This window comes from Juglans microcarpa x Juglans regia, chromosome 6S (assembly GCF_004785595.1).
Source record: "Juglans microcarpa x Juglans regia isolate MS1-56 chromosome 6S, Jm3101_v1.0, whole genome shotgun sequence".
Classification (NCBI taxonomy): Eukaryota; Viridiplantae; Streptophyta; class Magnoliopsida; order Fagales; family Juglandaceae; genus Juglans; species Juglans microcarpa x Juglans regia.
In genome coordinates, this window is record NC_054605.1 from 16781100 (window position 1) to 16917817 (window position 136718).

Sequence of the window (136718 nt, forward strand, 5' to 3'; positions counted from 1 at the left end):
CTCTGCAAAATACCAGACCCATGAGCAAAATCTATCCATAAAGTAACACACACATGGAGAAAACGAACAGTAAAGTCAGATGAGACTCGTCACCCTAACACCTTCCCGAAGATACCCTTACCCCTTAAACCTGCATAGGCCCCCCGGCCACCACTAAGGAGATATATGACTTTAATATCGAAGACTCTCTAGCTACCACCAAGGTCTCGTATTTTCCGTGTTTGCTTAAGAGTGTAGATAGAAGCCCAAAGACTCCAGTTGTTGAAACCCGACTCAAAGGTGCGTGAAACACAATGTTAACACCCGCGATTTTCCAATTTACGCATTCTCCAAAAGCATTGTTACGCACCATCTCATCCTAGGAGAAAGATTTCTGTAGAAAGTCTCGACAGCAATCATATTTGGTGCCATTTTGAACTTTTAATCCTGAATTCTTTGCCACTTGCATAAATTTATACATGTCTACTGACTAGATATAGCTTACAACAATGGAATCAGACCTACTTGGAAATGCAATTAAGATCATCAACTAAAAGTTATAACACAGCAGCATACACAAGCAGTCCAGCCTCCTTCCCTGTCAATAACTGTGCTTTATTTTCTATTATTCAACATCATATTGAACATACTCTGCCTTACAGATAAACCAAAATACAGCATATAAGATCATCGTTTCAGCACAAACTAGAATCTGCGAAATTGCGAAATCTTACTCTGAGTAGATTAGACTTAGATACAAGATCCAAACAGATCAGCTACAGATAGGGCAGAGAACCAAGCCATTTTCATTACAATCAAGACACCTCACCACAACAGTCCTTCCTTGTCTTTGGCCCACTTCCTCCTTCTCCACCATCACCATCTTACAGCTCCCGCTGCATCGGAAACACGGCAAGAACCTCACGTCCCCACACCCTTCACACACACCCGGACCTCTTTTCTTGGGCATCCCTTCAAGAAGTTCGCCAAGCCACCCTTCCTCTACTATTTTCAACACCTCCTCAGCTCCACCCACATACCGCCCCTTCACAAACACTCTCGGAGGCACCATTGCTTCTACTTTCCCTCTCATCAGCTCCCTCAGTTGTTCTCTGAATCCACGGTCCATGGATATATCTCGCTCGGAGATCAACACGCCGAACCCTTCCATAACAGCCCTCACTGCATTGCACGCCTCGAAAGTCTTCCTCACGCCTCGCAACGTCGTCGTGTAGATCACCACTCTGTTCTCTCCGTTGGGTGGGCATATTCTCTCGAACTTGTCCAGGACCGAAGAAGGTCTTGGAACGTTGCCGTTCAAAGGCTTAAGAAAACTGTTTGACTCGGAGTGGGTACGGTGATTACGATTAGGGTTTGAGTTCTCTTTGTTGGCGTTGTTAAGGTCTTTGAAGAAGCGGAAACTGTCAGCGGTGTACTCGAGGCCGGCCATGAGTTCCCAAGAGTTGATGACCTCAGTTGGGCCAGAGCGGAGTAGCGGGGGCCTGGGATCAGACCAAAGGGACTTGGGTTCGGAGAAGACGGAGCCGAGGGTGAACCGAGAAGGTGGGGTTAAAGGGGTTGTTGGTGGGGGGCTGGCGGTTGATTGAGGTGGTGGGGGGTCAAGAGTAAGGAGGCCATAAGTAGTGGAGGTGAGAGAAACGATGTGGTGACTCAGTGCAGAGCTTCCGAGTTGGGTAAAGTCGTCGTCGTGGTTGAGCAGATTGGAAGACACACAGCCCATGTCTCTTCTCTTCTGGGTCCTTTGAGTTTTCTGGTTTTGAGTTTTGAAAATCAAAAGACCGAGAGTTGTTTGAGAGCGAGCGAGGACAAAAGGCTTTGAGCAAGGCGACACTTTTGTCTTTTGGGAGTGTAAATTATTACTATTTACCTTTAACGAGTAAAATAATGGGTTTTTTTTTTCCTTTTTTTGTGCCACGAGGAAATGAACAGTTCGTTTGGTTTTTTCTTTTTTCTTTTCTTTACTCTTTGATTCAATTTTCAAACCGTGCGTTGCGGGGATTTTGGGCACGAACTTTGAGCGCTAAAATTTAATTCAAATTCAATGAGAACGTAGGAGTAGCGTGGAATTTGCCAATTTGGGTTGCCACAAATGCGATTTATTTCAAAGGGCAAGGCCCAAAGTTTGACGATCCATTTCCCTTGATGGGAGGGAGGCAAAGCCCGCAGCACATGCGAGTCACTGAGCGTGCGAGAGAGGCATCTCCAATTGTTCGATGTATTGTTGCGCTTGGTGGTATTGAACCATGTAGGTAGGAACGGACTGAGATCTATTGAACCATGAGGGTTGAGTTTTGTCAGTTGGGTGCCATTTATGCCATGACCGTGAATTAGACGCCAAACATGCTTCAAGATAATAGCGTTTTAGGATTAAACTCTTAAGCACTTTTGTTGCAAATGTTCTGTATAAATGAAAGCATGTCTCTCACGAAATCTCGTAATCGCGGGCTAATATGCTTTTTCTCTCATACTTTTATTCGTTCATTGTTTGATATTTTGGTGTCCTTAAGATAGAGTAACAAGTTAACAACACCAATCCATCCCAAATTTGGATATTAAACTTTATTGCGGTGAAGATTCTGTAGGAAAAATTCCGTACAAAAAAGAAGAAAAATAAAAAAGGTTCGTCTTATTCAAAATTTCAATTATCAAACCCTTTATCTCCCACTTCACGCCTTGGAACGTACCCGTTAAGGAACTTTCACATCTTCTTAATCCAAAATGGCTGGAAGAGGAAAGTTTCCACTTTCTCTAAATCAAACTTACATGGGTCAGATATAAATCCTCAATAGAATAAGCTAGACAGCTAGTAAACTACAGGAGATGAAGTGTGAAAGTGGATAATTAACATCTGATATGGACTAATTTTGCAAAATGCCTCAACATATAATTTGCATCCAAGAGGGATAAAGTTTACAATGTATAAAAGCACAAGCATGAAAGAAATTATTAAAGGGAATTCAAGTTCAATACAGTGTATGTCTCATGTCTTCCTCGCTTGTTTCTTGGACACACAGCGAGAATCTGATATATGTACAGTCTGCCACAGGTTTACCCCATTGTTTCTCTCTAATGCTCCAAAATGAGGGAGGGGGGGGGGGGGGGGGGGGGGGGGGGGTGTGCAAGCCTGTAGTTTATGACAAACATTGGAGCTGGGATTTGCCATGGAGCCTGCAAATGATGCGTTGGTTAGAAAACAGAAAAATGTCCGCTGATTGTGATGGAAATTCTATAAACTTACAAATATCTGGAAAACAAGGTTGTTTGGACACTGGATCTTCTTCAAAAGGGGGCGGAACTTGGCCATACACCATATCACAACTCATATCTTCAAAATCTGAGGATGAACACAGACAAGATGATCCATTGCGCAGACAGAAAATTTCGTGCAACATGTAGAATGTAGTTTTTAATTTTGAAATCAGAGCAAAATTTAGTTTGTCACACAGCAAAACGATGTCAGCTTTGGATCAAAGATGATAAAAACAAGGTAATGAGAGTGAAAGACATACTTGGAATCATGGTTAATGGAAGCCCAAATTCATTGGTGAAGAAGTCTTGAGTAGGAATCTTGCACATATTCACACACATTCCTACACACCCGCTGTTCTCCAGATACCTTGATGGGAGGAAATTAAAAATAAAAATAAAAAATTGGAACAAACATTTTATTCTAAACGATAAAATCATCTTCTTTATCATGCTGCTGCCATAGCTGGAAGGCAAAGGATCGAAAGGGTCCTGGCACCATCCAGATTGTACCTGCACTTCTTTATATGAACTCCACTCCTCTGCTTCACCCCATTTACCTCAACTTCAATAACCTAGTTAATACCCATCAAACTAATATTAGGTAAAGAACACCAAGGAAGCAGAATATAAATCACAAGATGAAAGATTATAGAAGTTTAAATGTCAAGTTTAAACTTGACATTTATATGAACTCCACTCCTTAATGCCCAATGTCAAGTTTAAAAGTAGATGAACTTGGATTGTAGAACTAGAAAGTAAACATTCAATTGTACCCAGAAATCTTTCCAATTTTCACATTGTAAACTTTATCAGGAGAGCCTCTGAGCAAAACATTCAAAACTAAGGATAAAAAGTTGGCATCATAATTACCTCAGAAGGCCCAACTAACCAGTCGAAGAAGGGCACTGTCAATGCAGCATTGAATTCTGCAGCCCACTTCGTTGGAGGAAATAGTTTTCTGAACTGCAGACACAACAATTCTTTTAATCCCTCTTTTATTAGAACCTGGATTTACACATAGACCAGAACAAACCATGTCCCTGACTGACACCCTCTCTTCCAAGTTCCAAGTATTAACCATCAAACAATTAAAAAAAGAGTAAAAGCCCAAACTTAAAATTTTTATGCATTATCCACCTGAGCAGGCGCACCTGGAGGGAGCATAGACAAGAGCACCTCACGAACAACTTCCTGCTGCTGCATACGAGACCTTCCCTGCATTACTCTCTTAGACACATCCACAAAGCTCTCGTAGTCAAGATTCCACCACCCTTTCTTCTTCGTGTCTGTCCCAGCTTTAGCCGAAGCTGCAAACTTCTCCATCTTCCGAGCAAAGAGTGTCATGAATGCCCTGTCAAAGAACCCATCATTGTACCGTGTTTTTTGTCCTAAGGGAGCCGGCTCTCCCGATGGCTCTGCAATCCCACACCGGATGACATTTCCGGCGCTTGGTCTATGCAATGGAAGATGTTGAGGAGGCCTGAACTGGACAGCTTGGAAGCTTAGGACCACCATGGATTTTTCTTGTATTGGTTTTCTCCAAATAAATGGGAGTACGAGTCTAGGCTCTCTCAACAGACTTTAAGTACAAAGACCACATTGAGGTAAGAAGATAGACCACTTTCATTAACCTCAAAATTGTATGTAGCTTCTGGGGTTCCAGCAGCAACAGTAAAGGACGGCCCCAGAGAGGGTAACCAGCATATGGTTGGTTGAGTTTGTTTTGTTTCCATGGAAAGATTATGGCCATACATGCCACTTTTGGAGGAGATTATATCCACTTCTTTTTTTTCCCCCATTTTTTTTAATTATTGGACCTTCTATTTGTGGAATGACTCAAGTGGCCCCATTCGTCTTTATCCATGTTGAATATAAATATATCATATGTACTCATATTCAGGATGGTTAATTTAGTGATTTCAGCATCAATATTGCAATGGTTCTAAGGCCAAAATAGATGCCACGCTTCGTTTTTTATTTTTTAACTACAAACTCGTGAGGTGTATAGAGTATATGAGGTGACATTCCAGACTTTTATTTAGGTTCTCACAAAAAATATTACAAAATTTATGTAACTTTGAGGTTTATATGAACCAACACTCGAGAGTTTCGAGAATATCCTGAATCAGATCTGCTAATTAAGAAATAGATAAAATATTTGATTTTAAAACTCATTCTATTCATGAAATTAAATATTGTAAAATTTTCTCATAAGTGTTAAAAATATTGGGAATAGATAATTGTAGGACATCTTAGTTTGTGTATTCTTTTCTGTTAAAAAAAAAAAAAAAAAAAAAGGTTTGTATATTCCTTCTTTCTTTCCTTCTTCTTTTCAACCTAGTACTTGAAAAAGTAAATTCATTTGAATTTGTGGATAAAATTAACTTCGTAGAAGAGACCGAAAATTCACAAAAGGGTATTGTAAAACAAGAGAACATTTGGGCAAATCATTTATATTTTCTTTCTGTTTGTCTTTTTAATAGTGATAAAATATAAAATATAATAGAAATTGAGATAAAGATAGAGAGGAGATAATAATGTAATGAGAGAAAAAAGGTTTTGAGAGCTACATTTTTATTATTCTCAATTGTAATTGAATACAATCCATATTCTTATTTGAGTTCTTTTATACAACCTCCCATATTCTTCAACCTTCACACACTAGTCTACATGTCAATTTATATGAAACATGCGTTTTGATTTGTGGATACAAAGTGAATTTCCTCCCCTCACGGTCATCACCCCCCAACCCTTTTGCAGGTGGTTATCTACATCTAGCGTGCCGTGTGCTCTGTCAACATAGCTAGCAAAAGCAATAAAATACTTATCCCCCGCTTTATCGCAGATCATCTAATCCCTCATTTTTCCTAAGGAGTAATGCTAAATTCACACTCCCATTTTTTTAAAAAAATATGATTTATTGTTAAAAAGGTAATTTCTTTGATGTGAATACTCTCTCTCTTTCTTGTAAATCCCACAATTTTTGGGAAAAATCATGTTTTCTGCTTCACATTCCCTCGTTACCTCCACTTCTCTCAGCCCACACCTCTTAGAGAAAACGAAAACAAGAGGAAAAAAATTGCCTTACTTTTTTGTTAAAGCTTCAAAATTTCTTGGAAAAGCCTTAAATTTATCTTTCATGGCAAATGCGTGGAAAAAGGACAAGCCCTCACAATCCCAACCATCTAGGATCGTCTGCTTACTCCTCGTTGGAGCCCTCATTTTCGTCATATTCTTCATCTATCTCACCGCCTAATAAAAAGTGTGAGGACGAGAGGAGTGATGAAAAATGAGAGTGTTCGCTGGGAGGATTTTCTTGAGTGTTTTGGGAGGGGAGAAAGGGATCTAAGGGAGGGGAGAAAGGAGTGAAAATGAAGGTGACGATGGCTTTGCCGAGGGGTGACGACGTGGGGGGTGTAATGTCAGAACACCATGTTTTGTGGCCGACGGCCAAGCCACCAACCATGCCATGACAAGCCTTGATGGGCCCATGGCTAATGCCCTGACACTGTCATTGATAAGACTAGACAGCTCCAAGACCCATGCCTCGACACTGCTGCTAACTTGCCTCGACAGCCCTACAGACAAGGCCTTAACACTGTCCCTGACAAGCCTTGATAGCCCCTCGACACTGTCACTGACATGCCTTGACAGCCCCACAGCAGCCCCAAAGGCATGCCATGGCCCCAGACATGACATGCCCATGACAGCCCCAAAACACGTAGCATGCCTAGCACACGCAGCGCGCGCAACATGCCCAGCGCCCAAGCACCTTGCTTAGGCCATGCTAGCCACACGCCAACAGCCATGCCCATGGACCATTGGTTTAGGCAGTCAAGGGCCAACATATGACACGGGTCATCATGGGGCCCACCCAAGACCTATTTTACAAGGGGACCTTTTAGGGTTTTCCCACCTATATTATTACTTTCAATAGGACCTTTAGACATTTCATTTAGGGGATTTTTTATCATTTGACATTTTTTCCTTTGTAGAATGGTTTGGTTTGTTCTTGTGAACAATGTTGGTGCTTTTGCACTTGAGTTCTTTTGGGTACAATTCGTGAATCCCAATGAGAGGATTAACACCTTGCAATTTGAGAATAGGTGTTGATTCATTTTTATCAATTTTTTGTTTATTTTCCATTCAATCTATTCATATTATCCATTTATCAATCTTTTGCATATTTTCCATTCTCTATTCCAAAATCCAAAAATACATTGTTGTTCTTATATTTTCTCACATATCAAACATATCTTATGCTTTCATCATTCAAATCTCATATTTCCCTAAATCCCCACTTTCCAAAGTTAGCATTCCCTCATCCAACTAAGCCCTAGCCAAAACCCTAGAGTAAAACAAGGTAATTCATACCTTTTAGGACTCTTCGTCTCATCTTCTAAATCCAATCCCCAAAATCACTCAATCCCCCAAATCACTTAATCCCTTAAATAACTCATTTCCTAGAATCACTCAAGTCAACCATTTCCAAATCCTTCTTCCATTTCTAAAACTGAAACTCAATCAATTCCTAAACTAATTCCTACAATTTAGGAATCATAGCCCACTCATCTCCATTTTTCCAAATCCCTCATCTTCTTGCCATAATCCAAATCCTATCTTTCATCTCCAAACCCTTAATTCTAGGAACATCCCTAGAATCACTCAATCCCACCAAAGACCTTCCTCATCTTACCTTAGCTAATTTCTAAACTCGAGAAACAACCTTAGACTCATTCAATCATCTTTCCAAACCCTAATAACTTATCCTACACACCAAACCTAAGCCACCTCATTCCAATTCCGAAATCCCCCTTAGCCACCATCCAAAACCCTAGCCTAACTCCACTATACCAATCCTAAGCATCATCCAAGTAGTGCCAACATCAAAGGTAACCTTCAAGCCATTTCACATTATATCAAGCACACCAAATCATCACTTAGATCACCTGAACTCACCATCATCATCATTTCACCACTAAACAATATACCTCTATCAACCTAGGAACTCTACATTGCTATTATTGGTTCAAGGCCAAACAAGTTGGCAAGACACATTCAATCAACACAAGGACAAGGCGAGTCGCAAACTCCTAATGTTTAGAGACTAGACCGAGATCCCTAACATGTTCGCTACGATGATTTTCCTGAGGGTTTCATGAGGGGGACAAAGAGATTTGAGGGAGGGAGAAAGGGAAGCGTCGGGTTGAGGGAGGGGCTTCATTCGACCGTGATGTGGTTGACCGGTCTGGTTTTTCAGCTTAGGTATGTTGTGTTTTTTTATGAACCAGAAGTTGAGTAGAGTTTTTATTGTTATTTATAGAAAATTACATTGAGATGAATAAGGTAAATATATTTGAAAATCAAATCTTTTGATTTGATAATTATGAAAATCAAATAAGTTGATTTGATAATTATATAATAAATTAGGATCAATCAATAATAATCAAATTATTGATTGTATATTATTTTCAACAGACCATATGAAAAATTGATGCCATTTTCACAAGAGTATCTATATAATAAGTTGAGTTTAAATTCTTTTACTAGATATATCATGTTAAAAAATGAACTCTCGATATCTATTAATTAACTCACAAAAATTTATCTCATTCATTCATTTTTATAACAACACACATACAAGATAAAAAGGAAAATGATATTCTCACCTAGGAATATCACCGAGAAAAGCCATCGATTAGTTTGTTTTTTTACTTAGTAATTAAAGAAATATTTTTTAATTAATTTGTATATTTTTTTAAAAAATGTTTAAAGGGTTTAAAAAATATTTTAAAAAAATAAAAAAAGAATTTAGCCTTTTGGTTGTCGGTGGTTCCCCTCGGCGGATGCAACAGCACCGAATAGTTTTTTGGGTGGTAGGGATTCGGGACACGGGGAAAATGTCTAGCGCTCAACAATGTCCTACGGAGATTGGGCCTCAAGACTCAACAGATCGTGTGTATAGATCCAATTGAGTAAGCTAGGCTAGGCCCAAATAAAAACAAGGCCGAGGTTTTTTCATTTACTGGGCCGAAACCCATGTACGCCAACATACACCTAATATCAAATGGAGGATAGAAAGATACGATATTGAGGGCGTGGAAGGTCTGAGTTCCCATTTGTTTTTGCAGATGTAAGATGAGTTAAAATTAAAATTAAAAATTAAATAAAATATAATTAAAATATATTTTTTGAATATTATTTTTGTTTTTAAATTTAAAAAAATTGAATTGTTTATTTTATTTTGTGTGAAAATTTAAAAAAATTATAATGATTAGATAAAATTAAATAAAATAAGTTATGAGAAATTGTGAAAACAAACGAGATCAGTTTTTGTGTGGAAACGTTTCTTTCATACCATAAAGGTACTGTGATTTCTGTTGTTTTTAAAACATTGTATTGGGTTCTCGAAACTCATTGTTATTTGTCACAGGGACAGCTCTATCAGGACAAACGGTGGTTGAAATTAACAAAAACTGGAGCTGGACCATCATCCTAGCTAGCTGCTAGCTACCGTTTCTTAATTCGTATGTTGGTGGAAGTTGAAAAACAGAATAAAATAGCGGTGGGAGGAGTAGTTGTCAACTCCATTAATTCTCTTATAGATCAGACTCGGAGGAGCTATCAATAGATAAAAGAGTGGACGGGGGGGTTGACTTCTGTTGGGAGTTAATTCTTCCTAATTCCTGTGTTGGAAACCGTAGCTAGAATCGACCTAATTTGTCTGTTATATATAATATATTTATTATTATTAAATGATAAAAAAAATATACACTAAATAATTATTTAATAATAATAAATATGACATATCATACTTAATAAGTTAGTAATTAATATGTTGTATGAAATTTTTCCTATAAATATAAGGCGCGTTGCCGTTGGGCTTTAAATGTGGTCGGGAAAGTTATATATGGACGGCCGGTGCTTGCTGCTTAATTCAAAGGTATGCACGGATGGTTGGACCCAGTGGTTCGAGAGAAGATTGCCTTCTTAATTAAGAAGAAAATCAAATGATTTTGTAAAGGAAACCAGTCCTCGGATTCCCAGCCAGCACATATATACTTACAAACAACAATAATATATATATATATGCTCTGTCACACCTTGACAGAATATATGTCATTAGAGTACTGTTAGAGCTACTGCTAGAAATTACCGCTGATTTTAGTATGTATTTTTTAATATGTATTTTTTAAAAATTTATTTTATAGAATTTTTTTTAATATTTTTAAATATTTAAAAAAAATAAAATAAATTTAGAATATTATTAAAAAATATTTCCTTAATCATAAAATAAAAAAATTATTAAAAAATATTTCCTTAATCACAAAGTAAAATAAAAAAATATTTTACTTTTTGATTAAGAAAGTATTTTTTAATGATATTATGAATTTTTTTATTTTTTTAAAATATTTAAAATTAGCTTAGTATTTTCCATGTCATTATGTGTGCGAGAGGAGATTCTTAAATATTTTAACATGAAGTATTAAATATAAGGATATTTGATTTTGTATGATTCATGGTAATAAAATAACAATAATTAGAAAATATATCTCCCTTCATTTTAGTTTGATGAAGAATCTAACTTAATTATGCGAGAAGAATTACCTTAACAATTTTACTTCCGATCTCCTGTTGGCTAGAAACACAATAATATTATAGGTGAAAATCATTTAATCCCTCAATATTTTTTATAAATTTCTAGCCATCATGAAATCTAAAGACATTTATATCTCACGATAACTAGATTTAAAGGTTTTGTTGTCCTACTATAACTCGTTAATAATAATATTTAAACTAATCTAAATCCATAAGAATATGGATGTGCGATATATAGCGTTTTAATAAAATTCTCACAGCGATGTCACTCATAGAACAGTACTAACCTTTTGCAACACGCATGATTGATCTCTCCCATTTAAGATCTTCACCATTAATGGGCGCGATAAAGAGCTGGTGATTTGATGACGGAAAATTCTCCACTTAAACGAGATGAAGTTAAAGAAAGACTAGGCAAGATATATGCGAGAGGTTGTAAAATAAAATTTATTTTGAGATTTAGAGCGAGAGAGATACGTACATAAATGAAGTGGATATGTGTTTGAGGAAAAATTATATTTATCATTCTATACACCGTACAATACTATTTTTTCTTCTTATCAAATATATGGTATATAGATCATTAGTAAAAAAATTTAATAAATTTAAGAAGAATAAAACTACAAAATAATTTTAAAAAAATTTAGAAAATAAAAAAATAAATAAACTATAATATTTGATGTGTGAGAATGATGATTAACAAATTTCTTTATTGAGTATATTTAATGCTACACGAGATATTCACTCAAATAATTATAAATATTATAAGACATTTTATGTGTCAGGTTTTTCTTGTACTCTAAACTCTAGAAATTCAAACTTTAAGAAATATAAATTTAACTATAAATAAAATTGGATGCAGGCTAATTGAGAAATAATTCAGACAATTCGCATGTCCTGACAAAGCAGGTAAGAACAAATTTGAACAAGTCTCCTGGCTAGGAGACTTGGGTCTATGACATAACTTTGATCCATAACGCAATATTAGGAATTCTTTATGGTCTAGGTGGGCTCCTGCATGAGCCAGCAAGCTTGAGTGGTTATCATGCAATTTGAATAAAGTTTAATTGCGTCTAGAAATACATTAATATAAAGGGCCCAATGCAGTTGATGTTATAAACTCTTTTTATACGTATCATATATAAATACATATATATATATATATATCTCCTTATACTTAAAAAAGGTTGTTTATGGATGAGAAGGAATGAACAATATCTTTGTTTGACATTCTATCTTCCACTTCCATCCCTCTAAATCCGGCCGTATTATGATTTTGCCCCCTTTTTTTCCTCTTTCAATCTTCTCTTTTTTGTCTAGTATTCTCTTTCCTATGCTCTCTCTCCTTCACTCTCTATTTTGCCTCCGTCCGCACCTGTCAATTCCCCAAATCAACACCAATCTCGCTTACGATTTGTCAAACTTCGCAACAAATCACTCCCAGATATCACAAAGATTTTTTAGATGATTAAAAATTGAAAACAAATTAAATAAATCACTGAGAAATTTGGAAGATAGATATTGAAAAAATTGGGACCTGTAGTGAAATCTTGCGAGTTGCAGAGAAATCATGCTTCTTCATTTCATATAAGATGGAAATATCATAAGAAAAGGTACAAGGAAGATGCACACTGTTTGATGGGGTTGTAATTCCCTCTGATCATCTAATTTCCTCCGTATGTACAACGGTCAAATTCAGAAATCCATGTACAAACATGAAAAACTAGGAAATATATAGAAGCAAATATATAGCATGACAATTAAAACACTGAAAAGACTACCGTCGTGGGCATACGGCGGTGGATCTGGGATCCCGTGAAGAGAGAGGGCATCAGAGGAGCTGGGACTTCAGCTGGAGAAATGGAGGAAGGGGAGAGGTCGTTGGGGAGGGAGGAGGCTGGTGGTGGTAGTACGGTGGCATGAGGGTGGCTAATGGCGGCGCTACGGGGAGAAACCCGTGCGTGTAGATGGGCGTGCATGGGGCTAGGGAGGAGCTACGGGTGGTGGGTTCCTTAGAAGTGGTCCACGACGTGAGAGGAACTTGGTGGCAGTGCTTGGTGGAGTTGAGGCTGAGCCGTGGTGGCGCAAGGGTGTGTCGAGACCCATTTCGGATTGCTCGCGTGCTACTAAGAGAGGAGCTGCCAAGGGGCTTCGAAAGTGGGGTTTGGTTGTCGACGTGAGGGGAAGCCGGTGAGATGGTTGGTGACACCGTAGGGTGGTGCACGATGGCTCTAAGCTGCTTGAGGGAAGAGATCGGGTGAGAGAGAGGAAAGATGTGCGGCAGCTGAAGGGGAATGAGAGAAAGGGAGAAAGGGAAAAGTGTGGGGAAAATGTTAGGGTTTGGGGCTTTAATATCCAACCCTTCGTCTTTAGGTTTCAAATTGATCTAACAGTGGAGATTTAAATACTGATTTAAACTAACTTAAAATAGATAATTAAAGTATAAATACCATATCATACATAAACCATCATTAGATAAATGATGAAGTTTTGCTAAATATTTTTAAGAAAGTAAAACCATATAAATAATTGGAGTTTTTAACATAGTTTAAATCTCATAATATTCTTAATTAAACCTCCATCTTGAATCTCTAGATTTGATCCAACAGTAGAGATAAAAACACTGAAAATAAACTAACTTAAAATAGATAATTAAAATATAAAATCAACTTTAATTTATAAAATACTAATATTTCATCATAAAATAAATGATAGAGTTTTGCTAAATATTTTTAAAAGAGTAAAACCATATAAATAATTAAATTTTTTAACATAATTTAAATCTCATTATATTCTTAATTAACTAAAATCATTTAGATAAAATGATTTTCTATAATTATAATATTTTTGAGATTTCTAAAATAGAAGAGACTTACTTTAATGATGAAAGAACGTAAAAGCAACATAGAAATAAAAGACTCTGTATTTTTTCAGTATCCTTGGGCCATCAAGTAGTGTAGTTGAATTCTACATTTCATATATTTTGCTAAGAAAACTATTGCTAGAATATTAGAAGTCTTTTAATTTTCATATTACTCATATTACTATAACGTTTGGTTATCATTATGATACTTGTTAAAATTTATTTTCCTGTTCCTATGTATTAAATTATTGATTAATTAATTTTATTTAAAAAATCATATTATTTTTACTTTTGTAGATATTAGTCATCTCTAATTTTTTTTCTCCTAACTATGAAAACGTGCATTTGACGTTACTCCACAACTAGTGTGTGTATGTATATCTGTCTATATATATATATGTTATTTTCCAATCACAGACGGTAGTGGTAGTAGTCCCAAGTAGCAGCAGGAGTACTTTTATGATTAGAAAAAGTAATTAAGGTGATCTGCTTTACAGTCTTAAATTAGTACTCATTTTTCAATGTTTGTTTGGCATGGATTCAGTAATAAATTAGCACATTTAGACTTTGTTGGGAAATTCAAGTCATTTTAACTCATCATTATAATTTTTTTAAATTCTAACATAAAATATAATAATCAATTCAACTTTTTCAAATCTCAAAATAATAATAATAATAGTAAATAATATTCTAATAATATTTTATCAATTCAACTCAACTCACTTCAACATCTAAATGTACTCTTAGGATACGTTTAGACATTGAACTGAGTTGAGTTAAATTAAAATAAAAGTTGAAAGTTGAATAAAATATTATTATAATATTATTTTTTAATATTATTATTATTTTAAGATTTGAAAAAATTAAATTGTTTATTATATTTTGTGTTAGAATTAGAAAATATTATAATGATTAGATAAGATAAATTTAAATGAGTTGAAATGAATTGTTTATTATATGACTTCACGAAAGCAGTGTCTTGTGTGTATATATAAAAACGAAGAAATTAAATACTATATATGGCATCGGAATATTAATGTCATGTGTTGCCATTAGAAATTAATTAATATATTGCATAATCAATTACCAAGACTTAAAATTATAAGATTTTAATTGCCAAATAGCGCCTGTGTAGTGACGGATTTCTAGTGGGTAGTTCAAATATTGTTGACGCAGACTTTGCCGATAAAACACAAATTAATTAATTAAGGCTAATTTGCATTTAAACAATTGCTATATATATACTATAGGACACTGCGCGCAGATCAAAATCACGTCATCCAAACGTATTAATGATTAATTAATATGTGAAAAAAAACAAAAAAAAAGTGTATGGAAATTCAAGTTCAGTTTGTTTTTATAAATAAGTTAAAAGTTAAATAAAATATTATTAAAATATATTTTTTTAATATTAATTTATTTTGAGATTTGTAAAAATTAAATTGTTTATTTTATTTTTTATATAAATTTAAAAAAATTATAATGATTAAATGAGATAAATTGAGAAGTTTTATAAGAGAGAATGACTATATGAATATATTATGTCAGCCAAAATTGTGTTATATTCTCAGATATGATATTAGAGCACTCTCATTCGATTAGTTAAAAGTTAAATTCAATAAAAATTAAGCTATTGAACCATAAAAATGTATCACGTTGAAATAGCTATATTCTAAATATTTAGAATATAGCTACAGTAACTTCTAAAGTAATTTTTAAATTTGAAAGACACTGTTTATTCATCAAATCCATTTTATATCATTTATTTCTCTCCTGAGGTCTCCATCAATGTCTCTCTAATTTTTATTTTTAACCCATAATTTAATTAGAATATGATTACTAATTAATATATAATATTATAAATACTAAAATATGATAAAATAAATAATTTCATAATTAAAAAAAATAAAATATTTTTAAAATTATTAATTACTCATGAATAAATAGATAATTTAATGTAGAGATTTAATGTGAATAGTCAAAGTCAAATTCATCTTTTATTATTTTATTGTCATATAATAAAAAAATAACTATTTCAATGTGAAAACTTATGTGAATGAAATAGTTAAAAATTAAATTTATCTTATATTCATAAAAAATTTATTTTTACTTTAATTAATTCAATAAAAATGCTCTTAGATATACATGCTTTGATGTATTGCAATTCCCTCGATCGTCCCAAAACCACAGCAAGGGCCAATCTTTTTCCCATCACTTATGAATCGAATTCGGGCTCAAGTACGTACGTATGTACGTATATCTCAACAACAACTTTTTGGATTTCAAGAATATTTAAGATATTTTAAAGATATTTTATTATTATTTATTATTTTATTATTACTTTTTATCTATTTATTATTATTTTTTATTACTATTTAATATTTTATTATTATTTTTTTACTACTATTCACTAACCATTCAATAATGATTTTTACAAATTTTAAATATATAAATTTTACACAAACTTTTTGCCAAAAAAAAAAAAAATTCTACTCTACATTATAAGGGTGCATTTGGATGTTGAAGTGAGTTGAGTTGAATTGATAAAATATTATTAGAATATTATTTATTATTATTATTATTGTTGTTTTGAGATTTAAAAAATTTGAATTGTTTATTATATTTTGTGTTGGGATTTAAAAAAATTGTAATGATGAATTGAGATCAATTATATTTCCAAATGAAGTCTAAGTTTGTAGGTATTGAAAAAAATCATTTTATCACCCTTTTACAAATACACGCATGCTTGTACACTTAAGTTTGTAGCCATTATTAATTGAGCAATACTACATAATCTTTCAATTTTCACACACTATATTTTTATTTAATTTTAATATTTTTTTAAATTTTTTATAGTTTATTCTTTTAAAATTAATTCAAATTTTCTATTCATTATTTATATATTAAATATTTAATAAAAGAAAAAAATAATAATAATTAAAAAAATGTGGTGTATGAAAATTATGTGAATAATAAGTGATTGTATAAATTTTTTTCTTATTAATTCTAGTAAGTTTAAACCTTGACTATGTGTACAGGGAGATGGGACTGATGTGCCTAGCCCCAGCTAACGTGGGCTGCAATAAATAGGCTATGTAGTGCTAATTAAGAAGAGGCAGCTAACATAGTGGACGAGAAAATAATAATAATAATTTTTTATGAGCAAGAAATTAGTGGTCCGTCCTGAATTTCCTTTTCTTGGGTTTGAAGAGAGAAGAAACGTTTGTATCTTTGTATAATTACCAACCAGATTGTATTGGAAGAAGAAGCTACATACATGCTTGCTGAGCAGAATTTGTTTCTCCTTCTGGGGGTTCAACTACCACCTAACCCTTCTGCTTTGCCAGCAAACCATGTTAAATGAAATACCCCGCAATATTCTTATATAGGCATCTCTTTCGCTCGTTCCCTACTGGAGAGGAAGGAAAAGAAACTCTCTGATCTCTCTCTCATATTTAAGTTTTCCTTAAACGACGTGAAACATCATGCATGGGAGTACTACTTTTCATTAGCTTGACTCTCTCTCCTTTTGGTAGCATAGGATTTACTTGTCAAGAGACGAGATCAGAGAAAGAGATACTAGTTATATAGGCACAGTACCGAGCCTGTCGGTACGTACCTTCCAATGATTCTCTGAAATCTTATAAAGCAAAGCCAATGCGTGCCTTATTCACATTTTCCCTGTGATTCCCTCAATCTCGCTCTCTCCTGTCCTCTCTCGGCCGGCGGCTATTCCACCATCGGGTACTGTATTTCGTGGACTTGTGAACTATTCTATTGCTGTCATGGGCAAAGCCAAATCGGTTTTAGTACTGACTGGGAGAGTTATAAACAAGGCCGTGAGCTTCATTGTCTTCTCTGTGCTAGATCTTGTTGATTTCCTTCTTTGTTTTGTTTACAAGTTAGTTGATTTCTTCATTGAAGACGAATGTAAGCCATGTTACTGCTGCTCCGGCAAAGAAGCCATCACTAGTAGTGGCAAAGTGTTATTGGTCTCCGAACGAGACGAATCCAAGATTGTTTGCCTTTGTTCCAGCAAACTACAACTGGAGGAGATCTCAGACACACTCTATACACGTCCTTCTTTGGTGTCCGAGGTCTCGAACTTCACTGTATCCGAGCTCAAACGGTTCAGGGAGTACAGGACATTTAATGTACAATCTTGTGAGAAGATCAAGAACGGCACGGTGCGCTCAACATTCAAGGTTAACTCCACCATTGTTGAAATGCTCCAAGGAAAGTTTGGAAGACAGCAATTGCATCCCATTCCGAGGTGGTCGGACTGTAATTGTAAAATTTGCACTTCGTGGACCTCGTCTGGCAAAGAAACTCTCTTTGTTCGAGCCGAAGGACCCAAAGGTTATTTACTTGAACCCAATTTCTTCATTTATCATTATTACCAACTCCTTAAACATTTTAAGCTCAAATGCTCTTGTACTTGTGTATTTATGAATACGTCAGACAAAGCACGAGAAGATGTCTTGTTCATTCATGGCTTCATTTCAACTTCGGCATTTTGGACGGAAACATTATTTCCAAATTTCTCAATTGCAACCAAGTCAACTTATCGCTTGTTTGCCATTGATCTGCTTGGATTTGGAAGGAGTCCTAAGCCAACAGACTCCCTTTACACGCTCAGAGAGCATTTAGACATGATTGAACGGTCCGTTCTCCAACCAAACAAAGTCAAATCCCTCCATATTGTGGCTCATTCTTTAGGTTGCATTTTGGCTCTGGCTCTCGCAGTTAAGCACCCTGGCTATGTTAAATCTCTAACCCTTATCGCACCAGTAAGTTTCCTTTTGTCCAATAATCTATCTACTCCACCAATATTCATATATATAAATCAAGCATCACAGCATATTTATAATTGCTATATTCTGTTGCTTGTCTGTTCTTTTGGGATAACTTCGCATACATGCAGCCGTATTATCCGGTGCCAAAGGGTGAACAAGGTACGCAATATGTGATGAGAAGGGTAGCTCCGAGGTGTGTCTGGCCGCCGATTGCTTTTGGAGCGTCAATTGCATGCTGGTACGAGCACATTTCCCGGACGATTTGCTTGCTCATTTGCAAGAACCATCGACTGTGGGAATTTCTCACCAAACTCGTCACTAGAAACAGGTACGTAATTGATCAACTCCATTATCTACCACCATAGACTATATATGTCACATTAATATAAGAACTCAAATAATTTGCATTGCATTCAATAAATTATAATGGATATACCCCTTTTTTCATGACCTACAAGGTTTTAATTTCCCGATATTTATTTGCATGTATATATAAGATTTTAACGAGTAATATACCAACTTTCTTCTTCTTTTTATTATTTTGATATTTTATTTTAGTTCAAAATTCAAACACAAAACCTCCACCGTTTGATCATGATATAGCTAGAAAAAAATCAAATTGAAAAGACTATAAGATCATCGTCATGAATTAATACTATATCGTTGTGGGCCATATTCATGATTATATAATTTGGATGAAATTAATTATCTTCTATGATTCCGTCCCCTTACAATTAATTACTCCCATAATTACAATATGTATCACGGATCTTAGCTTAATTTTGGAATTAAAATTTTAACTTGTCATGCAAAATTATGAGGGTTTTTAGTCTTTTCCCCATTGTGTATCCACATGAAACTCAAAATTCAAAATACGTACAATATTCGACGAAAAAGAAATATGCATCAAACGGGCTATAAAAGACTTTTTAAAAGGTATAGTTAAAAAAGTCATATATAGTACGCTCAGATTTCGATCAGTCGTTCAACATTGTGGGGGCCAAATCTCTAGTCTCTACTGCATGTAGTAGTACCAGTACTGCAATACCATTATACCAAAGTCTAGTCTTGTATAGATAGTGATGGCTTTGGTCGTTTCGCATACAGTACTCTAACTGACCATTTATATATGGCCAGATGATAATATTACGTGGACGTTACGGAGTGTAAAATATTTAGAATAAAACTATTTTTTTTTTATATATATTCTTCGATCATATCATGATTACAAGGGCAATTGAGTATTTAACTCAAATCCCAATATCTTTTTAATAGGGAATCTTTATTTTGATGAAGGAAAGTCCCGTTAAATTGTAACATGTAAATGAGTTGGAAATTAATGAGCACATTAGTTTTATCACATTGTATTAATGTAATATTTTTTAATAAAATAATATTATACATCACATTCTCATCCTATCTTAATTATATTAAATTATATGCGACACATTCATAATTATTAGATAATAAAAAAATACGTAATAAATGATCATTTAATAGTGATAAATATATCACATCATACTTAATAAAATAAAAATAAAATGATGGTATGTTGTATAGAATTTTCCTTTTCAATATTAGTAGGATAAAAGATTGTAGGATACTCTATTTTCTTTATGAATTAATCATATTCCACCGAAAGTGCAAGGTATACGTGCCTGCTGTACGTTAGTAGTCTAAAGTAGAAAGGGATAGGGAAATCTGAAACAGTAATACAATTTATCATTCTAATTTTTATTCCTCCCATTATTTTATAATATAATATTAAGTGATTATAAATTTTTTATTATGTTTTATTTATAACTCTATTATTTAATATTATATTATTATAAAATGATGTAAAAATAATAAAAAAAATAGATGATTAATAGATATTTTAATCTGAAAACAGTACTGCCCGGATCTTAATTTTTCGCGGTGCAGATTTTCTCAAATATTGTTCAGACTTTTTAGTCACAACCGACAATGGGGTCACTGATGTTGAATTCCTCGGGATTTTCATTCAATGTGCGCGCGCGCGTTGTTGGCCATGGTCGACATAATTCATTCCAACCTGATCCTTTGGACAAGACATTTATCTACTTTCATCATGCATGATCATAAACTTAACTACTTGTCTCCTCGGCCTCTTCTTCTACTTATTATTAATGTTGTCTCTTACGCAGGATTAGGACATTCTTGCTTGAGGGTTTCTTCTTGCATACGCACAACGCTGCATGGCATACGCTGCACAACATCTTCTGCGGCACCGTCAGCAAACTTGACGCGTACATGGATGTAGTCCGTGAACACCTCAAGTGCGACGTTGCTGTATTCCATGGACAAGACGATGAGCTTATTCCAGTTGAATGCAGCTACAATTTGCAAGCAAAAATCCCTCGTGCCCGGGTCAAAGTGATTGAGAAGAAAGACCATATTACCATCGTTGTTGGAAGACGAAAGTCCTTTGCCAGAGAACTGGAGGAAATATGGAGGAAGTCAAGTGATTAATATGACTTAGGCTCCGTTTGGATTTAAAATTGATATTAACTCATCTCATCTTATCATTACAACTTTATCAAATTCTCACATAAAATATAATAAATAATTCAACTTTTTCAAATCTTATAACAATAATAATATTAAAAAATAATATTTTATAATATTTTATTCTACTATTTATAAATCATCTCAACTCATCTCTGAATCCAAACGGAGACCATAAGTTACACCATAAGTTAATTCCATCCAAATCCAATGCATGATAAGTGGATATGTAAAGGATAAGGTTGCCCTGTATTCTCGCTCCAAATAGATATTGTTCATTCAGGGTAAAATATAAAATATTTTAGTGATCATTGTGTTTCTAAGAACGATTAGATCGATAAGGGAGATTATTTAAAGATCGCATAGTTTATATTAATTAGATACTATTCAATTTAAGTGAAAATGAAATATATACTATATAGTTGTTTGTAATTTCTTCAACTTTTCAAAGTGTGCAGACTCATATTGGTCCCCATGAATTGAAAAACTATCTATTATACTTGAGTTGTCAAATTCTTGTACTACAGCTGTTAATTTGATGATGGGGCGCCCTCACAAAAACTCTAGACGTATGTTATCGTTTCTCTCTCCAGAGGTTTCTTTTTCTCTCGATCAAAGTAATCTAAAATCCCTTCTTTCCGTCCGGTGGAGTTTCGGCTACTCCCTTCCCCTCTTGTTTGGCCATTATCGGAATTATCCATAATTTTTTTTTAAATTTTTCTGTAGTTTTCCGTTCATAGCATCAAAATGAGCCGATTTGTTGCCTATCGGTCTCCTACGATCGCCACGCATTCCACCAGTAGACTTCTCAGTCGCCTATCTATCGAAAAGTGAAAGAAAACTACCAAAAGAGCGGCGTGTATGTCTCACACGCGGCACCATTGGAATTAGTTACTTTGAATCTCTTAGATTCGACTATTATCTTCTTTCCAAGGGTGGCGCGTGAACCACAAGAGCCTCCACAACCACTAAGGGTCCTATGCCGGCATATCGACTCATCTTCCAGTTGTTACTTTTCTATCTTCCCGCTTTTTCTAACCAATGATCAAGATAAAGTGGTCGTGAAAGTCTCATTCAGCCAGTCCAGACGAACAAAATGCAACACACATTAACATTCTACTGCGATTTTTAGTCGTAGTTTGATAGTCTATTTATCAGACTATACAACTACTTCAAGCGGCTTCCCCTTAGTGGGAAGCCGGTGGGAGCCAAATTTTTAGCTCCAGATCCCTCTTTTTTATTTCTCTTGTGTTGCATTTGTTTGGTTCGGAATAATTGTTTGAGACTCCTATCTTATTGAATCTAGTATCTTGTAACCACTTAGTTTATCTATAAAATGCTTGCTTAGGAAAAAAAAAAGTTGTTAATTTGATGATGGTCATTAAGATCAACATCATGAACATTGGGTTGAACTTGTGTCTTAGAAACCTGTCATGGTTTTGTTTTTGAGTAGAGAAATGATTTGTACAAGTCTCAAATAGACAAATCCTTGTAAAAAAGTAAACACAACCTAAAAATAGTGTAAAAAAAATTATTATTTATTAATGAGACCTACTTTTCTACAAAATACTTGTATATACCTTGTCTATTTAAAATAATAATATTACTCTTCTAATTTTGACTTGTATAATTGTAAGTAATGCCAATTTGTAATCATGATAATATAATAGAACTATCCACTTCGAAACAATAAATGCCGGTTACATCCAAATGCATATCGGAATGCTACCTCATGGCAGATAGCTAGGTTTTTCCTTTTGTAAATAATTATATCTATCATTAGTCGATTTATATATAATAAAAAAACATCAATTTTTTTGCCTCCGAGAATTATTAATGATGTCTACTATGATCAATGAACCGGCCACTGATATATAGAATGTGATAATGCCATATTGTCACAAAGAAAAATTAGTGCAAGCCAATTAATCGGCCACCGAACAATTAAGGCTCATCAATTAATCGGCCACCGAAAACTTGGAACTACTATGCAGTGAACGACTTCCTGCCACTAAACATGAGCTCACAGCTGCCAGTTTCTAAATTCAGTTATTGCAGATTGGAGGATTTATTAGGCAAGAAATTTTTGGGTGATAAGGCAGGGGTACTGGAGGGTGACTGTACTCTCTGGTTTAGAAAGTGAAACCCAGAATCAAAACTAGAACTACTTTGCGGTGACTGTACTCTCTTATAACTACTACGTGTTTTATATATTTTTTCAAATCAAATTACCAAATTGATACATTATTTACACTCTTAAATTACTAAAATTCAATATACACATGACTTTAATAAGTTCGGACGTCCGACATCTCACATTATGTTGTCGCCAATTTTCATTCATCTTAGAAAAAAATAACTTTTTGCATTGTCTAAAATCGTCATAAAAAGCATGATTAGTGTCACAATTACTTTTTCGCGTCACTTGCAAATCAACACAAGATGGTCATTACTACTCATGAGTTCCCAAAAGCTTTTTGCGTCAAAATTAAATATTATTGCAAAGATGTGTCATTTGCGTCGAAATTGGTCGACACTAATAGAGGCCAGAAGCGGCGCAACACAAATTCTAAACGGTAAGAAAAACTCTATTTTGCGGTGATATAGTCTCAAATGTTGCCGCAAAAAAAATAACCATGGTTAATTATTGTCGGTAGAATTTTTTCCAATAATTTTTTCTCGCCCAAAAAAGGTCATTCATGATACAATTTTTGGTGGCAAATAATTTTAAGCTACGATTATATCGCTACAAGAAATATGCTTCGAAGGTCATACTAATTTGTTTTGGTTATGTCGATTAATATTGACGTAAAGTATTTGTGACAAAAAAAAAAAAAATCATTTCCAATGAACATATATTGTCGGAAATAGTATGATACAAAAAAAGAATAGTATTGAAAAAAATACATTAAAACAGTACATGTCTTACATTAAACTACATTCCATAAAGTAATTACACAAAGTACTTGCTTTATATTCTAAGCAACTACATTATATTACAATTGACAAAAGCTCTTATATATATTAAATTACAATCCATAGAACAATTACATTATATTCTAAGTGTGCAACTTTAGACTTCTCAAGATATATGAAGGTATATCAACGTACAAAACTCGTAAGCATATATTAGCAAGTATAACATACTAGCAGAAATCTTTGTATCAGGTTCCTAGAAAAATATTCGATGTGACTCTAAAATCATTATAAAACAAATATGCTATAGATATAAGAGGAAATGAAAGGGGGAAGGCAAGAAGCACGTATATCAAATGTTCATCTAAACTTTGGAAGCATAAAACACTTGATAGCATAAATATGTATACATGGTAAAAGACTAAAAACTAACAAAAAATCTCATTTATATATAATCCATGCACAAGTGATTTTATTTTCTTGATTTTCTCATAAAAGTTATACTTCTACAAAGATGATGATCCAAGTTTCTCCTCTACATAAACTCATACACAAGGAGCAGTTCCTTGACTACTTCTGAGAAAAAGTGCATAAACTCGTATACAAGTTTTCCCTCTCCTTTTCTTTTCATTCTGAGAAAAAGAAGCACATAACTTTTTAACATCAATGGTTCACTTTGGCATGCCTCTCACAAACTTTTCTAGGCGTATGGCCTGGTAAAGATCATAGTAAATTAGGTTCATCTTGAATCCTTAAACCTATGACATTAGAGCAAACACACTTTCATCAACATAATAAATTACACACTAATCCAGAGTTGAATAGGGATGCTTTATTCCCTACACTAAACATAAATTATATCACTTGTCTTGGTGTTGAATTACATAATAGATTGCAAATCTAGGATACCTTGGCAGTTTTACGTTAAAAGTTGAAAATAGTGTCATATATCTTAAAATTTTTTAAGTTTATGATCCCGCAACTGAAGCCAATCAATTCTAATAATCATCAGGTAATTGATAATGAATCCACTAAGTAGTCTAGCTAGGCACTGAACAAATTCAACTTAACTTGGTCAAATTAGATCAAGTTTCAAGAAATTTCAATTTGAAGTTCAAATAATAAGGATTTACCATCCTTTTGGCATAAGCAGATCCAATGCGACCAACTCCAATCACCCCCTACAGTCTGTCCTTTAAGCAGGTTTCGAATAAACCTACCAGAAAGAGAAGGCCAAATCACGTTTTGTTCTTGATCATCTGAAACGTATCAAATCAGTACACTAACCATATTAGCAATGAAACCGAAATCAATATTTTCCTATTTCTTTTCCCATGCAGTACACTAAACCCAAAAGTTAACTATGGTCCACAGCATGTTAAGAATCGTAATTCCAGCAATAGCATGGTAAAATATCTATAAATATCAGATATCTCAATGAACACGTGCACAAAAATTAAAATGCACGACATAGACACAAAACAAACAAGCAGACAAGAAAAGAACTTACAGGAGTGTTTCCAACAGCAACACCATACCTGTTAGCAGCATTGACATCAATGTTGTTGTAACCAACCGCCATGTAACTGAAAGCTCTCCCTCCTACCCTTCTCAATGCTGAAATTAGTGTCTCTCCTCAGTCTTCTGTCAACTGAAACGCATACCCAAGCATCTCTCAGCAACACCAAAAATCAAAACTAAAATCCAAAACCAAAGTAAAAGAAAGAGAATCATTTCTGAGCTCCGAAATGACTTGTTCCGTCAAATTAACGATACCTGTCCAAAATGCTCATGTTAATATAACTACACAAAACTCATTGTTATCTTACACGTAAATACCATTTTGATACATAGGCTGTCTAAAAACTAAGCACTAATTAGTAGCAATGTGTATTTTGAAAATTGTCAAATTTGGCTTCCCTTTCTGTATTTGCTAATGTAATTCCAGGATAGAGTTTATCCCTGCCCTCTAGCTAACAAGTTTAGATTGAAAATTCACAAAAACTAGCACAAAATTTAGTCCCTTTAATGGGAACACTGACCAGGGCAAAAATCTTTGATGTTGTTGTTTTTGCAGAAGGTAGCATCCACTGCTACTTCATCCTGCTTTCCATGCATCCAAATTAAAAAAAAAAAAAAAAAAAAAAAAAAAGAAAATGAAAAGAAGAAGAACTGCTTTTCAATGTATTGCCTTGCAGAGCAAAGAACAGATGGTATAATCTAATGCCATTATTTCTGGACTGCGCCAACAAAGAACCAAGCAAACTATATATTTTCCATAACATAAAAAAAAAAATTATCTCATTTAACTAAGAAATTTTCCCAGGCATAAAGAGCAATGGCAAACAAACAAAAACATGGAAAGCTATTAATCAATTTTCAGAGTTCATAAACTCTTGAAGGGGTAAAAGTGGAAAATAAATTAACAAAGAAATAATTATTCAGCAAATTATATTCCTTAACTCAAGAATTCAGTAGATAGCCCTTACTAGAAGCAGAAATCCGAGCAAATATTCAACAACAAATCTTACAGTTCAAGTCATACATTAGATTTGTGGCAACCTATAACCATCTAGAACCCAGAGATCAAACCAAAGGGTAAGTGTAGAAAAATAACTCAGTCCAACCTGACCAATTGTTTGCTGGTCTTCGAAACAGGGCCGGCTCAATGGCAAGGCCATTTAGGCCATTGCTTAAGGCCTCCACTCTATGTAAGGCTTCCAAAAATAAAAATGAAGTATTTTTTTTAAATATTTTAAAAAAATAAAAATAAAAACTATTTTATTAAATAAACTTTTAAATAATTTTTCTATTTTTTAATGTGCAAGGCCTCATAATACTAAATCTAATATTTAATACAATGAATTATTTATATTTTAAATATTTTTTTTAAGATCTTGCTAAATTGAGGTATAAAATTTGCATTGAGACCTCATTTTACGTTATTGCATTAAATATAAATTCAAAAAATAATTTATTTAAAGATTTTAAATAAAATCTTATTTTATTGAGAATTTTGAAAATTATTTCATATAATAATTTATATTTTTATGAATGGGTCACTTAAATTTCGCCTTAGGCCTCGATTTGTATTGAGCTGCTCCTGCTTCAAAAGTGGCATATGCTTTGCGACATAGATGTGCAAGTAGCTCCTCCTCGTGAGTCTTGGCATCTTCGTCTTTTTTTAGAAAAATAAGAAAAGAAAGAAATTTTGGCTCTCCATACCTCAAGGTTCGAGGTACTTGAAAGGTTATGGGTGATGGGATTGGCTGGGGCTGGGAGGCATAAGGCAATTCAAGGAGGTCAAAAGGGGGGGGGGGGGGGGGGGGGGGGGGGGGGGGGGGGGGAGGGGAGGGGGGAGAGAGAGAGAGAGAGAGAGAGGCAGGGGAAGAGAAGAGCTGGTGAGAGAGAAGGCCGGGGGGGCTGTTCGGCGTGGGAAATAAGAGAGATGGAGGCGTTTTTAGGCTAAGGAATTTAAATCAAAGAATGGGAAATGGAAACACATCATTTCAGTTTGGCATGAGTTTAAAATTAGCGACCACTTTAAAAATGACAGAAATGCCTTATTTCTGCGTTGATTGAATTTACAGGTAAAAAATTTAAATTGCTTCACAATAAGTTTCCTTTTTGCATTGATCGAATTTAGACGCAAAAACTTATAATTGTGCTGTAAAAATTGTAATAACTATTCAAATAATTGAACACCAGTTGCGTCCAAAATTAGCGACCACTTTAAAAACGGCACAAATGTCTTCTTTTTGCATCGCTTGAATTTAGACGCAAAAATTCAAATTGTGCCACAATAAGTTTTCTTTTTTGTGTCACTCGAATTTAGATGCAAAAATTTATAATTGTGCTGCAAAAGCTGTAATAACTGTTAGAATAACCGTTTGTCACCAATTAGGTCAAAAATTAGCGATCACTTTAAAAATGAAATAATTAATTAGGAATGAGCACTTAACTTTGTACCTTTCTTAGCTAATTACAGCTTTCATCTGCCCATCTCTATCAATGTGTATAAAGGCCGGTTGCTTTCCAAAATCGTTGTAATATTTTGTGGGCAACTCTCATCCCTTTCACGTTAGCCTAAATATCATTTTCCTATTGCATGCAACATCTATATAACTGTTTTTAACTATTTTTAAATTATTTTATTATTATTATTTATAAATAATTTACTATTATTTATTATAATTAATCTTTACATCAGCTTATTGTTCGCATCAGCCATAACACACCTGACGTTTGGACCAGGTTCACTAACTAGTGGATCAGTTTTTTTAATTTTTCGCTTCGCGTCTCTCAGCCCTCATATTCAAATTCCCCCGACCCCCAAATTCGAATTCCCCCTCCCGAACCTCCTCATCCCTTCATCTTCTTCGATCTCCGTCCTCGAAGCCAAGCAACCCCGACCTAAGCCCTCCCTACCACGACCTCAGCCCTCCCAAGGAGATCAGTCCCCAAGCCCTCGGTCCCTAAGTCCACCAATGCGAAACCCTCAGTCCATTCAACGTAAAGTCGCCCTCAATCCACCGATGCGAAGCCCCCTCAGTCCACCGATGCGAGCTCGTCCTCAGTCCATTGACGCGAAGCCACCCTCAGTCCATGGACGCGAAGCCCTCAAATCTGCGGGAGGTTAAATAATCTATGATTCTAGGGTCTGGGCATACATTTTTTTTTTCTCTGTTTACTCCATTTTTTTTTCTCTTTGTATTTGCTAGAAACTAATGGTGCGAGGCTGTAGATGTTACCGATGTTGCCTCTCATGGCATACATTTCTCTGTTTTCTCTTTGTGACAACTAATGTTAAATTATTTATCTAACATGTCAATGATAACAAAGGTTCTTCTGTCAGCATTTTCTTTTCAAAAACCGCAAATGCTTCAAACAAAATAAAAAGGAAGAATATATTACCCGCCATCCAAGTTATAAGTTCAAGCTCCTTCATCACGTACTAAAATTCTTTGGTTAGGCTTGATATTTGAAGTTTCTTACATTCATATGTAATTCATGATAAACTGTTACTTTATTAATAAAATACAAGCACATATGGCACTTGATATGTGTAATTCTCATATATCATAATGTTTCATTTTTTTTGTCTAATTTTTAACTGTTCTTTCAGAATACGTATTAGACCTCTGTTATGGTAGTTCTATGTTTTAATTTTTTGAGGGTTATTAGTTTGCTCATTCTCATGGACAAAAAAAAAAAAAAAAAAAAAAAGCTCAATCCCATTGATGACTTCTTTGTATTTCTTGATTTGGTTTTAAAAGTAAAACAAATGCATATTTGGCTAATATGTAAACTCAAATGCGATACTTTGTTTTAGCTTAACCCAACAGTTGAACTCAAAATCCAACTATTTCCCTACACTTGCTGCTTGTCCTTTGGCAGTATGCTAGGATCCCTTTAACTATGACTTTTCTGGACTTGAATTTTGATTAGCTATTGGAATTCTACCAACTTTTGGGGTTGACTAGTTTTGGTTTGCATATGTTTCTGAATTAAGTAGCACAGTTCTTGTTAAAATCATATGCATTTTTTTTCTATTCTGCACATACTATCAACCCATTAATAAAAATTAGTGATAATAATGTTTAGTTTCTGATTTTGGTAAGATCAAATTTTAAAATAAGGCTCTTACATTTTGTTTTTCGTGACACTTTTGTCAAAGTAAAGTCCTTTGGGGAGTTTTGAGAAAGATTTGAAGTTTTTGAATCTCTTTTTTTTTTTCCTTGAAAAGAGAACTGAGCTTTCAACCCAATGGTGTCTAAACAATATTTACAAATATAAAAAATATAGAAATGATGTTTGATTTTATCTTTGAATTGCTTCTTAGATTATCCTTTTGATAATTAATTGCTTTTGTGATTTTTGATTGTGTATGTTTACATATCTTCGCTTGGTTGTCCTGTTTTATGCATCTTGTTCCAGTAGAGGTATAGAAAGTTGACATTGCTTTTACTTTTTATAGCTGAAAAATGTCGGCAGCTGGTTAAGTAAGAAGCTGCTCTCCGTGGCTTTGCTAGTTAATGACGAGAAGTCATATTTTCTCTATAAGTTTGTAACAATCTATTAGAAAAGGGACTAAATTCCGAGATGAATTAGAAGTAATATATATTTGCCTTATAGTCTATACACTAATTGCTTTGTTCATCTTACCTTATCTATTACAATATAGGTCGTTGAATTTCCATGCTTATTTCTTGGTAGAACAGGGTTTTTCGAGAAGAAATGACAGTACCTTGATGATGTGTGAATGGAATATGACAGTAAAATAGCCTGCATTGAATTGTGTGTGTGTGTGTGTGTGGTGAAATAGATGTTGATTTTGATGTTTCTGATTTTGTTTCTATACACACATTCTATGGTTTTTCAGAATCACGAATGACGTTATCCCAATAAACATCTTTAATTAATGATTTTGTTATAGAATCACCAATTTGTTGGTGTGGTTTGAAAACACCACTAAAGGCATCTCACACTAAGAAAAATATTGGAAGGATATTTTTTGCTTGCCCAAAGTATAATATGGTAAAATGACTTTATATTTGCTATATATTGGCATATTGACTTGCTGCTTGCGGGGTATACTTTATCATATTAATTGGGAGTTCGTACTGTGTGCATGGAGATGCGATGTGTAAATTCTTCGTATGTGCGGATATAATTCAATTGTTAGAGGATAACTTTTTCTTAAGGGAGAATAAGGCTTGAAAGATATGGGATGATGTATTACAGCGCGAGTATGACGTTCGGAAAAAAGGAAGATAAAGAGAGAGAGAAAGTAAAGAATCTGAAAAAGGAAAAGCGATAATTATTGTGTTTATACTGGGTTGTGATCTTTGTAATAGTGTTTGTTTGGTTCGGATAAATTCCATATAAAAAGCACTTTCTATGGATTAAATGAGTTTTGAATGGAAACATATTGTGCACACGGTTTGATGAACACACAGTATGTAAATTGTATTTCGAGGAAGCAACCTATGTAATTAAAAGAGATTGTGCACTTCAATTGATTTTGTAAACTTAGCCACGTCTTGTGTAGTTATGTAGTTTGGAAAACACGTCCAGCTTGAGTCAATCATCAAGCAATCCAAGTTGCAGTTTTGAATGTCTAAACTAGCAGTAGTTATATTAACAGCAAACTAACACTGTAATTATTCTTGATGCTCAATTTGTTTTCACTTCTATTAATTACTTTCTATTTTCAAAGAATGAGAAATGAAAGAGAACATAAAAGCAATGTTCTAGAGGACTACTCTTTCAAGGACAAATTGTTGTCAAAATTTTTTTAAAGTGAAATATATAATATAATAACACTTTAATAACACCAGAAAATAACACTGTCTTTCAAGCAAACATATATACTTTAATGAAATATACACTTTAATAACACTGTAATGAAATATAATATCAGAAATATACACTTTAATGAAATATATACTATAATAACACTTTAATAACACCATCTGATATACATTGTAATAACAGTATACAAGAAAACTCCTCCACAAATATTGCTTGCAGAATCCATGATAGAATTTTTCTGGAGGTCAGGAGGGAGGAATGTGGGCACGCAATTAAACTCCTCCAACAATATTTGGGAAACTTCTTCTTGCTCTTTGGCATCAAGATCAACCTTCAGAGATCCTACATAATCTCTCCAAAATCAACTTTAAACTCTTCTAGCAGTGTTTGTTAAGTTGTTGAGCTTGCGTCCATAGCACCAAAATCAACTATAAAACTTCAACTCATACCAGCAACGTTAAGAGAGGATAAAAATAACAAGTAATTAGATACCTCAAGTGAATCAAATGGCATAATGATGAAGCAATTTAAAATAGCAGATGTTCATGCATCCATGAACTAGTATCTGGATAATGCCACTGAAATATTGCTATGGCATGTAACAGCACCTTATTATCATAATTTAAAATTGCTCTGGTTTAACTTAATGGTATAAAATAAAGATAGCATGAGATTTGAAATATAAAAAAACTTTGAATAATGAAAATAAACTGAGAATGGCAATGTTGTCTATAAATGGTGCAAATTAAGTAAAATTTCGAGCATACCAAGAAAATGATCCTCCGAGGAACCAATCCAATCCCACTGATTTAAAGGTGTTACACCCCCACATGTCTGACTAAAGAATTTCCTGTGCAATACAATGACCACTTAAGCAAATAGTTGGACATTTTACGAAAACCAAGAGTTTTAAACAACAAATTGGCCATCACTATTTTGAGGTAGGGTCTCCACCCAAGTTTTTTTTTCATGAAACTAAATCTACATACTGTGTGGTCTTCATTATAATGACAGAGATTTGTTCATATAATACAAAATCTTTTAAGACAATTAGTTAAATCATGTTCCTGATCAATGAATCACAATTCAAATGCATCATTGTGGAACATAGAGTAAAAAGCTGTCTAATTGGAAGAAACTCCCTACAGAAATATGACTACTAACCAGTGATGAAGCTGCCAAGTGCAAAATACATTCTTCACCCATTACCATACACAAGCAAAACCAGCAAATGTAAATATGTGATTCATTGTTAACTTGAAACCCAAGATAAGTAGTGGTTCAATTAAGCATCAACCCCACAAATTATTAAAAATATTTCTTACCAATACTGCCTCTAATCTTTGCAAAAATGAATATGATGTTCTAGCAAAGGCAACCTGTGGATAGAATCATGAGAACCACGCAAGTTAATGTACATCATTAAGTCAAATAATTTGGACAACTTTCAAGTAATATCATTAATCTATGGGAAGGAAAAAGCTGTAACTTACAATGCATTACCTAATAAAGGGGGGGCAAGAAGATAAACAAGTACAAAATCTGCACATATGGCCATTACCTAAGAAAGGTAATGAGAGGAAGTACACATTCCAGATAAAAAGTGATTATTTCTGAAAAGTCACATACTCTGAAGAATCAAATAAAATATAATTAAAAAATATATAGATATATATATATATATATATATATCTATAAACATAGCTTTTCTCGTTATTGCCACAATAAATGGGATCGATGCCCAATCTTTCCTTATCCTTTTTCACTCAAATATTCATACAATAAATTTTGAAATGAGAATGAAAAGAAACCAAACCTCTGCATGTTGCCCTTTATCAAAGACACAGTTAACCAACATACACAATCATGCTACCAAAAACCAGATGCAGGAAGATTAGTTAGCTCATGGTACCAAAGCACCCTACCTCTCTAAGAGGTACAAAAAATAAGTCGTTGCATCTCCACAAAGAACCTTACCTTTGGCATATTCACAAAGTACATCAAAACTATACCAAAAGGTATAAAAATGCATTTTGAATACCATCCCATACCCTCCCAAAGAGGTACAAAAATTATACCGAAAGTATATTGACAAACTACACCCCACCCTCTCCAACAGACACAAAATTTTATCACGTTTTGCCTATTCACAAATTATACCTTACCATTTTCAAGATAAACAAAAATGAAATACTTTGCATATTTACAAACTACACCAAACCCTCTCCATGAGGAACAAAAAAAAAGCACTTTGCATATTCACAAACTACACCCAACCCTCTAAGAGGAAAAAAAAAAAAAGAAACACTTTGTATATTTTCAAACCACACACAACCCTCTCCAAGAGGAACAAAAATGAAACACATCAACAGACACAAAATACACCATGACAATTACTAACAGACACAAAAACAACAACTCAATTATGGCGACACATCTGAAAAATCAACTATAATGTTAACAACTTTTTAATTATAAATATAATCTTTAATCGAAAAAAATATATTTAAAGACACATTTAACCAATAGCTGAAGATCTCCTAATTTCCTAATGCCATCGATTGTGTGACAATACTGTTTTGTATCCTAACACCAACCCCATCATCAAATTGGTGGTATTGAGATCTCGAGGTGTCACCCACTTATGTTTTATCATCCAATATTTTCCTACAAGCCTATGTTAAAAAATAAAAAATAGACATAGATTAGAAAAAGAATACTAACTCGTAACTAAAATTTGAAAAGTGTACTACCTTTCTCTTTCTTGCCATCTTCTCCACGGGTAGAACATTTCTCTTACTTGGGGGTCTCCATTTCTCCCGAACCACGTGAGGGCTTAATATCTTCTTACTCTTATCTGCGACTACGTTCGGTCCAACCTTCGTAGAATCGAATCTCGACCCAAATGTTACATCATTACATTTTGAATGAAAGTCATCGACATAACGCAGGAATGCATTGACACGCTCATCGCTTGGGGATATTTTAGTTGCTAATTTCATGCATCTTTTAACTACCATCTCATACCTCCATGCATCTCCACTGGCCCATAAGTCATCATAACTACTTTTGATTAATGTGTATCTCCTTTTCTCGTCCTTCCTCCAGCGATCCAAGACATATCTATCTGGCAGCACATTAATTCGGGACAACTGAAAAACTTTAAGTGCATGCCTACATAAAATTCTTCTCATTTGAAACAATGCACACGTGCATTATAACTCGCACTCCTATTCGTTATAGTAAAGTGTGTAGTGAACTATTTTGTTGCAGTCATCAATAGAGATTTCATCCAAGATATCGAAGGTTGAAATGCACCCTTGCTTGCTTACCAGTGTGCAATTACAACACATTAGGCCCATCAACTCTTTTTGGAACTCTTTAAACTTTGCATTTGTGTATACCTTTTGAAACTGCTTCTCAAAGTTGAAAGGGGAAACATAGGAGATCGTTTGGTTATTGGAGTTGAAATCAGCTGTTGTCTCTACCTCCACATTCTTTCTTAGAGCATTATCAAATTGGCCTACGAATTCCTTCAAGATCGTACCAAAATGGACATGCTTGTCGAAAAAAGCATTTATACTTTTTGACCGTTGTGTCGTGCTCATACTAGCCCAAAATACATCATTCATGTAAACCAAAATCAAAAAGTCCTTTCATATAAGGACTCAAGCCAATTATTGCCTTTGAGATCATACTTATCAAGAAGTTGACCCCACCTCTCCTAAAATTCTGTGCAAGTTTATGAATAATGGCGCTTGAATGGAGGTCTTCAACCTAGTGTTGAAATGGGAGTGAGATCCTAACTTCTCTAGAAGTTTGCACATTATATGTCATAGACAATATTTATGGAGGGTTCCGGAAATACAATCGAAATTGCGTTCTTCATTGCCCGATCTTGGTCGATTATGATGGCTTTGGGTGCTCGATCATTCATGCAAGCCAACCACATGCGGAATAACCAAACAAAATAATGCGTGTCTTCGCTTGACAGCAGTCCCGCCCCTAGTAGCATGGACTACCCATGATGGTTAATACCAACAAATAGAAGGAAAGACATTCCATACCGGTTTGTTAGGTATGTTGTAACCTTTGTTACAATATCTCCAAAAATACTCATAGGCCCTTGACTCAGTGCATTAGCCCAAAACACATTCCATAACATTCCCTCATCATCGACGCCCATGGAAGAAACGAAGCCATCATTCTGATCTCTCATTCTTTGGAAATACTCATTAAGGGTTTCGCCACCTCCTTTACCCAATCTTAAATGTATAACCTTGTCAATAAAATTTCGACAATCTCTCTCTTGAAAATCTAGATTGTCAAAGCCCCTTGCGTCAATGACAAGAGAAAAATAATTCTTGTTCATTTGAATACATGCTCTATCACTGAGGTTGAGGATCCTTTAACTGAGGTCTGGGAGGAAGGAACAAAAGGAGATGGGTGGGCGACGGGGAGGAATGAGAGCTGGGCGGCACTGTGTAGACGAGCTCGGTGTTGAGTTGGAGGTTTGATGCGGCATCGCCGATGGCGGTGGGCAGAAGAAGTTCGATGCGGGCTTGAATTAGATGTGGGGGCTCGAATTTGAATTGGGAATAATATGAAAACACTACTGAAAACGGTGCGTTTCGAATAATTAAAAAAAAAAAGAAAAAAAAAAGATTGCCACGTAGGGTGTGCAACATTGCACACTGCTACAATGGCTAATCCCTTTCAAAACTCTATTTATTATTATTTATAGATGATTTGAGATATTATTAACATTCAAAACTGAGTCTTAAGTTACGTTTGAATGTTGAGTTGAGTTGAGTTCTCTATAAATAATAGTGATTTGAGACGGCAAAGTGAGTTCTGTGGAGCCCATCTAAGATGAGTTAAGATGTGTTTGGATATTAGGATGAGTTTATATGTATTTATGAGAAGTTGAAAAAAGTTGTGGGTTTCACATGTAAAGAGGTGTTGAGTTGAAAAAGGTTATGAGTCCCACGTGTAAAGAAGTTTTGAGTTAAGATTAGTTTAGCGATTTGAAAGTTGTGTATTTAGATATTAGAAGAGGTCTTAAAGGCTGGTTTGGATTTAAAAATGAGATAAGATGGTTTTAGATCAAACATGAAAGTTGAAAAAAATATTATTAGAATATTATTTTTTAATATCATTATTGTTTTAAGATTTGAAAATTTTGAATTGCGATTTGAAAAAGTTAAATTATTTATTATATTATGTATAAAAATTTGAGAAAATTGTAATGATGAGATAAGATGAAATGAAATACTTTCTGAATCCAAACAGGACGAATATAAACCGAACCCAACAAAGCTGAATATAATCAAAAAACCAAATGAGCCCTAATAAGTGGTAGATAGACCTTCCTAACTACTAATAACATCTCGTATATAAAAGCAGGGTCATCACAAATTATACACATAAGATCTTCCAAATTTATGCATACCATAAATTCGATAGTGACTTTGGGTTTGGAGCACTCCTTCATTATGATATTCGGGGCACACCATTTCAATATCAAGATATAGAGTAATGTTAGCATGCCTTCAGTTTGACCACTCATGCATTTAATGTTTTTTAAAAACAATTTGCATACTAATTAAGAAAGTGACTATTAATATATTAGTATTTTTTTAAAAAAAATGTTTAAACATGTTAAAAAAATGTTTGAAATAAAATAAAAAAAAAGTACAATTTGCACTAGTAGCACACCAAGTAGGCAAATTGAGGGGTATAGTAGCACTATTCCAAGATATATTTGTCCTCATTTTTTGTTGTCTTCTCATCCAATTGGCTGCGTCGATATAATTTTTCTTTCAATATCTATCAAAATGAAATATATAAATACAAGTATTTAATTTTTAATTCGACAGAGTATATCATTTATATAACTTCAATTTTAAGATTTGATTTCTAAGATTTAAAATTTAAAATTTAAATTAAATTATATCATATAAGTATTTTACTAAATATACTCTACATATTGACTTAAAGATATAACTTTACATTTATATCATTTGTTTACAAATGGTTATATATAAAGGTGTTTATTTACATTTATTTTTCTTATAAAAGAATGAATATGCCTAGTATAACAATTAGGATTAAATTATATCATCTGGTAAGGATTTTTTAACCTTTTATCAACCGATCTATTAGAACTGTTCCTCCAGGTTCAGGCCCAAAAACTCGAGTATATCCGGAGCAGAACTCGGGTTTCAAACCTGAGCTGGAACCTAGATGAATCTGGTTTTTTTAAAAAACCCGGATGACAGGTTCCTTTTTTTGTTTTTTGTCTTTTTTTTGTTTTTTTTTTCTTTTTTCTGTCCTACTGTCGATTCTAGCACTGAGCTAAGGTAATACTCCATAGCTAGGGAAAACTCAAAAGAGAGCTGTGGCTAAAGATCTCATGCTTGATGGCGCCTCTGTAAAGAAGAACTCCAACATTCCAGCCAAGGTGAAAAGCTCAACTGATCCCAAGAACAAGTAATGCAAAGCCACCTAAAGGAATGTTATAGGAAGAGGTTCTGCAGAATTTAGTAGCTCAAAATTTGTTGCCACCTTCTTTCGCTTCATTTCTACCAGAACTACCACTACCATGCCCACCATAGAAAGGACCAGCCCTGTCCCTAATCGTTGTAAATGAGTGATACTCATTTCGGTTTTGGTTATTTTTCTTACAAATGGAAGAATCACATGGCTATAGACTGGTGCAAGAATTATGATGAAGATAACAGGGAAAACAGGGAGAGAAGCGGGTGGGACCTTTAAAGAGCCAAGCATGGTGTTCAAGGTGGTTGCTTGCTAGACGGAAAAGGTCAAAAGCTAAGCAAGACAAAAGTTCAGCATCATTGTAAACTGGGAAAGAAAAAAAAAAAAACTTGAGTTCCAAATCCAAACCCGGATCCTGAATTCGGTTTCCCGGATTCTGGACAGGACTAGATGAACAGTCCCATAATCATGTTTTAGGGGGTGCCCAAATGCTAAGCTTATCTCATGAGGTTTGCAATAATGGAAAAAAAGAAAAGTAAGATTTTTGGACCAAAATTAGTCGAATCATGTGGATTCTATGGACAATCAAATAAAACACACATTTCATAATCAAATTGTTCTTTATCATTATCTTTTTCCATTACGAAGGCTTTTAATTAGGAGTGATAATATGTGATACGATTCGTTAAGCCAACACGAACACGATACAATAAAAGTAGATTTGGATTTAGCATTAACGGGTTCGGGTCAAAACGGGTTGACCCGTTAAGACACGATTGCTTAAAGGGTCACTAACGGGTCAACCCATTATGATTTGTTAAGAAAATTGAATTTACCTTTATACCCTTAGACCTAAAATTCAAAAACTCATCTCATCTCATCTCATTATTACAACTTTTTCAAATTCTCACACAAAATATAATAAATAGGGGTGTAACCGGTCCGGTCAGGTCCGGTTTTGGACAAAATCTAGGACCGAACCGGTATGTACAGGTTTTGTATTTTTCAAAACCGATTACGCACCGGTTACCCTCATAAACCAGTACTTCCGATTTTACTGTGTTCGGTCCGGTTTTTCAATTTTTTTAAAATGTAAGTTTCACAGTTTGTCATTAAAAATTTGTTTATAAAAAAAAAAAAAAAAACTGATTTAAAAAAAATTTATTTTATACTTTTATTAAAAAAATATTGTTTTAACTTTTACTAAAAAAATCTTCTTTGCTAAAAACTTCTTCAAATTTTCAATAAAAAATCTAGTTTACTACAAAAAATAAACATTAATTTCAAACTCAGCCCCAATTGATAAACATTAATTTCAGGCCACACTACACAGATGTTATTTAGGTAGAAAAATTACAAAATCATATCAATGTAATTTACTAATTTCACAAACCTAATTTCGGATTTAAAAAATCCTAATATCACAAATATTATCTATCATAATTTCAAACTAATTTCACAAACCCAATCACAAAATCCTAATATTACAAACACAATAATAAACACAATCACAAAAAATCCTAAATTTTGGATTCAAAAACCCTAATACCACAAAACTGAAAACCCAATCACAAATTGACAAAATCCCAATATCACAAAACCCAATCACAAAAACCCTAACATCACAAAATCCAATCACAAAAATCTTAATATGTAATTTCGAAAAAAAAAAAAGAAACATACCGAGAGGACAGATTCGGCAAAGAGATGGGTCGACTCCGAGAGAGTTGAGAGAAGAGAGAGTGAGAGACGGGAGAGTTGAGAGTGACACAGTGAGAGATGAGAGAGTTGAGAGTGAGAGACGTGAGAGTTGAGAGACAAGAGAGTGACTCAGTGAGAGACGGGAGAGTTGAGAGTGAGAGACGAGAGAGTGAGAGAGAACTCAGAAGAGAGAGTTGAGAACTTGAGAGACGAGAGAGTGAGAGACGGCCAGACGGGAGAGTTGATAGCAGAGAGCGACTGAGTGAGAGACGAGAGCGTGAGCTGCTTGAGAGATGACAGACGAGGGACTGGAGGCTTGGAGTAGACGAGAGACGAATTTAGTTTTTAGAGTTTAAGTGTTTAACCGTTTAATTTTCATGAAAACGGTGCCGTTTGACTTTTCTATTTAATTAATATTTGATTATTTTCAATGTGTTTTTTTTTTAAATAATATTATTATCAATGTAATACATTTAATAGACTATAGTGATTTAATATAACTATATAAGTATATATAAATATTTGTAATACATTTAATATACTATAGTCAAATATATTATATATTAGACTATATAATATATATATATATATATTTGTAATATATTTAATATACTATAGTCTAATAGTATTAATATTAGCCTATTAGTATAGTTATATATTAGTATTAGTTATAATGATTTAGTATAACTATATTAGTATAAGTATGACTATAGTCTATATTAAACTATTAGTATTAGTTAAATAGTTATAGACTTATATATTAGTATAGCTATATAATATATTAGACTAGTCTAATAGTATTAATATTAACCTACTAGTATAGTAATAGGAAAACACTAGTATGCCGTCCCAACTTGACCGCTTGGTAAATATTTTTTATTTATTATTATTTTTTACTTAGTGATTAAGGAAATTTTTTTAAATGCATTGGTGTATTTTTTTATTTTTTAAAAAAATTAAATATATTAAAAAAATGTGAAAAGAAAAAAGGAAAAAAAAAATTAACGCTGGGCGGTAAGCCCAGCTCTAAGTGTGGGGCGGCAGAGTAGCCCCACTCATAGTTATATATTAGTATTAGTTATGATGATTTAGTAGAACTATATTAGTATAATTATAACTATAGTCTATATTAAACTATTAATATTAGTTAAATAGTCTTTAACTATTAGTTATAGACTTATATATTAGTATAGCTAAATAATATATTAGATTATATAATAGTATTAATATTAGACTATTGGACCATTGGTATAGTTATAAGTTATATATTAATATTAGTTATAAACTATATATTTAATATTAGTATTAGTTATAAACTTTTAGTAAAAACTTATAGTATTAATTATAAGTATAGCTATAGCCATTAGTCTATATTAGACTATTAGCATTAGTTATAAACTTTTAATGATTTAGTATTAACATTTTATGTAATAATTTATAAATTATAATAAGAAATTATTTTATATATGATATTATGAATATATATAATTATATATATTATATATAAAAATTTCACATAAAAATTTATAATTATACATAATATATAAAACTTATATATATATTAATTATTAATATATATAATATTTTGTATAAAACTTATATATACAATAATACAAATATTATTATTTTTATATATTTTTAATCAATCGGTCCGGTCCGGGCTGAAAAATCTTAAAATCAGAACCGGCTGGTTTTTACATTATAAGAACCGATCCCCGATCGGACCGGTTCAAAACCGATAAAACCGGTCCGGTTCGGTTCGAACCGATTTTCCAGTTTTTAGGTTTGAAATTACACTCCTAATAATAAACAATTCAACTTTTTCAAATCCAAAACAACTTTTTCAAATTCTCACACAAAATATAATAAACAATTCAACTTTTATTTTACTATTCACAAATCATCTTAACTCATATCTAAATTTATACTACTCTTTAAGCTCCTAAGTTCCTAACCCAAACAGCCCCTCAATTTTTTTCCCTCAACTTCTCAAATGGGCTCGTTTGTTTTTTCAGAAGAGATGAGATGAGATGAGTTGAATAAAGTATTGTTAGAATATATTTTTTTAATATTATTTTTGTTTTAAAATTTAAAAAAAGTTAAATTGTTTATTTTATTTTATATTAAAAGTTGAGAAAGTTGTAATGATTAGATGAGATGAGATGAAATATTTTCTACAAACAAATGAGCGTTTAGATATTAAACTGAGTTGAGTTGAGATAATAAAATATTGTTAGAATATTATTTTTTAATATTATTATTATTTTGAGATTTGAAAAATTAAATTTTTTATTATATTTATATTAGAATTTAAAAAAGTTGTAATGATGAGTTGAGATCCAAACGATCTCGTTTACATTCAAAATCCACCTTAACTCATCTTATCTCATCATTACAACTTTATCAAATTTTCATACAAAATATAATAAACAATTCAATTTTTTCAAATTCTTATATAAAATATAATAAATAGTTCAACTTTTATTTTACTATTTATAAATCATCTCAACTCATTTTTAAATTTAAACCGCCCCTTAAACCTTGACGCTCAACCCATAGCTTCTCGCGCCGCCCCCTCTTAGACTTCAACCTAGTAACCTGTCGCCCACGGCGCCGCCACGCTCACGACCCACACCCGTCACCCACGCAGTAGAGTCACGAGTCCATAACTGTCCCACGATGCCAGGCCCACGCCCTGTCACCCACGACTCATGAGTGCCTCCGTAGGACCGTAACCCACGCAGTGGCCCAGCCTCGGCCTAGAGCTCAGGTCTCTCTGTCTCAGACTCTCACGGTGGTCCAAGCCATCGGCGTCCTCCTCACACAGAGCATAGATTCGCGGCGTCCCAGCCTCCAGGCTATCGGTCTCCCCCTCTCCTCTTCTTCCAGAGATCTTCGACTTCACACAAAGCCCAAAGGTTACTTGATTCCTTCATCCCTCTTCAGCCTTCATCTCTCATCTGAGTGCATCGCTCTCAGTAGCAAGAACTGAGATTTCGGTTTGTTCTTCATCTCTCATTTATTCTAAATTTCTAATGATTTCAGTAGCAACAACTGCCTCTTCTAGTTATTTGTTCTAAATTTCTAATGATTTCGGTTTCTAAATTTCTAATGAATCCATGTTCCCACTTCCTGGTTTTGTTGTTACTTCTAGTTATTTCTCCTAATAAATATTGCAGTCTGTTGTTAGAACCTTGCTATGTTTGTTGCTGTAATGGCTGTTGTGCTTGCTTGTTGAATGACTGAATGTAATTAGGAAATCGTATACTGGGTATTGCCCGTGCAGTGGTGAATTGAATGAGGGATGCTAGGTGTTTGTAGAAATGTATGAAAGAGTCATACACAGTGCCAAAAAGGTATCAATCCTAAGCAGAGTGCACTGCACTTTGTCAATTCTTGTCTTTTGAGAACGAATTAGATAGTGTGTGTGGTTTCTGGAATTATTTAATATGCTTAAAACAAACAATAATGTTTTACTGAAAATGTTTGGATACTTCTAAATCATTCAAAGTTAATGGCATTGGCTTGAATGAACTTTCGGGCTGCCTTTTTTATTGAAAATGTTCTCTCTTTTCCATTGCTTCTTCATGTATTTCAACCTTTCTTTTCCATTGCAATGCCCATCCATGATTCAAGTTATTACTTTTCTTATTTGTTTCAATTGTTTTGTTAAAATGTGTGAATGGATCAATGGTATGACTCTTGGAAAAAAGATTAGAACAAGAAAGAAAAAGAAATGGATCAAGAACGAAAATTGAATGGCTTATTTGAGGAAGCCATAACATCAGTCTTCCCATTCTTTCATTGAAGAAAAAAACACCGAATGAATCTCTGTATTTACATGGATCCCTCTTTATACAATTTCTGCACATGGGCTTAATCTATACTAAGTAAGTACAATTAGACTCTTCAACATAGCCCAACCAAAGTACAACCCAACTCTACATTCCTACTACCTTGCGTGTCCCCACTAACTGCTAGCTGCTATCTTTCTTTACAAGCCACGTATTTCTGAATCACACTACACTTGCCTCAACTACCTAGCATTAATAGCCCAGTACTTCAATAAAACCTTGCCCTCAAGGTTGAGTAACATCTTCAAAAACCTTTCCCGTCAGATGAGGATAACCTTACCCGTCAGATGACCTTTTAGTTCTCCCCAAAAGATAATTGAGTGTCCTGCAACAAATGCAATTCAGACAAAATTTATGTGTTTTTTTAAATCATTTGCTTTGTTTAATCTCTTCTTATTTCAGAACTCATAAGCATCAATGTTGTTTAATGGTCTTTGACTCTCGTCTCATTTTGTTGTGCAGAAATCTTGAGTTTCATATCCTTAATAATGGAGTTGGAGAATAACAAGGGCGAGGAGGACCCTTCACTTCCTTCTTCAAGTTCTAAATTTGTTTAGATTTGTATTTTTATCATATTTGAGATTGTAACATTAATATGTTTACAATGTGTGTTTTGTTTATTATATTTGGGATATAATTTTAATATTATTACAATGTGTGTGGATCATATTTGTGTGTTTATCATATTTGGTACTGCTGGAATTTTAATGTTGGTATTTTTATTATTTGAATTGTAATTTTAGACTTGTAATTAGTTTTTTATTTTTTATAGATATTTTTTTTATTTTTATATTTATATAAAATCAATCAGATCAATGGGTCACTAACGGGTCTGTTCAACCCATTAACGTAAACGAGTTGAAACAGGTCATATCGTGTCGTGTTGTATTGTATCAATTTATTTTGTATTCACTAACAGATCGTGTTAGGGTTTGAGATTTTGATATGAAATCCTTAACGGGTCGTGTTTGGATTGACCAATTAAGTACAATGTATATGTCTTGACACTAAGAGTGGCAATATGTAACACGACCCGTTAACCAAACATGATAAAAGGAGGTTAGGATTTAGCCTTAACGGGTTCCAGTTAATGTTTTGAATACCGTACTGGACGTCGTACCGGTCAAGGCACTGGAACGAAATATTTCGTTATCGGTACCGTTTCGGGATAATATTTCGGGATTGTCAATATATAAATAAATTATATATATAAATATATATAAAAATTATATTCCAAAATAATAGTCTATATATAAATAAATTATATATAAATACATATATATATAAATTATAAATAATCTAGTCTGAATTGGGGGTTAAAAAATAAATTTATAGTTTGAAAAAATGAAAAAAAAAACACAGGCCGAAACGACCGGTACCGGCTGGTACGGTCGGTATTTTGGCCGGTACGGAACATATATAGTATTTGTACCGGCCGGACGGCCGAAACGAAAAATTTCGACCGTACCGGCCGGTACGGTACGAAATTTAAAACTATGGTTCCAGTCAAAACAGGTTGACCCGTTAAGACACAATTGCTTAATAGGTAGATAACGGGTCAACCCGTTTTGATCCGTTATGACCCATTAAAAAAATTAAAATTAAAATTATACCCTTATACCTAAAAATAAAAATTGTTGAGATTTTAATTTTGATATTTTTATTGTTTGGATTGTAATTTTGGACTTGTAATTAGTTTTATATTTTGTATATAGATTGTGATTTTAACATTTATATAAAATTATGTTAAACTTAACTAGATCAAACGAGTTAATTTCAGGTATGTTCAATCCATTTACATAAATGGGTCAAAACGGGTTTACCCGACCCGACCCGTTATGTTAATGGGTCGTGTTAGGGTTTAAAATTTTGACAAGATAAGCTTAACGAATCGGGTTAGAGTTGACCTATATAGTATAATATAAATATCTTGACACGACATAAACACGACCCGTTAACACGATTTGACACCCCTACTTGACACGACACGAACACGATCATTTAACACTGACACCCCTACTTTTAATAAGCTAACCTATGGAAAAAAGAGAACCTCTTGAGAACTGCAATGCCATTAGAAGTCAAGAAAAGTAGAAAGAATCTCTCGCTCCAAACAAAAAATATATGGTTCATAAAGGGCCTTACCCTAGCATTTGGGCACTATTTAAATTTGATAGATCGTAGGATTGTTCATTAGAGTTGGAATTTTTTCCGGCCCGGTCTGAAACCCTAGTTTCAGCCCGAAACAAATTCGGGCTGGTATCCACATAGAAAAACCCAGATACACCGAGAACCCCGAGTTTAAATCTGATACTCTTTTTTTTTTTCTCTGTTTGAATGATTTGATTTTTTTTTTTTTTGTTCATTTTTAGCAACTAAATGGACAAAAACTCAAAAGAAAAATGTCTATTATATCCAATGAATCATTCATTCTACAATTTTTTTTTTTTACTCTTTTCTCCACGTGGCTTTTTATTAGTAGTCAAGGAAGATGTACTAGGCTTTGATTTAAAAAATTAAATAAATAGAGTTTGAATGCTCTATCAAGATTTTTTTATGAAAAAATATTCATAATATGTGAGTTTTGGTTTTTTTTTTAAAAAAAGGGGTGCAAGTTTCAGGTTTTTAAAAATCAATTTTAATCCTGGTTCACGCCCAGGTTTGACCCTAGTTTACCTAGTCCGGGTTCCGGCCCCATTTTGAAACCAGGTTCTGGTCTAAATATACTCAGAAGAACAATCCTAACAAAAGCAAAATATTACAATCATGAGAATAGTAAAACCAAACATGAAATGAAACCTAATAGTAGTTTTAGTTACATATTTTATCGACTGAAGGGGATTTATTCCTATTGAGGATGAGGTCCATATATAAAGATATCCTCACCACGTCCATGAAAAAGGGTGAATATATCGATAGCATTCGATAGCGTCTGATAAAACAGGCGTCCAATACGAAGAAAGAAAAGGATCAAGTGGCAACACATGCATTGATTATCCACATGAGCCAATTCGATAGTGCCTTCGGTGGTGAGGTACTGTGGATCCGAGGGCTGTGAAGTTGGTGGGAGAGGCGTGTACTTAGGACCGAGAAAACTATGAAAATGACAGAAAAGAAAGAACAGTAGAGACGAAGGGAGGAAAGGAGATGATCGGTTTTAGAGATCAGGAGAGCCTTCTGACGGTATGACTGCCAAGCAAAATCTCAATATATTTTGGTATTTGTTTCATTCTACTTTGACAGTTATACCTTGATTCATTAACTCCAACTTCTTCGACTAATTCCCTCGGAACTCGAAATATTATTCCTTCAAGCAAAAATTGAAAAGAGAAGGAGGAGGAAACAGGGAAAAACTACGATTAATACCCAGTTCTTTCTTCGAACTTGGCCGCTTTTGAGACATCACGCAAGAGCGTGATCCAGGATAATTGACCACATTTGATACTTGCAATAAATTAACTAACTCCGCATACTTTGCAGAATAGCTGTTCTGATTGCCTGCCCAGTTTGCAATCCATCAGGAACTTTAACCACAACGTCTTGAACCATCAGCCCTTTGATGCTTGAGATGTTAGCATGATGGATTTGAAACTCAAGGTCTCTGAGTGCATCCATCAATCTTGAATGCGGGTAGTTCACGTCCGGACATTGTATTCGGATCGAGGCTTCTGATCCAACAATCTTCACCTCCACGTAAATCTCAGCTGCAGTAAAACTAGATGATGATAGCCTTGTGTGATCAACAGTGGAGGTTATGCTTCGACTGTCATACATACCACTCAAATTACTCATGTTGGCCTTTCGGGGTTGTGCTTTAAGTTTCGCCTCCAAGTCATCAATCTTGGCCTTGAGCTCATTGATGTACACGACTGCATCAGCGAGTAAAGATGCCTTGTCCATCTTTGAAACATTGGGAACCACTGAGCGGAGAGCGTAGAACCGATGGTTAAGCTTCTCTCGGCGCTGCCTCTCTGCTTCCACGTGGTTTACCGGGGAATCTCCCCCGGTCGTGGCCTTTCTCCCTCTTTTCTTCAGCCGAATGTTCCGAGTATTTTCAGAGGCCAAATTACCATCAGAATCAGAATGCCCTGAATCAGATGAGGAACGGCCAAGACCAGCGCCTTGATCTTTAATTTTATCAACTTCCGGTTGCTTCTCCAGCAAGGTGCACTCCTTTTGTGCTTGTGGAAGCATTCCGATATCTAGAAAATTAGGAATATCGCGTTTGGCCGAAATTGGTGGTTGACCCTGATGGCTTCCCAGCTCCCTCAACACCTCAGAACTCGCATTTCCAGCCCCAAAAAGGGACTTAACTTGTTGCACCAAGCCCCAGTCTTCTCTTATTGACTCCGAAGAACCCAGTTCCACCACCCCACGTGAAGTTGCAACGCAAATTAGAGTCTGAATCCCATGCATACGAGCTTCTCTAGCTCTGTCGCACTCATAGAATTGGAGCTCTTGATCACCTGCCAACCAAATGTACTCCCCGCAGCTATATGCTCGGCCGAGAACACCATCGCGTACAGCAAATGATCGCGTCACTGAGACGGCGTAAAACCATTCGGAGTCGGTGACCTGACCATCCAATGTTACTCCGTCTACGTCCAAGTCCTCAGCCAAAAGAGATTGGAGTAGTCCTTTACTCACCCTCTTTCTGTCCAAACCGAACCCGTATCTGGTTTGGTCATCGCCTTTGTCGTTGCTCACTTTTGACACGAAGTCTCTGCTGCCACGAAAATGGCCATCGCCCCATGAAAGAACAACTTGGCCATTGCTGTCTTCAGACGTCTGCCAGAAGATGGAGTAGATCCACCATTCAGGCCGGCTTTGAATAATGAACTGGAGACGTTGTTGAATCGTTGGTGAGGAGGCCTCATGATAAGCGTTAACAAGAGAAGAGGAAGAAGAGAAAGAAATAATCTCGTCCATTTGCTTGATCACTTTGTTGCTTTTGATGATCTGATTGATCTTGTTAGCGTCTTTGACTAATTGATAGTTAAAGCCAGCCAAGGATAGTACTAGTAACAAGAATGAGAAACCGCAAAGAAAAAGTGTGTGATGATGCTTAGGAATTCTGAGCATTAAAATGCGGCCTATGAATGTGCCATAAATATTGGGTTTCTTCCACTAGTAATTTGTACGGACAAAATGCATGTGATAAACACCTTACAGTACGTACTTAGAGGCCCCAAATACAGGGGACCTTATTTTGTGGGTCGTCGCAAATCCTTTCTAGAAATCTCTCGGTTCCGGCCGGCCATCTTTTCGGGAATCCGTAATTCTCTTTTACCAATTACGTACAGGGACATGGCGATTAATTGGTTTTTTTTTTTTTTTCCTCTTTTTCATGTTGATCTTCTTCCACTAATTTGTTCTATATTTTATAATTCATTGTTCCGTACGTGCTTTATTCCATGACTCACTGTCACAGATTCCAAACGTATAGATTTGCTCAAGGCATACCTACGTTAATACGGCCTTTTGCCTTTACAGTTGAGGATTTTTAAGGTTAAAGAGGAGCTACTTTTATCACAAGGCTATACTATAGGATACATGCACTACTTGCCCCTGCACCTGGCGGGGTCCTCGATAAGTAGGCTAGTTGTGCCCATTGAAATCGACCATGCATGTATATAGCTAGGCTGCTTGTAGTACCATGGTCCATGCAGTAATTGTGTAAGTGGGATTAATTTAGGTTTAATATTTATATTGGAATTAAATTTCTTGGAGTTCTTACTTCTTAGGTTAGGGCATATTATATATATATATATATATATATATATATATATATATATATATAGCGTGTAAGAAAGATAAATACACATGAAAGTGGATCCTATAATACTTATAATTGTGTCCATGGAATTTTCAGACAACATTAAATATTTAATAAATTATATTGTCCATGCCGTTCGTCATTTCTCTCTTTTTCACTCCATACTCTAAATTCTAAAAGGAAATGATCGAATTCATTATACATTGAATAAAGAAAAAAAATAACAAACAAAAGAACACATGATGTTGAATATGTTTGAACAAAAATACTCTTAAGAAACAAATTGTAATTTCTAGATCGAAAGGACCTTTGGTCGTTGTTCCTGTTCAAAGAAGAAAAAAGGAACAAACTGATCAAGTACTACGTACATTCCGGTCCCCAAGAACATGTTGTAGCTATGATTTTGATCTTGACAATTTCTTTTAAGATGATCTTGTCCTGATACGGCACAATTTATTAATCTTATGATCTGAGAAGCTAGGGTCGATCATCACTCATCAGGTTGGATTTGGACCTTTGTATGTGCATGCGTCATGTCCCACGTCGTCTTCGTTTTGGATCAATTGTAAATAAGGAGTCAATAATCCTCGATCTCCCTGATATTATGGGACGTACATTTTAATTTCCAAGGCATGATCACGATCGATCTTATGACTAGTTAGCTTTCAGCATTAACGCGTATCGATCGAATCATCCTTGCTTTCGACAGACCCACATGAAACATATGCCTTTTCACGAGGAGATCGGGTTAGGATCGAAATCGTGTGTACAAGGAAGGGGACCGGAAATTCTATGAATCTCGACTTGCGAAAAACATTTTTATAAGAACTTGCTTTTAATTTTGCAGATCATTTTGTCTCTCCATGCAGCAGGTTGGAGATGGGGAAGTTGCTTACGGAAACCAAAAAATTTTGAAAGAAAGAGAGTTGCCAGGCCTGCGCGTGATTATCTAGTATGCATGTTTGACCCGGCTAGGTTTTTTCCGTACAATAATTCATCCATACTGTTTTATTCATGACTTAACAGTATAAATTCCATTATTTTCACCTTTTTTTTCCTTTTTTCAATGCTATTTTGATACTATATACTTAAAATATAATATATCAATCAAAATTCAACGGGACGAATTCTTTTAATTACAAGCCAGCTAGTATGAAGAATATAACTGAATTTAACTTTTCTATAAATCAATTAATATTATCGTATTAAAAAAGACACTCAACTAATTATGAATATAGTTTTTTTTATTGAATGGACCCCACAGGACAATCTCACTTGGGAAGAATGATTGATCATATTGTATCGATCATGAAGGCCTTCGGCTTTGTTTGACTTTATTATTGGGGCTGCTTGTAATTTTAAGGCCGGTTGTGATCATCAAACAATGTATCTCTCAGAATGACACACTTTTTATGATGATGATTTTCATGAGAGATGAGTGATGAAATGTCAAGAGATATAACTTTTTATGAAATGTCAAGAGATACAATTTTTTATGAAATATCAAGAGATACAACTTTTTGATTTAGCCAAAATGTTACATCATTTATTAATAATTGTGTCATTTGTCAACCATTTTATTACCAATAGTTATACCCCTTGCCAACCAGTATTTCATGATATATAAGTAGGAGTTATTGGTGTATAATGAAGTTATTTAATTCCCTTTATTCATTACCAACTTGTGTGACAAATACCTTCATGAGAATGTCACTATATTGTCAAGTTTCCGGCCATTCATTTTTGTTCTTCTTAATGTACTGTTTCCGAACATGGATGGATTGTAAGAGCAACAAAATGAACTTCGGACAAGAAGAGGTGCAACTTGCTCAGGTACATGATCCCATCCAGCTTTGTCCTCTTGAGGGGAGCCGTTTAAACTATATATTATATTAATGATGTTGTATTATATATATTTCCACATGACTTCTCTATTTCCGGAGACACAAAGGCAAGCACATGCATTACAAAAATAAAACATAAATAACATTACGAATTATTTATAATGAAAATGATTATTTTTTACGAGAATAGACTCATTTTGATAAAAAATAATTATTTTTTAAAAAATAGCTAGTAGCAAATAACAATTTTCTTATAGTTACGTACATAGACTAGTATTACAGACTACTATATATGCCATTCAATGCCCCATTTCTGAATCAGTACCTTACGTTTTTTAGTTTGAATTACTTGAAATCTATTTGTCATGCATACATTCCACATGGTTAAATATTATTTGCTTTAAACCGAAAAATTGGAAAAATACTCCACCTTGGATTGTTCATAACTAGCTGTTTCATAAAGTAGCTAGGCCTAAAGCAATTTGCACGTGGACTTCGATCCAGGCCGAGAATTTAAGATATTATATATGCAAGAGTAATTTTTTTTCAAAACATCACGTACGTGGATCTACTTACAAGATTTGACAATTATATAGATTATATCGATCATGATTGCAGTACTACTAGAACAATAATTTGTATTTCGTAGACTTTAACAGCTATTTTAATTTGAATGCATGGTTAATATTTTCACACTGTCTGCATAAACACGTTCTATCCTATATATATATATATATATATATATATATATATATAAAATCTATAATATAATATATATCAATTATTGTAATATTAGAGATACGATCTTTTACCTTCTATTTGATCTTTAAAATTAAGATTGTTGTTTGTTTTTCGATTCTGATATGCAAACAAAGTGATCTAAAAACATGTTTGTTTTATAAAATGAATCAATGATCTCTAAGATATTCAATGGAAGGACAAAGGATACTATGCTACTTGTTTTGTATGATCAAATCCAACAAGGACGTCAATTAGTCAATATATATATATATATACACATGTATATATATATACTAGTAAGGGCAGACACGTGCATTGCACGTGTGCCCAATTGAAAACATATAAAAAATTGATTACTTGTCAATCCACAATAAACAACAAAATGATAATTTAGATTTATACAATTTCTTAATTTTAAATATTAATGGATAGAGTTTCATCTATATTTTAAGATTTTATTTTTTATCATAAAAAAAATCATATTTGTTATGTGCAAAATATTGATAACCATAATATATAAATCTTAACTACAAATGGAGTACAAATTTAAATTTATGTTTTTAGAATTTTTTTTTTGTTGTTTACAATACATATTATAACATGATCTACATAATATTTATAATTATAATATAACGACTTACAAGAACCAAGTTACAATTATGAAATGTATGCATGCGACCGACTTTATGTTGAAAACGGTGCCGAATGGGGAATAGTAGTAGAAACTATCACAATGAAATTTCAAAAAATCTCAAAAAATAAACAAACAACATTTTTATTATAATCTCAACAGGGAGATTTTTCATAAAAATAACCTTTTTCATTTTATTTTTAAACTACATTTTTTTCTTTTTCTTTTATCTTTCAATCCAGCCTGTTCGTGTTTTTTAATTTTTTTTATAACAACGTGAATTTTATTTTTTTGACATTTTAAATTCTTAATAAAATTTTATGTCATGTACCTAAATAAAATATTTGCTAGTAGCTAGCTTTACAAACACATAACAATGAGTTTTTATATCATATGAAGCCCAAAACAAAGAAGATAAAGTGGCCCAATATATCTAAGCCCCGAATCATTCATGAAGCCCAACCTATCGACCAGCCCAAACCACAAAACAACACTGTTTTGAAAGTCATCCAGCCTGAGCAACCCATCCCAAACCAATTCGGCGCCGTTTTAAGAGAAAAAACCATAACTCAATGCCAGGCCGTATAAATTCATTTTCCTCCTGTCGCCTCTTCCAAATTCTTCTTCTCGTCTCTCTACCTCCCTCTTTCTTCTTCCCGTCTCTCTTTTTTTTTCTCAACTTTCTTCCTCTCCTTATCTCGCCTCTTCCAGATTTTTCTTCCCGTCTCTCTCTTTCCCTCTTCTTTTTCTCACTTTTCTTCTTCTCTTTCTCTCGTCTCTTCATATCTAAAGCTCTAATTTATCTCCAACTCTACATATTTTTCGCAACGACGACCCTCTCTCGTTAGGGTTTTACATGGTTTCTCACATTTCGGTTGCAGGGCCATGTTTTTTTTTTCGAATACTTACAGATCTGGAGATCTGTAAAAAACAGCTAACTCTGTCTCTCTTTGTATTTTCTGATCTTTCATAAGGTTCTTTTTCGCGACCCTACGAATTCGAACCTCCATATTTAATTTTTTTTTTCGCTTGTTGTATGTTAGTTTGTTCTTCCTGATCTGTGTTGTTTCTCTCTTTGTGGTTGTTTCTTTATTTCGCATAAATAATTTTCTGTCAACCCACACAGATATAAGTTTCTATTTGAAAGGTTTCATTTTTTTGTTTTGTTTTTTACTTATGTTTTTGTGTTCTGGGTTGATTTAGTGATTATTTTGGTTGCAGGGTTATTTTTTTTTTCAAATGCTTACAAATCTCTAGATCTGTTTTTCAGATCTGAAAATTTTAATATTTACCTCTTTTTGTTTGTATATACCTTTTTTCACTTTTGTTTGGTTTGATATGATATTTATTTGTTGTTTTATTACTCTTAGGTTATATGTTTCAGATCTGAAAATTTTTTCTTCTTCTTTAGGTTAAATGTTTCACTTTTCTTTGTTCTATTGTTTTTATTTCCCTAAAGATCCGAACATATCTTCACACACTTGAAGAGACCATGTTCAGATCTGTGTTCTCAGTTTTTCTTTTTTCGATTTATGTTTATTTCTTGTTTTTGTAGAATCGTCTGAAAGGAGTTCTCTTAAACTTATGTATTTATTTTTTAGATCTACTGTTCTTTTTTTTTTTTAATATATATTGTGCATGTTTATTTGTGTTGTGCATTTTTTTTATGTCTCTCGTTGTCTTTCAATATCTGTCTCTTTGATTACAGTGGCCTGTCTCACATTTATAGTCTCCTTCATCCAACAGAAATGATGAATATGGCATACATTGGTTGCCACTTCACTATAGATCTGAGAATATTTTGCTTCAAATCTGCTGTCTTATATATTTCGATTTCATTTTGTTATATTTATTTTTCGGATCTTTTTTTTTCTTTCTATTCTGAACTTGGCGGATCTAGACATTTCAGTTTAGATCACAAAAATTTTACTTCAGATGCATCGTTTTTTGTGTTTATCTTCATAAACTGGACATATTCTAGATCTGAAAAACTTTGATTGAGATTTGCTATTGTATAAAGTACATTTTTTTTTCTATTTTTTCTATTGTGTAGATCTATAATTTTGATCTTCTGTTTTGGACCTGGAGATATCTTCACATTTAATTCCAGATCCGAGTGGTTTCACTTTATTTCCCTCCGTTTAATTTTTTTTTCTTTATAAATTTCAAAATATTTATACTTTAACTCTAAATCTGAGAAGTTATGATTCAGATTTGTTGGACTACAAATTTCCTTTTTTTTTTTAATTATTTCTTTGTTATTGGTCGTAAACTTCTTTTCCTTCATTTATTTTGTTTCCTAGAGAACTTAACAGATGTTCATGGATCTCAACAGGTATTCTCTACATCTAAATGATTTTGTTTGTTCTTTTATTTTAGAATCTGTGTGTAGAAGTACAGTTTTTTTTTTTTTTTTGTACATCTTTCGATCTGTTATTTATTTATAAGACTTGTTATTATCTCAAATCTGAAATATTAGATGTTATTGTCGATGGTAATATTATTTGCTTCAGATGTGCAGATTTATTTATTCTTTTTTGTTATTATCTTAAATATGAGATGTTATACCTAAGATGTAAATCCAAATATTTATATATTGCATATAAATAATGAGTGTTATATATAAACAAAGTGAGTGCATCTATATATATTATATAACATTTCATTTATATATTGCATATAAAGCACGACCCACTCTGTTTATAGATGTTTTTTATTTTTTGTAGCGGTAATTTCGAGTTTTTATATTATCATTCGTAGCTGTACTTTTTTTTAATTTGCAATTTCTGCTTTCTTTGTCACGTATATGTGTATTATGTTATGAATTTACTTTATAATTTTAGATAGTAAGTATTGGGTCTGAAATTATCGATGCTAATTTTTTTTTTAGTTTGTAATTCAATTTTTTTTAAGATGAATGTGTACTATTTCATTAAAGTATAGAAAAATTTATAGTTAACCGAGCACAATACAAACTGAAGTATACCTAGTGGATTCCGAAATTCACAACTAAATTTAGATTTCTTATTCTAAATATTAATGTAACTTTTTATTGTTGTTCAATGTTATTGTTGATGGTAATATTATTTGCTTCAGATGTGCAGATTTATTTATTCTTTTTTGTTATTATCTTAAATCTGAGATGTTATACCTAAGATGTAGATCCAAATATTTATATATTGCATATAAATAATGAGTGTTATATATAAACAAAGTGAGTGCATCTATATATATTATATAACATTTCGTTTATATATTGCATATAAAGCACGACCCACTCTGTTTATAGATGCTTTTTATTTTTTGTAGCTGTAATTTCTAGTTTTTATATTATTATTCGTAGCTGTACTTTTTTTTAATTTGCAATTTCTGCTTTCTTTGTCACGTATATGTCTATTATGTTATGAATTTACTTTATAATTTTAGATAGTAAGGATTGGGTCTGAAATTATCGATGCTAATTTTTTTTTTAGTTTGTAATTCAATTTTTTTTAAGATGAATGTGTACTATTTCATTAAAGCATAGAAAAATTTATAGTTAACCAAGCATAATACAAACTGAAGCATACCTAGTCGATTCCGAAATTCACAACTAAATTTAGATTTCTTATTCTAAATATTAATGTAACTTTTTATTGTTGTTCATTTGTTTGACTTTTTTTTTATTTATTTCTAACAATTAATTATTACATATAAATAAATAACTGAAGATATAGTCAGAAATATTTAGTTCAGAATAATAAACATAAGAAAAGGGAAAAATGAGCATGAAAGGACATACCCGAGAAACTGGAGAGCTGAGGGTCAAATTTAGAACCCGAAGAAACAGATTTGTGAATGTTGTAACGGGAGCACTCTATTTATAGTAGGAAACGAAGCGGCAAGCGATGAAAACGGTGAATCCTATAAAACAAAGCCAGAATGTGAAAGATCCAAAATGTAGGAAATAAAAAAGATGAATATGATTTCTTTGCATGGTAGAAAGCGGTGGAAGTGGTGGAAAACACTAAAAACAAAATTCACAATCTGATATAAGTAAAACAGTTGAAATTAGAGAAAAAATAATAATTCTTATACAAAGCGGTGGGAAGACGGGAGAAAAGAAGTCCAGAATCTTATAGAAGCTAGCACAAACGCGCGCACGGGAAAAAAAAAAAACAGGGGTAATTCTAGAAATAAAAAAAAAGAAGGATAAAATTGTAAAAATGAGAGTAGAAGAAAACATAAATCAAGGATACAATGGAAAAAAAATAGAAAAGCAGGGGTAATTCTGGAAAAAAAAAGTATTGCACGACAAAAGGGGGACAATAACGGAAAATGAATTGAAAAGCAGGGATAAAATTGGAAAAAAAGGTGGATGACAGCTGCTTATAGACGCTTATTACATATAAGATATATGTAGATGATCAATGTTCATACAATAATATGCCACTAAATAAGTTGACAAGCAGCACCTGAATCTGTCACGTGATTGAAGAAAAGTCAAGGCGATACAATATTGATAAAGTTTTCCGTTGCAAATAATTATGAAAAATGATCGGCTACGTAGTGAGAGTATCTTAAGTATTCTATAAATAATAATAAAAAAGTGATAATAGAATATTGAATAATAGTGAAAAGTAATAAAAAGTAGGTAAAAAAATAATAATAATAAGATATTATGAGATTACTCGAATTATACTTATTACCAAATTATGGTGCCCTCTCATTCAAATCATCGGTCAAGCTCCTTAGAGCATCCTTATTGGCTAGGCCAAATTCATCTTCAAAATTTAGCAAATATCACACTTTTTTACATTTGTTTATTCTATTCAAATTTAATCTCTACATTGGATTAGCCATTTACTCTCTATATAATAATAAAATATTATTAATTTAATAATTTTTTTACTTAATTTATTTGTATCACGTTTTATAATTCTACCAATTTAATATTAATAATAATTATATTCTAATTAAATTAATATTAATATTTATCACATTTATTAAATATTAAATTAATATTAAATACTAATATTAATAATAATTATATTATAATTGACTTATCATTATAATTAACTTAATAATTAATATTAAATAATTAATTTATTTTTATCACATTTTATATTTAATAATATAATAATAAATCAAAACAAATTTCTTAATTACAAAAAACACCTACATATTTTGTGAGATGAGTGAGAATTAAATATTTTAATATTTGGCTTGTCAACTATTCACCTACGAATTTAGAGAATCACTGTAGTAGAAGTTTAAAATTTTATAAAGATGTCTAATTCAATATAATGATTTTTTGATATATATTAGTTAAAATTTAGTTATCATTAAACTTTAAACAAGTCGATGAGAACGTTCTTAGCGAGCTAGCTAGGAGAAAGTAATTGCGTCTAGGTCTGTACAGAAAATTGCAAAACCGGCCGAGACCGACTCAGACCGACCACCGGAGCTCAGAACCGGCCGAAACCGGTAGGGAACCAGTCGGCCGTCGGTGATAAATCATCAAAACCGGCGTCAGCCGGTTCGGTTGCGGTTTGAACCAACCAAAAACCGAAAAAAACGGCCGACGCCGTATATATATATATATATATATATATATATATATATATATATATTTTTAAATATATTCATTTATTAAACGACGTCGTTTTCATCTTAAAGTTAGAAAAAAATAAAAATAAACCGAACGGCGCCGTTTCAGCCCTAGGGCATATTGTCCCCGAGCTGGCCCCAACCCCCAGACTCTCACTCTCACTCTCTTTCCGCCTCCCTCTCTCAGACTCTCACTCTCATTCGACGATTTCGGGCCTCGGCAATCGCATTCGGCGATTCGGCGCTACTTCAGTGACTCAGTCCGTGAGTCCGTGACGCCACATCGCTATCCACGACTCCAGCCACTCACGGCTCACCGACGCCCAGCAGTCCACCTTCCAGCAGTGGCGAGACTTCCTCCGGCAAACCATAGAGAACCCGAGACCGACTCTCCATTGTTGTTTTTAGGTATGATTTTGAGATTTATTTATTTATAAGTATTTTGTATTTTTTTATTTAGAACCCGAGGATCAATTTTTGGATTAGGGTTTTTGTTTTCTGATTTGGTATTTCAATCTAGGGTTAGGGATTGTGTTTGCTTTGTTTGAGATGATTGAAATAGTGAATATCATTTTGATGAAGAATTTTGATTGATTTTCGTCGGCAGTGTGCATTGACATTCACGGATTGGAATTTGGATGTAATTTTGTTGAAAAAAAATAATTTGTGATGTTTATTGAAAGTAAAATTTATGATGTGTTTATGTTATAAATAATTTGTGATGTTTATTGAAAGTAAAATAATTTGTGAGATTTATGAGCGATCTAAAATGTAGATTAGAATCTTAGATTTGTGATATTTGCCACGTTGCAAACTAGCTACTTTGTAATTAACAATTGTGGTATTTTTTGTTCTTTCTTATTTTTACATGTTAGATGGATTCTTCGTCAAGTCCAATTGATCTTGATTCGAACTCCCAAATACCAAAACCCTCGACTTCAAGTGCCCCTAATAGTAGTAATTGTCCACTTCCTAAGAAACGGAAGGGGAAGGATCCGTCAATTGTCTAGGATCGTTTTACAAAAGTTGAGAGTTGTTCCGTAGATGATCCTAAGGCCAAGTGCAATTATTGTGGCAAGATATACGCTTGCCACTCGAAGAGGAACGGAACTTCAACTATGCAAAATCATCTACCTTCATGTCTCAAAAATCCTCATAAGCGTGGGCTTTTAGATAAATACCAAACAACATTGGCAGGTGAGGTATCCTCGGAGGGGTTTGGAGAGAGTGATAATTCTTTAAGAAATCTTGTAACTCATAAATATAGTGAGGAGGCTGTGAGGATGGCGCTTGCGGAGATGGTAATTCTCGATGAATTACCATTTATAATTGTTGAAGGGCAAGGATTTAAGAAGATGGTTTGGTTGCTTGAACCTAAATTTAAAGGGCCATGTCGAGTGACGGTTGCAAGAGATTATATGAAACTATTTGCATCTGAAAAAGTCAAACTTAAAAAGTTATTCAAAGATGGAGGAATGAGGATTTCATTAACTACCGATACGTGGATATCGGTACAAAATCTTAATTATATGTGTCTAACTGCCCATTTCATTGATAGTGATTGGAAATTACAGAAGAAAATTATAAATTTTTATTTAATCCCTAATCATCGAGGGGATACCATTGGAAAATATGTTGAATCGTGCCTCCTTCATTGGGGCATTGATAAGATATTTATTGTTACTGTTGATAATGCTAGCTCAAATGATACTGCAATTGCATATTTGAGACATTTTTTGACGGAGAATATGTTGGAAGAGAAGTATATGCACATGAGATGTTGTGCTCATATTCTAAATCTTGTCGTGAATGAGGGTCTTAAGGAGTGTGATGATGCCATTACAATGGTTAGAAATGCTGTTAGATATGTGCGCTCCTCCCCTGCAAGATTAGACAAGTTTAAGAGATGTGCAGAAAAGGAAAAATTTGATTGTAAAAAAATGTTGTGCCTTGATGTACAAACCCAATGGAATTCAACTTAAATGATGTTGGAGGTTGCTGAGAAATTTGAAAAGGCTTTTAGGCGAATGGAGAGTGAGGACTACAATTTTCTTTCATACTTTAAGGATGGAAACATTGGGCCTCCTAGAGCTGACGAGTGGGAGACAGTGCGGGTTTTTGTAAAATTTTTGAAAATGTTTTATGATGCCACTTGTCGATTTTCTGGTTCTTTACATGTCACGGCAAACACAAGTTTTTTGGAGATTTGTAGGCTTTAAAAAGAGTTGGTTAGACTGTGTGAGAGTCAGAATACTTGTTTGATGAGCATGGCCATAAGCATGAGAATGAAATTTGATAAGTATTGGGGTTCATTGGATAGACTGAATTTGTTGTTGTTGATTGCAGTTCTCCTTCATCCACGTAGTAAATTGGGGCTTCTTACTTTTCACTTGAAAAAAATTTATGATCATAATTGGGCTGAAGATTTATTATCGAGGGTGAGACAATTATTATCAGACATGTATGAGGAGTATAATGCTACGTTCGGTTCTTCCTCGAGTAGCAGAGAACATGTTTCCCCTCCGTCATCTGCACCTCCAGATGATGTTGAAGACAATCTTGAGTCACAACTTTTTTATGAGTGGTTGCAAGCATCGACTGCCTCTGGATCTACATCTACCAAAACAGAGATTGATCGGTATTTATCAAATGGTTGTGAGGCATTCAGTCAATCTTTTGATTTGTTGAATTGGTGGAAAATGAATGAGCCTAACTATCCTATACTTGCGAGAATTGCACGAGACGTGTTAGCCATGCCTGTTTCCACGGTTGCATCAGAGTCCGCATTTAGTACGGGAGGTCGGGTACTTGATCATTTTCGGAGTTCCTTGGCTCCAAGAACTGTTGAGGCACTTATTTGTACTCAGAATTGGTTGCGACATCCGTCAACACCAATTGATATTCGAGACTCCATGGATAATGTTGAGAGCTTTGTAGTAGAATCTGGTAATGTGTTTTTAACTTTTTCTCATTCAATTCCATATTCATTTATTGTTATTATTTAATTTAATTTGTTTTCATTATCCTAATTTATTAATACTGATAATTTGATTATTTGGTATTTTCTTATAGAGTTAGGAGCATCATACATTACAACTATTGATGATTGCAGAGTCGAAGACTGCAGACTGAAGAATGAAGATTTTTTGAGTTTTATTCAAAAACAATTGTTATTTGTTACTTAAGACAATTTAATTTTGTTTGTAATGTGTATTAAACATTTAGTGGAATTTTATTTATTTATCTAGTAATTAATAATTTAGTATATAAGATAATAAGACTATAAGATATAAGTAGTATATATGTAGTAGTTACTAGTTAATAGTTATTAGTTACTAATAATATATGCATGGCATGATTAAAATTAAAAAGAAATTGATTTAATTAATTAATTTTAAAAATTCTGGGAAAAAAAAAGTCTTTGTAGTAGATGATTTTAAATAACAAAATGAGCTCAAAAAGAGGTTGAATTGAGTCTTAAAATAGCCCAAATAGTGCCAAAACCGGCCCAAACACAGTGGCCCAAATCGGCCCAAACCTGACAAACCGACCGTGAACTGGCCGGTAACCGAACCGATCGGTTTTTATACCCTGATTCGATTGATTTCGGCCAATTTTGAGGCTCTAACAAAATTGACCGATCAATTTCAGTTTGGACTCAAAACCGAACCGACCGGTCGGATTTTCAACTCTAGTTGCGTCTAGCTAGTTGGTCAAGTGTGGGATATTTTAATCATGTCTTGCCAAAATGATTCAAATATTCCCTACTTTATATTAAATAAATAATGGAGAGATCCCGATCTACTCATTCGTACCATTGTTGCAAGAGTAATTATGATGTCACGTTTGCCGTTAAAATGTAACGTCCTGTCAATCCTTGTGACAGGAAAGACAACAAGCTTATGATTCATTAGGTAAGTTAAACTGTCGGTACGTACAGCTGGGGTTGGAATTTTCGTAGCAGCCACTCCCCATTATTAATTTATTACAGAGGGTCAATTTCTAATATATAATATTATTGATGAGATTTAGCTTGATTTGGATAGGTAGAATAGAAGTTGAGAATATTTATAAATAATAATAAAAAAGTAATAATAAAATATTAAATAGTAGTAAAAAATAGATAAAAAATAATAAATTATAAAAAAATAATAATAAAGTAAAGAATAGTTGTGAAAGTATTCGAGATACTCTCACTTGCCAAACACACCAGTCTGAATTATGGAAATATTATTGAAATATTAAAATATGAGACCGTTTGAATAGTAAAAGTATTTCATTTCATTTTATCGTTATAATTTTTTTAAATTTTTACACAAAACATAATAAATAATTTATTTTTTTTAAATTTTAAAATAATAATTATATTAAAAAATAATATTTTATTTAATTTTTATCTAAAATAATTTCATCTCATCTCATTTTACTGTCTAAACACCACGAAACATATTTCACCGACCACGACCAAGATTTTCCAGAGTCCAACCCAACATTCTCCGGCCCATTATCTTCTGGCACGAAGACTATTATCTTATTCATCAATATTTTCGTATTATTATGGAGTATATATATAAGTCCATACAGCAGAGCAGACACTCATGTTAATTGGAGGATACAAAATATAATTCCTAAAATTCTACAAACTCGATCACTGTCATCTTATTCTCATCCTGATATGATAAAGTGGGATTGATTATTAACATTTGAAATTTTCTTAAAAAAAAAAAATGATCCAAGGGTGATTAAAAAGTACCAATTATATAATAAGATAAAAGTGAGATAGTAGTATGTTTTGTAACATTACTGTTCCGCATTAACTTCTTCAAATTATTTTGGATTTATTTTAATTTGCTTTGTTTTATTATTTTCTTTTGTTATTTTCTATTTTTAGATACTTGGGGATTTTGAAGTCTTTTATTGCATAATTTCATTTGTTTTTTCTACGATTTCCATATATTTTTTCATCAATTGTATATTATTTTCCTCTTTGTATACTTTTTATTTTTAATTTTTGTTAATAAAGCACATGGCACCACATGACGATGACACGTTAGGCCGCGTGGTAGCATTTCTGGTTTAATAAATTAATATTCAAGTCATAGACTAGACGTGTTATGTCATGCATGTCATCTTCTAGTAAAAAACAAGTTGACCATTGAACTCTCTGGCCGATTTCGGGGATGATTACTAGGATAACATTTGATAGTTGACCGGTCCGGTGCACTACCGTCCGACGTGCGTGCTATGCTCAGATTTCTTAGCCTCATAATAAGGAGTTTTATCTCTCATCAGCTGCTGACAATTGACAAATCAGAATAAGCAATACATGATAGTAACGTTCAAGTCAACGGCGACTTGCAAAACTTTCATGCACCAACGAAACACGACGAAACTTCTTGGACTACTACTCTCGGAAACATGCATCCCCTCTGCACCGTAATTCGAACTATATATATATGTCTACTAAATGCAATCACGATCGATGTCGCAAGTAGCGACATTTTACTCTCGATTGTTTTGCCTAGATTCGTTAGAGAATTCTTCGACGGAACTCAAGAGTCAAAATATATATGATTGATCATGCACAGCTTGAAGCAATTGAAATTCTTGGAAGAGATCAATAAGAAAGAAAGGAAAACAAAAACTGAGCTTTTGATCAGACGTGGATCGATCGTAATTAATTAAGCTTAATTGTCGAATTAGCTAGCTACATACGAATTAATAGGATATATATGATGCAGGATGATTAAGTACCACATGATAACAATGAATTAACTCCGCATGATCACCCGATCAAGAATAGCTATTCTCATTTCCTCGCCACTTTGTGATCCATGATCAGGAACTTTTACCACAAGGTCTTGAAGCATCAGCCCCTTCACGCTTGAGATGCTAGCATGATGAATTTGAAACTCAAGGTCTCTGAGTGCATCCATCAATCTTGCATGCGGGTAGTTCACGTCCGGGCATTGTACTCGGATCAAGGCTTCTGATCCAACAATTGTCACCTCCACGTCCATCGTAGTTGCAGTATAACTTGATGATGATAGCCTTTTTTTATCAACTGTGGAGGTAGTTATGCTTCGATTCATGCCATACATACCACTCAAATTACTAATGTTGGCCTTACGGGATTGTGCTTTGAGTTTCGCCTCCAAATCATCAATTTTGACCTTGAGCTCATTGATGTAAACGACTGCATCAGCGAGTAAAGATGCCTTGTCCATCTTTGAAACATTGGGAACCACCGAGCGGAGCTCGTAGAACCGATGGTTAAGCTTCTCTCGGCGCTTCCTCTCTGCTTCCAGGTTGTTTACCGAGCAATCTCGCCGGTTCGTTTGCGTTCTCCTTCTCTTCTTAGGCCGAATGTTCTCACTATTTTCAGAGGCAAAATCACGTTTAGAATCAGAAGGCCCTGAGTAAGATGACGAACGGCCAAGACCTGCTGCCCCTTCATCTTTGAATACTGCATAAACTTCTGGTTGCTTGATCTCTTGCAAGGTGCATGCCTTTTGAGCTTGTAAAAACATTCCGATATCTAGAAAAGGAAGATCCCGCCTGGCAATTGGTGGCTGACCCTGATGGCTTCCCAGCTGCCTTAACTCCTCACGAGAACTAGCATCTCCAACACCGAAAAGGGACTTTAATTGTTGCACCAAACCCCAGTAATCTTCTTGAATTGAATCGGAAGAACCCAGTTCAACCACCCCACTTGAAGTTGCAACACAAACTAAAGTCTGGATCCCATGCATACGAGCTTCTCTAACTCTCTCGTACTTATGGAATTGAAGCTCTTGATCACCTGACAACCAAATGTGTGCCCCGCTGCTATATGCGCGGCCAAGAACGTCACCATCGCGTACGGAAAATGATCGTGTAAATGAGACGGAGTAAAACCATTCGGAGTCAGTGACATCGTGACCATCCATTGCTTCTTTGTCTATGTCCAAATCCTGATCGGCAAAAAGAACTTGGGCTCCTTTGCTTTCGTTGAGTTTTTCCGAACTGAACCCATCTTTGTGTCCGTCATGATCATTGCTCGCTTTGGACAGAAAGTTCCTGGTGCCACGAAAATGACCATCACCCCATGATAGAACTGCATGGCCATTATTGTCTGTGGACTTTTGCCAAAAGATGGAGTAGACCCACCATTCAGGCCGGCTTTGAACTATGAACTGTAGAAGTTCCTGAATCGTTGGTGAGGTCTCATGACAAACGGGAACAAGCGGAGACGAAGAAGGGGAACAGATAATTATCTCCTCCATTTGCTTCTCTCTCCGACCTTGCTCTTGGTCTCCTTTTTAAGTAGCAACGAGAAAGAGAAATATCGGCATAGAAGGAAATATTGAGCGATAATGCTATAAATAGTTTTCTTGTTGGCCAAAGGAATTTTGGGTAAGGTTACGTACGTACGACGGCATACCCCGCAAGTGGTTTGGAAAAAAGTTGTATCTATTATTATTATTATTTTTTAAATGTTGGATATATTATTATTATTATTATTATTATTATTATTATTATTAAACGTTGGATAGATTTCACCTTTAAAAAAAATAGTACATTTTAAATTTGCACAAATTATTTTCAAAGTGTAATAAAATTTGGAGTTTTTCTTTTTACTACTCACTACAACAGAAATGGTATTTTGCATCTAAAATTTTTCTGTCAACACTCAAATTGATGCTAAAAATTATCATTTGCGGCGAAATTAAATTCAGCGCTAAATTTCATTGCAAATTGTGCCATACGGAGAATCCAATATATATAGCATATTTTTTATTGCGGTAAAATTTTATGTTTTTGCAACATTTTTTTTCGTTGCAAAATCACTACAAGAAAAATGACTTTTTTGTGACCAATTCTTTTGTGACAATTTTAATTTGATTGCAAAAGGTCAATTTTTTCATTCATGTCTTTTTATTTCCAAAGAGTAAAAATTCGTCACAAAAAATAATTTTTTTTCGACCAGATTGAAATTATCGTCTCAAATAATTTGGACAGAAAAAACTAATTCCGACACCTTGATTTGTTTTATGACAATATTAATTTGCCGCTAAATGGTCTATGTGGTATTTAGCTATTTGCAGCAACTATTTAACTCAGTGCAACGACATTATAATACTGCAAAAGGTTGATTTTAAAAACAAAAAGGCAAAAGTCTTTTCTTCTTTCCCCCCGCCCCAGAGTCTGGGTCTATATTTCTTTTTTCTCTCTCCCCCATTCTATCATTCAAATTTCAACTCAACTCTCTCTCTCCCTCCACCTTTCTTTTTCTCTCCGTCCATGTCTCTCTTACTCTTTCTCTATCTCTCCCCGTTTTGTGTCGCAGCTTGTTGCTACCGCCCCCAAGCCTTGCACCACAAGCACGTCACGGCCGGTAAATTGCTCTTCATCAATGTTTGTTCTTTGATTTCTCTCTCTCTCTCTCTCTCTCAAATTCGGTTTTGGTTCCTTGGTTGCTCTATAATATTTGTGGTCGAGAAATTGTAGTTTGTGTACATGATTAACTTAGAGCATGGTTTTTTACGTTTTAATTTTTTGTGTAGAGCATGGTTTGATTCTTAATTTTTGTGTTGCTCTGTTGAGCCTTGCGTTATGGTGTAATCATTGATGGGGTTTATATGGTCTGACTATTGAGGTCTTTGGTGTTCTATTGGTTTTTATAAGTTTTCTGATTAGGATAAGGTTACTATTTTGGAAAATGATTTACACACAACACTTTACACAACTATGTTTTAAATTAGGGGTATTTTTATAAATTACCTTATAAAAGTAATATCATTTTACAAAAATACCCTCATTTTATAACATTGTTGTACAATGTTATATATATATATATATATATCATTACTTTACTACTTTATCAAACTCTATTGACATGGGTCATTGGTGAATGGGTCACATATATCTTGCATGTTTACCTTAATTTAGCTTGGCCTTTTTTTCCCATTCATATGCTTGCAAAAAGGAATCAGTTCATTAATTGGAATGATTGTCATGCATAACATAGATGAGAAGTAAATTCCACTTATTTGCCAAATTCTTTGAAAAAATCTATCATTAGAAACTTAAAAAAAAAAAAAATCCTTATGATAAGGATCATGGGAACTTCTTTCGTGCTGTGTTTGGATTATTAAATTAGAAATTTTCAAGTATGAGTTGAGTTCGAAATTGTGGTTGTTAGAACTTGAAGGTTGTAATTTGTTGGAGTTGCTCTAGAAAATTTTGATGCAAGTTGTTTTTGGATGATTATAAAATTTAGATGCAGCTATAAAGTTCCTTAATTTCACATAAGCACATGAACTTAGAAAGTGTTATCCTTGTTACAACTGGCAAAAGTGTTATCCTTAATTTTAATTTTGGAGCAGTTTGGATATTCTAATTTGATGCTATTTGGCAAAAGATTGACAATGCTACAAGATGTTTTGTAGTGATTGACAGAGAGCATTTTTTGAAGTTGAAAAAGTGGGTTGTCGTCAAATCTGTTTTTGATAACTTTTGATGGAATAGGACTTCTGTGTGTCTGATTTTGAATGTAGATGGAGTAGGACTTAGGTTGGCCTTTTTAGTTTGTTCAAAGGTGCCAAGGGACTTGAAGATTGGTAAAGTAAGAGAAGGTAAACACCATTTTTCTAGTTATAATTTATATTGATATCAACTTACAAAAAAAATTATATTGATATCAACGTTGATTTTTTTTCCTCCAACATCTCAATAACTGCTACCAGTCAACATTGGTTGGAACATTATGTATATTATCTCTTAGACATTTTTCTGCCTTTAGTTCTACATTGTTTGTATGGTTTACCAAATTGAAATTATGTTATGTTATCAACATAGTTCTACATCTACTTTAGTATTATTTGTTATTTTTGATTTATTGGACAAATTTGGGAGCAGACCACTTATAATGGTATATTGTGTTCTAACATTATCTATTTTCTAGATGTGCTAATTTCATTCAGTAACTTCTTTTGACATTTTGTAATCTAGTGAAGCAGATGCCATGTGCTGAGCCAGTAAAAAGTTATGTACTTTTAAATTTTCTCCATTCTCATGAGGTAAAATATCTGTTAGCCTTTTCTTTTTCACTTTTAATATTTATCTTCATCTATTGCGACAACAATACATGAGCTTGTGATTGTGAATGTGAATAATAAGCTTTGTTTGGCAATTTTTAATTCCCCAAATTACCTATTGAAAGCACCACTTTGATTCTTGTATGAAACTGTTCACAAATCATTTTTGCTACATTTGCTTTGAATTTAGGATGAAAAAAATACTACAACTATGTAGTATTAGTACTCTTAAAGATGATGGGGGGTGTAGGAGCAGTGCATGATGATTTTCAATGGCTAAACACGCAAACTCTGTTCAGAACCATAAATATTCACATGCATCTTTCTTTCTTGTGCCAGGAGAATTTTATGCTTTGCCTTAAAGTCCACAACTGTTTAAGCAAATGTTAATAGTCTTTGGTTTAATTTTTTAGCAATATTCAATGAAGTTTGTGATTCAAGGTTTTATCTCATCTTTACAGATGTTCTTGAAATGAAGTTTTCACACATCTAGATATTGAATTAATGGCTTTCACTCCTTTGGAGGACAAGATTTATGCAAGTATGTTGGACTTGATGTGCTTTGTAATTTGATGTGCCTTGAGAAGTCTAAAGCTGCACACAAATATAATGTAATTATTTTATGCATTGTAATATAATATTGTAATTGCTTAGAATATAAAGCAAGTACTTTGTGTACGTAATTGTTTTATGGATTGAAATATAATGTAAGATGAGTAATTTTTTTTTTATGTATTTTGCGACAATAGGTTTGGAGTCGGCAATATATTTTTCCTAGCAAGCTGTCTATATTTACGACACTACTAGTTAGTCATAAATGTACTTTTTGCATCACAAGAATAAGACTTTTGAAAAGAGGCCACAAATATTAAATACTTGCGGTGATACATATTTGTGACACTAAAAAATAGCTCAAGAATAATCCTTTTTTACAGTGATATATTTCAATTGTGGCACAAAAATATGCCGCAATTGTGTTTTTTTTTTTTTTTATCATCAACTCACTCTTTTGTGTCTAAATTGAAACACATTTGTGGCGACATAATTCGCTACAAATATTAGAGCTATTTGCGACCCACCCTAGTGTCACTGCCATAAACCTTTTGAGACGCTCTAGTTGCGTCCACTTTGCATCGATTGGATTTGGAAGGAATTAATTTTTTATGGCATTTTTTTGGTATTTTCGCCACTATTTCATTTGATGCAAAAAGCTATTTCTATTGCAGTGACTTTCGAGTATATCAGAATTTTGAGAAAAACAGCAGTGAAATAGTTGAAATTAAAATGTTTTATTGGGTTTTAGGGGAGGAAAGAGAAAAAATTGAATAAAAATATTGAAAAATTAAAATATACTTTTGACTTTATTTTTTTTTAATTTTGAAAAATTAGTGTTTCTTTTTGTGTTTTGTTTTAAAGTTTGTAAAAATTGTAATGATCATTAGTTAATGATTATATGAAAAATTCAAAAATTTGAAATTGAAAAATATTTTTTATTTGAGTAATGTTTAGGGAGGAAATCGTGAAATTTTTTAAAAATTTTTAAAAATTTTCTCATATAATTTCATTATCCAAACGTATCCTAATTCTCTAAATTAGAAGCATGAAACTAATGTTTGGAAGTAGTGCCTGAGCACTTTTATAATTCTCTTCATGATCAAGTAATTAAGGAAGATAATATAAAAACAACTATGCTATAATTTAATTATAATTGGGTATTAAAAAATAAAAAAGTTTACTTTATGTTGACCTAGAGTACCGTTGACCATTTTTTTTTTTTTTTTTGGAGCAAGTTAAACACAGCATAGATAAACTAAGCTGTTACAAGGATACAAGATTCAGTGGAGTGGGAGTCCCCGACAATCTTCCCAAAACAAACAAAAAGCAGCACCAAAAAATAAATAAAATAAAAAGAAAAACGGGGTAAGTCGAAGACTTGACTCCAACCCAGTCCCACAAGGGGATGCCGCTCAAAAGCGGTTTTAACATAGTCTAATAAACAGACTATAAACTTACGACTAAACGCTTAGTCGAGAGGGGTGCGCTACGTTTTGTTGATCTGGTCCAACTGTAGGAGACTATCACGACCACATTATCTTGATCGCTGGTTAGGAAAAACAGAAACAAAGGAGAATAGCAACTAGAAATCCCGATACACCGGCAAAAGACCGCCACCGACGGCAGTGGCGCTTGTATGGCACGCGCCACACTGAGCGAGAAAGAAGCATGCGGATTTGAAAGATCCGAGGCCGCTGGCCACTGTGATGTTGCGCATGGCGGCTGGAAATCCATTCTGATGTGGCGGCGCGTGAGGCCTACGCGCAATGTAAGCCTTGCGTGAGCCATACGCGCCACTGATCTGGACAGTTTCCTTCCTCCTTTCGACAAATCGGCTGTTGGGGAGACCATTGGAGAGGCGCGTGGCAGTCGGAAAGTGCCGGCAAGCAGCAGATCAGAACAACTTGTTACTATCGCCTGAAAAAGTTCAAAAAAACTGGAAATAACCCTATTAACTAGAGCTGGGCAATCGGAGAGGGGGAGGAGACGAGGCTCCACCCCCTTTGAGTGGCGACGCTGTGATAGATGGAAACGGGAGAAAGAGCTCATAGGATGCAAACAGTTTTTTCGTTGACCATATTATTGAGTTAAGGTGAAAAAATAATTTTTTAATATGAAGTTATATTTGAGTTATAATATATATATTTATATATATATATATATATATAGTTGTTATTCTACCATGTATTGTCCTCAAGTAAGACATTTTAGGTATTTATTTAAGGTGATGATGCGCATCTAGGAAGTGAAAGTTTCGTACAAATTAACTTATTCATGAAAAATAGAGACTTGCTATTAAAAATTGGATCTTTTTAATTGCTTCGTTTTTTTTATGAGTAGTACTATTTAATTAAAGACTTTTACACAACACACAATCCACATGATATATTTCGATTTGTAAAATCAAAATTTTAAAATTTATTTTTTAAATTAAATTATGTCACGTGGATATTTTTTGTGTAAATGCTTTCAAATATAATTATTATTTATTTTTTATAAGAGTTTGGTTGAGATTATTTTCACTAGTGAATCAATCGGGTGGTGTTGCCGGCCAGAAATTATTATATTGAGTACTTACGGTATGCATGGGACCTTTTATGTATATTGACTAATTCCTATGGTACTAATTAAAAGGTTTGAAAACGATTTCTAATTCAGTTAAGAGATGAAAAACCTAAGATTCTTTAATTTCATTGGTGGAAATTGTTGACATCGACGTGCGCTACTTGATCAAGACCAATCATGTGCAAACACGTTTCACAAGTACTGCACGTGCAATTGGATTTGGAACAATGCGTGTATCATGTGTATCATGTTGTCCCCGAGAATTCTAATTTCGAAAGGATGAGTGTGTATTTCAAACACGCATGCATTTGCGTGACTGATTGTGTGTGTGTGTGTGTATATATATACATGAAGTGAAAAATCATGAGTGTGATCTGTGTCGTCTCAGCATTTTCCTTCCATTTTGACAAAACTTGAACCGATGATCATGATCAACCGGCCACTTTGATATTCTAGTGGTAAGTCAGCGTAAAAAAACCCACCATATCGTTAATAAAACAAGGTTTGATGTATAAAAAAAAAAAAAATTAAAAGTAATTAATCTTACATATAGTTGTAAAGTACGCAAATATCGCGCAGTCACTTAAAAAAAAAGTAAGATCTACTATTATTTTTTTTATGTGAATCTCATATTTATTCATTTTTTTAAAAAAAATTGTAAGACGCTTGCAAGTAATCTTTTACAAATCAATCTTATCATGTTAATGGCATAAAATGTATGTTTTACATGTCGGCCGCTTACAAGTAGAAGAACTTAATATATATTTATTAGAGGTTCATTATGAAGCTTTCTTTTTTTTTTTGTCATGAAGACCAATTTTTTTTAAAAATGTCAAAATTTCAAGACCATATCAATAATTTTCTCAACAGGGAAATTGATTAGGTACTTAATTAGTTAAATTTGGATGACTGATGAATAACGAGGGCATGCACACAAGAAATTGGTTTTGTTCTCTTATTATTCGATAGTGTAATAATAAAAGAAACAGCATATATACAAGAAAGCATGCATATTGAAGGCCAATTAGGAGAAACATATCCAAGCTGGAAGTTAGGAACAGATAGCAGACAGCTTTCTGTCCTTGTTGCGTGCCCAAGGATTTCGAACGTGAAAAGTGCACTCATTTTTTCAACCCAAGACGAATCGGGGTAGGGATGAATGATTTAATACCAAGTTGTCGATAGTACCATGTAGGGCTGCTGCCAGTTGTTTCTGTCTGATAGACGTTTTGGAGGCCACGATCCCCACCCTATTTACCACATATGCCACGCGTATTTGAGTCGAGAATTTCAACCGACCGAGCATAAATTCATAATAATCACAAGAACTCATATTTTTACACACCACATATCACACATAAGGGTCTTGATCTCCACCCTATCTATTACATATACCATGCGTATTTGAGTCGAAAATTTTGACCGACCGAGCATAAAATCATAATAATTACAAGAACTCACTACTTTTACACACCACATACCACACATTTTATTTATATATTTTTTTATTTTATTCTTCTTAAATTAATTAAATTTTTTTACTAATCATCTATATACCACACATTTGGTAAGAAAAAAAAAATGTGATGTGTAGTGTGTGAGAATGATGAATAGATACTTTCTAATCACAAACAAAAATTACATCCCCAACAAATCAAACCCACAAATCAAGTCTCCACATATTGAACAAGGATAATACTATTTAGTCTCATGATTTTGTACATACCCTCCTTTTGATCGCTCTTGTATTTTATTTTTATAATAGTTAAAGAAGTAATTACTAGTAAATTTGTTTAATTTTTTTAAATATTTAAATATTTTTAAAAAATATTTAAAACAAAAAGGAAAAAAAAAAAGCTCAATTATATTAATAATAACTTTGAGGGAACAAATTTATTAGACTGAATAGCAGCTCAAATAAAGAAATCGAACCTCATAGGTGGTGGAATTATTGATGAGATGGTGTTGAGATGATCTCATGAAGAAGGCAAACAGTCTACGAATGTTAATGATTATCATTTATGTAATAAATATCAAAATGGAAGTTGTTTGCGCAAAATGAAGTACTAACGATCGAGAAAGTCAGTAACAAATGATGAGTACGAGATGATTAAGTTATGAACATCCCAAGTGGACTTAGAGCCTCAGCTAGTCTTTAGGATTCAGGCCTTAGAGTTAGCTACATTCGGGCTCTGATCTTGAGGTCCACTCCCAATTATGTTGTGGGCCAGGTACAATAGCCGCACAGGTGGTGGAAGGGAATGGGTTCACATCTCTTCTCCCGTGCGGACTGCTTAAAATGCATATTCTCGATTTGATTGGCTGTGTTTGGTTGTTAAAGTGAGTTTAATTCATCTCAAATTAATTATTGATAAAATTTATTATTTTTTTAATTTTTCATAAAAAAAAAAATTAAATTGGTCTCAACCAACTTTATACATTTAAACATATATTTCAATAATCTATTTACATTCGACATATTAATGAAACTCACAAAAACACAACTCTTCACAGATCAGATCATTTGAAATAACCTCAACGTCGTCCAAATGCAGCCGGTTCAGTTTTCCAAGAAAGGTACAGAAAACAGCACACAACTAGACATACCCACAAAAAAGAAAGCCGCAGTTTATTCCATCTCACTAACGTATTTTGAGAAACCGTGGTTTAGGTGGTGGATCATATAAATGCGTTGGAAAGCTTTCCAACGCATTTTACTACAAAAGTTCAAATGAAAGGCAGTATTTGCTCTAAAGAAAGTTACTATATATAGATTGAGCATGAAAACCATTGAATATATAGCTGGTTCTTAATTTGTCTATATACTGTGAGATATTTTTGCCTACCTGGAAGGTCATGTCCAGATCATGACTTCTCAAATTCGGAATTGATTAACAATTCAAGAAAAGTTCACACAAACACACACACAACACACTCACCAACATGATGAAACAAAACAACCTTGTATGTTTTTAAGCCAATCAATAGGTTTTATAGCACGACAGGTCAACAAGAATGCATTCCTAATATCCAATTTTCACAAGATCGAGCGTCTTTACAGTTCCATTCAACAAGATATATACCGTATACAGAAGTTGGCTAATGAAATGCATGACATCTAATTGGATAGCTCTTAAATAAACTTACGATAATAATAATAATAATACTTGGCTTTATTTAATTTTTGAGCAGCTTTTCTAGACGAGTTAAGGAGACAGGACATCATGTGTTGGGAGGAGTAACACTAAGCTGACATCTTTTTTCTGTACTAGATTCCTAACAAGTAATTGAAATACTAAACAATGGGGGAATCCATGTTGTAACTGCTGATGTTGACCCAACTGCATTATGGTAAATGATTCAGAAGGGAAAAGGAGTCAGGTCATTAAAGGCATTGAGTGTTTTCATAGGCACTCAGCTTCAGAAATTGATGACCGAATGATGCTCAACACTCCACCCAACGCCACAAAGCACTAATTAGGAGAGTAGAGACCCATCACGGACGTTGTCTTCTAATTCGGTGAAGCTTCTCTCCTTCATCTTTCAAATCACTTCATGATCTTCTTTTTCCTTTTTTATATTTCCTTCTGTACAAGAAAGAGTAAATCCATCATGAAAACCGTAAGAAAAAACTTCTTCATGTAACCCAGTTTACTCTTTATGATCAGCACCTCAGTTTTGGAGAGAAATATTACTGTTGCGAAGAGACGTCGAAGATGTAATGTTTGTCATGACATTACATCCCACCTTTCCGGCCTCCTGTCCCGTGTCCGATCTCGTTGAAATTTGAACAAATAATTCTCGAAATTGACCATAAATACTTCAAACTTGAAATCCCAATACAGTCTAGGAAGCATAAATGATGGACTTGATATAGTAAGACTTGTATTCAGAATACTACGCAAAAGAAGGATTGCAGAATATATACAAGGCATTCAGAAAACCAGATTTTGCTGTCTTCTTGGTGGAAGAACATGATGAACAGCTAGCTAGTAGCTACCCGTTCACAACATCTAGTTTTTAGAACATATCTTCCTCCTCTCACTGATTGCAGAATTTGGGGTTTCATTTCTAAGAAGAAAAAACAAAGAAAGAAGTTACTGTTCTGAACTGTAACTTGCTCACACATAGCCACATATATAGGACAAGACTAGAAGGTCCAAGCAAAATCAGACATCCAATCTATCACATCATTCTTTTTCCTTTTCTTCTCTATTTTGTGTAAATATTACTACATGTCACCATTCGTGTTCCCATCGCTCTAAAATCTGATAAAACATCCTAGATGAAAGAAGTAGTGCAAATAATAGAGTGCTCTTGCAAATAACAAGTGGGTTGCTTCTCGAACACAACCTACTCGCACATCTGTCAGCCTTAAGAAATTATTCTTCCACCTTTCTTGAAGCAATGGATCATGTGGTGTCAAACACACGCATTATAAAAGCTAATAACATCTTTGGATCGAAACTTGCGAAAAACATTGAGTTTGATCAATGGAGATAATAACCTAAGCATACCTCCAAAGAAACCGAGTGCTTTTGCCGTCTCTTCATCAATGAAAAAAGCATCAAGTGACCGGACTCAGAGGTCCAAACAAAAGAAAAGCCAACAATCCACCCATCTCAGTATAACTTGCATACAAAAGATGAAACCAGATATACCCACAGAATGATATTTCGAAAACCATGATCATAATACATCCAGTTTTACAAGCATGCATATTGATATCGACTATTATTATAACCATTATATTTGAAAGTCCATTTGAGAAAAAACTTGCAAATAAACACAGTAAAGGAGATCTGGACTTCTCTCGGCATGAACTCTGCAGTACGAATCCATCGGAGGAAAACCCTAAGCTAAAGTACCGTTTTGGTGTTGAGGCTAGGAATGGAAGTTCGAGAAGAAGCCAATTACGAAGTAGATCAGGGAAAGGGCAGAAACGGACAGAGAAGATTCTTGCGAAGCCATCATGAAAGAACCAGCCCAATGATGAACCTGAGAGTTAGAAAGACTGACAGGGAAAAACACAAGCCTGCCCGATCCATGAAATTTAGAGAAAAAAAATAAAGAGTAATGATGATCCGTTCACTCTTCTTCAGTCAGTAAAAAGGGTGGAAAAAAGCAGTCAAAATCCATCATCATTACTCCAATCTGCTCTTGCCCAACGACCATAATTTCTCTAATTACAAAAAAGCCATAGTAATATATCATGTCTATATAATTAAAAAGATTAAAAAGTCCCAAAAGCTGATAAGAATATACCAATACATGGGAGAAAATCACATGAAAAAGAGGCAAGAATGCTCACCAGTAGATCAAGACAAAAAAATGAAGAACAAATTAAAGGAGATTGTGATCAGATTGAATGGAAGCAATAATTGGGGGGAATGAAGCCTGGTCCGACGTCATAAACTCATGATCAATGATATGAGCATCTCTGTCAACTGGAGATACCAAAGATCTAATTTGGAATATTGGTGAAATTGAGATAATATCATAGATCTAGTTGGTGGCCTCGAGCCAGACAACATTCCCCTCAAAACAAAACGCTTCCTTTACCGTGTTCTTCCTTCCCCTCTATTTCACAGACCCAGATATTCTAAGAAACTCTCAGGCTAGAGTATGGAGAGAGATAGAGCTGAGAGATACTGGAAGCGGAAGAGATGGGTCGGTCTGATCACGATGGAATGAGATGGGTGAGTGAGAACTTAAGAAGGAAGAGAGAGATAAAAGGCCAGAAGAAGAGACGAGAGGTGAAAAGGACAAACGTAGTAATTAAAGTACGGTAAGCACATTTTGCAACCTTCCACTAGAAATTTCACTAATTCTCTTTTATAATTTGTAATTTTTAACTATTGGCAGATATATTATATAGAGAACTTACATACATAAAAGGGTTTATAATTATAAACTAATATAGTTTTATGGAATTCGTTATATTTATTTTATAATAAAAATAATTTTACAATCTGATGTACTATATTAAGCCACATCAGTTTATAAGTTTATTTTTATGTAATCTATTTATAGTTAAAGTATTTTCTTAATATATATATATATATATATATATATATATCATTTATCATAAAAGTTATATCTTTTATTACATGGGGTCATATTTTAACTGACTTTCTACTAAATAATTATCTATAAAATTACCTAAAATATATCAATAAAAAATAATAATTAAAGATAATAAATATCGCATCATATTCATTATTCAAACAGATTCATGGGATCTAAAATAGTACACCTTTTAACTTTCCAAAAAGTTTACAATATTATCCATCTAGGTGGGTGGAACTTGTATTAATTTTTTAATTTATCAATCATTTTAACCGTCACATTATAATTAAAAAAAATTAATGCAAAAAAAGATTTAATTGGGGTTTTCCTTAAAGTAACATACTTACTTCTTGGAGATTATATCTCCTCGAGAATTTGAAATAATATTATCTTGATTTAATTTTTATAATTATCAAATCACTATAATATGATATTATCTTGATTTGATTTTCAAAATAATTAAAATATTTGCGTTATTTCATCTCATCTCTGTAATTATATATAGGGATCTATATATTCAATTATAATAAAAAAAAAATAACAAAGATATAACCCTAAAAAAATCTCTCTTTTGTTCTCTCTTCTCCATCTTCAATTTGTATTATATTATATTTTCTTCCTGTAGCTTTACCCTCCATTATTTTTATTAGTTGTGAGCCTATTTTATTGGATTTTGGTTTGAGTACTGTTTGAAATCTCAGACCCATTTTTAACTTTTTAAGTTTGATCCTATAGCTGACCAATGTCATATGTAGTTCATTGTTGACTCAATCTTTCAACTTAGTTCTTTGTTGCCTTTGGCCCATTATCAACCTATTATTGGTCACAACTTAGATTTGATGTTTTAGCTAACATCAATTTCTTCATCTCATTGACGATCAAAATATATATGTATAGATATTGAAGATAATATCAAATTATCAATTCACTTTGATTTGATTTTGATAACTAGTAAAACATTTAACTTATTTTATCTCAATGCAATTTTTTTATAAATAAAAATCTATAACTTGCATTCCATTATAATTAAAAATAGCTAAAATATATCAACATCTTTCCGTTCCTCTCTCTTCTCCGTCTTCAATTTTTATTATATTATATTTTCTATTATTTACGACCACATTTCTCCCTCTATTTTTCTTTAGTCTGTCTCAGTCACTTCTATCATTCATGATCTATCTAGTCGTTTCTGCCATATACTATATATGAAATTCAGCTCCTCTTTATCTTTCTCTCACGCGCATGACTAGTTTTTTTTTTTTTTTTTTTTCAATCTCTACACGTACGTTCATGTAAAAGCCATGTCGAGAGCGCCAGATCATCAATAATTCATGACCTAATCACACCATTACCTATAATTTTAGCAGTATGTTTTATCCAGAATAACCCATATATATCTCAACAATTCCAAAAACCCTTATCATTTATGCAGTATGTTTTATCCTAAATAACCATAGCAGACGTGATGATGGTGTCGATGAGGCTCAAAACGTGTCGAGTACCAAAGATGAGTAAGATATACTGATTAAGACAATTTATTACGGACATTAATGTATTATTACAGGAAATTTACGGATTTACCTCTCTCTCTCTCTCTCTCTCTCTCTCTCTCTCTCTCTGTGATGCCTGTTATTTTCTTCGTAATATGCCTAAAGCCTGCATGGTACAAAAGCCTAACTTTTACGTTTTTATGGGTACTGTAAAATTGGGTAAAGTTATAAATAATTTACGTGAAAAAAAAAAAAAAGGAATCCTCGTGGCTCGTTCAGTGCAGTTTCGCTTATTTTATTAGGGTCGCGGGGGGTTCGAGATGACGACGACAGACACATGACAGACATAGAAGAGCAGAGTCGTCAGCGACTCAGCTTATATATTTATATTACTGATCTATGTTCTGTTGCTCTCCAGTACTTAAAAAACCCAAACCCAATTCAATTCTTAACATCTTCCTGATCATCGATCTATATGTATTTTTATTCCATTATCGACTTTAATTATGGCCACCAATAGCATAAATTTATTACTGTTTTATTTATTCTCTAATTAATTCTTTACTTTCCCATGTTAGGTACTTAATTTGCAGAATTTCTTATACAGAAAGGAGACTGTACAGTTCAGGAATTAAATTCTGTGGGATTCTAAGCCAATTCGGAGAAAATATTTTGAGCCAATGTTGGAGGACTACTAAATGCTACACATAAAAGTAGCTATATCAATTAAAACTAAAAGGAAATATATTGAGCCAATGTTGTAATGTCTGACAAGATCAATTTGTAATCATGTTCTCCTTGGTTTTTAATGAATAAAAGATAAGTTCAATTTGAAAACAATTTGTGGCTAAAATATTTTTTTAATAATAATAAGACGAGGAGGATATTATCAGTCGGCTATAAGAGATTTGAGTAATGATGCATATACGATTTTTTTTTTCTTTTTTTGTCTACTGTGTTGCTTTTTAAATGAATAGCAGTTATGTAGATTAATTATAAGTTTAAATAAAGAATAATGTTATATATAATTACAAGATGTGCAAGTCTCATATATTTTTTTTAAAAAAAGTACTGAGATCTTAATCTCTCTATTATTTGGAGAAGAGAATCGTTGGTTTGACCGACGGACTACATGGAAAATACGAGATCTTAATTTCATGACTAAGCCATACACGAGCGCTAGTTTGTCGAGAAAAGCTTTTACCATAAAAGAAAAAAAAAAAAAAAAAAAAAGGCATAAAACAAGTTGACCTATTTTTCGTGGTACTACAAATGCCAAAAAAGATGTGCTAGTATGTTTGCTTGTTAATTTATTCCCCTATTTTATGTGATCACTTTGTTAAAAAGAGTAAAAGATAGAACTAGGAAAGATATAATGGTCAAATCTATTGCCAACCACCAATTCAATGGTGCCATGCTCGTTGTAAAAGCTTTTTTTTTTTTTTTTTTTAATGATTGAGATAGACCCATATATAATATATTATGTGTTTAAAAGAAAATTTAAACAAACCCATAAAAATAAAATGGAATAAACGATAAATTCACAATTTTCTATTTATGGGATCGAATGTTAAATATTATGAGATCCACATATATATTATATCTATCTCATTATAGTTATTTATGATTTTGTCCACATAAAATTGAAGAGAATCTGATGTATTGATCTCAAATGATCAGTCAAGTTTTAATGTGAGTTGGATATATATACACGAATGCCAATGAACTTTATATTCTAGACGACAGTATCAAATGGAGAGATTGGAACCATATTGCAAACAAACAAAAATGACTGTTGAATCCGATGTGCTCCCATTGACCTCAAGTCACCCCTTTGATGACCCAAAAGTTGTGAAATTAAAACAGGAAATTAAAGCATTTCTGATTGATATCACTTTTCAAAGCAAGCGCCCTAATTTCTTGGTCATTGACCTAAGCACCTAGCTAACCCCATATCAAGACACCAAAAGATTCTCGTTCTTTCCCAACTCCCACCATAAACTTGACGGCATTGTCTCCTCTTTTTCTTAAAATTTTGGAATTCTTTAGTAAACAATTAATGATTCCTTTTGAAAAATATGTATATCATGCCATGAACAATTTATCTGCATGTCAGAGCTCCATTTCTACTGTTGATCCGTGAACCCATGCATGCAAGAGTTCATGATGTATATATTTTATGCATGATCAGTTTAGGATTATTGCTTGTAATTCTTTTAGTAAGAAAATTTCAGTTTAAATACAACTGATTGAGTCCACATGCATTTCAAATTCTAAAAAGTTTTTAAATCAGAAAATTTTATGAAATGGTATTTTATCGAGCTTCGGCCTTATTTTGATCAGAGTAATGCCACGTCTCATGTGATGATCAAATTAAATTTCATAAGATAAAATAAGTTTTTTTACACCTTTTTGTGGTGGGATTTCCTTTTTTTAAAAAGAGTATGCTCGATCCATGTTTATGTATTTAAGATTTGTACAAATCAATGCTCCTTTGATCCAATAATAAAAAGATAATTCGTGAATGATCGTTTGTGACAGACAGCAAGTAATTGTGATGCAAAAGCCTAAAAGATGTAAATATACTTTAATTCCTTTAAAAATAGTGAAAAGTCTTCAATATCAACCAAAGATCCCGCCCTCTTTCTCATGCAAATTACCAGCTTTAGGAAAGGAACGTGCAAGAGTGGTTGAAAAGTGAAAAAGGTTAGGAGCCAGCTTTTGTATGTATAAGTATAGGCCATGAATCTTGATTGAGAAAATTGACAAAGATTCTTTGCAAACCAGACAAATGTAGAAATTAAAACAGAACCAAAGCTGCTAGTTTTGGTGTGTGTGTGTGTGTTTTTTAACTACTCTAATCTTTGGAAACCAAACCACGAACTCAAATATGCATAAAACGACACATGGAGTTTCGTTTCAAGTATTTAAATATGAATAGTGGAAAATCGTGAGGAGCAGGTCATGTGGGGGACTGTATTTTACTGGAAATATCATGAATATTATAAAATATAACTATATTAATAATATTTTAATTAAATCTAACAACCAGTCATGCATATTTCGTTGTGTAACTAGTAAAACAGCCAGTCCAATGATTAGTTTATATATTTATATAGGAAAATATATTAGTCACAAATGGATTATACAAAAATAATTTCACAAACTAATGCGGTATGATATGTTTTGTCAGATAGTACTTTTATTGTAAAGTAAATATAACGGATTACATGAAATCATATTAATTTGTGAGATTACTTTTGCATAATCTCTTTGTGGCTATATCAATACTAATATATATATATATATATATATATATATATATATATATATATATATATATATATACACATACACATACATATGAGTCATCGATCGAACCAGGCTTGAGGAAAACAGATCATAAACTCTGGGCTTTTTCAATGAGGCCCAAATGTGCTTCTTAATGTACTTACGATCAAGGCCCAAATTACAATTGGGAGTGGACCTGATTAAGCAGCACGTCAGCAACTTTTGTTGGGGAGGCCCGAAGCTAAAAGAGGGCTCTATTGGCTTCATTTGAGCCGAGCCCTTAAGCCCAATGAATATATATATATATATATATAATTTATTCTTTTTAGAGCTTTTGCTTTTGGGACGGAAAATAATAAGATTAATATCCTCAATTACTACTCAATTACTATTATTTATATATATATTTTTTAATTTTTTTTAAGGATGTTAAAAAAATACTAAAAATAAAATAATAAAAAAATAAATATACTATAAATAATAAATAGATAATAAAAAATAGTAATCCTATCACTATAATTTTGGAATATCTCAGGGCATTTTTCTTTTTATTTTTTTAAAATATTTGTGGAAGGGAGTATCTTTTTAGCGCACGTTTCCAAATAAACTCGTGGTACATTGATGCCACGTTATGGCAGAGAGAACAAAAGTTTTTAAAGATAAAACCACGTGTGATGGACTCATGGGTGGACCACAAGCCTGGTGGTGCAATTGTATTGGTCAGGAGACTTTGTCTCAAAGCCATATTTCAGAAAGTGACACTTTAAGAGCAACGTGGCAATGAAACCTTGCTAGAGCAAAAGAGGGCAAAGATTTTTTTTTCCTTCCAAACCGGTATTTGCATTGACATGATACCTATCTATCTTTGCTTATGTAAATACAATGTACTCGCTAATTCTATTCTTCATATTTCCAACATGGGACAATGATTAGGGGTTATGATAGTTTCCTTGTTCTTAACCCTAATAATATTAGGTTGTTATAATTAACTGCAAAGAGATAATACTTTAATATTATTACAAGATGTAATACCATTATATATATGTACGTGATTATCATTTTTACGATACGGTAGAGTTGGATTTTAAAATGAGAAGTACTACGGTCACAAAAGTAAATCTTTAGACTGGTATGGTTTACTACGTTATATTATATTCATTTTTTTAATTTATATCTATTTTACAAATGATATGTGAATTTATTTTTGTATGATCACTAAAGCATTGTTCTTATGAAATTACTTATAATTATTTTTATTTTGATCATATTTTGTCTGACTCGACCAATCAAAATCATTTTTTTTTTCAAAGATTTACATATACATTGAATTGTTGGGATGAAAATGAAAAAGCGGTCAAGGATATCATGACCCCTTTTACTCTACAAGGGTACGAATGAAGGAGCAAGTACTGAACGGCTGCTCCTCTTTCAGCGAGTACAAGGGATATTTCTCCTAGCCACAGGCCCACAGATTCTCACACGCCTTTCCCTGCTATAAGTCTTAGAACTCTTCCTTCATTTCACACTCCCTCAAAAGACACGAATCCTCATGACTTCATTATAAGCAGTGAACGTTGGAAAAGAGCCAAAGAGTGTGAGCATCATCAGCAGTGGTAGAGAGAGTTCTTTTTAATTTTCATGGCAGAATCTGAACTGCACAATCTCGTATGTTCGAGGAAGAAAAAGAACATGCGAAGGTTCAATGAAGAACAAACCAAGTCGCTGGAAGTTATGTTCGAAGCAGAGTCGAGACCAGAGGCTCAAGTAAAACAGCAGCTGGCCAACGAGCTTGGACTGCGGCCTCGCCAGGTTGCTATATGGTTCCAGAATCGGAGAGCTAGATTGAAAACTAGGCAGATTGAGCGAGAATACTGCATGTTAAAAGCAAGTTATGACAATCTGGCTTCCAATTTTGAGTCCCTAAAAAGAGAGAATCATCAACTCCTGATTCAGGTACCATTTACCCTAGTAGACTAAAGATATTGAGAAAGAAGTTCAGCTAAGTTTGTTTTTGTGATTTTCAACAGTTACAGAAACTGAAAAACCTGCTGGGTAAGCAGTATGGGAACGAAAAAGGAAGTAGCAGTGCTGGCGAATCAGAGAAAGGAGATCCTATATTTGAAGCAAAACATAAACCCAGCATGAGCATTCTACCAGAAGGTTACGACCAGAAAACAAACATGCTTCCTGGGGCTGGGGATACTAACAGCGGGCATGCCCAGTGCTCTGAGGAAGAAACTGGGATTCTAAAGACAGCACAACCAATAATAGATCATGGTTCCCAAACGTCATCAGATGATTGGTGCAATTGTTTTCCAGACGATTCAAGTGGGAATTCACTGTGGTGGGAGTTATGGTCTTCATCAATTGCACACCCATTACAATTAACATGAAGCGCTCCACACAGAAATATGATCATCATAATAATCACCAAGTCCAGGATCTTAATAGTTCTCAGTACTGTAATTGTTGCTACTCGACCTTACGTCCAGATAGTGTATTTCAGTCTAATATTGTTTTGAAACAGAATAATAAAAAAAGGTATTGTTTTTATGCCAAGGGAACTCGAAAGAAATTGTAGAAATAGGAAGAAACGGGATAATGGCAGATGGCAGATGTGTGCTTCCATGCACGAGCTGTGAATGCACAGGAATGACTAGCATTGAATGTTGAAACAAACATAAATTCAAAAAACTGGAGTAAAAATCCAACTCTATCAAACATGTGGGAGAAGGCGACTCTTTACTGATAATTAAGTTGGGTTAAAGCCGTAATAAACTTCATAATTTTTAGTAAGGGAAAGTAGATTCAGATCTCTCCCCTAATGAAATTTCTTTCGATTAGATGAAGCTGTTCCGATGGATTCAGAAATGCCATACAGAACAGTCTTATTTATGGGCTCTCCTTTGGAAATGTTTCTTCTACTACGGCCGTCTAATTACACCCCTAAATTAGGATTCCCACGTAATGCACCAAGGATTAACAATTACTACTACGTGCTATGGCCACTGAATTTGTTGTTTCTAATAAAATCGGTAACACCAACTAAAAATCTCGGACAACATGCATCATCCCTCATGTATCCCACAATCCTCTCTTCGATTGAAACTATTCACTCAACATGGTGGGAATTGGCAACATAACTCAACATAAAAAAATCAGAAGGGTAATACAAGTTAACGCATGCATTCATGTCACATGACTAATAAAGATGTTGTATTTCCCAATTATAAAAAGAAGAGAGACAGAAACATATAAAATGCAAGTACATGTTCTTTACATAACTTTTTTTCCTTTTTCACAATACATTAGTTAACAACATGTATGGTACATGACTACTCCAAAAGGGGAAAAAAAAAAAAAAACAGTATGCATGCTACAGTCAAGGAGGAAAGTTGAAGTTTCACATTCCCAAATTTATGATCCTTGATCTACTGCTTTGGATCAAGGTATCCATTAGGCTTTTATCAACAACCATGTGATCACAGACAAGCTACGAGATGAAAACCATTGACAAGGGATAATACTGAAATGGGCACCTAAAGCTCGGACTTAATCTTCACATCTCCATTTGGCAAGGTGGTTTGTGCTTGTGCAAGGTGTTTCAATTCCTGCATCAGATAAAAGCTTAAACGCTTAGGATTGCAGAAACAAAATAACAGCGCAATAACCTATTTTTGACCAGATAGGTTCCAGCTCTATCTACTTTAAGTTCTATGCCTTTAATAAGCCAGCTAATAACTTGAATAAATTTCTAACTCAAAATTAAGGTGTCCTAATTTCTCATGCCACGCATTCAGTTGACAATCTCCATTCGATATTATGCACATAGCATTTCTATTCTGCTTATAAGTGACTTGTGAGTTGCCCTAGCTAGGGTCTTATTAAAATCATCAACAACAGAAGTTATTCCTACCGATAAATACCCATCCCTCATGAGTAACTCAAAAACAGAAGTATATGAGATGAACGTCCAGTATATTTAAGGAAGACGTGCTCCACATTCTTTGCAACAACAGGAGATAATAACCACAGAAGATTGACAAAATATGGTACAAAGGGAATTGGGAGGAGGGGGATAGGAAAAAATAAAAATGAATTGAATATAAAAGACCATTCTAAGAAACTAGAAGGCCAATGCAATATAACTTACAGCAGCAGAGGCCGCGCGTATTTCTCGGTAAGATTCAACTTCATCAGGAAATGCTTGCTCAAGTTCTTCCAAAAGATGTCTGTGTAAACCCTGAAAAAAAAAATTACCAAGCCCTAAACTCAATAATAAATCTCAAACTTACTTGGAGCAATTAAATGGAAATACATAACTATATGAATAGTCAATACGCTACATAAGAGTATATTAAGGTGACCTTGAAGGCATCAGTTTTGCCTTTGGTGATCTGATTTTTGGCAATACAGCTGTTTATGACATCCCTTGTGAATTCATCTGGATTTTTCCCATCATCAATCAAACTAACAGCAAAAGTACAGTACCAGCAATCAGAAAACATGGAAAAGCATGAAACAAGTCATAAAGAAGGATTTGTTTTGAAGAAGCAATCATTGCAACAGACTCACTTAAGAACCTCCATAGGAACCTGAATGTTGCACTTCTCAGCTAATTTAACCATGTTGTCAAGCTCCAAAACAAGAGAATTGCTGCAAAATCGACCTACAGAAATCAAGTTCTTGGAAAAGCAAGTAACGAACAAAAGAATAGATTGTGATAAATAGGCTAGTAGAGCGGTACAGGCATTGAAGAAGAGGAAGCTGAGAGGCAGCATTGAAGGAAGATACAGTTAGGTAGAGCTGGTGAAGGAGGCCCAAAACTTTCTGGATAGAGTTGGTGACCTGGTTCAAGTTCTTCTTTGGATCGTCCACAACAGTTGTTGCCACCATGGCACTGGACTGAGAGGTCGTCATCCCATTACCTCCACCACCAGTCCCTGCTGTTGCTGCACTCTGTGATGAATCCATTGTTGCGTTTGACCTGAAAATACTATTCAAGGCTACAGAATAAGGGGAAATTGCAATTTGTCACAAAGGCATCAATATAATATGCACTGAGATAGATTATAAAGCATGTCACAGAGTAGCGTTTCAGATTGAAAAATAAATAAGTAAACAGTAGCTCCAATAAACCAAGATTTGCAGAGTTGCCCCCAAAAAAGCATTACCAAAATAATGCAAATTCGTGCATGCATGGGAATTCCAAAAGTCAATTCATATTGTACAAATAAGATTTCATGAAAAATCCACCAGAAGGTTAATTCGAAAGCAAAACTGTCCTTCAAAGCCTCTAGTGATGTCACATAAAGCGTATCCAAAATTAACAATAATACCTAAACAAGTCAAAAGTGATGGTATCTATTTAATAGACCAGATTTAAAAGGAAGGTAACTGAAAGGATACTAAGCGCACTCCGACATTTCCAATCCACATCCAAGTCACACAGAGCACCTTACTTCCTCCCTATTTTCACACCTTGAGAATAAAACCCCAATCTCGACCCCTTTCTTAATCCTATGAAAACCACTAAACTTAGCTTAGGTTTAGTTTAAACAAAGAAAACAATCCTAGCATACCATATACCGCTTTTGTGGTTTGATTTTAGCCTCATGAATTAATGATCTTGTTGTTACGCCCAGGATGAAGAATCTGAAACTAAAATGGTTGCAAGCATCAATTAGGGGCACTTAACGAAATGAAACAGTCTTAGGGTGTATGACAAGAAGAAAATTGTCAATTTCAGGAAACCACAAGTAAACTTCCCATAATCATGTTTTGATCACCAAAGACCCTAGAAGATTAGAGGATAAAATCCCACCTAATATTCCGAATACATCCATCTGACACGCCCAGAATTCAATCAACAGAATTGAGGTTAACCTATTAACAATACTTAACAAGTGACCTTCGAAATTGGGTCCCCAAAATCTTTTCCACACACCCAAAACGAAACATAAAGAACCCCAAAACTATCACTTCCTTAGAAAGTCAACCGGGTCAAATCCTTCAATTGCAAAGAAAAATTTGGAAAAATGAGAGAATGACTGAAAATTACCACAGACCCAAATCCGTGGAGACTTGCACCTGTTCTACTTAGGGTAAACTGGGCTAAACTGGGCCGAGTTGTTAAACCACTAAAACATATTCGGATGTCAAAACTTTAATTTGAGGTTCTACAAATTATTCCAGTTTCAAGACCGGTTACAAATCCAGGCCCAATATAATGCACATCCACCGACCCAAAGATTGGATTCACAGAATTTGACACGTTGCCTAATTTAGGTATTGAGATATATAACTATTTATTATTTTTTTTATTTTTTTATCTATTTTTTATTATTATTTAATATTATATCATTATTTTTTTTATTACTATTTACAGATTAACCGAATTAGCTTCATCCCAAATGTTCGAAATTTTACTGGGCATTCATCTGGGCCCAAAAGAACATCATGTCCTTCTCAAAAACAGTGACATTACCGAATCACAATGACACGATCAAGGATGTTGTTTTACCACAAAAGACAGCCCCATATGTTCTGTAATGCATATGTAGAGAGGGAAGGAGTACATAATGGGGGCACTGTAGCCAATTATATTGTCATCAGTTCCATATTTAGGTTTGAGTTTATTTAAAAGTATTTATTATGGTTCGAAAAGAAGTCAAAATACCAATATTCATTTATACTATGGACGATATAAAAGGCTTTCACATCAGTGGTGAGTTGAGTGTATCAATAAACAGGGGTGAAAATAGCCCAAATTGTCTTTTCTGCAATATCGTTCTTCTACTTTTATATATACTACTACTTGATCTGTAGTGTACTGTTCCTATTTAAGCACTTGAACTTACAGGTACTTACTTAGAAAGAAAACACAAAGAGAGAGGCTCAAACTATACTGATCACCAACCAGCACTAGCCAGGCTGTTGCCCTGATAAGAAATACATTCAACTACATGCTAGACCATGTGCTCTTTCTATAATATATATATATATATATATATATATATATATATATATATATATTAGCAACATGAGTAACATCATGGGGCTGATATCTTTTTCAATTCTCAAAGCTTTATCCAACTTGTGATTAAGCTGGTTTTGTTCGTACATATATTAGGAAATGGAGATCACCTAATCAACTTGCAGTGTCTAGTACAAAATGATAAAAGCACTGTTCAACTTTACATGCAGTTTATTTTATTTTTTTTTATTTTTATCAAAATAAAATGATCTCCTTCCCTTTTGGAGAGAGCCAGCTGTTTCCTCCAGCAACAAAATTTCATCATTTTATTTGGATGGGGACCAACATACAGTACCATTAAATACAAAAAACACACAAAGAAGATGAATGAATGAATACATCATCAAAGGACGCCCGCCTAACTCTCTCTCCAACGTTTCTCTCTCAGTCGTTCTCTCCATCGTCTCTCCCAAAAAGATTTTTTGTTCACAGGGGGAGGAGGGTTGATGCTTCGGCTCCACCCACCTCCCATCCTCACCGGCCATGGCCTTTATTCCGTTTATCTATTTTTTTTTCTTTTAGTTTTCCTGTAGCACTGTTTAACTTTGACGATCTGCTGCTTTTCGGCGACCTAGGGTGGACACGCGCCCTTCTTCAGCTTCTCCAGGTGTCGATTGTCAAACTAGCGGAAGAAATCCGCCCATCGGTGCAATGCATTCGCCTCATGCGGCGCCACTCCTTGGAGAGCACTCTGCCACCACGCACGGCAGTTTCTGATCCGACTGTTCTCTTCACTCCAGTTGTGGTTCATGGCCTGCACGCGTCGCCACCTCCATTAATGCCCCCTAACTGGCGACTCATCACAGTTTTCTATTGTTACACTATGTTCCCGCTTTCTCTAACTAAGGATCGAGTGAAAGTGGATATGACAGTTCCTTCCAGCCAGTCCAGACCAACACGTTGCAGCACACTCCTTTTACTACGGCTTCTAGCTGCAGTTTTATAATCTGTTCATCAGACTATTTAAAAACCGTTACCAAGCAGTCTCCCCTTGTAGGAATTGAGTGAGAGTCGATCTTTTGGCTCCGATCACCCTTTTTGTTTTTTTACTTTTGTATTGAAATGTTTGTTGGCTTTGGAAAGACTGTAGGGGACTCCCACCCCACTAAACTTGTATCTTGTATCCGTTACTTTATCTATAAATACTTTACTTGCTGAGAAAAAAAAAAAGAATGAATAGATGATCATCATCAGTGTACTACTGCATGCGTTCCTTCAGTGAAGCTTCTCTTTCTCTCTCTCTCTCTCTCTCTAAAATAACAATGGAAGATGTCAATATCAAGACCATGACCTATTTCTTAATATTCTTAAATTATTGGCTTTTGTTGATTTTATTTCAATTGAATGTAATATATATATATATATATATATATATATATATATATATATTCACTCACGCATGGAGGATCGTATAGTGTTATTCCTAATCATTTAAAAGCTGAAGCATATTCTAATCTTTTCTGATGATCTGCTTTGTCTTTAGAATTGATTTCGCAATCAGTATAAACCGCACTCTCTCCATTTCTACTCTATCTTCTGCTTTTATCCCAATGGCTAATTACTGGAACCCTAATTAAACAAACAGAAAAATAATAATAATAAAAATAAAAATAAACCCATTTTTTTAACCAATAACTTGTCTTAGAATTGAATATTTTCGAAGAATATTTGAGAACATTTATTCCAAGTGTATGATAAGACCATGCAAATCAAACACAGTAGATAAAGTTCTTGATCATATTACCGTGCTATACATATCAGATTGGACAATGCACGACAAAGCTTCATTTCTTTCATAATATTCTAGATTGATTTATTTATCATGCAAGAAACATAAGGATTTTGGATTACAAGTACCATTATAAATCAATCCTACTTTCCCAAAAATCATTATCAAGATCTTATGCGTTTTGATCGGAAAAAGGCAACCCCAAAAGCAAAAGTTAGAAATGCGCACGAATTTAATTCTTAGAATGGAATATATGCTTCCCAAATTGATGAAAGGTTGAAAACTATAAGAATTTCCCTTAAAATGTAAATGCTTAATTAATTAATTTCTTCGTGCGCATGCAACTTCCTTGGGAAAAATCAAGATCGATCATTTTGAAAAGGATGTAATGAATAATTAAGTGTTGGATCAAGATCAACATGTCATGTATGCATGCATGCCGTACACACGATACGATTTTTTTAAGGTCCTTTAGGGTCTAACAATGGTAGTTGAGTTGTCGCCATTTTTCTAGATCGTATATGTTTTCACCCTAATGGAAATTTTTTTACTGGCATCCAATATTGACCAAATAATGATTATCCATTTTGAAAAAAGAAAGGAAATATTAAGATAATAAACTAGATAGGCCAATGCATTTTTCATGGCACTAGCATCCCTTAGGGCTTAATGATATCCTTCCTCATTCGTCAAAGGAGTCATTCCAGTTTCCCACAAAGGTAAAATCAATCCTCTGGATAGCATTCAATTCGTGGATATATAAATATGTTTATTATTTCTGCCCTTGACCATGATAGGTCAAAGATGACTTTACAGTGAATTATAAATTAGAAAATTCTATACACCACACTACTATCGACTTATTTTCATCTCATTATACAAGATGTGACACATTTATTACCATTGGATGATTCTTTGTTAGATGATTATTTATCATCCAATGATGATAAATATGCCACATCTTACATAGTGAGATAAAAATGAGATGATGGTGTGGTGTATAACATTAATACTCGTATAAATTGATCCTTCCTTATATTATATTTTCATCTCACTCTCATCACATTAATTATATATAATATGAATATACAATTATATATCAATTATTATCAAATCAAAATTCTAAATTTTTTTTCAAAATAATTAATTCAAAAATTAATGGATAATGTCTCACGATAAGAGTTTCATATATATTAAAAGCTAGCCTTGAGCGATTCGATCACCATCAAAAACCAACTTCATTAATTATCATTTTCATGAATTTAGTTAAAAAAAAAAAAATCTCGAATTTCTAGTGCTCCGGCAACAGGGAGGAGTACTACTGATATGCCATAAGCAAGTTGTTTTGTCACCAACAATTTAATATGTCGAATTATGAAGAAAATGACACTGGAGAGGAGATAGATGTTAACATTTCATGCATATGGTGGGAAACTTTAACCTTTCAAACTCAACATAATTAAATCACTGAAACAATCTTTTTCCGAATCAGATCTTTTGGAGAAAAAAGTAATAACAAGCATATAAATCCTCATCAATTTGATCGATGTAATTAATTCATCAGACTTACAATTATTCAAAAAGATAGTGCTCCCCCGTAAATTAAGTTAAACATATATAGTACTTTCACATGACCAATTAACAACTTAATCAAGGTTCCCGATTGAATTTACACCGTGCATGTGGCGTGCGATCGACAGTACTGTCAAAGTGCGAAAATACCCATTTTTCCAACATATCGTATCTCAATCATCAAGATGGCAAAAGAGGAAAAAGGAAAATCATTCCAAACAGTTCTGATGACGATTCTTTTTCTCTTTGAACCATTTATTCTATAAGCAACATCAAGTAAAAAACAATATAAATATCTGGATTCATCTATTATAATATTGTTATATCATAAGGTTTATCCTTTTTTTAAGCGTATATTAATAATAAAATGGTACAACAAGGTTATAAAAACATGAGAATAAATGTTTCAGTCCCTAATGTACGTTTCATCGCAAATGCAACAATTAAGAATATTACAAATCACATTGATTTGTAGATTGCATGGAGATTAGGGATTAATTAATGCAAGCTGGGTGCGGCATGTGAGTAATTTGATGTTCAGGACATAATGAATAAATGAAGTACAACATATATATATATATATATATATATATATATTTATATTTATATATTTATATATCGATTGACGGTTGGAGAGCATAATTCTGCATGCATGGGAGCGTGTTGTATATATGGTAGACATCCAAAATGCACGATTGGTTAGTGATCTTCAACAAGACCAGAAAAAAATAGTATTCTATTTGGAAACTGTAAACCGCACAATCTACATCACTTAAATGATAATATTTAATTTGTAAGATTTAAATTTAAAAAAAAAAATCCAAATCAAATTTTGCTAGGTAAATACTTTGTTCGGTATGTTATCAATCTACACTGAATTGTAAATAGAATTTTCAAAAGAAAAATCATTTAAAAGAAAGTAGCTTTCATGCAATAAAGGAGAAGGCCGAGAAAGTGGGTGAAGGCCAGAGTCATGAAAGAAAGAGAAGTTCATTTCCTATTAATATTTTTTAAATTAGTAACGTTATACACTACACTTTCATCTTATTTTGATTATACTAAGTGGTATGTGGCGCATTCATCATCATTAGATAATAAAGAAGCATGTAATAAATAATCATTTAATGGTGATAAATGTGTCACATCATACTTACTGAGATGAAAGTGGGATGATAGTATAATATATAGAATTTTCCTTTTCAAATGACATAGTTTTCCTCGTCCCTTTTTAACTCTATCATGATAGGCAACCGACCCGCCCACTACTCCATCAGATTGATTCATTCAAAAAGTAGTGCTCCTTTCTAAACTAATTAATTAAAAAGTATATACTTTCACGCCAATTGACAGCTAATTAATCAAGGTTACTAGTTTTTAGAGTCGCATGACATTATTTAATTGTGAAATATCAAAGAGGGGCGAGCATCAAATTGGGCAACGCACAATCCATCAATCAGCAAGCAGATGATGAAATATTAGACCCACGCGCATCCAAGATATATACTTCGAGGACGACCAGCAATAATATTGAAACAACACGATACTAATATGATCGTATAAATTATTATCAGTTAAACCAGAAATTTTCTGAATTTCATGTGATATAAACACACACACACACACACACACATATTGATGAATATAATTATCAATTTGTGCACTGTTTTATGGTTGCTGAAAGATGACGCACAGTACTAAGGGATTTCTGCAAATTAAATTGCAAGGTCGCCATGAAACGTCAAGAAAGAAAGAATCCGATCGAAGCTTAAAAGAAATATTCCATCATGTTCCAGTACTTTTGAATGGCGTCATGAGTACATGATCTCTTTGATCAAACACTAATTGGTACTGTATAGATATTAGATTCTATGTATGTTTGTGGACGTGGATTTTAGTAGTTTTTAAAACATGCACCATCGGAATATTATTGTGGGTAGGTAGCCAGCTAGCTACTAGCTAGCTTAGCCTACTGTTTTTTTCCTAATCATGTAATAAACAATTGTGTATTATCTCTTGGAATATTATGTTGTGCCAAGCCGGAGAAATTAAGGCTTATAGAAATCATGTTGCTCAACCCACAAAACCAATAATCAAATTAAAAAAACATATGTTTGATTGATCATTCTCTGGTGGCACTAGCTCTTATTTTAGTAAATTAGATCTTTGTCAGTTTCATGACAGATTTGCTTTCGGGATTCGTCAGTGCTATATACCTCAAAAGAAATTACAAACGTACGTAAGTGTTGTTGCAGCTTTATTTTCTTTTTGATGTTGAGTCGACTCGTATCAACCTTCGGCCCCTTATGGAAAGGTTCGACCCATATATGCATGCATGCATGCTTTGTGAAAGCTTAATTTGGTGGGCTTAATTAATACACAACGAGAAAATTGGGGGGCGTACGTGTGTAGGCCGGCCATCCGAATCAACATGGTGTCAGCCACCACCAGGAGGGCGCTAGCTAGCAGCTAGCTCTCGGAAGAATATATACTGATCTAATGTCAAAATTATATATGCATGGGCAGGAGACGTTACCATCGATCGTTCGTTATTTTGTTGGTTGTCGATCGATGAGAATGGCTTGCCCTTCAATTCTTAATTATATTGGGCTTTTTGGTGGGCAGTCAAAGTCTAATCATGTCAGATCATGTAAAGTTTACCATATCAAGATCGTACCGCTTCATATATTCTCGAGGGATCTCGACATATATGTTGTATCAATTTCAGGTGATTGAAGATAGAGTAGGAGAATCTAATCAACTAAATGTTTTACGGGCACCATTCTATATATAATATATGTCGGAATAGACATAACAACTTTGAGGCCTTTTCTGCATGGACGGATCGATGAGGGGTCTTGATCACACAGTGATCGATCTGATGCAACTCTTGAACAATTCGTACGTTATTCCCCGAGTTTGGAAAGAACCCGAACTATTAGTTTTCTTACGCCTAATCTCTTGGGAAATGGGAAATTATAAGCCTTCATAGTTCTTCCTAGTTAGTGTAAAAAGAATGAAAATTTGTGGCCATTTCGGCTGGTCATCATGAGATACGAAGTACTCACAGATCTGTCGTAATTTGAGTCATCATGTAGCAATTAAGGAGCTATTTGAACGACTAACATTGTTGCAGCATAATTATAAGCTGGGAATGATTAAAAGCGACCAAGTGCTAATTATATTTTAAAATCAGATTTGTGCCTTGAATCATTTAAAAAATGGATCATAAAGACATTATAATTGATGGAGTATTAGATCAGGCTAGTCCGGGAATTAAGGTCTTCAAGTAGAATCATTTGCAGCACGAACTGATCAAATAAATAACAAGTACGGACGATGACTTCAGCTGCCAACATGCACAAATTAAAGCATCGGTTTGACTGGATAAGGATCAATGAATTAGGGCAAGATGTTGGATCAGTGATATATGCAATGTGAACCCGGCTTTAACTAATTAATTGAAACATGCGCGAGAACATTATATACATAAAGTTTATCTTTAATTAAATAGAAACTCTATGATGTGTTTGGGTAGCTATATTTGGAGAAAATTACTTGGATTGTATGATGAAAGTTGTAAATTGTGTTCAGGGAGAGTTATGGGACGTCTATCGTTGGCCTCTATGATAGAATCAGTCGGGGGCCTAAGACACAGTGGTTTACCCTATGGCAGGTTTCATCGGTTTGAGTCCATTGATTTCAAACTCAAGAACTTAGTTGATACAAAGGTATATGGATTTAAGTCTTTAAAATCACAAGTTCTATGTTTGGATCATATGTAATTAAATTGAGATTATTTGGACTAAATTTCAAATTAAATAATAATAAAAAAAGAGACCCGAGATCATGACATCGATTTGAAATCATAATTCAAATACAAATACAAATTCAAATTCAAATTCTTTTATCAAAACACAATCTTAATGACTTAATGCAAAGCTTTTCTAGGGAGGAATACTTATCCTCCTTCTACGCACTAACCTTTGCTAGATCATGTCCATATCCCTTGATCTCTTTCTCCTTTAACTACTCAAATCTTTCACTCTCCCTTTTCATGATCATGTCCCAACAAAGTCTAGGAGGAATCCACCAATCTTTGGTGATATGAATCCACTTGTTACCACATTTTAGTTTATTCTACTTTGTTGATTATCCTTTCCTGATTACTGTAAACAAGGATATCTTTGTGATCTTTCATATATATAAGAGGAATACAGCCAACTTATTCTTCACTTACTCAATCAACTTACTTTTAGTACCTTATTAATCCATGATTTTCATGTACACGATGAATACTTTTGGATACACACACACACACACATATACTATCCATAAACACGCGAATGCTTATTCATGATCGCTTCCAACTTGATCAGTGGATATGATCAAATATCCATGTTTATATAATGCTATTTACATCTCAGTGAATAAATACGTTATTAAATCAAAAGGTTTACTAACAGATCTTTTTATTCACGTATGTTCATCTAAAAGGCATTACACCTTTTATCTCAACATATATGACATTCGATCATATAATTTTTGTTATTCTTTTTTAGTGATGAGATCGAACTTTATTTCAGATTGTGCGTGTTGTGTGTTTGATTAATACATATGAAAGATTGTCCTGACAGGAAAATAAAAGAGTAATTCTGTAAATAATCATGCATACGTGTCAAATGGCATAAGAATGTGACATGATAACCGATATCCATGACATGATCATGAACGTATAGGACTGGTACTAGTCAAGCGATTCCAAAGAGACCCACCTTAATTACAAGAGATAACCAATGGGGACCCAACTTGGATGGGCATCATCCTCAATTTTGGACTATCCTATGGCGTTTTATGTTGTCCTATGATTATGCTATGACAATTATGCCCTAAACACAAAAGGCCACATGATTTAAGACAAGGCTATTCTGAAACGTCAGCCTCTCCACAAATTCGAAGATCTAATCCCCCAGGAGCCTTGGTCTTGGGGCAAAAAAAAAAAAAAAAAAAAAAGGAAAAGACCGTTTCACATACTTGGAAGGAAAGCAGACAGGCGGGGCCCGCGTGGGATCTCACTCCCTCGCGCTATGGCCATACTACCTGACGGCTACAATCTGCCAGAAATCCATGCGGGGTTTCTAAGTACCGAATGAAGGACACGATAGCATCGCCCCAGGCCCTCTGCCCGGGACGCGTGTGCACATCTCACCGAAGTTGTGTCCCGCTCTAATTTTTCCTACTTTCGCTTTAAACTCGTAACGTACGTAAGAAGCCAAGAGAAATTAATTTTAAATTTATAAAGGAGGAAAACAATAAAAATAAATAAATAAATAAATAAATAAAATAAAAGAAAGAAAGGCTTCTTGTCTTTTAGAAAAGATTTAGCCACTCTCGAGTTGAAATGCGTGTCTGTCAACTCTCACACGAAGCATATATGACATCAGACATACCACACATTATCTCTCTCTTTTTTTCGAAAAAAAAAAAAATACACATATATATAATTAATTAAAGAGAAAAAAACTGGTCTAGGTCAAGGCGAAAAAGAAAAATAAGTCATATTTCTTTTTCGTGATAAACCTCATCGTAATTATTGTCGGATCGTCGCGAAAACTGTCATTTCTTTTGACTTATGATTTTCTAATTTATTTGACTTTTTACATATGCAATGTGTTTTTTGTTCCTTTTCAACGTTTAGCTGAAAAATTAGTTAGAATGCAAACAACACGATGTAGTTATTAACGGTTAAAGTAATTCTCATTGGTAGTTTGATCTTTCCATTTATAACATCCTATTACTTTTTTTTTTGAAAAATAACATCCTAGTACTTGTTAACTTAAATTCAAGTTTTTTTTTTTTTTTGTCTATTTTTTCTCAAATCGTAATAGAGATAGTGGTTTCTTAACTTTCAATTAACCCGACTATATATGATTTATTGATTCAATATATGCATCTCACTATATTGTATTTCGAAATAATATAATATATATGAAGCGTATAATTAAAAATGATAAATATACTTTTAAGAAATTAGTTATACAAATATCTTAGCTAGCTACTCTAGGTTGGTATTGCTGGCATCACCCCCATGTCGTCATCTCCACCATATGGTACTAAAATTTTCTTTAATTTTTTAGTGTTGATTAATCTATTTGTATGTTTATTTTTAGAAAAATGATAGTATCATGAATACGTAAGTATCGTATAATTATTTTAAAAAATAAATAAATACGACTCGTAAGAAAAAAAATTAATTTTTTAATAATAGACTTCATTCTTTTTTAAAATGACTATACGATATTTGTACACTCTATAACTACATATAATATTACTCATATTTTTATAATCTCTTGCCTAGTTGTGCTACTAATTGACGTGTCACCTCCCTATTTGTCCAGTTAGACCTTGTACTTAAGAAATAATTAAGACGCTACTTAATTCGAGATTTTATATATATATAATTATTGTATATATTGGCCCTTCCCTCTTAAAAAAGATTAAAAAAATAAAAAATAAAAAAAATATTGGCCCTTCCCTCGTTAAAGAGATAAGGTATATGCCACGCGTTTTAAATAAGCGTGAGGCCGGCTAGAGACCACTTCCTTTCCGTTACATATGACCGGGACGGCGCACGCCGTTATTTCCATAACTGCCAGCTCTTTTCCGTTATACGGTCAAAGAAACACGCATATAATAAATTTAACGGTTAAAATCCCGAACCACACACACTCTATATAAACCAACGCCCACTTCATGGTTTAACCCAAATAAGGAAACCCACACATATTTTTGGCCCGCGTGTTAGCATCTGTCTCTAATTTCCACCATGGAAACACAGGTAGATACCTTGTGGGTTTTGGTACTGGCTTCCAAATGCAAAGCTTTCTCTTCTCAAAACACCATTTTTCTCTTCGTTTTTCTCTGCGGGGCTTGGCTGTCCTTGGCTTTGTGGTACTGGGCTTATCCTGGAGGTCCTGCATGGGGGCGGTATTGGTGGAAAATATCAAACAAGACCAAGCCGAAGCCAATACCAGGGCCACGAGGGTTCCCTGTGCTGGGAAGCATGTACCTTATGGCTAACCTGGCTCACCACAAGCTCGCTGCAGCTGCAGCGTGGTTCGGGGCTAAGCGGCTGATGGCTTTCAGTCTCGGTGAAACCCGCTTCATCGTGACGTGCAACCCTGATGTAGCTAAAGAGATTCTCAACAGCTCCGTCTTCGCGGATCGTCCGGTGAAAGAATCTGCGTACAGCTTAATGTTCAATAAAGCGATAGGTTTCGCTCCTTACGGAGTTTACTGGCGAACACTGAGGAGAATCGCCGCCACTCATCTATTCTGCCCCAAACAAATCAACGCTTCTGAGACTCAGAGGTCCAAAATCGCTGCTCAAATGGTGTCCACATGCGGTTCTGGAGAGTTATCTGTCCGCGATATACTGAAGCGAGCTTCGCTCAACAACATGATGTGCTCGGTGTTTGGACGAAACTATGAACTCGAGCCATCGGACAGAGAAAGCGACGAACTGGGTCAGCTCGTGCAAGAAGGTTACGAGCTGTTAGGAAAACTCAACTGGTCCGACCACCTTCCATGGCTTTCAGGTCTTGACCTTCAGAAAATCAGGTTCAGATGCTCCAAACTGACCCCTAAAGTGAAGCGGTTCGTGAACCGGATTATCCAAGAGCATAGAACCCAAACTGGCCAAAGAAACCATGATTTTGTGGACGTTCTTCTCTCTCTTGAAGGGCCTGATAAATTATCTGACAACGATATGGTCGCCGTGCTGTGGGTAAGCAAAAAACCTAGCTATTACAAAAACCCATAAACACTCGTATACGACTCTATCTGCACATTTTCTATTCCCTATAAAAAATCATGTTTGGTTTCTGAGAAAAAGAAAAGGAGGATAAACGAATTAATGATCAAATGTTTTGGAATCTACAACAGTGTGGGCCGTGTGGCTCTTTTATACGGAGTACTTTAGATTCACTCACACAGAGTAAGAGACATTATAATCTTTTGAATAATGCTCATTCATCTTTTTCTTAATTGTGTTTTTCAATATATTAATACAGGAGATGATATTCAGAGGAACAGATACTGTAGCGGTTTTGATAGAGTGGATACTGGCGAGGATGGTACTCCACCCTGATATCCAATCGAAAGTGCAAGATGAGCTCGACCAAGTCGTCGGAAGATCACGCCCGTTGAAGGAATCGGATATTCAATCGATGGTTTACCTGCCGGCGGTGGTGAAGGAAGTTCTGAGGCTCCACCCACCGGGGCCACTCCTATCGTGGGCCCGCCTGGCCATCACGGATACTACAGTCGATGGATATGACGTGCCTCAGGGGACCACAGCGATGGTTAACATGTGGGCCATCACGAGGGACCCACATGTATGGCAGGACCCACTCGACTTCAAGCCAGAGAGGTTCGTGTGCAAGGATGCAGCTGACGTACTGGAGTTCTCTGTGCTGGGGTCCGACCTCAGGCTCGCGCCATTCGGGTCTGGTCGTAGGACATGCCCCGGGAAGGCATTGGCTCTGACCACGGTGACCTTCTGGGTGGCAACTTTGTTGCATGAATTCGAGTGGGCGCAATCGGATCGCAACCCGGTGGATCTCTCCGAGGTGCTGAAGCTTTCATGTGAAATGGCAAACCCTCTTACCGTGCAACTGAAACCAAGGCGCAGATAAAGAAAGCAAAACGCAAACGTTGGACAGATCAAAGACACAACTTTATAGTATGCATAGCAAAATAATATATATATTGGAGTTGGTCGTACTGTTAAATATCTTAAAATCCTAAGCTGCAGCCTCGATGTATGGGTTAGTGATCAGTCTTTTGGATGTTGTTTAGTGTGGATGTGTAATCTAGTCTGTTTGCTTTCTAGCTATCAACGTCAGTACTTCGTTTATATATGTGTGTACTGTGTAATTATCTCCCAGTAAGTTAAGGGCAATAGAAGTTACTTGAAATTAACAACATCGATCTATATATATGGCTGTGAAAGTGCTACTTCTTATATAGTACCTTGTCTTGCGTTTTCCTTACTTATTTTCTTCTTTATTTTTTTTTTTCCCAACAATTTCAAGGCATGCATGCAACGAGTAAAGAGCTTATATATATATATATATATATATATATTTGCAAATATGAGAAATGCCCAACCCCTGGCTACGAAGTTTTAATTAGTGATCAGTGTATATATAAATTAAGGAATCAACAACTATGATGTGGAGATCTCCGTCAACGACTCAAGCAATATCTGCTCCTTTCTCAGTTGTGGTTTTAAATCACATCCGATAATACTATAAATTTGACTGCAATCAGCTTCTTCACAGCTTAGTGCATGTTTGAGATTGAGATGAAAAATATTCTTTATAGTTTTAGGACTTATATCTTATAGTTTAAGTAATAAGTTCTACTATTAAAAAGTTATTTACTATTTGATAAATATATATTTAAAGCATTGGTAAGTTTTACCGTTCAATTGGAGCACCTTTGATTTCCCATTTACTCTATGCTAATAATCTTTTGATTTTTTCAAATGGTGATATACAGTCATTTCGGATTTTGTTGAGAACTTTGAAGCTTTATGAAAATTGGCCTGGGCAACAAATTAGCAAGGAAAAATCTACTATTTATTTTTCCAAGCATATTAATTTGTTGCGTTGGCATGCTTTGTTGAGGTGTTCAGGCTTTGTTGAAGGAAATTTTCCTGTGACATATCTAGGGGTTCCTCTAGTCTCTGGTTGCCTTAATGCCAAAACTCTTAAGCCTCTTATACAAAAAAATCGTAATAAGGTGGCGGGGTGGAAATTTAAGTTGCTTTCTCAAGGGGGTCGGTTAGTGCTTTTAAAGCATGTTCTCTCGTGTATGACAACGCATTTGTTAGCGGTACTTGATGTACCGAGGGTCACGTTGAGGAAAATAAACGCCATATTAGCCATACTATCTACTTTTTTTAGGGGAGATGTGGATGGTAAGGCTAAAAAGAAATGGTTCTCTTGGACCAAAAAGTGTGTTTCGATTGTGGAAGGGGGTTTAGGTCTTAAGGAGTTTGGGCATGTGCAACGGTCTTTGCATATGAAATTTGCGTAGCGTTTGTTGGCTGTGGATAATCTCTGGACTCGCTTTTTCAAAGTGAAGTACGTGAAACGTGGTCATTTACTGCTTGCAAAAAATTCACTACTTTGTTCGAGATTCTGGAGGTCAGTAATGAGAGTAATGCCAGATGTTTGTGATAATATTAGTTGGAGGGTGAGAGAAGGAAGGATGTCTTTTTGGTTTGATAAATGGCTTGATTCAGGGCCGCTTTGTTTACGTGAGTCAGCAATTGTTAATCCTCTCCTTCAAATACAAGAGTGTTGGAATGTGAATGGCTAGGACTTAGAGCAGTTAGAGGAGTTGGTTGGAGTGGAGACTATGGGGGAGATTTTATGTAGTTTACCTGCACAAAAAGAAGGGATGGAAGTTCTCATTTGGAAGCCAACTTCAGATGGTGTTTTCTCGGCAACTAGTGCATGGGAAGTCATTCGACTAAAACATTCAAAGTTTTCTAAAATGAAGTGGATCTGTCACAAGCTTTTGCCAAAAAAAAATATCCTTGTATATGTGGAGGGCGAGGTTTAATTGTCTTCCTGTAGCTGATAAAGTGCTAAAATGTGGTATTAATTTGGCATCTAGATAGGACTGTTGCACTAATCGGCAATGTGAGACTTTGGCACATGTGTTGTGTTCGGGTGATTTTGCTTCTCAGGTCTGGGCTCACGCAGAAATGGTAATGGGAATGCCTGTGATGACTTCAGGTACCTGGTGGGGGCGGGTTTCCACTTGGTTTTTAATAGCAAAGAAATCGTCTCAAAAGGGGCTACTGACTGATTTACTGCCCACGATTATTACATATAGACTCTGGCAACACAGGTGCAAGGCGCGCATGGAAGGTCTCTTAGAGTCTATTGAAGGTGTTTGGTTATCTATTAAATATTGGCTTAGAATGATGATGGCCGAACATGCCAAAGTAGACTCTATCTCGGCTAGTGATGCCCAATGTATTGTCCGGTGGAGTAAGCCTAGTCTTCATGGGGTAAAGCTGAATGTTGATGGGAGTTATAGGGGTAATCCGAGGGCTTGTGGGGGAGGAGGTGTTATCCGAGATGGCCATGGTGAGGTAAGAGATACTTTCTCTAGTTTTTTTGGTCAGGGTACTAATAATGAGGCTGAACTTCAGGCCTTACTTGAGGGAGTGAAGTTGTGTAAAGAAATGGGTTTCATTAATGTGGAAATTGAATGTGATTCCAAAATAATAGTTGATTGGATCATTTCTGGTAGCTGCACAATGTGGTACATTTGGGAGTTTTGGGAAGTGGTGAATAACGAGTTTCAAGGGGTACTTTTCTCTATTAAACATATTTATAGGGAAGTTAACCAAATTGCGGATTTTTTTACCCGACAAGGAGAAGCTGGCTTAACTTGTAGATATGCGGAATGAGATGTTTTTCTGCAACAATTGAGAGGCATTGTTAGGTTGGACAAGATTGGTCTTCCTAATCTTAGATTCTAATTTCTGGTTTTATTTTGCTGCAGGTTTATTTAAAGTAGGCTTGTCTAGTTGGTTTTTGTTTATTTGTTTAGTTTATACGTTTGGTTTTTATTGTAAATCCCAAGTGTCTGGCTTATTACCACGGTTTTCCTCCGTCATAAGTGAGGGCATATCAATAAACTTGGGACGGGGTCATTAGATGTATGGCTACCGGCTCTTCGAAAAAAAAAAAGTTTAAAACTCCTAACGCAAAATGAGAAAAACTGTAAAATACTAAATATATTTAAGAAAAACTTATAAAAAAAATTTACTTAAATGAGAAGGCCATGCAGTAAAATGTCATAAAAGAACCCGTAGAATATTCGAGGCATCTATAATACACAGGCCACAACTGATCATGTAACTGTACCTATCGAGAGAAATGGACAATTAAATTCATTGTCATTAATTGTGCTATCTAGCTCCACAATATTAAATTCTAATCCTTTCGACGTCATGGACAAATAAATTAATTATATTAATGCGCCGTTACATATATATAGATATATATCTTATCGGGCACTAAAAATATATTCTTTTTTTATTTAACACAAATTATTTAGCACAAAATTATTATTATTTTACCAAACATAATTTCTTAGTTTAAAGTAGTTTAGATGTGCACCAATTTGCACGATACAGTGTCTCTTGGCCGAGTGTTGCCTCGTGGAGTTCATAAAAAAGGCAAATAAAAATAAAAAAATCAGTCTTAGCTCAGCCTCGATCCCTATATTTAAACCTAACTTCGTTCGATCGGCCTGTTGGTCGAGGTTCAAATATTCTATTAATCAAACCTGTGCGCCTGATTGAGAAATTAATAATATAATAACACCACTTGATTTTATTGCATGTGCACGTACGTGTACAAGATTTTTCCTGATCATGGTATTAATTAAAAAAGAATTATATATATATATATATTTCACCTATTATGAAATAAATAATTATAGAAATATTCGTTAAATAAATGAAGAACAAAATTAGAAGGAAATAAAGCACGACAAAGATCGTGTTTTCAAGCATTTGAAGTATGAAATATAAGAATAATGTTATAATGAAAAAGAGTCGGTACGATTCGATTCTTTGTTTTCAATCACACTCTCGTCTCTCTCAGAACCGTTAAATTATGTACAAAAATGAATTCAATATTCTAAAATATAATTTAAAAAAGATTCTAACAAAAATTGTCTTATCATTCATTCTTGAGATTAACCCTCTCTGACGTCATTTTTCTGTCACGGTGATATCAATTTTATGGGTAAAGATACACTTTTACCATCATTTTGTTATTCTTAGCATAGTTTTTTTTTTTTCCTTTTAAGTATTTTTTTAATACTTTTAATATTAAGAAAAAATTTAAAAAAATATATAATTTTATTAATAATTAATTTCTTAATAAACAAATTTAAAAAAAAATAATAGAAACATGATAAAAAAGTGATAAGACTATCATTATTCAAATTTTATATGATGTTAATCCAACATATTTTCAAGAGAAAAATAATAATAAATATTACAACTCAGTTCATCGTTACAATTTTTTCAAATTTTAATATAAAATATAATAAATCATTTAATTTTTTTAAATTTTAAAATAATAATAATATTATAATAATATTTTATTATCTCAACTCAACTCAATTTAATTCAACTTATTTCAACATTCAAACATAATCTTTTAAGCATGAACCAAAAGTTTGTATATATAGTAAAAAAATCAAATCTAGATATTTAAAGCTAGCCGCAATTAACAGAAATAATAATAATAATAAATTAATAATAATAATATATACAAAAAGGAACATATTATTCGAAATATTCTCAAAACAAAATAAAAAGAAAAAAAAAAACACGGGCAGAGAGATCGAGAAGCTGCTCGACAAATTAGAGCTGCTAGCACGATCTTGGTACGTACTGGTGTTTGATTGTGGGACGATGGTTGTCTTCTTAAAGATAAGTACAGTTGTGACTTTGGCATTTTCATTTATTTTACAATTATGAGTCTTTCATACTTATCTTCCCATCGATGGAGCTTAGATACGATAATCACTTAACATGAACAACTAGGTGAAGGAACGTGAAACACACGTGGATGGAAAGCAACAAATGGTACTTGTAATGAAAACTCCCATACATAAGAATTTTGTCCATCTTCCCCAACATGTATAGATTGATCTTGCTGTCTGTTTTTGTAAGAGGTATCTTTGTTGGGTCCAATTCAAATTTCTAGGCCGGAACATTACAGAAGTTAGCTCTTTGGATTCCAATAATCACGTTGTCCTTTTCATGAGCATGCATTTGTCGTAATTGCACCGTCCAATTGCAACCGTGAATCATCGAGTACGTACTGATCTTTAATTATAAGTATTAATGTTTCTGCTTATAATGAGATTGAGTAGTACTACTACATGCACGATATATATATAGAGATATATATACAAACACACATACACACACGATCTTCATAGATTCTTATCCATATATTAAAGCTAATCATGTTGTGGTTGCAAATTAAGAAAGATTGGTCAAGAGTAAATTAGATACAATACTAAGTGCTACATGAATAAAAACGTTTATTTGTAATCAATTATTTGATCGATACGTACATATGGAATAATTAATATATATTATACATGTAAATAATTATCATCTATATGCCTTTAATTTGACTCTTTTTTAATCCTGCCTTCTCAATTTTTGGCTTTTATTGCCGAAATATACTTGTTAATACTTGAGAATATCTATTATACTATAAAAGCCGCTATCGGCAAATGAATAGGAATGAATAGTATTTTTATTTGACAATTTTTATTGCGTTAGCTTATCTCCCTGCATGACTAATTGTAACTATGGTTGTATTCTTGATAACTAAACTTCTCTGTTCTTTGTTTAATCATTCCAGTTGCACCTCCTTTCAGTTATTTCACAGTGAACTCGTCACTATGTCAGTGTGGGTTCTATTGCTTGTCAGAATGAGGAATGGTTTGGCCGGCTAATGGAATGGATGGACACTGGCCGAGTCCTCTCTCTCTCTCTCTCTCTCTCTCTCTCTCTCTCTCTTCTCTCTCTCTCTCTCTCTCTCTCTCTCTCTCTCTCTCTCTCTCTCTCTCTCTCTCTCTCTCTCTCTCTCTCTCTCTCTCTCTCTCTCTCTCTCTCTCTCTCTCTCTCTCTCTCTCTCTCGTCAAAATGGCGAAATCCACATGCCCTCCTACCAATAATCTTTTCCACCGCCATTGTGATTTTTCTGCAACTTCTCTTTGTCTCTCTCTCAGCTCCCTCTCCCTCTGGAGTTCTCTCTCAACTCAGATCCCTGACTTTTCTCTCTCTCCACCTCACAGCCCTTACTGCATTCAACAACCACCAAGTAGGCCAGACAGTGCCTCGTTGGCGACTCGAACACAGCCCTAACGCCTCTCTCTCCCTCTGTTTCTCTCATCTCGGCCACAACCTCAGTGACTTCCAGCACCACTAACAGTCGCGCAACCTCATGCTGGTAAACCTCTATCTCTAGATCTCTATCTGATAGCCTCCCCCTCTTCATATCTCACTTTATGTTTCTCTCTTCCTTTTCTCTCAACAATGTCGTATGTCTCCTTGTTGTAGTAGTGGCTCCACTGTACCAAGCTAGGTAGGCTCCCTTCGACTGTGACCCAGCCCCTTTCTCAGCCCCTTTTTCCTTCCTCTTCACGCATAGTTAAAAAAATGGAAAGCAAGCAACCACCGTAACCCCCTCCATGCGCCACTACTTAGCTGCGATCTACCCTTGAAATTGTTGAGTATTCAGTGCTTATAGGTGTTCTAGGTTCTGCTTTTTCTCGACAACCAAACAAGTTGTCCTCGAATTCGTACTTTGCTCAATTTCCGTCCTTTTTCAACTAGAAGTTTTGTTCATAATTATGGACTAAAGCTCTATTTGGTTATTGGGGAAATTTTATTCAAGAAATAATTTTGCATCTTTTCTACTTTTTTCAGCAATCAAACATGTGATAGATATAAATATATATATATATATATATATATATATATTTCATGCTTCAATTATCTTCAACTATGATTTTCCTATATGTACAATATAGGGGTCAATTTTGTTCAATTATTTCATAAACTTTAAATGTGCCTTTATTTGTAGATTTTTAAGAATGAAGGACACAAAACGAGCACTTGTGAGTAGTTCCTTCAATATGCTCTTGTCCTTGAATTGTTGGGAGTCCCATTTGATGAAATCACCATAAATCGCAATGTGGAGGGTAGGCCATATCTAGTATAACTGAAGGTAACAAATTTTATTTATTTCTCTTTCCATTTAACTGGGTGTTGATACTTTTGTTTACGCAGGTCCGGGGTCCATGGGCACTGACTGGTAATAAAGATTGGTAACCCTTTTAGTTGCTTTGAAAAATCGGGCATATTTCAATTATTATATAAACGTTTTCACCACTTATATGTTTTATAAGAATTGGCAGTAGATCAATTAAAATTTGTAGCAAAGGCGACTAAGGAGTTTACTAAGATTGTTTTCTTTTTCCTCTTTTTTTTTTTTTTTTTCTAGGTTTTGTTGGGCCAAAGAATGTGCATATGGTACTAGTGGCAAGTAAATATGTCCAGGTTCATATTCCATTGCATTACCTTACATGTTGGCAATGCCTTTGTGTTTTTTTAATAAAAAACTATTGTGTTACTATTCTTTTCTCTCTTTTTATTTTTATTTTTACAGGAGTGCGATAAAGTTGGCTTAGAATTTTCTAATTTTAATTTCAATGTATACCATCATGACGACTTTGTGGCTATAGCATCTAAACCTTTGTCCCTTATAGATTTGGATATTGTCTCTTGTGTCATTCCCCTTAAGGAGACAGTTTAAGAATTCGTTAAAAACTTCTCGTCATATTTTTCACATTTGGAATTGGATATTATAGTCAATGCTGGCTCATCTGAGGGTATTTTGGTCGAGTTTTATAGGTATGGTTAGGGTTTTGTTCTATTTAGCAAAGCAATTAGATCAATCAAAATGCATGCAATTGAATATATTTTCTTAGCATTTGGTCACTCAAAATAGTTTCCAAGAATTTGCCATCAAAACTACAACCTTACACGTCTTATACAACTCCAGTAAATTGACTAGCCCCAAATTGTGATCAGCTACGTCGTTGTCAGTTCTACTGTGGAGAAAACATATGAAAAGGGAGAAACAAATAGCTTCCAATCCTATACAAATGGACTGTTCCATGTATGCAATTTATCTTTCCCACTTTCTTGGTTATAATGGGAGTAGCCACCAAAATGTTGAAATGGTGTACAGTTAGGACCACCCTAATTAGCCAGTGGCTACAAAACTGAGGCCCCACTCTTTTTCAAAAACAAAATTTGATGCAGCTTTGCTACCGTATTTATCTTTCTGGTGATAGAGTCATGCTTATAAAAAATCTGAGCCACACCAATGTCTGCATTTGATGTATCTAGAATCGCTTTCTAAGATGTGCTCCCATATCAATGTGGGCCTGCATGCCCACTATGTCAATCACTTTGTGGTTCTTAATGGATTTGGTTCAAGTGAGGTTGACTATTAAGAAAAGTATTTTGCCCAAGATATATCCTAGGGGTTGGCAGCAGGGCCCCGCCCCCGCATGGGTGGGCGGGCTACCACAGATTGCCCATGCGAGGGCTGGGGGCAGTTTGACCCCAGAGGGGCCCCCGCCACCTGTGGGCGAGGGCGAGATATGAAACCCCCCCCCCCCCCCACTTGCATAGTACAGGGAGAGGGTTCCCCCGCCCCGCACCATGCAGGTAGCACCCTTAATATATCCCATACACATTCATGTGGAGGGAGAGTGCTCCAAAAGAATGTGAACTTTTATGTGGTCGTCTTATTTGATTGATTCATATGAGCATTATATTCTTCTGTATTTTACTATGAGGTTCAGGTATATTGTTATCCTTTTTGGCTAATTAATTTTTTTCTCTTAAAATACAAATCATAGGTGTTTCTTTTATATTCTAGTATTCTACATTTATTTTATATCCAAATTGAACAAATAAAAGAAAATAAGAAGTAGTTTTAAATAGACGGTCACTCTCAATTCTAAAAGTGAAAAATGCAATTTAATAATTCGATAAAGCCGCATTTTGCAAATAGTTTGTACAGGCTTTGGTGTTTTTAAATTTGTGCTGCTCTAATGTTTGTATTTCTTTTATTTTGTCACTTTGTTCCAGTTTTTGATCCGGTTTCTTGGTTTGATCTATGCAGCGAGTTTCTAAGGTTTTGCTTTCAAACTTGTGCTACTTTGAGGATTGTATTTAACTGATTTTCTCACTTTGTTCTATTAATTGCTCAAGTTTCTCAATTTGGTCTATTTTCGATCTCTCTTGTTCTAATGTAGATGTGTTCTCATTTACAAGATTCTACCTTCTTTTTTGGGGTTTTGTAATATCAAGTTTTTGCTTTCCAACCTTGTCAAGAAAATAGATGGCTTCTAGTCTCATGGAGATTATTGGACCTAATTGTTACCGCCATGCAATTAGTGTTGCTGTCTGTTCTTTGTGTTGGAAAATTAAATTTCTGGTTAGATGGTTTGTTTTATGTTTGGTTGAATTTAACATGGATTGTTAGAGAACTAATTTTGCTCGCAATGATGATGTTCACTATAGTATAACCCCCATATCAAACATTCTTTTAATTCTATGATTGATCTACACCAAATATTTTGTTACATGTCTTGCATTGGATGTACGAAGGAACATGATGTGAACATGATGGAACATCTGTGTTATCATGGCTAGCAAATGAGCAATTCAGAGTCGCAGAATGTATCTACTATCTAAATTTTAAACCATAACTACTCACATCACAGCCTTAATATATGGTTTCTATTCATTCAAGGAAAATTACAGCAAGATTCATGATTACAAGTGAACTTAAGTGATATGCATTATCTTTTCTTTTTTAATTCATCTTTTCAAAGTCTCAGCTTCTCTTACACATATGTTTGCATCATGACTTTATAGCGAGTTTTAGCATTTTATTAACTTCAAACGTGATCGTGAGACCAACCTCGTTTAGGTTCTTGATGGTCTAATGTACAAGGGTGAATATTTGTTCAAGAAAATATAGATTCTTAAGGAGCTCCTGAAGTTTAAACCTTCTGTGAAATACTGATTCTGATGATTTGGAGTGGTTTTCACAGTTTTATAGTGAACAAAAGAAGAAGCACATAATAAGAAGTAATACAGGAGGTGGGAAAGGAGAATGCTCCTCAAAATCTGGTGTTCAAAATAATTTTGAACTGTATAATCTTGTTTGTTTTGGATGAGTCTTGTGCAAACTCATTTTGAGCTTACACTTCAATTTACACTGATGCAAGGCTCTATTTTGTTATTCAAACAATTATGCTCATTATGAACTTTTTCCTATTTCTTATAGTAAAAACATAATTGGAGATGAATTCATGATAGATGTTCCATAATATGCATAGAAATCTGTTTGAAATGAAATAATTTGCTATATTCTAAAGCTATTACAACTTTAATACAAATACATTTTTGTTGTATGTAATAAATACATTTTTTATCATTTTGTGCTATTATATGCTTCTATATAGAACTTTTATATTTTGAAAATGTTCTTTTCTTCCAACTAGGCAAACGTGCCACTGCTCGTATATACATATATATATATATATATATATATGTATATATGTATAGATATATATATATATGTATATATGTATGTATGTATATGAGAGATTGGACCAAAAGCTTATCATGGCCGACATTGTAACCATGTCCTTTTAGTCACGTCTCTTTCTCCAATTAATCTTATAATTACCTGGCCATGCATGTCTTTGATATATTACAACAGAGTTTTCTTTACTTTTGTTGCATAATATTCTTTTAGTAGTCCTAATTTTTGAAGGAAGCAAGCCTGGAATTTAATAGAGATATCCAACAAATCTTACGATCCAGTACTACTACTGTATATTTTGCCCTGGCCTATTAATTTTCCTGATGTTTGAAGATCATGGCCGTCTCCTTTACAGCTAAGTATACCTGTTTTGCACCACTAATTGGCTTGGTCGAAGAGAATATATATTCTATCTCAAAAAAATATGGGTGGAATGGTCGTCGTAGATGAATATATAATCATGTCTTCATGAGAACTTCATAATCAACAGATCAGCATCGAGAGGGATCCATGTATTTCCGAACCAAATTAATGTCTGTGAGATTTAACTTTCTTGAAAGGTACAAGCGAATGATATATGCACACAGATCTAGAGAGAGAGAGAGAGAGAGAGAGAGAGAGAGGATGCCTTGATATAAAGATGAAAATGGTGGAACGATTTATTCATGATCGATTTTGATATGCGAATACTAAAAGCTGTGTCTGTCTTGTGGGTGACCAATAAATTGTATCATGCCCACTTTCAAATGTCAGTCAAAAGGCTAATAGTTATAATTTGGATGGAATATTCAACAGAAATCTTGCTGACCGAATAGCCATTTCAAGAGCAACAGGTTTTTTTTTTTTTTCCCTTTTAATTGGAGAATTCGTGAAGATCATGTATTAAAATGGAAAGTGTAATGGAATATACAACAGAAGTTGTGTGCTGATCACTGAACGATACGATTCCTAGCTAATAAGAATAATGGATTTCTTTTGTGATGATTTATGTTTCAAAATGGAAAGGAATAAATGCACTACTCATGATTCTTTTCCTTTCGTTTGTTTCAATTTTGTGGTGATCATCTTGGACTCAGTGGAAGAGTCAAGATGCTCTCATTAAGGTGCTTCTGCTTAATTAATTTCTTTAAACCATCAAGTGTTCTTCCAGTCCCGGTCCATCCCAAAAAAAAAAAAAATCCCAAACCAAAACCCATCTTTCGGCCGATAAATTAGTTTTGGTGAAGAAGGTGGTCCAAAAATGTTTGTGGCCACGCATATATAAGCCCCGAGACTCATATAATATTCAACCTCATAACTTAAGAAGTAGACTCACTACAAGAAAAACGAATATTTTTAATAGATTATTTACAATGAGAATAACTATTTGTGACGAAAAGAGACTCATTTTAATAGAAAATAATTATTTTTACAGGAAATGATTGACTACAAATAAACAGTTACTAACATTAAAGTACTGGTTATTCATCAAAAACAAATGAAAAGCCATGCTGGCTACTAACCTTCCATGTACCATAGTGGTCGATCGGTGGCATGTGTTTGCACGAGTTTGAAAGTTGGAAGAGAGATCAAGAGAGTGAGGAAAAAAACTGCCAGTTATACATTAAAATCCTCATAAATCTTAAACAACATTTATACACAAGTTGTAACATTAAAGTGCTTGTTTAGATATTGAGAATATTTCAAAATATCTCTTAATAGTAGTAAAAAAAAATAGTGAATAGTTTGTAAATAGTAGTAAAATAGTTTGAAAATATCTTAAAACATGTGTATTTCCAAACAAACCCTAAATGTTATGTAAGACTCGTGATATATGCATTTCGATGGAACTGAACTATACAATTTGTAATAAACATGTCTTCTTCATATGCTCATAGGTTGTGAAGTGAAGTAAAGCAACTCCAAGAGCTTCGATGGTGGACCTTAAAGACTAACAGGGGGTTATATTTAGAGGACTGTTGTATAGCCCATCTCCCATTTGGATGAGGCACTTCAAGCATAAAGTTAAAAGTCTCTCTCTCTCAATTATATTTTTTTTCTAATTTTGACAATTAGGTTGTGAAAAATGTGAGTATTGATTTTACCACACTACACATTTCACAATCGAAGATGATGAATTCAGGCAAACAACAACTGTGAAAAAGTTTAAAGAAAGATCCAAAATTTACTATTCGAGATAATATCGCTTCTGTTGTACTCTGATTTAGAGTTTCTAACACAATTTCTAAGATAATTCGATCAAAGAATTAAAAAAAATATCTATTTATCGAGCATCGCACGTCCCGTTTCACAATTCATATGTTAAGATCTTTCTAGTTAATAAAGGGTAACTTGGGTCGTCTGTGACTCGTTTAATAATTGCACTGCTCACTTATAACCAGACGATCGGGTGAATAATGGATCATCAGAAATATGTACGAAAAATGTATCAAAATGAACACACGTTTCACACTTTCACTATTAGAGGTTAATGGACTCCCTCTCACGTGAATGGACCAAAGACTGACCCAGAATGCTCTCTGGGCATGCATGCGATTCAGATCCTTCAATGGTTGTTTTTTTTTTTTTTTTTTTTTTTCCTCCAGCCCAAATTATCGCAGCCAATTTTCTAGGGATATGGCCGCGAGTACAACTTGCATGTGAGAATTTAGATCCCCATTCATTGGGAACAATGAACATGTTCAGATGGGCCTTCAATTTGCTGAACAAAAATACGATCGGTTGCTCTATATAATGGAGATGAGCTTAAAGTTGCATTTAGATGCCGAACTAAATTAAGTTAAGTTGAATTGAGATGATAAAATATTGTTAGAATATTATTATTATTTTGATAATTGAAAAATTGAATTGCTTATTATATTTTGTATTGAAATTTGAAAAAGTTGTAATGATGAGTTGAGATGAATTGAAGTGGGTTTAAGAACCAAACAAAACTTAAATCCTTGAAGTTCTACCTTTTCCAGAGCCTCGATATAATGTAGTGATTAATATAATGTGAAATCATTACTTATTTCAAAATTTTAAGATGATAATAAGATGTAAGTTTTATTATTTATTTTATATCTTAACTCTCACTCTCACGTGTGAGTTAGATTCCTCTCAATGAGTGGATCCAATATATAAAATATTTAATTAAATAGAATTAAGTATAGAGTCTGAATTTAAACTTAAAACTTCTACTCTGGTACCATTTCAAAGTACCCACAATTTTGATAAAATGCACCATGCAAAATGTGTGCTTGCGTTGTATTTATAAACTATTTACGTACAATAAGATAACTATAGATTCTACATAGATACCATTAAGGACTAATCATTACTGAACTTCTGGTGTTGGATTTGGACTCATTGCTATTGGACTTTTATGTTCAATGCAATCTTTATCTGTCTTGTTTTGGAGGTAGACGTGGACTTGGGTTTAAACTCTATTCTTGCATATCAAGAGGTTGTAGAGATAGATTTGGAGTGGACTCTTGTCTTGTGCTGTTGATGAACACGGTTCAATAATGCACGATTTAAAACTCTTGGATTCATTTATCCAACAATTTGAAAATTCGAAGTATAGACTTATAAAGAGTTCAAACTCAAACCTGTCTATAATATTCAATTACCGATTATCCTAAAAGGTTCAACTTAATGAAAATATGAAATTTCGATCAGATTTAATGATTTAGTTTTCATTAATTCCAACAAGCAATAAAATTTAATCAGTAATAAACCTTCTTCAAGATGAGGTTTTAGGTTAATTATTCTCAAAACTGAATGAAAATGAATATAGCATATATGATAACCTGGCCAGTCTTGTTATCAAACTAACGACCAGTTGTCAGCAATTGTACAAGGCGAGTTTGATCATGTGTTGCATTCACTTTTTTTAAAAGAAGTGCGCCGGGTTTAAACTCATCTCTATAATTACAAATATAATTTCTCTTATATAAATTACACCACCGCGCGCAGACCATATATATGCCTTCTAACTTTTAACTGCTATCTTTTTATTGCTTTTGAAAATTTTTCTTGCGCACAAAAGAAGTTTGGTTACAATAGATCATGATTAATGTAGCACCAGCAGAATATTACAGTGCTGCTTAACATCCACGTACAAGCGAAACAAATAGACTATAAGACTCATGCGCGCAAACATGAACAAACGACAATCAGAACCCTTTAATAATGGAGGAGGGCAGGAGAAAATGATCAGTATTTATTTAAGGAACCCGATTCCTGCATTCTGGAAAGCGCCTTCTCGAGTTGGCTCCACTTCTGCTCCAATGTCCCAATATACCCAACGGAAATTCTCACCAACCCTGGTGAAATTCCAGCCAGTTCCTTCTCCTGGGTATTCATCTCACTACTGGTACTACTGCCAGAGCAGGACAGGAGGGTTTCGTAGTATCCCAGGCTAACTGCCATGAACCCAAACTGGGTGCTATTCTGCAGGTAGTGCATCAGCCTGTTAGCCCTTTCCTCGGTCTCCATGTCCACGCAGACGAGCCCTCCGTAGCCATAGTCCTTGTTGGCAAAGGACTTCAAAAGGGTGTGTTGCGGGTGATCTTCAAGCCCAGGGTAGATTACCTTTAGCCCCAGTTTCTTCATCCTCGTGGCGAAAACCAGTGCTCGGTGGCAGTGCTCCTTCATTCTCAGGCCTAAGTGAGGAATTCTCTCGGATAGCTCAAATGCAACCTTGGCGTTCATCGTAGGCCCCAAAATCATCAGGGGCCCTTGGTGGAGGTCCATCATGGAGTTCACGAGGCTTGCTGGCCCACACACGGCTCCTGTCATTTGTCATCGTGGATATTATATTTACAGTCGAACGTCGACACTTCAGGGCCTCAGACCGTGAACAAATTCTTGAAAATAGCATGAAAATATTATCAACAAGACATGTATAAAAGGCTGCCACGTTTCCAAATATATACCAAACCATTTTCGAGAAGACAAAGTAACGCTTCAGCCTTCAACCACTTTCATAATTTACGTTATTTAAACTTTAAAGCTATCCGGATATTATAGTTCAACCGACAAAGACAAGCGCGGAGGAGCCGAAGTATAACACATCACACCACGTATGTCTAATCCACACGTAAACAAAAGCTAGCGATATTAGAACCCTGTACAGGACACACTCTACTGTGTGATCCTAGTCGTACTGAAAAAAATAAAAGATAATGATAAGATTATTACTCTATTATTATCTATCTATTATTTAAGTATATTTTAAATTTTTATATTTTTTTATCTTTTTTTAACATTTTTAATTACAAAAAAAAAATTTAAAATATAGAACTTTATTAATATATATTTCTTTAATTATTAAGTAAAATAAAAAATTAAAAAATATCAAATAAAAAAATAATAGATAAATAGTAATTGAGTAACCTATCCTTATTCAAAAACAAATGAAGCTCAGCTGCCGCATAACACAGGTCCAGCGTAAGAAGTACATATAACAGGTGGCATGTTTCCAAGGCGGAGCTAGAAGTCTAGACTACATCATTGACCACAAGTAGAATTAGGTTGCATTTAAATTGAATTGAAATGAAAATAGAATAATATTTTTTAATATTATTATTATTTAAAAATTTAAAAAAATTAAATTATTTATTATATTTTATATTAAAATTTAAAAATTTATAATAATAAATTAAAACGAGTTAAGAGGTGTATAATAATCAAACGAAACTTTAAACAACGACGCCAATCCAAAGTCTCTCGTGGAGCTAGCAAAATACATTTTTTTTTCGTTAAAATTTTTTTTTATAAAATAATTACAAATTATATAATTTTATATAATATGGTATACCTATTTTATAATAAAAATAATTTTATAATTTAAAATATTATATTAATATGAATTTAATTTTATAAAATTATTTTATAATTAAAGATTTTTTTCCAGTAATCTCTTAAATCAATGTCCATTTTTCAGTGTGTTCTTATTTTTATTCATTTCCTTTTCATTTCTTTTCTTTTATTATTTTTTAAAGAAAAAAACGATTAAAGTTGTAAGACGAAAAAATGCTTGCTTGCCTGCAATAATGTCGGCCCCACCGCTGATAAACTTGGAGATACTGTGGACCACGACGTCGACGCCAAGCCTTGCCGGCGAGACCACCATGGGAGCAAAGGTGTTGTCGACGACAACCTTGACACCCTTGTCGTGGGCTATCCGGCAAAGTTCGGGTATGTTGGCCACTTTCAGCGTGGGGTTCGCGATGGACTCGAAGTACAGCACCTTGGTTCGGTCATGGACGATGGCGTTCCTCACCGCCTCCAAATCGTCCAAGTCCACGAACGTCGTAGTAATGTTGCATGCCCTGGGGAGGAAGTGGGTCATCAGGGCGTGGGTCCCGCCGTAGAGGGCCGTGGAGGCGACGACGTGGTCCCCACTGCTGACGAGACGGAGGAGAACAGAGGAGATAGCGGCCATGCCGCTGGAGGTGCAGTAGGCAGCCTCAGTGCCCTCGAGAGCCGCCATTTGACGGCTGAGATTCAACACCGTTGGGTTGAAGTGACGGCTATAGATGAAGAAGTCCCGGTCGGGGCCGAGCTCCCCGGCGAACATTCGGCTCAGCGTCTCGGGCTCCATCACTGTGAAGGTGGCCGAGGCCTCAATGGACATGTTCACGCCTCCGTGCTCGCCGAACTCGTGGCGCGCCGCCGCTAACGCTGCTGCCGGGTCCTCCCACGTCGATGACGAGGACAGCATTTGTTTCTTCACTGTGATGAGATTATCGCCGTCCAAGTCATCGGACTCGGTTCTTTTCTTTTCGGGGAAAGCAAAGCTTTGGGTTTTGGTTTCAGCCATGTGTTCGGGGCTTGGGTGCAAAATGCAAATGGCACACGGGTCCGGAGAGATTGAATGGAATGGGGAGGAGGCTTCAGATGTGAATGTTTAAATAAAGAGAGAGCGACAAATGGTTACGGGTCAGAAGTTTTATTTTTTGCTTTTAATTGAGACAGATAGCCAACGAATAATAATAAATATTAATGCATAATAAATGTTACATAATAATTTATAATAATATAAATAAATATTTCGTATATAACTTTATGTCATGATTCTATTGGTTCCAATATTTCTACTTTTTAGTAGGAAATTAACAATTTTTTTTTTTTTTTTTTTTTTGTTACCAATATTGTTTCCTGGCCAACTTTGACGATCTTAATATGGATGCACCACATTTATGGAAGACAAGAGAGAGAGGAGAGATATATCTAAGCATGTTTGAGAGATAGAATGAGATAGAGATCAGAGGCTCTGTATTGATCTTGCATACTGAATACTGAATGTATGTTGCCCACTTAATGGGTATATACAGCATGACTGAACTTACGCAGAATTGCTACGAGTATGGAAATAACAAACACCAAAATCTCAGCTATATATTCCTTTCCCCTATAATAGAGCAGACAACTAGACTATTGATGATCTTGAGTATCCTGTGTTAAATGCTTTTCCCACTGACGGTGGCCATCGAAATTTTTTTTTTTTACTTAGTGATTAGGTAAGTATTTTTTAAAAAAATATGTAATCTTTTTTGTTTTTAAAAAATATCTATGTAGTTTAAAAAATAATCAAAGTAAAAGTAAAAAAAATTAAAAAAAAATATTTGAAGTGTTCAGTAGAAATTCTCTACGGACAGAGCAACGTCCTAATGGTGAGTGTTCTAGAATATTGGATGCTAAGGGTGCGTTTGGTTACCAAACTCACCTCAACTCATCTCAATTCATCATTACAACTTTTTCAAATCCCAACACAAAATATAATAAACAATTCAACTTTTTCAAATTTCAAAATAATAATAATATTAAAAAATAATATTCTAACAATATTTTATCATCACAACTTAACTCAACTCAACTCACTTCAACATCCAAACACACCCTAACTCTATCAAGATCAAGCCCTTTTCAATTCAGCAGGACAAAAGATGCAGATCATGGGGACGGAACTACAAGAAACTTGATCTTTAGAGATAAAAATTTTTAGGGACTAATTAAATTTCATCCCTAAAAGTACTTATTTAGAAAAGAAAAATAATTTCTGTCTCAAAATATGGAAGCGATTTTAGCTTCATTCAAACAAATATTTGTTTGTTCGAACTACACTTTCTGTGACGAAATATAGCATCTAAAGAAAAGCGTTCAAAAATGCACAAACACATTCGACCAGTATTATAATTAATGTTTGAATGGTTACATAACTGTTTGAATAATAGTCGTAACGAAAAAGTATAGACAATTGTACCAAAAAAAGGTAGAAACCATTCAAACGAGATATTTAATCATTCAAAAAAAGTTTATAGTGGAAAGTTATAAATAAATATGTCGATGATGGTTACTATAATGTTCGAACATTCCCATTCACATTCAAATAATAATTTAATTCACATTCGAATGCTGACATAACTATTTGAATGATAGTCATGGCGGGAACGTATACACAATTGTGTCGGAAAAAGTTATGTACCATTCGAATGCTATATTTTATCATTCAAACGAAATTTTTGGTGGGAAGTTATAAATGGATATGGCAGGGATGGTTGCTATAACATATTTACGTTCGAACGGAGTTGTAACCTGTTCGAATGGTCATAAGAGGTGTTCGAACCGTATCGTAGACAATTGAAATAAGTTTAATTATAGAAATTTATTGAAAGACATTCAAATATTTTAAAAATAAATATTATTTGATTCTATTAATTATAATTTTCAAAAGATAAAAAATCTACCTATACGGAATTATGATTATTTATTGTAAATTAAAATATATCACACATGTCGACTTAGAAATTTTATATAATTAATTTAAAAATTAATTAATGACTTTTGTTATGGTAAATATGAATTTACAATTAAAAAACATTACCTTCTAGGAAATATCATTTTTTATATTATCATGAACTAGTAAATAAAATAAAGAAAATGATTTTTTATAAGAAACAAGCTAGCTATAAATAACAAATAAAAATGATACAGTAATAAAATCAACAACGTTCGATACAAAACAAAAGGTCAAATAAAAAATAAAACTACTGAATAATATTATTCAGGTCCTCCAGGATAACAGTAATGCATCCCTTAATCTCTTGCAGTCGAACCATGATGGGTGTAGTGATCCTCTCCATGATCCTCTCCATGTCCTAGATCAAAAGTATGTGATGCTACTCGAGCAGGGATCGCATCTCCATGGCAGTAGCCCTCACAGCCTATCTATCAACACCGCATCAGTAGAAGTCAGATCACGCTTTGTGCCACTATCTTGTGCCGTTGGAACATTAATACGAACCTTCTACAAGTGGCCCAATCTGTGGTTGTCTCCACTCTGTCATTAGCACATCGACCCCGTTTGGACTAGGAGGCTAGAGATCATCAATGCATACGGTAGACTACCTCCACTAGAATATTGTGACTCAGATCGAATGTGGATGAGAAAGCATAGAGGTAGATCAATCGGCTCTCCTCGTACTATCCGTAATATAAATCCAGCTCGTTCAATGTAGAAATCAGTCTTGTGTTTCTTCGGATCAATATTATGGGAGACAATCAAATTCAGCATTCGAAAAAATGCGATACAATCAACATATTTGATCACCTTGTTGCCATCATATGGAGGAGCCGAATCCTCATGCATCAACTGACAAATCTCATCATGAGTGAGACCGTTGACTGCTGGAGCCTCATACTCAATGGCATCCTCACCATCTATCTCTACACCTGGTTGTTGTGCAGGGTATGCACCAAGCTCACGAGGATCCCAAGAAAGTCAGTTATAATACTTGCTGAGATAATAATACTCACTCCTCGAATAACGAACGAGAAGGAATCATCATTAGTCTCCATTTGACCCATGGCCCAATAAAACTCATTAATCATATCAAGATAGGCCACCCCCCTTTGATGACAGATCAGGCTCCATCCTTTATCTCTGATAATAGATAATAGGCTCCTCCCATCCAAGACAAAATAGCAGAAACCTTCTATAATAATCTCCTGCTCAGCCAGTATCAGGCTTCTCGACTCACAAGCTTCATCGCTAATTTGGCCTTCTCTACCACATTTCTTTCTAACATATATTATTAATTCACTATTCATAAAACAAATAGACAATGAATATAAATAAAATGGAAAGTTGTAAAATTTATACTAAGTATTGTTCAAACTAAAAGGTAGCCTATTGAAATTGCTCGTTTGAACGGCCTGAAAACTGTTCAAATATTTTTTGCCAAATAGACATTCTCGTTCAAACGTGACACTACACGTTCGAATAAAAAAGCTAGTTGTAAACTCGTTCGAATAAATTTACTTCATTCGAACGGATAAAATTATAAGCAAAATAAAATCGTTTAAACGGTTTATACACATTCGAATAAATAAAAATCATCATATGGCCATCATTATGATAATTTAGTAACTTTTGAACTAATGCTTATCCATTCGAACGGAGTAAATATATTCGAATGAATAATTAACTCAGCTTTTTTTGTTCAAACGTGTCGTGCCTTGTTCAAACTGGAAAATGTCTATTTAAAAAAAAGTATTCAAACAGTTTTCAAGCCATTTGAACGAGTTAACCCATAAAGATTCATGGTTGAGTTGACTCGGAATTGAACCAATCAAGAATCGTTGGTTTTAAGTATACAAACTTATATGGAGTGACTCCATCATTTCTATGGCCAAATATCGTGTGTGGCGGACGCAAAACACCACACAAGGGATCGGATTCTATTCGAAATCCGACTCTATTTTTATCTTACTTTTATCCTAATATCAAGTTCAAATAGATAATGATGGTGGGTCATACCTCTTAGACGGCAAAAAAGGGTCATAGAATGGCGGAGATTGTGGCGAGCGACGGCTCAAGACGGTTTATATTCAAACGGTTTGTGAAAATATGAACCGTTCGATATTCGAACTAGGATTTATGCCTCAAACAGTCACGTTCGAGCTAGTATTTTTAAGTTCAAACGATTTATTCAAATGAATTCATTTGTTCGAACCGAACTTTTTCATTCAAACAAATGTTTAACTCGTTCAAATAGAAATTATTCCGCTCAAACTGTAGATTCATGAAGCTTTCAGAATATAGTATAATATATGATAACTATTATAATACTTATAATACAAAATCTAGTACTTACAATATACTAGTTATAAAATAGTACTATTTATTATAACTACTATATATACTATACTACTATATACTATAAATATATACTATATATAGTATATCGTTGTTGTTAGTTTTATTAATTATAGCCAAATGTCTATGTTATATATTAATTTTTTCCTCGTTAATTAAATATATAATGTTTTATTTCTAATGGTGGAAATCATATTAGTAATTTTAAATAAAGCAATTTATTAAGAATTTTAAAACTTCTGAAATGGTGTTAATAATGTTAGATAAATTATTGTTGAACAATCTCCTTATTCTTTATTATGAGAATTATTTGAGTCTGTGGCATCAGAGCTATTGGCGATTATATTGTCATTTTTATATTGATATTTTGTTGTTATATTGTTATTTTATTTTGTTGTTTTGTTTTGAATGATATATTTTATAATGGATTACTATTATGCTCATAATTTTGGTTCTCGTGATCTTTATGATTCAAAATGTCTAGATTATAACTTAAGATTTGAATTAGAAAATATGATGAATAATATAAATATATTAAGAGAAAATAACAATTAATGAGACAAGACTATACATTAATGATGTCTAAATATCATATATATCAAAGTAGACAAACAGTAATAGAAAAATGGGAAGATCATTGCAACTTCTTAAGAAAATAAATTATAAGTGTAAGAAATCATTTGAGTATCCTTACTTTATTAAAAAAAAAAAAAATCATTTATACAGATTTTTACAAGGATAACCTAGAGAAAAAGAAGATGAAGTATATTGAGAGACTTGTGTTGGTAAGCCATGATAAATCTGTTGGTCAGCCCATTCATACTGGAAGTCTTTAAGGGTAGTCCCGGTGGTGTTCCGTCATGTCCTTAATCTACTTATTTCTCTTTGGACATATGAAGTTTTTGTTTTAAATCTTGTCTCAATGAATTCTTTATTTAAATCTAATGAATCCACCACTAGTATTTCCATAGAATCTGATAACATCAACTAAGAGGATTACAGTATAATAGATATAGAAAGAAATTTACAAGATTGGATAAATCCTAATGTTCCAAAAAATCAAATATATAAATATTCTATTTTTTCTTCTAAACTATCATATCTTGCTAATTATATTATTAAAAAAGTAGAAAAAACTATTAATTTAAATAATGATTATGAATCCTTACAATTTTTAACAAAAGAAGCTATTAGACATCATAAAAAATAGAAATATTTTTTCATACATACTGGACTAGTACAAGTAGCTATAAAATCACTCGCTATAAATGAATTAAACATCTCAGTATTACTCTGTTTAAGAGATGGAAGACACTATAATTTTCATACTTTATTATTAGAAATGGTAGAATCAACCTTGTTCCAAGGATCAGTTTATTTTAATTGTTGTATTAATCATTTTCTTTCATTATTCGATACTAATATATTACATGTTTTAACATTATAACTATTATTAATAGAACTGTTTTAACTATGTGTAATGATTTAAGATTAAAAAAATAAATGGATAAAGAAAAGAAGTTTGCTAAAAATGAATTAGGTAACTTTTGTGAACAGTTTAGTTATACTTCATTATTAGTCCATTCAAGAAAACACAAAAAGGAAAAAAGAATTTATAAGAATTATTCTAATAAAAAACGAAAATATAAATAACCTTATAGAAGAACAAAAGATAAATAGATATATAATAAACTAATGAAAAATCCAAAAAAAACTAATAAAAAAAATTGTTTGTTATAAATGTGGAAAAGTTTGACATTATGAATCTAATTGTAAAGTCAAACAATAGATTAATGAATTGGATATGTCTGAAACACTAAAGAAAAATTATTAAACATTTTTATAATACATTCAAGTGAACAGAAAGAAAGCTCTTCAGAAGAAGAAAAAATAATCAATTAAAAAAATTAAGCATTTCAAAACAATCTTCTGATAGTGAATCTGAAGAAAATGAGGTACAAGCATGTACTGTTTAGATAAAAATAATTGTATTTGTAATAAAAGTATTAATGTATTTTCAAAATAAGAAAATATTATATTATGATTAATAGACAAAATTAGTGATCTCTAGAAAAGAAAAGATTACTTAGAAAAATTAAAAAATACTTTTAATAGTCAAAACACTTTAGTAACCTCTTCAGCACTTTACAATTTTTTAGAGATAGTTGGAAGATTTAAAACAAAAAAAATAAAAAATTACAATACAAGACCTACAACAAGAAATTAATGAAATAAAACAAGAGATTAAAAATTTGAAAACATCCAGTCTCAAACTAAAAGTTTCAAATGAACAATTACTACAAGAAATTATATTATTAAAAATAGATAAAAACGTAAATAATTCTCATAATAAAAAAAAAAAGAGACTGTTCAACAATAGTTATATAAGACGAAACCGACAATTTCATTACTATCTTTGATAAGATAAATTTTTAAAAATTATATACTGAATTAACAGTCTTTATTAATAAAGAATTTTTTTTACTACAATTGTCAAATTAGACACAGGAGCAGATTTAAATTGTATACAAGAGGGATTAATACTCTATAAATATTTTGAAAAAATAAAAGAGACATTATCCCAAGCTAATGAGATAAAATTAAACATAAATTATAAATTATCTAATGCAGATATTTGTAATGATGGAATTTATTTTAAAATATTTATTTTAGTAAAAAATATTAATACCAAAGTAATATTAGGAAATTCATTTCTTACCTTACTTTCACTATACCAGAAAAATGAATATCTACTAAAATAGTTGGACAAGAAATTCAATTTAAATTCTTATTTCCCCTGTATAAAAAAAAAAGTAATTTCTTAAAAGAAGTTTCATTAACCAGAGAAATTAATTTTTTAACAAAAAATAGAATTAAAAGAGAGGAAAAACATAGAAGTTTCTTAAAACAAGAATTAAAATATAAAAGAATTCAAAAACAATTAAAAGATCTGTTACTAACTCAAAAAATTGATAGTTTTAAAACTATAATTGAAAATGAAGTATGCTCTAACCTACCTAATACTTTTTGGAATAGAAAATAACATATAGTCAAATTACCTTATGAAAAATACAATTTCTAAAAAGAATATTCCAACTAATGCTACACCAATTCAAATGAATAATGAATTATTAGAATTCTGTAAAAAAAGAAATTAACGATCTATTAACAAATGATTAACTAGAAAAAGTAAGTCACCATGAAGTGTTGTTGCCTTTTATGTTAAAAAATAAACATGATTGGAAATAGGAGTCATTCGACTAGTCATTAATTATAAACTTTTAAATAAGGTATTACAATGGATGAGATACTCAATTCCTAATAAAAAAAATTTATTATCTCGACTATATAATACTACGGTATTTTTCAAAATTTGGTATGAAGAGTGGATTTTGACAAATTCAAATTATTGAAAAATACTGTTATAAAACAACATTCACAGTTCCATTTGAACATTATGAATGGAATGTTATGCCCTTTGGGTTAAAAAATGCTCCTAGTAAATTTTAAAATATTATAAATGAAATATTTATAACTTTCACTCATTTTTCGATAGTTTATGTAAATGATGTATTAATATTTTTTTTCATCTATTAAACAATATTAGAAATATCTAAATACTTTTATCCAAATTATTAAAAAAAATGAATTAGTTGTTTTATCATCAAAAATAAAATTATTTCAGAACAAAAATTAGATTTATTGGATATGATATCTATCAAGAAACTATTACACCAATTAGCAGAGCAATAGAATTTACTGATAAATTTTCGGATGAAATAAAAGATAAACAACAATTACAAAGATTTTTGGGAAGTCTCAATTATGATGCAAATTTTTATCAATCTCTCAAGCCATTACGTAAGCCATTATTTAAAAGATTAAAAAAGAATCCACCTCCATAGACAGAAAAATATGCAAATATTATAAAATAAATTAAGGCTCACGTTAAGAAATTACCATGCATATGATTCTCATCTCCTCATACTTTAAAAATTGTTGAAACAAATGTCTCTAATCTTGGTTATGGAGGAAATATGAAACAAAAATTATCAACTGATTCGAAATAGTTTGTTCGATTCCATTCAAGATATTGGAATCATGCCCAAAATAATTATAGTACTATTAAAATTGAAATTTTAGTTATTGTATTATGTATTTCTAAATTTCAGGATAATTTATTGAATCAAAATTTTTTACTTAAAATAGATTGTAAATCAACTAAGGAAGTTTTGATTAAAGATGTGAAAGATCTGGTTGCTAAATAAATTTTTAATAAATGACAAGTTATATTAAGTATTTTTTATTTTGATATTGAACATATTAAAGAAGAATCTAATTCTCATCCTGATTTTCTATCCCAAGAATTTTTACAGGAAAAATCATGTCATCCTCAAAATCAAAAGTAAAGTCTAAATCTTCTTATGCACGACCACCATCTCCACCTTATCTTTCACCTTGTCATTCTGCAACTCCAAGACGATATATGGTATTGGGGTCATTATCACAAAATGTTAATTATATTATATCATCTTACAATTCATTCTCACTATTTGTTTCTCTGAAATTATCAGCTTACTCCAAAATTGTTTACCCTTCTTCTTCTTTTCCTTCTTAAATTGTTAATCTTCTATTACTATCTCAGCTTTCTACATCTCATATTATCATTAAATCTCACTGGTACCCAGTCTTCTTTATCAAGTCTGAAATTCAACACATGTCAGACCCCAAAAATTTCTTGATATCTTTCTTTTGCCAGATTGGCATTATGTCCTACAAAATATTAAGAAAATCTAACATTTTTATAAATTCATATTAGTAGACACCGATTCAATTATCCTCTCTGAGATCCCTTGTTCCCTTCAAACTCAACCTTCTCCACTTGCATCTTCAATTATTGTCTATCATAAAGTTATCATTTAACAGGTTCTTACTTTGGAACAATAGGGACAAAATTCCTATTTAATAAGAAAGTTTTTTCATCCTTATGATCCACCGTATTATGATTATTACAATTACCAACAGACATGAACAAAATATTTTTAAAACAAAATACAAATTTGCGTCATTCATGATTCCTTCACTTTGACAAATTACAATAAATCAAGACACTCCCAAAATGGTTTTTATTATGGTGAGATTATTATAGACCTTAACCTCTTCTCCTTCCTTTCCCTCTCCAAGAAAGCTTTTAGATTTTTTCTTCGCAAAATGATTATCCAATCTCTTTAAAGCATTGTCCACCACTTCTTTTCTTCCTTAAGATAAAATTAAATTGAATTATGAAATAGAAATACATTATCAAACCTCGTCCATCTCTCAAAAACATTATATTTTTAGTCTGCCAAGTTTCTGTCAAATGGTGAAAAAAATATAATTATGATCATATCTTAAAAATGTTTTAAAAAATTACCAAAGTTCTGAAAGTTCTAGTTCAACGGATTAGATTTCAGACACAATTAGCATCATTACCAGCAATAAAGATTTGAAAAAATTAGTTGAAGCTATGTTACAAGTTTCAGATAGCGATGATGAAGAAGATGCACAATCCAGTCAGATTATCTCCATTACAACAACATGCATTATCATTGGTCCTTCAAGTCTCTCATTCTCAGGGCAACTCGGCCGCCTCTCATTCTCAAGATTACTCACCCTACCATCCAGTACATCTGATGGATTCTCAAGACCCGTTCGATCTGGAATTAGTAAATTATGACCCTCAGATTATGTAATTCAGAAAGATTATTAGTACTCTTAGTCAGCATAGCATATGGAAGTCGTCAGAGGTATTATCTCCTCAGAACAATAAAGACAAAGAACTTTGTATTCACCTCTCAGATTATTGTCTACACTATTCATGTCATATTATTGTTCAAGAAAATGACAAATGACTTTGTACATACAGTTCACCTTCACGTGTTGATGTTGTTCATGTATTATTAGAATTACTATTATGTACTGTTATAGTGTCTATATAAATGAGTCTGTAAAGAAAGAAGGGTAATCAGAAACTCTCATCTGAAGTCTTTTCTTTTCTCGTCCAAATTACTCTAATTTAGTCTTCCTCGCTCTCTAAAATCTATCATTTGTAAACATTCCTTTATTCATGTCTTCTGCTTCCAACTCTTCTGAGAATTAATCTCCTTGTAAGTAGTATGTCTTTAATGAAGTTGATTTTGTATATTTTTTCTATCTTATTTACTTTCCCATACATATGATCGGTTATACCACCTATTTTATATATTGTTTCATGCATATGACTGGTTATACCGTCTCTTTATTATTATTAAGCTATTATTACTTGGGATTTATGTCTTAATAGATATACTATACTATATACTATTGTACTCTATACTATACTACTATATTATAAATATAGTAATATTAGGACTATAATAATATTAGTCTATTATATTGACTATATAATATATATATATATAGTAATATTATGACTCTATAATAATATTAGTATATACTATAGACTATATTATATATATAATATAAAATAATATAAGCACCGTGCAGCTAGGTGCCATCCTGAGACTTTCTTGTTCAAAGGAGTATACTACCGTTCGAACACTAAATATTCAATCGAATAGTTTTTAAAAGTATTCGAACGAAATTACCAAAATGTTCAAATGACATATTTAATTATTTAAACAAAATCTCCATTCTTATTGAGGTTAGATCACGTACACAAGAAAACTTTCCCTCCTTGTTTGCCTAAATTTAAGGGAATATGTTGGAGAATATTATATGTATAATTTAAAAAAAAAAACATTTAAACTATCAATCAAGGTCCAGTCCAGGATCAAACCAGGACCAAATTGCTGGACATCGGTTTTGGCCAAATTCAACTGTCGGCCAACCGGTTCTACACTAGTTTTGACCGATTTCGAGCTCCAACATCTGATCAGTTTTATGGTTTTTTGTACAGTCCTAATATCCAAATTGTTCTTATCCAAACGAAGGAATATAATATATACATGTGAAGACAAGCTGGTACGTAATTCTAGACTATACATATATATATATATATAAGCTGAAATGGTAAGTACGTATTGGGTTCAAATTCTCTCTTTCAACAATAAGACATACATACATACACACACAAATATATATATATATATATATATATATAGGAATTAATACTTGAAAGCCTGATCTTCTAATTATAACAAAGTAAAGTGTACAAAAGAGATCAAGGATCTACGGTCGTATTTATCTTATTCTTATTCAAATTAAGACAATTAAGCATGCACATTGCATTTATATATATATATATATATATATATATATATGTATATTTACTAGTAGTAATGAAACGTCCAATGGACGTTTGCTCAGCGGAGACAAAATATATATGCTAATTTTATATATATATATATATGAACTATAATAGATAGAAATAAAAATAACACAACTGCATTATAAAAAAAAAAAAGAGTATATTTTCTTACAAATTTATAAATCATATGGTAAAAAAAAAAAAAGTTATAACCTAATTGCAAAAAAAAAAAAAAAGTCAAAGAAAACAAATAATATATGCAACAACCATAGTAATATATATGCAAAAGAAGTTTGATATAAGTTTACAAAATGTAGTTTGATTTAAGTTTTAAACAGAAAGCAAAGTTCATATTACAACTATAGTAACTAACATATTTCTCTCTCTTTTGTAGAATTAATTGATAAGATATTAAAATTCTTATAGCCTTGTTGGTTCATTTGGTCTATATCTACACGAAGTTTAATTATCCATTCTTTTTCTGAGATTTCTTTAGTCATACTTTTCAAGAATGGCAAATGCTCCTGCAAAAATAAAAAATAAAAAATTTACTATAAAAATTATGTTTTGATTTATAATTGTATTATTTGAATTGAAAAAGTTTTAAAAATGTAATATTATGTTACCTTAGCAGTATGATTTATAAAATGAATTGTTGAATAACCCAACGCTTTTTTTGCAATTTCACCATATACTATTGCAACTAGTTGTCCTGTACCATAATCAACTTCAACATATGCTCGAAAATTATTATCAACAAAAATATAGTTATCTGCTAGAATACATAGAAAATATATGTTAAATTTTTTAAGTGAGTGATGCGAACTGAAAGTTTAGAAAAAAGATACATACTGTGGTTGTGCAATGCTCATATGTTTACAATGGTAACATGAAAATTTTTTATTGTAATCATAGTCTGTTCTTTTGTTACGTCCAGCGCAAGACATATAAAAGAAGATTTGCAGGAGAACAAGCACATTTATCTTGCCTTTCACCCAAAATTTTAGTTTCTATATGATATTTATAATAGGTATTAAGATGATTGTTTTGTAATAATCAATAATTAAAAAAGTATTGTTAATAATATAATTTTACTATTATACGTTGTGAAGCCTTGAGCAGTTCTGCAACATTAGAAATGTTCGTTAATTTTTAGATAACATAAGCAGTGGCGGATGTGTGTGTTGGATCCAAAGATTTAATAATCACATATTTGAGCAAGAAATCATTGAGTGTTGCCATGCAAAAATTTAAGAGAAATTAAAAATAAATAATAATTTTTAAAAATGTAACAATTCTATATTGAAAACAAAAGTTAATAAAAGTTTGTTTTAAAATTAAACAGAAAAAAAAAAAAACATATATTACCATTCTTGCAACCATGATGCGCTAGGAATTGTAGGATTCTTCGTAAACATACTCGTTGGTTGAGATGACAAAGAGAGTTCTAAACTAAAAAGATATGCTAGATATGATATGAGCATATTATACAAAACAAAAATATAAAATTCTGACTATTTTAATAATATCTTTATAAGAAATTACTTTTAATCGTCTAGCAAAAATAATTAGTTTAGCTTCAATAACTTTTGAAATTTATTAACAATCAACATCAACAAATCGACTCCACATAATTAAACATACAGGGTTCGAATTACAAAATTGAAGCAAAAATAAATAATAATTTCATGTCAATAGATGGAATTAAAATTTTTTTTATTGAAAATGCAATAAAATAAATACATAGTTTAATGAATATGTTCACCTTTGATCAATCAAATATATTTCTTGCCAAAGAAGTGGGATCACAGCCAAAACTTTGCTTGAAAATAAAATCAATGAAGGAAGCCACACTATACTAAAAAAACACTGTAGTATAAGAAAGCAAAAAACAGAAAGACAATTACAAATGATACAACAACAAAAAACCTTTATAAGAATAAAGACAGCAAACAATCACAAAATAAAATAAAATAAAACAATGCATTATAAAAAAAAAAAAAAATAGAACACTACATCATACCTGGGAAAAAAAAAGTTAACACAACTCAAACTCAAGAGAACATATTTGAAAAAATTCTATCTATACCATGAAAAATCAGCTCCACAGCCAAAAAAGGGCAAAGAAAAAATGTATTTGTTGACAAATTTGAAACTCTTGATCAATCTTCAAATTATAAATAAATTAATAATTACATGCTATAACGAAACTAAAAAATATTAGAAATAACTACAAAATGAAAAACTTAAGAAAGATAAACCTTAAAGTAAAACTCCAATGTGAATGCTATTGTTAGAAACCTGCAGCAAAAACAAAAACAAAAAGTTAATCTTACATAATGAATATATTCACAATTAAAAATAATAAAATAATCCCAATAAATTACAAATAAAATCATATATTGAACAAACAAATATTAAATATTTATGCTCAATGAATATTGATCATGAATATTAAATATTGAACATAAATTTGCTGGAAAGACCAAATCATATATTGAATAGACGAATATTAAATATTTATGCTCAATGAATATTGATCATAAATATTAAATATCGAGCATAAATTTACTAGAAAGACCAAATCAAAACTCAAATTGAGAAAGTTAATAGATGTCAACCTGAAATGAAAAATCCAAACCACTTAGTCACCATAACATCAAAAGAAGACAATAACACAAAAATTTACAAGTTTTATCATCTATACTAAAACAAAAATAAACAAAATATATTATAAAATGCTTTTATTTTACATTTGTTCTATATATATTTTACATATCAAATCTTGAAACATACAAAAAAAATATACAAATGAAGACGTAAACCCAGCTGAACATATTGAACATGGAACAACCGAACAAAAATTCATATACTTCTTTTCACAAAAATGAAGTGCATCACCCATACAAACAGAACAATGGAAAGCTAGGAGGAAGAAGAAAACCTTGAAACCAAATTTGGTACAAAAAAAAAACCAAAACTATCACAATTAAGAATAATAAAATAATGCAAATAAAACACAAATATAAAACAATCTATGCAACTACATACTCATACACATTTAGTAGGTTCAAAAATACCAACCTAAAAGGAAAAAGCCCGAAAGAAAAAAATCTTGCACTATAACAGAACAAAGCAGTAACATCACATTAGATATTCAACAAATTTATATATACCACTATCAAAACTATAAACTTGAAATTGTCAAACATATTTTTTTAGCAAATTTGGACAATAGCTCCATACTTTAAATATTATGCTATAACATAATAGCTCGGTTATTTAAATATTATGCCATAACAGAATCGAGCAATAACACAAAATCAAAATTTCAACATCTATGCAATTACATACTCATACACATTAAGCAAGTTAAAAAATACCAACCTGAAAGGAAAAAGCCTAAAAGAAAAAAAAATTCTTGTACTATAACAGAACAAATAGCAAAAAATTGTTTGTCAAACACTACACATGAAAAAAACTGAATCATAAGAAAAGAAAAAACATCACTAATAATACAACCAAAACACAAGCTTTACATGAAAATGAAAGCAAAAAAATCAACACTGCATTATAAAAATAAAAAATACAACATTGCATTATACCTAAAAAAAATTAACTTCACACAACTCAAACTCTATAGAACAGATTTAAAATAATTTTATCTATACCAACAAAAAATAACTTTACAGCAAAAATGCGAATACAAGATTATATGTGTAAATCACAGAACCAAAAAAAAAAAAAAGCAAGCGAAAAAAAAAACCAAACAGTTCAAAAAATATTCACAAATGCAAAAAACAATTATATTTTTCGCAGATGTGCAAATCACAGAACCCAACACTACACAAAAAAAAAAAAGGGAATCCTAAGAAAAGAAAAAACATCACTGACGATACAACCAAAACATAAGCTTTACAAGAAGATGAAAGCAAAAAAGCCAATACTGCATTATAAAAACAAAAAATACAAAATTGCATTATACCTGAAAATTAACTTCACACAACTCAAACTCTGCAGAACAGATTTAAAAAATATTTTATCTATACCAACAAAAACCAACTTTACAACAAAAATGTAAATACAAGATTGCATATGTAAATCCCAGAACCAAAAACAAAAACCAACATTACATTATGGAAAAAAAAAAAAAAAAAAGATACAACACTAGATCATAAGAAAAATTATATTTTCTTACAAATCTAAAGATTACATATAATAATACAACCAAATACAAACTTTATAATATTGCATTATAAAAAAAATTATATAAAAAAACCATAACTAAGTTGGAAAAAAAAAACAAAGGACACAAAAAATCTATCTTTTCACACAAAAAATATAGAAAATGGAGAAAAGGTAAACCCAAAACCAAAAAAATACAAAAATACGAAGACCAACAAACATTTAACAGCATAAAAGAAACAATAACAAAAAATACTTTTTTAGCAAAAAATACCAAAAATCGAGAGTATCCAAACCCACAATATACAAGCAAATATTTAATTGTATGAGAAAAAAAACCAACACTGGATTATAAAAAATACCCAAAAATACAAAAAAGAAAAACCAACATTACATCACAAAAAAAGATACAACACTAGATTATAAAAAAGATGATATTTTCTCATAAATGTACAGATCATAGATAATGACACGAGCAAATACAAACTTTACAATACACGCAAAAAAAACCATAACCCAGTTGAAAACCAAAAATAGCACAAAAAATTTATCTTTCCACACAAAAGTACAAAAAATCGAGAAGACATAAACCCCGAACAAAAAAAATTACAAAAACTCGAGGACTCAAAAACGCAAAACACAAACATACTAGCACACACGAACAAATTTCTAACTGCATGAGAAAAGAATCCAATGCGAAAAAGCTAAAATCCGTGAGAAAGATATAATTTTTTACAAAAAATATAAAAATCTCACAACATGTAAACCCATAAAACCCAAAAATCTCATGGAAACCCATAAAAAATACACATTTTCAAAAAAAAATATATAAAAAAATACACAAATCCGAAGATAGAAAGGAAACAAAACCGCTTGAGAGAAAAACCCAACACGAAAAAACTAAAACCTGCAAGAAATATATAATTTTTTACAAAAAATTCACAACATGCAAGTTCATAAAACACAAAAAACTCATGGAAACCCATTAAAAAAAAAGATACATTCGCAAAAACAATCTAAAAAAATACACAACTAGTAAGACCGTGCAAAAAAAAAAATACAAAAAATATAAAAAAAATATATAAACTCAGATCATACAAACCCATAAAAAAATATATTTTCACCAAAAATGCGACCAAAATGCAAACCAACAACAGGAAGAAAAAAAAACCCACAAAACAACCCAGATGAAAATACAGAACAACCCAAAACATGTAAACGAAAAAAAAAAATCCTAACTTTGTAGAGAAAAAACCTGAAGAGACACCAACAGACCCCGAGAAAGATATAATTTTTTACAAAAAATACAAAAAATCTACAACATGCAAACCCATAAAATACAAAAGACTCATGAAATCCCATAAAAAAAAAAAAAAAGACACATTCTAAAAAACAATCCAAAAAAATACAGAACCAACAAGACCGTGCATTTTTTTTTTTTGACAAAAAATACAAAAAAAAAATTATATAAACTCAGATCATACAAACCCATAAAAAAATATTTTTTCACAAAAAATGCTATAAAAAATGCAAACCAACAACATGAGGAAAAAAACCCACAGAACAACCTGGATGAAAACACAAAACAACCTAGAACATGGAAACGAAAAAAAAATCCCAACCTTACAGAGAACAAATTTGAAGAGACACCAACAGAAGTTAAAACACAAAGAGAAAAGAGAAGACGAAGAGAAACGACCAACAGAGAAACCAAGAGAAAGCGGAAGAAAAAAGAAGAATGAGAGAGATGAAGAAAATGTGAAGAAGAGTAGATAAAAAAAGAGAGAGAGAAGATGGAAGGCAAATAAAAAGGTAAAAAAAAAAAAAAAAAAACCTGCAGCCCCTCTGACACCGCTACAGTAAAAAGACTAGGGCAGGTTTGGGGGATGAGATGAGACACAAAATTCTCATCTCATCTCATCTCATCATTACACATTTTTCAAATATACATACAAAATATAATAAACAATTCAACTTTTTCAAATCCCAATTCACTTTTTTCAAATCTCAATATAATAATAATATTAAAATATAATATTTTAAACTCTCAAACAAAATACAAAATTCTCATCTCACCCTCCAAACCTGCTCTAAATCATCCCTACATAAACAGATACAAAAAAAAAATATAAAATGATAAAAAGGACAAAACACTCAAAAACGGATGGGATGCATGGAGGACAACAATTTTACTATTTACCTCTACGCCACTTATTTATTCACTATATAAATATATATATATATATATATGTGTGTGTGTGCACGCGCGCGTGTACACACTTCTTACGTAGGCATGCATTCGAAGCTTATCTTGTTTTACGAAATTGACGATATTTCATAATTTTCTGCTCGCAACTAGTAAAAATGTTTGTTAAATTAAATATTGTTGCTAATATTGATAATTTTCTTCCTTATCGGCCCACAAAACCAAAATTAATAATATATTCAACTTTAATTCGCATTGAAAATCGCCGAGTGGTTTCTGCCATCTTCTATATATATATATATATATATATATGTGTGTGTGTGTAGGTTTAATTAATCTTCTAAAGGGGGG

General features: G+C 33.3%; 9 protein-coding genes and 2 long non-coding RNA genes across 15 annotated transcripts; 3 read left to right on the forward strand and 8 right to left on the reverse strand.

The window, feature by feature from the left end:
* Positions 1–580: 580 nt before the first annotated feature.
* On the reverse strand, positions 581–1814 carry LOC121237966 (uncharacterized protein At5g39865-like). The gene has a single exon (XM_041134900.1). It carries the CDS (start codon positions 1718–1720, stop codon positions 752–754), a length of 969 nt encoding a protein of 322 aa, XP_040990834.1. The 5' UTR covers positions 1721–1814; the 3' UTR covers positions 581–751.
* Positions 1815–2854: 1040 nt separating this feature from the next.
* Positions 2855–4960, reverse strand: LOC121237299 (beta-carotene isomerase D27, chloroplastic). Its single transcript, XM_041133987.1, has 6 exons — positions 4387–4960; positions 4120–4212; positions 3760–3821; positions 3510–3616; positions 3239–3334; positions 2855–3168 (listed from the first exon to the last, which is right to left on the reverse strand). The coding sequence occupies exons 1-6, from the start codon at positions 4762–4764 to the stop codon at positions 2981–2983; spliced, it is 924 nt and encodes a 307-aa protein (XP_040989921.1). The 5' UTR covers positions 4765–4960; the 3' UTR covers positions 2855–2980.
* Positions 4961–17108: 12148 nt separating this feature from the next.
* Positions 17109–21409, forward strand: LOC121237298 (probable lysophospholipase BODYGUARD 3). The gene is made up of 4 exons (XM_041133986.1): positions 17109–18070; positions 18173–18501; positions 18636–18835; positions 20673–21409. Exons 1-4 carry the CDS (start codon positions 17497–17499, stop codon positions 20995–20997), a joined length of 1428 nt encoding a protein of 475 aa, XP_040989920.1. The 5' UTR covers positions 17109–17496; the 3' UTR covers positions 20998–21409.
* Positions 21410–24297: 2888 nt separating this feature from the next.
* LOC121237300 lies at positions 24298–26609 on the reverse strand. Its single transcript, XR_005934896.1, has 4 exons — positions 26577–26609; positions 25460–25600; positions 25083–25165; positions 24298–24707 (listed from the first exon to the last, which is right to left on the reverse strand). It is a non-coding gene; the product is annotated as an uncharacterized LOC121237300 (long non-coding RNA).
* A 19895-nt stretch (positions 26610–46504) lies between these two features.
* On the reverse strand, positions 46505–48389 carry LOC121236437 (transcription factor MYC2-like). Its single transcript, XM_041132864.1, has one exon. It carries the CDS (start codon positions 48243–48245, stop codon positions 46776–46778), a length of 1470 nt encoding a protein of 489 aa, XP_040988798.1. The 5' UTR covers positions 48246–48389; the 3' UTR covers positions 46505–46775.
* A 15120-nt stretch (positions 48390–63509) lies between these two features.
* Positions 63510–65201, reverse strand: LOC121236517 (transcription factor MYC3-like). The gene has a single exon (XM_041132962.1). The coding sequence runs from the start codon at positions 65160–65162 to the stop codon at positions 63669–63671; it is 1494 nt and encodes a 497-aa protein (XP_040988896.1). The 5' UTR covers positions 65163–65201; the 3' UTR covers positions 63510–63668.
* An 8905-nt stretch (positions 65202–74106) lies between these two features.
* On the reverse strand, positions 74107–76895 carry LOC121237832. Its single transcript, XR_005934994.1, has 2 exons — positions 74768–76895; positions 74107–74683 (listed from the first exon to the last, which is right to left on the reverse strand). It is a non-coding gene; the product is annotated as an uncharacterized LOC121237832 (long non-coding RNA).
* Positions 76896–83340: 6445 nt separating this feature from the next.
* LOC121237813 (homeobox-leucine zipper protein ATHB-12-like) lies at positions 83341–84505 on the forward strand. The gene is made up of 2 exons (XM_041134698.1): positions 83341–83899; positions 83974–84505. The coding sequence occupies exons 1-2, from the start codon at positions 83585–83587 to the stop codon at positions 84337–84339; spliced, it is 681 nt and encodes a 226-aa protein (XP_040990632.1). The 5' UTR covers positions 83341–83584; the 3' UTR covers positions 84340–84505.
* A 696-nt stretch (positions 84506–85201) lies between these two features.
* Positions 85202–88065, reverse strand: LOC121237814 (mediator of RNA polymerase II transcription subunit 10b-like). Of its 5 annotated transcripts, none has more exons than XM_041134701.1 (6): positions 88008–88065; positions 86694–86933; positions 86522–86602; positions 86314–86416; positions 86100–86189; positions 85202–85557 (listed from the first exon to the last, which is right to left on the reverse strand). In XM_041134701.1, the coding sequence occupies exons 2-6, from the start codon at positions 86918–86920 to the stop codon at positions 85486–85488; spliced, it is 573 nt and encodes a 190-aa protein (XP_040990635.1). In that variant the 5' UTR covers positions 86921–86933; positions 88008–88065; the 3' UTR covers positions 85202–85485. The 5 variants fall into 5 exon arrangements, with proteins under 5 accessions (XP_040990635.1, XP_040990633.1, XP_040990634.1 ...); XM_041134699.1 differs by having other exon boundaries at positions 86694–86952; XM_041134700.1 differs by having other exon boundaries at positions 86694–86942; positions 88008–88055.
* Positions 88066–99036: 10971 nt separating this feature from the next.
* On the forward strand, positions 99037–101197 carry LOC121237176 (cytochrome P450 78A9-like). Its single transcript, XM_041133792.1, has 2 exons — positions 99037–100066; positions 100353–101197. The coding sequence occupies exons 1-2, from the start codon at positions 99107–99109 to the stop codon at positions 100974–100976; spliced, it is 1584 nt and encodes a 527-aa protein (XP_040989726.1). The 5' UTR covers positions 99037–99106; the 3' UTR covers positions 100977–101197.
* A 14321-nt stretch (positions 101198–115518) lies between these two features.
* Positions 115519–118452, reverse strand: LOC121237841 (methionine gamma-lyase-like). The gene is made up of 2 exons (XM_041134740.1): positions 117573–118452; positions 115519–116317 (listed from the first exon to the last, which is right to left on the reverse strand). The coding sequence occupies exons 1-2, from the start codon at positions 118348–118350 to the stop codon at positions 115740–115742; spliced, it is 1356 nt and encodes a 451-aa protein (XP_040990674.1). The 5' UTR covers positions 118351–118452; the 3' UTR covers positions 115519–115739.
* Between the last annotated feature and the right edge of the window lie 18266 nt (positions 118453–136718).

Bases quoted from the DNA above. Each gene is read 5' to 3' on its own strand.
- LOC121237966 (XM_041134900.1), bottom strand. From the start codon at position 1,720: ATGGGCTGTGTGTCTTCCAATCTGCTCAACCACGACGACGACTTTACC.
- LOC121237299 (XM_041133987.1), bottom strand. From the start codon at position 4,764: ATGGTGGTCCTAAGCTTCCAAGCTGTCCAGTTCAGGCCTCCTCAACAT. The intron at 3,617-3,759 runs GTACAATCTGGA...CCTCCCATCAAG, and splicing joins GTTCATATAAAGAAGTGCAG to GTATCTGGAGAACAGCGGGT. The intron at 3,169-3,238 runs GTAAGTTTATAG...CATCATTTGCAG, and splicing joins ACCTTGTTTTCCAGATATTT to GCTCCATGGCAAATCCCAGC.
- LOC121237298 (XM_041133986.1), top strand. From the start codon at position 17,497: ATGGGCAAAGCCAAATCGGTTTTAGTACTGACTGGGAGAGTTATAAAC. The intron at 18,071-18,172 runs GTTATTTACTTG...TGAATACGTCAG, and splicing joins TCGAGCCGAAGGACCCAAAG to ACAAAGCACGAGAAGATGTC. The intron at 18,836-20,672 runs GTACGTAATTGA...TCTCTTACGCAG, and splicing joins AAACTCGTCACTAGAAACAG to GATTAGGACATTCTTGCTTG.
- LOC121236437 (XM_041132864.1), bottom strand. From the start codon at position 48,245: ATGGACGAGATTATTTCTTTCTCTTCTTCCTCTTCTCTTGTTAACGCT.
- LOC121236517 (XM_041132962.1), bottom strand. From the start codon at position 65,162: ATGGAGGAGATAATTATCTGTTCCCCTTCTTCGTCTCCGCTTGTTCCC.
- LOC121237813 (XM_041134698.1), top strand. From the start codon at position 83,585: ATGGCAGAATCTGAACTGCACAATCTCGTATGTTCGAGGAAGAAAAAG. The intron at 83,900-83,973 runs GTACCATTTACC...GATTTTCAACAG, and splicing joins ATCATCAACTCCTGATTCAG to TTACAGAAACTGAAAAACCT.
- LOC121237814 (XM_041134701.1), bottom strand. From the start codon at position 86,920: ATGGATTCATCACAGAGTGCAGCAACAGCAGGGACTGGTGGTGGAGGT. The intron at 86,417-86,521 runs GTGAGTCTGTTG...TTTTGCTGTTAG, and splicing joins GTTCCTATGGAGGTTCTTAA to TTTGATTGATGATGGGAAAA. The intron at 85,558-86,099 runs GTAAGTTATATT...TATCTGATGCAG, and splicing joins TACGCGCGGCCTCTGCTGCT to GAATTGAAACACCTTGCACA.
- LOC121237176 (XM_041133792.1), top strand. From the start codon at position 99,107: ATGGAAACACAGGTAGATACCTTGTGGGTTTTGGTACTGGCTTCCAAA. The intron at 100,067-100,352 runs GTAAGCAAAAAA...ATATTAATACAG, and splicing joins ATATGGTCGCCGTGCTGTGG to GAGATGATATTCAGAGGAAC.
- LOC121237841 (XM_041134740.1), bottom strand. From the start codon at position 118,350: ATGGCTGAAACCAAAACCCAAAGCTTTGCTTTCCCCGAAAAGAAAAGA. The intron at 116,318-117,572 runs GCAAGCAAGCAT...GACAAATGACAG, and splicing joins TGGGGCCGACATTATTGCAG to GAGCCGTGTGTGGGCCAGCA.